This window comes from Dermacentor andersoni, chromosome 9, assembly GCF_023375885.2.
Source record: "Dermacentor andersoni chromosome 9, qqDerAnde1_hic_scaffold, whole genome shotgun sequence".
In the NCBI taxonomy this organism is placed as follows: domain Eukaryota; kingdom Metazoa; phylum Arthropoda; class Arachnida; order Ixodida; family Ixodidae; genus Dermacentor; species Dermacentor andersoni.
The window spans coordinates 82334373-82478551 of NC_092822.1; the positions used below are offsets into that span (position 1 = coordinate 82334373).

The 144179-nt window shown below is 46.0% G+C and overlaps 5 protein-coding genes and 1 long non-coding RNA gene across 7 annotated transcripts in view; 5 read left to right on the forward strand and 1 right to left on the reverse strand.

Moving 5' to 3' along the window:
* The first annotated feature begins 8561 nt into the window (after nt 1-8561).
* Nucleotides 8562-36666, forward strand: LOC129383917 (uncharacterized). Its single transcript, XM_055068939.2, has 2 exons — nt 8562-8718; nt 36208-36666. Exons 1-2 carry the CDS (start codon nt 8701-8703, stop codon nt 36664-36666), a joined length of 477 nt encoding a protein of 158 aa, XP_054924914.2. The 5' UTR covers nt 8562-8700.
* LOC126526356 (uncharacterized) lies at nt 9805-17745 on the reverse strand. The gene is made up of 6 exons (XR_008611431.2): nt 17007-17745; nt 16223-16331; nt 14981-15107; nt 12518-12630; nt 10702-10922; nt 9805-9930 (listed from the first exon to the last, which is right to left on the reverse strand). It is a non-coding gene; the product is annotated as an uncharacterized lncRNA (long non-coding RNA).
* Nucleotides 36667-40008: 3342 nt separating the features above from the next.
* Nucleotides 40009-48733, forward strand: LOC129383984 (uncharacterized). The gene is made up of 2 exons (XM_055069020.1): nt 40009-40356; nt 47734-48733. The coding sequence occupies exons 1-2, from the start codon at nt 40012-40014 to the stop codon at nt 48055-48057; spliced, it is 669 nt and encodes a 222-aa protein (XP_054924995.1). The 5' UTR covers nt 40009-40011; the 3' UTR covers nt 48058-48733.
* Nucleotides 48734-60882: 12149 nt separating this feature from the next.
* On the forward strand, nt 60883-84238 carry LOC129383918 (uncharacterized). Its single transcript, XM_055068940.1, has 6 exons — nt 60883-61284; nt 63057-63405; nt 65539-65674; nt 68432-68599; nt 76114-76266; nt 83951-84238. Exons 1-6 carry the CDS (start codon nt 61062-61064, stop codon nt 84236-84238), a joined length of 1317 nt encoding a protein of 438 aa, XP_054924915.1. The 5' UTR covers nt 60883-61061.
* Nucleotides 84239-93903: 9665 nt separating this feature from the next.
* Nucleotides 93904-99083, forward strand: LOC129383985 (uncharacterized). The gene is made up of 2 exons (XM_055069021.1): nt 93904-94245; nt 97156-99083. Exons 1-2 carry the CDS (start codon nt 94066-94068, stop codon nt 97477-97479), a joined length of 504 nt encoding a protein of 167 aa, XP_054924996.1. The 5' UTR covers nt 93904-94065; the 3' UTR covers nt 97480-99083.
* Nucleotides 99084-108390: 9307 nt separating this feature from the next.
* LOC129384119 (uncharacterized) overlaps nt 108391-144179 on the forward strand; it is a 52112-nt gene continuing 16323 nt past the window's right edge. For both annotated transcript variants that reach the window (XM_055069261.2, XM_055069262.2), the window contains exons 1-7: nt 108391-108497; nt 109083-109299; nt 111392-111656; nt 118572-118707; nt 131777-131968; nt 134953-135105; nt 141085-141373. In XM_055069261.2, the coding sequence (XP_054925236.1) occupies nt 109086-109299; nt 111392-111656; nt 118572-118707; nt 131777-131968; nt 134953-135105; nt 141085-141373 (1249 nt within the window). In that variant the 5' untranslated portion in view covers nt 108391-108497; nt 109083-109085. The remainder of the gene's footprint in view (nt 108498-109082; nt 109300-111391; nt 111657-118571; nt 118708-131776; nt 131969-134952; nt 135106-141084; nt 141374-144179) is intronic.

Sequence of the window (144179 nt, forward strand, 5' to 3'; positions counted from 1 at the left end):
AGCCTAATAGGCATGCACCAGTGTGGATACAAAAAGGGCTGCTCCACTATTGACCATCTCGTGCGACTAGAACATGAAATACGTGACACGTTTCTACACAAACACTGTCTCGCGGTTTTCTTTGATTTAGAAAAGGCGTATGATACCAGGCGGCGATATGGAATTTTGAGAGACCTGGCTGACCTGCGAATTCACGGCAGAATGCTAAATTGTCTATGTAATTTCATGTCAAATAAAATGCTTCAAATAGGTCTCGGCACGGCACTTTCGCGCACATTTACACAAGAAAATGTCGTTCCACAAGGTTGCATTCTGAGCACGACACTCTTTATTTTCAAAATGAATTCTGTTAACAAGATCATCCCATTTTCTGTTATGCACTTAATGTATGTCGACGATTTGCAAGTGGCTTGCCATGCTTCAAATCTACCCACCGTCGAAAGACAACTACAAATAACGATAAATAATCACACAATGGGCTGACAAAAATGGTTTCCATTTTTCAACACACAAAACTGTTCCCTTTTCCCAGAAGCGAGAGTTACACTGCGATCCAGTTGTCACACTGGATGGTACAACGCTGCCGGTCAAAGAAAACTACAAATTCTTAGACGTAACTGTTCACACAAAACAACTTCCTGGCTCACATTAACACAACCAAAATTAAAGCAGATAAAGCAGTAAACATCATCAAGGTTTTATCGCACATGGGGATCCGACCGAACATGTCTACTACGTATATACCGGTCCCTTGTACATAGCATCATCGACTATGGTTGTGTAGTTTATGGTGCAGCTAAGCAGTCCTACATTAGGCGACTCGATCCAGTTCATAATCTCGGCCTACGACTGACGAGCGGTGCTTACAGAACATCGCCTGTCGCAATTTTATACGTTGACTGCAATGAGCCTTCCTTACAGCACCACAGAGCACTACTTACACATTCCTGCGTACTGAGAATTTAGTGGTCACCAGAACATATATGCTACAACATCGTAACACAGTGCAAATCGTGGGTACACTACACAAATAAACCGAACATGATTCGGCGACTTACGACACGCAAGAATACTGTCAGACAAATGATGTTCCTCATGAGGTCCTGCAGCTTGCTGAAAGGCCACCAAGATTGCCCCAGTGGTGCAATTTTACACAGCTATGTGATTGGACACTAACACATCTAAAGAAAAAAGACACTCCACAGGAACACATAATACAAGAGTTTCGAGGTATTCAAGAAAAATTTTTAAATTACGGAATTTTACAATGACGGCTCTAAAACAAGATTACGTAAGTGTTGGAATCACAACAAAAAACAAGAAAAATAGCATTTGGATTAATAATTTTTTTTTCAATCTTTACCGCTGAAGTTAATGCGATACGGACGGCCGTAAAAAAATTACCTACAAGCAGATGAATGCTATCATGTACACCGATTCGGTAAGCGCACTCAGAGCTCTAAACCTTAACTCCGCATCTGAACCCCTGCTTGGTAATATCCTAAACATGGTGGCCTATAATAAATACGGAAGAACCATACAATTCTGCTGGGTCCTAAGCCTTGTTGGTATAACAGGGAATGAAGCAGCACATAGATTCGGGTTCATGGCAGCGCACAAAGGCTTAACGCAAACAACACTTCCAAACAAAGACAGTATCCGAGCGATTCATAAGGCCGTGGCATCAAAGTGGCAACTAGAATGGGACTCTTACGTAAATACCAAGTTACACAGAGTAAAACACCTGCTTGGCGAGTGGAATTCATGCAGTCTCTAGGATTGCTTCTATGAGTGATCCTCTGTCGACTTCGAGTTCGGCATACACACCTGACGCACAATTTTCTACTTCAAAACGAAAACCCGCAAACTTGCAAGAAATGCCATGAACCACTCACACATGCACATTATTATGACATGTCCACGTACTGAAACACAGAGATGGAAGCTTCCACAGAATCTGTATAACTTACACATACATTTATACCCCGCCTGAGTACTGGGAGATGATCCGCTAGTGCCCTTCACTGACTTGTTGAGCTTTTCGGAAGAAACCTGTTTTTTGCACAGGTTATAAGCTAAAACAGCTATCCCTGCTTTAACATTTGATTTCACAATATCTTGTGGCTGGCCCAACATGGCCTTAGTCGCTGTTGCGCCATTAAACCCGACTTAACTAAATCTACTTCCTGTTCTCTTGAAATAAGACTCGGCTAAGTGCCAGGACGTCACGGGTTCTTCATGAAAGAAAATAAATGTGGCCTCACGAAAGTGGCACTTAGTGGCCTAGTTCTTTGGGTACTCCTCGCGTAAGTTGCAAGCTGTAGATACATTCAGGATGCATAGGGCCATATAACGTAAAGCTATTCCAATATGTTTTTATTCCAATCTCCTGAGGTCAAACTTGCGTAACCCCCGACGCATGCATCGGGCGGTGACCCGAAAGGTTGTCTAAACAGACCAATCAAATGTTCTCCTCGTTTATAGGAAGTCACTTTTTTTGCTTTACAAAAGAATAACATTGCCTACACTGAGCGGCTTGTCTTATCTAATTGACTGACAAGAAGCGAGCAGCACGCTCAAGTGGAGAGGGATTCGATGGAGGCGAGCCAGTGCACTGCAATTCGGTACGTTATGAAGACTAGTGCCGGCGTCTGTGATTGGTCCGCTTTCCCTTACTTAGCTTGCAGTGACTGGTCGAAAATTGTAGCGGCATGCAACGGAAGGCTAAGAATACCGCTAAAACGGATCTTCAGCAAACAAGAGTTGGCAGAGCGAGGTTGTAAACGTGCCTAAAGCTCTTGAAAATGCTGCACGGCCTTGCAAAAAGACTGTATTGTACGCAAATAAACTCATGCTCTCCAGCAGGTGCGTGTAGCCAGTGCCTGAGCAGTCTGCGGCAGCCATCTTCCATTCCCTTCAGAATGGAAGATGCAGCTATTCAGAAAAATCAGTTTTATTAAGCATATTAGTGTATCTTTAACGCGTACAGGTCACTTTGACTCAGTGAGTTTTCGAGTTTATGTGGCGTCGTGTGGGAGGCAAGTGAAGTGGGCGCAGTCCCAAAACTTTTGACGAATAGCCGAGGGTTAATGGCAAAAAGGCGCCGAATCAGAAATAACTATTTCTCTTTTGTTCGGTCCAATCATGCATAATTAGTGTGTGCACGTCATATCAGATTGGAAACTATCGTGGTTTCGTGACGTCGCGTGACAGACAGGGAAGTTGGGGGTGGTCCAAAAAAAGTTTTCGACCAATTGCGGGAACCTGATTGCTGAATTGGTATAGAAAAGTATGAAATACCTTTACGTTATAGCGCCCATAGAATCATGCTTGTCTTTTCATCTCAGCTGAAAGTAAATTTGCACCACCTGCAGCGCTATATTTTTGGATAAAAAATGTATACTAACTTTGAAAAAAGAAGTAACTCTTATTCACTTACCTTGTTGAATATACTCCTTAAATTTTTATTAGCACATGACTGGGATGGCTCAATTCTCCGCTGTGAGAAATTCTTGGAGATGAGGCTGTTTTTTTTTTTTCTGTGAGATGTTTGCAAGTCCAAGGAAAAATATTTTAGAAGTACCCTTTAGATAAATAGGAGTAAATTTTGCAACTCCTCGAACTCGTTTTCTCTGGGAGCCTTCGCTCTAGGACGCTCTCCAAGAATCCTTGCTCAGCCGCTGAGGAATTAAATATCTTCAAGGTAATTTTCTAGTTTTATTTCCAGCACTTTCAAAGCGAATGGCGTATTTTGTCTCTTTCGACCGTTCACCTGGTTGGCGGTGGTTGTTGGTCGGTCCTTATATAAAACGGGAAGAGCGAGAGGATCGGTGCTCTCGCGTAATTGAACAGTGCGAAGGGACGGCGCTTTCACACGTGAGAACTCGCGTTAGCTCTTTGCGGGGAGGGGCGGCCGAGAAGCGGAGGGCAGCGATCGCCTGTGCGTTCGTTTCTTTCGTTCGCACGTGCTCTTCGCTTACTGCGATAATCATCGTTGCAATCGTTGTACACAGTTTATCTTTTATTCCAAGGATTCTTTCCAAAATATTCCGGTTATTTTATAATAAGTACTAAACGCCTGATTACTACCGCATCTTGGCCACTCCCCCACGGCGGGTTTGTGCATTCAGACGAACACGAGCGAAACCATTTCAGTAAACATCAAATACAGATTTCCTTAACACCGATTACTGCATTGACGTGGGATCCGCTTATTTTTTTTTTCGTGTAACTGATGGTGCATTGATGAGCTTCCCACCGCACACTCACCTAAACGCGATTTCAGAGAGGAAGCAAGGTAGACCACCGGACGGTAGGAGATGAGGCTTTTTTTTCACGGCGTTTCCTCTCAACCACTTGATCTAAGGATGATTATGTTAAAACACTGTGCATTCGAACTCTGTTGTCCTGCCCGCTGAATCTGTATTTTTGGAATCATTGACAGCTAGCGCCTGTTTCGTCCTGTCGTACACTTCCTTTCGTCTTGTGACCTGCGTTGTTTGTAATCGAATCGGAACCAGCTATCCTAAAATAGTACTGACTGAGAGCACTAGCACGAGAGAATTGGACACAGATACAAGGAACAAACGAGGACAAATACCTTTTAACGTCAAGTATTCCACTCAACATTATAAATGTTCTAACCCAACAGTTAGTTCTTCTGGAATTCTTAAACTTGCGATGAATACGCCAGCGTCACCCATGGTCAACAAAATATTCAATAGGCGGTAAATAGAGCGATGTGTGAATTCATCAATGCATTGATATATTGACTGATCAAGACCGTGTGGTCTGATTGTTCGATGGGCGAATGTATGCATGGTTGAACGTGTTGCCATGCAAGGGATCATGTCCTGCACGAATCACTGGCCGTGCTCTCATTCGCCACAGTTAGTTCTCTATTGCTCAAGTTACACATTGGGTTAGTTTATGTCCTACGTCACCTAAGCAAACAAGGAATTGCGCCGAGCCCTTTGGCTAGCTTGCGCACGTTTCAGCGAAACGTTTGATCATTCTGTTAGGATGCACAACTGTCCGCACATATCACTGTGGGCTGCTGAAAAAATTTCAACAACATAACCTTGAGCAAACTGCGCTGAGTAATATCTTGTTTACGAAGGGTCGTGCGTCAACTGGACATGAGGCTCACAAAGCGGTACTGGAATTCCTCTCAACCACGGCACTAGATTCTCGTCTGTAACGCTTGTATACTCTTAGTTTGGGTGTGTTATGTGTTGTTTATAACTCGATTTTTTGTTTCATCCTTTACCTCATTTCTTCTTTTTGTCTCCTCTGCAGTCGCGGGATCGAATCCCGACCACGGCCGCCACATTTAGATGGGAACGAAATGCGAAAACACCCGTTTGCTAAGATTTAGGTGCATGTTGAAAAGCCCCAGATGGTCCTCTACTACGGCGTGCCTCATAATCAGGCAGTGGGTCTTGCATGTACAACCCCGTAACTTAATTTTGTCTCCTCGGCAAGCGGGTCGGCCTGTTCTCCCTTTCAGGGGACTTTCTTGCTAGCTCCTCGTTCTCTCTGTGATGTTTGTATATGTGTACTTGGTTATTGATAATACTAGTTTGCTATGATGGATTTATTGAGGGATCCATCAATGAATGGGTGATTACATTGAGAGTTGAATGAATGCGTTGTTCAGTCGATGGATGCATTTGTTTTGGAAGCACGCTACTTCAAAAGTGTTTCGCAATTTTAGCGCACTCTTGTGGCTCCACCACCTTTGCTGAAAAGAGCTCATGGCGTGCCCCTTCGCACATTTGCTGCAGGTGAGGGGCTCGTTGATCTGCACTCCATCTGCTCTGCTGGCAGCGGTGGTTCAGAGCAAAACTTTGACGTCTCTTGCGGTGCACGCATGCTGGATTCGTACTAAGGACATCGAAGCTATGGCCTCTGCACTGACGCTGCCAGCGCCGTCTCCAGCATGTGATGGCGAGGGCGTCACAGATATGCCGCCATCCCCGACAAATACCAGCCTCAAGGAGCTCAACTTCATAAACTGTGTGCCTTATGACTCGCGCCTGCAGCAAGCGTATGCGGATCTCATTGGAGGCAAGTAGACGCCCTCCAGCGATGACACCCTTGTTCGGAAATATCTAAGCAGAATGAATGGAGTAAAAACGCATAGTACAGTACATTCAGCTAAATTGTTAGAGTTGACGTATGCTGCATTATTGCATAACAGTGGTGCATTAGCTGAAGCTATAGTGGAGGAACCTGGAACGAGGTGAGAGTATTGGCCCAACCTTTACCGAATACCTTACGCATATAGTGTAGAACGTATTTAACCAACGCATCCACACAGAATACACTCAATAACTGGTGTGGTCCCTTAGTGGTTATGTCAACGCGTTGGTAGCTCGAGGTCGCGGATTACATACCAGCCGCGACAACGGCATTTAGATAGCGCTAAAGTTCCAAAATGCTAATGTGTTTAGATTTAGGGGCGCATCAAGGAATCCCACGTGGTCATATTTGCACCGGACATATCCCACTACGGCGAGCCAGATTAGGTCATTCTTTTCACGCATTGAACCCTAGAATTTGTATTTCCAAATACACGAAACTCAATTCAATAGAGTACCAGAAATGTTATGAAAGACAGCTATGAAAAAGCTGTAATACCTAAATCATCACCAAGAGAGCATATAAATGTAGTAATGCCTAATAAACATGGATTCTCAGAGTAGTTAGAAAGGCAGCATCACTTAACGGCAAACAGTTTCTGGCTGCCTTTAGTTCGCGCATTAAATTTTCCAAATATTTGTGCCAAAAAGTCAGTCTCTCACCGCAATCATCACCAGAAATGAACGGAATGAATAGACGAATACACGAATGCTGGCTCGTTCGCCCTCTGCTTTGCGTTGTAATTTCATTTAACTTCTGCGATTCGTTCGAGAAGTATGGTTATCTGGGTAAGTGTGGAAAGTGGCTTGGCAAAAAGAGCGTGAACGCCATTGGACCAGATGAAGGACAAATCACACTTTTTCGACCTCTGACAGACTCTCAGAGATACGTGAAATAAATAAAAAAACTGAGTTTTGAGTCGTAACATTCCCCTTCGCTGCCTTACGTCATTTGAGTCACTTCTGCTGGACTCTTAATCGTGTCGCACTGTTGACGGACAATGTTTACTTCAACCCATACTGCGCGACACATTCTAGGACTTAACGTACACATTGTTGAGCCAACTATTGCTTCAATGTTTCGCGTTAGGCTCGAAACTACACGTTTTCCTGTTCTGGATGTTGCAAACGATGCTGCGTACAAGTGCCATTGTTTAGGTGGGAATTGCAATCGTTATCGTAAAACAATACTTGTCCACAGATCCACGATTGGTTATTAAGAATCCACTTTGCAATAGAAAATGTAGTCACGAACCAAAGCCTGATAACCGCAGATGCCGCGCAAGCCTTTTCGGCGGGGCCGGGGTATGCTGGTTGAAATCAAGTGATGAAGTTTTCTTCTGCCTCATAACCAATGCAATTAATTGAGAGAATTCCCTATTGCGGGGCTGGGACAGAAGAAAATTTAATTTTTTCGCTGATGCTGTGCCTTTCGGATTTGCGACTGTACCTTATCTGTATCTTTGGGCCTGAGGACGACATGCTTGTGCGTATTTTTGTCAAACAAAAATCGTCTAATGTCGCTTTTTATCTTTCTGTACGAAAAGCCCACAACTTTTTCGGCGTCATTTGCGCTTTTGTGTGCTATGCAGGTGCAATCAAATTTAGCGAAATTATTCGAACGTAGGTTGGGCTTTTTTTTTTTTAAGGTATTACCCAAATTGAGCGGTAGAACTAGACTCGTGGCCAAAAAATATAGACCTGCAATCGTGAACATTGCTACCAAAAGTACCGAGGTAACGAAGTTTCTCCGTCGTACCAGCCAACAGCGCGAGTTTGTAGTGATTATGCGAACAGACATGAAGCAACGCTTTCTATCTGAAGACATCACTTTGAATCCCGAAGACGACTTTTCTTGGCAGTGTCCAAGGGGATGTACCTTGAGGCATGGATTAGCGAGATTTATTTACCGAGCTTACTCTAGATAAAGCTTTGTGATGTTCAAAGTTATGCTTTCCTGAAAAAGCCAAGTGTGTACCTGTATTTGAAGTAGCCTTTTTATTTCTCAGCGAGTTCAATATATAGAGGTCGATTTATATTCACGCTTGACCCATTTTTTTACTATACACGGTATGTGCAGGCTGAGAAGCAATATTTATGCACCAACTTTCTGACAATAGTCTCAATTTAGCACTTTCTTTGTAATTTTGCGAGCTTGGAACTGCAGGCTTTAGCAGTTTCTTTTCTCAACTTGCCGGTTTTGTGACTCACTGTGCAATCACACGCTCGCTTTCATTGACCATTCAAAACAAAGGCCGTACAAATGCGCCTATTTTCAATGGTCATTTAGGGCGAGAGTGTGACTGCGGCATCATTTTCGAAGTCTGTTGTACTACAATAATGAATCATTGTTAAGCATGTGCAAGATATGATTTTCATGACCATTTTCAACGTGTCTCCGTAAACCGGCGTAGGTGTCCTGGTTCACCTCAGGCTGTCCAAATGTCGCCTGGGAGAAGCGTTTGCGGTGGCCGCTGCAGCCAATCTGCTCTTTGACAGGCGATTGCAGCATCTGAACGTAGCGGATAACAATTTCTCCGTCGGCGCAGTGTACAACATGATACTGCCGCTGGAGGTAAGTTGCAGCGATTATGATTCAGTGAATGAGCTTTGGCGAGTGTACAATGTGCGAAAGCGGAGCCTGAGAAAGGATCATCATCATCATATTTTATGTCCACCGCCAGGATGAACACACCTCCCTGCGATCACCAAGTACCCCTGTCCTGCTCCAACCGATTGCAACTAGTGCCCGCGAATTGCCTAATTTCTTCATCGCACCTAGCCTTCTGCCATCCTTGGCTGCGCTTCCCTTCTCTTGGCAACCATTCTGTAACCCTAATGATCCACCGGTTATCTAACGTGCGCATTACATGACCTGCCCAGCACCATTTTCAATCTCTCAATGTCAATTAGAATATCGGCTATACCCATTTGCTCTCTGATTCAAACCGCTCTCTTTGTGTCTCTTAACGTTATGCCTAGCATTCATCGTTCCATCGCTCTTTGCGCGGTCCTTAACTTGTTCTCAAGGAGCTTTGTCAGTCTCCAAGTTTCTGCCCCATATGTCAGCACCAATTGCATGCACTGAATTCCTTTACAACGATCATAGTAAGCTTCCAGTCAGGAGCTGACAATATCTGCCGTATGCGCTCCAATCCACTTTATTCTTCTGTGAATTTTCTTCTTATGATCAGGATTCCCTGTGATTACCCTATTGAAAAAATATGTATGAGAATTGTACGAGAACTTCTCTACGCTATTATTGCTCCGTAGACTCTACGATGTCGTATGTCACATGTGTACGAGAGGACATCGTTACTGAACGAGATCGTTCTCGTATGGGTACATTAAACGAGATTATTCTCGCATAGCTATGGTTGACGAGATAGTTCTCGCACGTCTATGCTCAACGATATCGTTCTCGTTTGTGTATGCTACATGAAAATATTCTCGTTCAGCTATGCAAAATGACACTATTCTTGTTTAGCTGCATTCTACAAGTGTTCTCATTTGTGTTGAATGAGTTTTGTTCATGCAATATTTTTGGTGAAGTTCCACACAGTAACATCTACTGCCAACATTACAGCGAGTTAATTTCTATCATGTGAGTCGGCCGATGTGCCAGCTCGGAGACAAAGAGGACACTTTTTAGGGCCCACAATTAACACAAACCATCTTTATTTTGCATCCCGAAGCATGGTGGCCAGGTGCTTGTTCAGGTCCTTCAGCCTCCTTGCCTCTGTATCCACGGTGCTTGGCGTTTTTGAAACAAAGTGCTCGTATGCCTCTGCAAAAAAATGTAAACAAAGCAGCCGGCACTGTTAGATTCTAACAAGCCATTGGAACTGACATGCACAATAGGTGGCTCCACTGCATAACTGAATGGGCTGGTTCTTGCATGATATTGAGTAAAGCGTGAAAATCTCACAGAGAAACAGGAAATAGAAAACACGGAGGCTTATGAGTTTTTTACCTATGTAAATTGATATTTCAACATTAACCACAGCAGTTGAAAGCAAGTGCTCGTCCTCGCATTGTCTTGTTCCTGTCTCTGTTAAATGTTCGTGTTTTACAAACAATATAAATGGCTGCAGAATTGCAATACCAGACCACAGAAATAGTCTAATACTTTTCCACAAGTATTTTACATTAAATGAACAAGTATAACAAGCTCATGCAAGTGAATACACAGATAGCACAGCTCTTTGCTACCGCACTGCGGAATATGCAGACGGAAAACACTGCATAGATGCCAGTGCAGAATTGTTCATAGGAACGATTAATGCACCTTTAATACCACTATAGAAACTAAATGATAGTTTTTGTTAGCGAGCTAGAGCACAGCACTTAATATATGCATACAGCTATGCATGCCCCTGATGTGTAGATGTAAACTGTGTCGGCCCATATGAGAGATCACCTCAATACAACCCGATCTTACCGACAGCCCATTATATTCGTGCAGAAAAAGCACCATGTGATAGGCATTACTCCTTTAACTTCCAAACACTTTGCAATCCTTATGAAAACATGAGCTAGCAGGACAGGGTCTACTTACTTAGATATGCACCAAGATTTTGTGGTGTCAATGCTGGCTTGGCCTCGCCACCTTCCTTTAGCTTTCGCATACATACTTTTGCTCGTAACACTCCTGTGGATTAATTCCTGTGCCTGCCACAAGCATCGGGCAATCTCCATGGCAAATGTGCTGTCCGTTTTGGCTTGGTTTACCCACATCCACTTACTAGCACAAATAAATAACCCATTTCGATTGTGAACCTACGAAAGATGAAAATTGCAAGAGATTAGTTACTCATATACAAAAATAGCATATGTGCTCTCAGAAAAAGTATCTTTTCCCGAAATAATGGATAAAAAAGGTAACAGTTATTGAGGGAAACTAGGTTGCCAGACACAGTGATGGCACTCAAGAATAAAACTAAGATATATGCAAAAGGTTCAAAGTTTACATCCTGGCTGTAGGAAAGCCCTAGTCAATGAAGCTTCACTGATAATGGGCCAGGGACAATTCTAGCTCAGAGGATTCACCACATTTAATCCCACAGTCAGCGACAAGCACCTTTTGTACGGGATATACTAGATTTTCTTTACATTTGAGAAGAAGTTTAGGGAAGCAGATGGGAACAGTAGAAAACCACAGTAAAACTTCTTGCATCCTTAAGGAGCTGCTTTGTCCGAGCTAGAAATTTTACCCTTGAGGCTGAAAAAAGTTCTTGCAGTAACCCAGTGAGCTCAAATTACACATGCGGTGAAAGAAGGGGTGTATACAGTAAAAGCTCATTCATTGAAATTTCCCAGGACTGGAACAAAATTCTGAATTAACGGAATGTTGAATTATTAAGGGTATGAAAATAAGAAACAAACGTTCACACAAACACACTTTTATACTGAATTAATCCAGAAATCCTGTTTCTATTTCACACATAAGCAGTATGGGAGCTGCAAATGTCAATTCACGACCGATTATACTGCTTGTAGTGGCAAGGGTGTTGAGGAAGTACTCCTTTGCAGTGCAGTCATAGCACAAGACTTGGTCACATCTTTATCAGAAACGTGCTATTCACTACCACGGGTCCATCCCGATAATTTTTTCACCATTGAGCTGGCTGTAACAGATTGTTCTACAAACTCAATGTAACTGGCTGATTGGATGCCAGCGTGCAGGCCACAGTACAATTATTGTCCTCGATAGCCATCATGTTTGTGAGACTGCGTGCATTGCACCAAGTCACAATGAAAGTGCTACTTGCCACAGTTGACCGCTGCGAACGAAACCGTGGTCATGATCATCACGACTACAGAGTGTGACTATGCAGTTCTGAAAGGCGCCAGCCGCGGGGCGCGGCTGGCGACGTAGGCGCGGAGTAGGTCAATCGCGCACGCCGGTAACCGAACGAACACGCCGAACAACCACCTCCGATCGCACCCCAGCATTCATAGTAGCCATGCCACGTGTCGCATTCGCAGTTGTGCGAGCAACATGCATTGCCTATTAATCTGTTCTTGCCCCTTCGCTTCTCACTTGATATTGCTGGGAAAGCAGTCAAACTGGATAGTTGTTAGACACTGGTGATCATCTCCTTACCTTCCTTATGAATTGTGCGTTAAATGAGGCTTTTTTCTTGGTGAAAGAGTTCTAGTTTAAGGCCTAAACAAGCTCCATGGCAGTTTGCATTTAAGGAGTGTAAGCATCCTCTGAAAACATGTACATGAGGAACACTGCCGAAAGAGCACTTTAAAAAAAGAACACGAGTGTATTTATCACCAAGGCCAACCCTTGTGTCTTCTTAAATATTTATCAAAAGTCAAACTCAAAACTGATACTAAGGTGCAAGGTGTCCATATCATATTACCTTGTGAAAGCACCGTGGTGCCTGGATATTGTGGGACCAACTCGGACGTGGAGATCAGCACTGATCAGCAACACTGCAGTCTGCTTACAGCTTTTCTGCAGGCCCAGCCACACCTGCATTAAAACAAGTGAGCTTGGTGTCACAAGAGTACTGTATTTACCCGCATAATGATCAGACTTTTTTGTAAAAAAAATGGTCGCAAATTCAGATGTGTGATCATTACGCCGGTTAAATTTCCCGCAAAAAGAATTTTTTTATCCCGCGTTTGCTGCGGGATGGCAACAGGTCAACAAATAGGTGGCTGCCACTGAGTGTAGTGCGGAACACCAAAACAAAAATGGCGGCCGGCGCAGCATGCTGAACACACCAAATGCGCCGAATGCGATTTTTCTTTTCTCGCGAGTACGTTACATGCATTGAAACAGTTTCTTCCGTATCCGGAATGAATAATATCATTAATATCAGTAAGTCTATGGCAATAACGTAGCCATGTCCACTATGAGGGGGCAGAAACAGATGGGCGCGCTTAGCTGCCAGTGACATAGAAAGACACGGCGGGCATGCTGCGGAAACTGCGGCATTTGTCTTCACTACTATATTAATACAGCACGTTTCCGCTAAGGGTGGGCGAATATCTTAGCTGTATTACAAGTGTTACAAGATTTGTTGCGTGCCCACGAGTGCAGATGAGAAGAATCGAAAGGTGCCTTTTTTGTTGTTCTTGACCACAACCATTACAAAGCCTACACATAATAAAGGCAATTTTGGTTATAGCTTTTTTGTCATGGAAGTGCGGAAAGTGATGAAAGGAATGAAATCGGGCATCTGCTTAAGAATGTTTGGTGCGTGCAGACTGCTTGGTTTGTCTTGAAGAGTTGTTCGCGTAGCATTCGACAGATGGTAAGCGCGATCATTAATAGCTAGACTTGGCACATGACAGATCGCTGCGGCAAGTTCGGAGTGTGATCAACACAGGAAATAAAAAAAAATCGAATTTGGACGACAAAATTCAGGGCTGTGATCATTACGTGAGTGCGATCATTATGCGAGTAAATACGGTAAATATAGAAAGTGACACTGTGAACAAAGCAATACTTATTAGGTAAAAATAAGGATGAAATGCTGATATTCGCCCATAGAAAGCTTTAAGTAACAAAGCTTGCAAGATAAGAAAAATGCAATGTATGGGCCATCTGTACAAGAACATTAATCGAAGGTCCCTTCATTTTTTTAGTCCCTTCTCCTCATGCATAGATGGCAGTCGGGTTAAGTAAACTGGGCCAGATTACCACATAGTGTAAGCAAAGGTGGTCACTTTGTGGGCCAATTATGATACCATAGCACGACACGCATCCCTACAGTCGTTTTAATGTGTTCTGTAATGCTAGCCATCTTGTAGGCCCTACAGTGTCAAAGCATCCATAACCCTAACAGCGTTACCCAGTAGGGATAACCAATAAGTGTGCACAGCAGCACAACTCAGCATATCTATCAGGAGGCTTTCGTTACACTTTTACAACTCTCCTCCTATGGCTTCATCCCAATTTTTGTCAATACAAGCTTGAAGCATCTGCACAAGCTGAATGCACCAGGGCACCATAAGAAATACCACATCTTTCTAACCAATTCCATGTTTAATATAAGACTGGCAAGTTCACTATCATGGGTAGAACAAACCAAATTGTTCTGGAATCAAGTAATCTTCCACTACCCGTGAAAAAAAAGCACGCAAGAAAGAGTACATAGAGCACAGGGGTGTTGATGGATATTAAATATCACTGTCGTGCAGTAGACACTACGTCGGCAAAACAAGCCAATGTATAAATGACTGGATTTGCAACCATGTTAACTGAATGCTCAGGTCATTTCGTGGTCACTTGGTAGTGCAAAGCTCACTTACATTATTTTGTTTGAAAACTGTGCAACCGTGGCAATGTATAAGGACCATAGCGCTGGCGAAATTCGTTAAGATTTCCTGATATGTGTGACAGGGAATCTGCAAGTTGGCTCCACCTCCAGTGGACTATCATATAGCAAGACTGCTTATTTATCATTGTAAAACAAGCGTCATAGTAGCCATGCCATGTGTCCTTTTCGCGGTTGTGTGAGCAACATGCATTTTCGATTTATCTGTTCTTGCCCTTTCACCTCTCGCTTTATAGTGCTGTGCAAGCAGTAAAACTGGATGGTTGTTAGACTTATGTCTTGTCACTTCCTCACCTTTCTTATGAATTGTGCATTAAATAAGGCTTTTCTTTTGGTGAAAGAGTGCTACATTAAGGCATAAACAAGTTCCATGGCGGTTTGCATTTAAGCATCTTCTGAAAACATGTACATGAGGAACACTGCAAGAAGAACGCTTTAAAAAAGAACACGAGTGTATTTATCACCAAGGCCAACCCTTGTGTCTTAGCATATTTCTCAAAACTGATACTGACGTGCAAGGTGTCTATATCATATTACCTTGTCAATGAAGCAAAGCACAGTGGCGCCTGGACGTTGTGAGGCCAACTCAGACGTAGAGATCAGCACCAGCACTGATCAGCAACACAGTAGTGTGCTTACACTCTTTCTGCAGGCCCAGCCACATCTGCATTAAAACAAGTGAGCTTATTCTCACAAGAGTATAATATAAAAAGTGACACTATGAACAAAGTAATTCTTATTAGGTATAAATAGGAATGAAATGCTGATATTCGCCCATAGAAAGCTTTGAGTTAACAAAGCCTGCAAGATACGAAAAGTGCAATGTATGAGCCATCTGTGCAAAAACATTAATCGAAGGTCCCTTTTTTTCGCTTCTGTCCTCCTCGTGCATAGATGGCAGACAGGTTAAGTAAACTGGACCAGACTGCCCTGTAGGGTAAGCAAAGGTGGTCACTTCTTCGGGGAGCAGCCTATAGGCTGCTTCTTGAAAGAGTATTAGAAAATGCGAATAATGCATGTATGCATTATTCACAAGAGGCCTTGTTTCTCTGAGAATGCCACAGCCAATCACATATTTCAAATTGACCATTTTAAAATGCATGCAAAGTACAGCATGGCTTTGAGGGTACCCCAGACTACTGAAATTCACATCAGCCAAGTTCAGCAGACAACACCATAATTAAGCCTCCAGAAGTTGTGCATTTTACTGCAAGTTAACAGAATAATGAGGAAGAGAAGGTGAGGGAGATGGTGCCACTATAGCATAGTTCAAGCTCTATCTCACATCATGTGCAGAAGGGCAAAGAATGCCCAGCTTTCGGTTATACTCGCACCTGTGACCACTGCACCATGTTGACTGACATGCGTAACAAGCAGTTTGTGATACCACGTTATTACATCCTGCAACTGACGTGACATCAGAGATCAGCTTCAAGCTTGACGCTATGCTATACTAGGGACAGATAATGAACTGGCTACATTAAAATCTAAAGCAAAAGTGTTGAACATTGTTTGCCAAACCTGCCAGCCTCTGCACTTCATATTTTGCAAAAATTCTAGACAGAAATCCTGTGTTGGAAAGACAGCATGCACTTTCCTAAAGCTTGCTCTCAGCGCCCACATTTTTCTATGCATACATTATTAACCACTATTTACCTTGACACGCTGTACACAAACAGCACACTTGGAAAAGCAGAAACTAATCGGGAAAGTTGGCAGGTACCAAATACACAAATAGAACCTAGAACACATAAATGGCTGTGACCGTTTTGTACGTACCTTGTCAAAGCAGGCAGATCAGATGCTTTGTCGTGCTGTTCAGGCTGCATAGTGCCGCAGTCTCCTTTGTGGTGCAGAGATGCCTCCGTCTCAGGAAATTGTGACATCCCTAAACAATAAATGTTCAGCTTATTGTAATCACTGCTGAATCTGCAAACTTGTGATTTAACAACATCGCGTCAAATTGTGGAAAGCTCTCGTACAGCCAGCTACAAGAAGCTGCATCCGCTTAGACAAATAAATATTTCATTCTTACATCACAGGCGGTTATTAAACGTGTCAAAGGCACGAAAACAAACAGAACACTAAACACAAGAAATACAGGTTGTCTTGGCGACAATCTATAAGCATCAAAGTTTGCATACAAGCTAAAATCTTCTCACGAGTCAGATCATTTGGATGCCGTCGCGCGTTGGCGTTAGCTGTGAAAACATTTGCACAACACATCAACGTACTTCTAGAATTGTCTATACGATTTCTTGCTGAGGAATTACGTACAGAAGCAGTGACATTCCCTGCTTGAATTTTTGTGCCCGTTCAGACCAAGCGATGCCCCGGCGCTAGCATACTTCATAACAAAAAGAAAATAAACAATAGATGAAGCTCTTAACAACATCAATCTCGGGGTAATTTTCGTGAAACGTTTTCCTAAATGTGCACTACGATATCGAACGAACATTAGGGAATCACTGTCACTGTTTTTGTAGCTGTACTAATCATCTTCTGCTGCGCATGACAAGGTACACTACATGAACCATAAGAATGCGCTAGGCGCCGGACTTACCTTCTGAGGCGAGCGCTCCTTCGTGTCCGTTCACGCCGCATCGACTGCACCAACAGTCCGTCCAACGTAGTGTTGAATTGCGGTGAACTACAGTACGCGATAGCACAACTATCAACACATTCTTCCGTGCACTGTGAGCCGATGCGGGAGCGGCGAGAGTACAACACTTCTCATGAGCCGGGCACAAAGAAAGCGCGTGTGGACCGCACTACGATAATCAACAACGGCGCACAGCAAGAAACATACAGCGAGCTAATAGCATTGCACAGGACCCAGGGCTTAGTGATCGTTAATTCGCACAAAAAATGAGCACATGTTCTCTACGCACCGCGTAAATATGATCAAACGATCAGTACCACATCGACCGCCCGGGCCGCCGCAACAACGTTTATAGATCCTCTTTAAGTACCCCAACTCCTAGCCTATGCGCACCATTTAGCCCGCTACCGTTCACGCCACCGCAGCGCTGCCATCGACCTCCGCGCCAAGCGTCCAAGCGTCGTCTGCTATAGCCTGGCACGGTTATAGGTGCTTGTCGCGGCACTCGGCATTTACATGGTGCTCGCTGAATAAAGCAGCCGTTATTTCTTTCTGTTGTTGTTTAAGCTGAAGTATAATATTTTACAGACACCATACCTGGGGGTACAGGTCCGAAGAAAGGAATGAGATGAAAAAAAAGTGGGCCTACAAACCAAAGTGCGCACGCAATGTTAACGCTCGGTGACCCACACTTCGCCGGTACTGGCGTCTCCGTGAGCGCAAAACTCGAACCGGACGCAAAAGACCTCGACCGCCAGCCACGTGCACGAGGACAGTGACAAGGCACACGCAGTGAGAAAATAAAATCGGCTACAGCACAAGAAGCGCAAACACCCGCAACTAACCTGCACATGTCAGCAGAGCAGCACCGCTCACTTGGTGCAGAGCTCGACCGCAGCGCCCTCACAGTCCCAGCAACAAGTCGCGCCTTGCTCGAAAGGAAGAGTCGTGCAACTGAGAAAGTAATTATAGGTCTCGGTCCGAAATGAGGGGAAATGACGTCTTTTGTTTACTTCGCCGTCTGTGGTTCCGGTAACCGTGATCGCATGGGTAGCGTGGGTAGTACAGGCGTATTATTTCAATGTTCTTGCGTGTTTTAGGCGACCTTTTTCAACAACTTTGCTGACATTGCTTTCAACAGCGAGGACAACCTGTGGAGCAGCCCTATCAATCGGACAGGGCCGTAAAATCTGTTTGGAGTTCGCAGCACATCGTCGTTTGGTTTGTGAATGTTAGAAGGTGTTCGTGATTCTCAGCGGCGTAATCGACGACAGATTTGGCGTCGAGTGGTGTACACTTTGTTCAGGCTTGTTGTGCGCCGTTCTACGGATGTGTACTGTGGTGTTGTTTGTGCTTCGGGAAATGGTGCCACGCCGGCGGGATTTGCTTTCTTGTAAAAACGTCCGTACCGTCTTCGGCGAGTGCTTTCGGAAACTGCTCGCCTTTTGTGCTTGTGTGTGTGCGTGTGCGCGCACGCGCGCGCTTCTGATATGCGTCGAACGCGTAGGAACGTCCGTACAGTCTTTCGTGAGCGCTTTCGGAAAATGCTCGCATTCTGTCTGTGTGCGCGCGCTTGACATTCGTCGTTATTGCGATTTGCAAAGGTGTTTTTCATTTGGTGACTGCGTCCGCGAACGCCAGGATGTGATACGCGTTCGTCATTTAAAGACCCTGCTTCAGTGTAGGGTCACTTACATTTTGGTTGCTTGGAGGTCAGCTTTCAACACATGGCAAGGCATTCCAGTGCGCTTAACCATCATTGGCACACGAACTGCTTTGTCATTTCTCCTTTAAATTTAAATTCAGTTTTGTGTAGTATGTAGGCAGATAATGGTCACCAAGTTGCGACGCTCATCTCGTTTTTTGCCACTGCTGTGCACATATGAGTATTTTTTACTAGGTCAAGCCCTCATAGCAAGTTGTGAAACACTTAGTGCAAATAATTTTTCACAGCAGTAACTGTGATCATGACCACGATTGATCACATGACTTTTTAGGGATTGTTATTGTTATTACCACATTTTCTTATTTATTTGTGACAAAGTGCGATGGATTTTGACTGCTATTTTGGCTATCTGTTCACCAACCTATTACACTGTTTTGTGGTTGTGCTTTTTATATTTATATGTGGGCATGCATGGCCAATCTCATGCCTACCTTCTACAATTTGACATAAACAGGCACTAACATGCTCTTAGCAGATTTGTATTTGACAGTATTGTGGTTGACGCACTTGGCTATTAGGAAAATATGCAGGTTCAAGTTCACCCATTACTACCTCTGACTGATATCTCTGATGCAAAGCAATATTATTAGGATGTGACAAAGCGCATGCATAATTTGTCACTGCTCAAACTGCCTGCAATAAACTTTGCCAACTCGTCCTTGTTTGAAGTGTTTCCAATGTGCTATAATCGCATTGCCAGATTATTTTATTGCGTGCACAAACATATAGCATTTTATTATGAAACTTTGATGGTACCCGACTCCTATATTGCAATAAAATCTTAGGCAGATCTACTCTGAACAAAGGATTCATTCTCTGATGGTAGCTTTCGACAATATCATGGTGCTATCCAGTGCCTATTGGCTGGTCGAGGAATGCGTCATGCAAAGGCAGTAGTATCGCCATAAGTGTTCATCCGAGAATATGTCCCCAAGTGAAAATCATTGCATCAAAAGTACCGACAGCAGCTTTGATGGGGATGTATATGTGTTCGTTGCATGAAATTCCAGAAGTTGAACTCTGAACATCTTATTTGCTCTGTAGTTTATGCTGGTATATATGTGTCACAATGGTTCAATGTGATCATGCAGCACATTGATCACGCTCTTGCATGTACTGCAAACAACTCATCATAAATCTCACTGTCATTAATGAGCTTTTGTATGCACTACGACTTGAGTACACACACTTTGTATGCAATTCATAGTCATCCACAAAGATCAAGTTGCTCATACGACTACAGTGCGTACACATCACACACCACCTCACACACGTCATACATAATCTCGTCAGGTCTACGCAACTCATCGCACACATGTCATACAAGTTCTACGCATTCTTATCGCAGATCGCATAAATCTCGTGCACATCGTAAAAGTCTGCGTAGCACATCATACAGATCTCGCTCATTTTCTACGAGAGTTCGTTCAATATGCATTTCATATCGTTCATTTCTCGTCAAATCTGTACGACATGCATACATCTCGTTCAATTTCTCGTCAAATCTGTATGACATGCATACATCTCGTTCAATTTCTCATACAAATTTTTCAATAGGGTAATTAACCTAGGTAAACGTACTCCTTCACAGACTATAGAAGTTGACTGGCGATCCTGAACTCTTGTTCTCTTTGCCGGCTATTCATCATTATCTTCGTCTTCTGCATGCTAATCTGCAACCCCGCTCTCACATTCTCTCTGTTAAGGTTCTCTATTATTTGTTGTAGCTCGTCTTCAGTGTTGCTGAACAGAACAATGTCATCAAAGGTTGCTGAGATATTCGCCATCGATCCTTATTCCTAAGCCTTCCAAGTTTAACAGCTTGAATACCTCTTTCAAGCAAGCAGTTAACAGCATTGGAGAATATGGTTTCCTCGTCTGACCCTTTTCCTAATAGATATCTTTTTACTTTTCTTGTGTAGAGTTAAGGCAGCTGTGGAAAATCTGTAGATATTTTACAAGATGCTTACGTGAGCGGACCGTGCTCCTTGATTACGTAATGCCTCTATGACTGCTGGTATCTCTACTTAATTAGGTGCCTTTTCGTAATCCATGAAGGCCATGCAGAGAGGCTGATTGTTCTCTGAGGATTTCTCATTACCTCAATAATGACATGTATGTGATACATTGTAGAGTACTCCTTCCTGAATAAGGAGTAAGAGTAAGGAGGACGAGCTGAATAGCTCGCCCTCCTTACACCTGTAGCAAGGGGTTTGTGAGCAAACTAATAGAATCATATTAACGAGCGTTTTTTTTAATGGCGCTCTTTTCCCCAATGAGTGTTTTGCCGAAATGAACACTAGGCTTTCTTTTTACAGCGATATATTTTATTTTGTCACTACCTTAGTCCTTTGGATGTCCGCCGAAGTAATCTATAAATGCTTTACCGAACGTTCATAAAAAATAAAGTGAAGGCAAAACATGCAGCACTCGACCGGGATTCAACCTGCCTATCTAGAGATGGCCAGTCGGAAGTGTTACGTCTCAGCCACTCCGGCTTCCTTTTTTTTTTCTTTTATAAACAGGGAAGAAAACCATCGCACACCCCCTAAAAACACCAGTCAATAATCGGGCAGATTTAAACACAAATCAAATAGGTGAAGCGACTCAGACATTCACAGAACACTAGCATATCCAACGCATCTGAATTATTTCTTCCTAGAAGGTGGTCTTGTTTGCTCGGTGTGATTGGGCATGTCTATCTATCATTCTTGCTTTCCATAGATTATACAATCCAATGAAGAAAATGAGATCCTATGTCAAGGTTGTTGTCTTTCTTTGCACCAAGATGTGTGACAGTGAGAGGATTAACTGCGTACTTCAATGTTCAGAGGCTAACAGCCTCCCCACCCCAAAAAAAAATTTCACCGACGATTACGATACTCCCTAATGCCAAATTTGTGCGCAGCTGTATACGTCTTTTCATTTCGTGGTATATTGGCTGGTGCGTACAATCTTTCTCGCGCGGCCCGTTGCAAACGGAGCGAAGTGTGGCGCGACTGCCTCGCTGACCTGGACATCGCGAGAACCAGCACGTGGGTGGCGCGTGGGCGCGATTCAGAGCAGCCGCCGCCGCCAGACCTCTCAGACGACGCGCGCTGCTCTGGCCACCGTCGCTGCGCATCACTTTTCTTCTCACACTATCGCTACATTGGGACACACTCAGTGAGACATAATTAAAGCACTCAGCTTCCATTGTTCCTAGATAACGATAAGCTTGTCCTGACAAGCCAGGGTTGTTGGGTGTTGGCTTGCCCTTGGCAGTCATTAAGCCTTCCACATGGGCCCGTGTCTATTGGTACCATCAAGCAAGCTTATTCCTTTCCCCATCAACATTCAGGATTGGGTAGCCAGGACACAACTTGACCCGCCGCCATCTAGCTAGGTAATCTGTTCGAAGAAACTGTTTGACACCGACTGGGAACACCAGGTATGCCACTGGGTCTGTGCTGGTCTTCAGTGAACTTCTGTCATGTCACCTCGGATCATTGGGTATGTGCCAGTATGTGTGCGCCGCTATCCAGTGAAACTATTTGACGTCAGCTTAGGTAACTAGGCCGCGCAGGGGCGTCTGCGTAAGCAGGCGTTTGGCGTGTTGCGACACCACGTACCCGAGCACACGAGGGTTGGACCCTCCCGCGTGTGGCCGTGCGCGGCTTAGCCGTGTCTGGGGAAAGGGGGATCCTGGAGGTTGAGCCGATGCCGGGTGTTTGGACCTTTAAGGCCCCCCGGCGGAGGCAACGCACCTCTTTGGCCTCTGCTTCACATAGACGGCACCCCCGGACCCACCCGGGGGAAATCGGCAGTCGCCTTTTCCTGTCCTCTCCAATCTTCGTCTTTCTCTCCCACTTTTGCATCTTTCCTGTCTTCTCATCACTTCTCCTCACTTCCTAGTTTCCCGGCGGCAAGGGTTAACTTTGTGTAGCTAGCCAGCCTTGGTTATGCTGCATTTGGTTATAGCAGTGATGTACGGCTGGCGTTGGCAGGGTTTCTCTAGCAGGAACTACTGTCACGTCCCCCTGTTGGGCTCGATGGTTGGTGGTCGGCATCGCGGCCGAAAACCCAACTGTACTTATGGAACACGCTTTTCCTAAACTACCTGATCGCCCTCAGAAACGAGGGCGCACCGAAGATGTCTTTCAGTTTTTCGGACGACAAGTCCAGAACTTTCTTCGATTCCATGTGATTCCCTCAGAAAAGCCAGACAAACTAGTGCGTAACATTTCACCGTTCCTTGTTTCGAAGTCTTTAAATGAAGTTTTTGGAACAGGATATAAGGCGTCGAGAATGACAAGTGGTGATCTTCTCTTGGAGCTCCACAATCAGAAGCAGTACGAGAAACTGCCGAAACTTGTCATTTGGGGAAACCCAAGTAACAGTAACCCCGCACCGTACCATGAACACCCGCGGCGTTGTCTCGGACGATGACATGCTAGAGCTCACTGAAGCTGAACTCTTGGAGGGCTTCAGTGAACAGAATTTCATAAATGTTAAGCGAATTAAGATGAGGCGAGATGGTAAAGAGATAAAGACGAAACACCCGATACTCACTTTCGGTTCAAGTGTCCTCCCCGAGTCCATCGAGGCCGGCTATATTAAACTTCGTGTTAGGCCATACGTGTCCAATCCTCTTAGATGCTTCAAGTGCCAAAGGTTCGGCCCCGCAGGGGCGTCTGCGTCCGCAGGCGTTTGGTGGGTGGCGACACTACGTACCTGAGAACACGAGGCTTGGACCCTCCCGCGTGTAGCCGTGCGCGGCTTCGCCGTGTCTGGGGAAAAGGGGATCCTATGGGTTGAGCCGATGCTGGGTGTTTGGACCTTTGAGGCCCCCCGGCGGAGGCAACACACCTCTTCTGCCTCGGCTTCACATAGACGGCACCTCCAGACTGACCCACCTGGAGGACATCGGTAGTCGCCTTTTCCTGTCTCTCCCTCCTCGAATCTGCGTCTTTATCTCTCACTATTTGACCTTTCCTGTCTCCTTCTCTCTTCTTTTTACTTCCTTTCTCCTGGCTGCAAGGGTTAACCCTTTGTGGCTATCCAACCTTGGGTACACCATATTCGGTTATAGTGACGGCGTACGACTGGCGTCGTGCAGACTTGTACGCAAGCTCTGCCGCGTCCCCTCCTTGGGCTCCGTGGTGGGCGGTCGGCGCTGTTGCCGAAGGTATATATTTTTTCATGGAAACTTCTTTCCCCTCCTTTGCTGATCGCCCTCGGAAAAGAGGGCGCACCGATGAAGTGTTCCAGTTTTTTGGCCGCCTAAAAGAATCCTTCCCGCGTTTCCATGTTATTCATTCTGCAAAACCAGATAAACCAGTAAGAACTATCGCACCCTTCCTTGTTTCCAAGTCATTGACTGAAGTCTTTGGTCCTGGTTATAAGGCATCGAGGATGGCAAGCGGTGATCTTCTCTTGGAGCTCGGCGATCAAAAACAATATGAAACACTCTCAAAACTAGAGTCATTTGGAGAAACCCAAATAATTATAACCCCGCACCGCACGATGAACACCACTGGTGGTGTTGTCTCTGACGATGACTTGATGGAGCTCACTGAGGCTGAACTCTTGGAGGGCTTCAGTGACCAGAATGTTATCAATATTAAACGAATTAAGATGAGGCGAGATGGGAAAGAGATCAAAACGAAACACCTGATACTCACCTTCGGCTCAAGTGTCCTTCCCAAGTCCATCGAGGCCGGTTATATCAAACTTCGTGTTTGGCCATACGCTGCCAAGCCTCTCAGATGCTTTAAGTGCCAAGGTTTCGGCCACAGTTCACAGAACTGTCGAGGCCGGCTGACTTGTGGCAAGTGCAGTGACAAAGAACATTCCTCCGAAACATGCCAGAACACTCCACATTGTGTCAACTGCGATGGCGAGCATGCCGTATACTCGCGGTCCTGCCCATCCTGGAAAAGAGAAAAAGAGATTGTGACGATCAAAGTCAAAGAAAACATATCTTTCAAGGAGGCACGGAGGCGGGTGTCATACCTGTCTAAGAGCAGCTTTGCCGATATGGCGCGTAAGGGGGCAGCGCCACAACGGCCTCCGGCGGCTGTCCGACCCACAGGCAGTGAGTCGGCAGTTCGGTCATCTGCCCCCGCGGGGTTGCAGCTAGCGCTGCTCCGTCAGCACAGCAGACGGGGCCATCGACCCCGAAGGTGGGCGCAGCCGAGGCTGCCCCAACCTCCCCGGCCCCTTCCAGCGCTGGCAATAGCCGGCGCAGCCAGATCCCTCAGGGAGCCCCATCGACATCCGGGCTGGTGGGCGCAGGAGTCTTGCCCTCCAAGGTGGGACCCTCGCTGGTAACTTCTCGCTCGCAAGAGCATGTGTCCGGCGCCTCACTAGAGGCAATGGACACTACACCTACCCTCAAAGCGCACCAAGCACCTAAGGAGCGGCGGAGCTCCCTCGAACGCTTCAGAAAAAGCAAAACCCCGGTTACAGGGCCTCGAAAGAGCTCTGTAACATAATGCATCACTTGTATTTCTGTTTACACAGCACCAATTTACTTCAAATTCGGATTCGCAGATAATTCAATGGAACATCAGAGGTCTTCTTAGGAACCTTGACGATGTGCAAGAGCTTATACATTAAACATAATCCAAAGGTGCTGTGTCTACAGGAAACACCCCTAAAACCACAACACACAAACTTTCTCCGACTGTATGTCACGTTTCGCAAAGGTCGCGATGATGCTGTCGTATCATCAGGCAGTGTTGCCATTTTTATTCATAAAAGCATAGCGTGTCAACCTTTACAGCTAGGAACGCCCCTTGAAGCAGTGGCGGTTCGAGCTGTTCTCCAAAACAAACTCATCACCATTAGCTCTCTTTACATACCCCCACATTACAAGTTAACGAAACATAAATTGCAATCCTTTATAGATCAATTGCCAGAACCTTATGTTGTTCTTGGCGATTTCATTGCGCACAGCTCCCTGTGGGGCGACTCTCGTATAGATGCGCGAGGTCGTCTTGTTGAACAGTTCCTTTTTTCTTCTGGTGCGTGCCTTCTGAATAAGAAGAAACCCACTTATTACTGCCTTGCAAACAATACCTTTTCTTCAATTCATCTGAGCATAGTTTCCTCGTCCATACTGCCTGAACTCGAATGGGAAGTTATGAACGATACTTACGGAAGCGACCACTTCCCCATACTATTAAGAACACTTAAAGAAAACGAATATCCACCACAGGCTCCCAGGTGGAAGATTGACACAGCAGACTGGGAGAAATTCCGAAACTTAACTAGTATATCATGGGCTAACATGTCATCTTTAGAAATCGATGCTGCTGTGGAGTACTTCACAGCCTTCGTAATAGATGCCGCATCTAAATGCATACGTGAATTAAGCGGCTCGGCATGCAAACGGCATGTCCCGTGGTGGAACGATGAATGCAGAATCGCACGTAGGAATCAGAACAAAGCGGGGGGGTTGCTACGCGCTTCGCCCACTGCAGAAAATCTTGTCAACTTGAAATAAGTAAAGTCCCAAGGTAGGAGAACCCGCCGACAGGCCAGAAGAGAAAGCTGGCAGAAGTATTTATCGAGTATTAACTCGTTTACAGATGAGGCCAACGTCTGGAACAGGGTAAATAGAATTAGAGGGCGACAAACATATTCACTCCCTCTAGTAAATACACAGGGCGATACACTGGAAGATCAGGCAGACTCACTTGTGGAGCACTTTGAGAGCGTATCAAGTTCAAATCATTATTCGCAATCCTTCCTGAAACATAAACAAATAGAAGAACGTAAGCCATTAAGAAGAAAATGTCGAGAGAATGAGCCTTACAACCGTCCTTTTAGTATTGCCGAATTGAGAGCTGCCCTGAGCGCATGCAAGAGCTCCACACCAGGATCTGATAGAATCATGTATGAAATGCTCAAAAACTTACACAATGACACGCAAGTTTCACTACTCACACTTTTCAACACCATCTGGGATGCAGGGTACCTTCCAACCGCATGGAAGGAAGCCATCGTGGTCCCTGTTTTGAAACAAGGCAAAGACCCTTCCTCAGTGGCAAGTTACCGCCCGATAGCCCTCACAAGTTGCATTTGTAAGGTGGTTGAAAAGAATGATAAATCGGCGACTCATTCATTTCCTTGAACAGAGCAAAATGCTTGATCCTTATCAGGGCGGCTTCTGAAAAGGGCGCTCCACAACCGATCATCTCGTACGTGTTGAAGGGAATATCCGGGACGCATTTATACATAAACAGTTCTTCCTATCGATATTTCTCGATATGGAAAAGGCGTATAACACAACGTGGCGTTACGGAATCTTAAGAGACCTGTTAGAAATGGGCATCCATGGTAATATGCTTAACATAATAGAAAGCTCTCTGTCAAATCGTACCTTCCGGGTAAAAGTCGGCAATGCACTCTCACGTCCTTTTACGCAAGAAACGGGTGTACCCCCAGGAGGCGTGCTCAGCTGCACGCTCTTTATCGTGAACATGAACACGCTTCGTGCTTCATTACCACCGGCCACCTTTTACTCTGTCTACGTGGACGACATTCAAATAGCTTTCAAATCTTGTAACCTCGCAGTCTGCGAGAGACAGGTACAGCATGGCCTGAACAAAGTGTCAATGTGGGCAGACAGGAATGGATTTAAGATCAATCCTAAAAAAAGCTCTTGTGTTCTTTTTGCAAGAAAGAGAGGACTTATCCCAGATCCTTGCATAGAACTGCGTGGACAACAAATACCTGTAAAGAAAGAACACAAATTCCTAGGTGTCATACTTGACTACAGACTCACTTTCGTCCCCCACATTAAACATCTTAAAGAAAAATGTTTAAAAGCAATGAACATAATAAAACTTCTATCCCAGACTACATGGGGTAGTGACAGGAAGTGTTTAATGAATCTCTATAAAAGCCTCATTCGATCACGACTAGACTATGGTGCCGTGATTTATCACTCTGCCGCCCCGAGCGCACTAAAAATGCTAGACCCAGTCCACCATCTAGGAATCCGACTGGCCACTGGCGCTTTCAGAACGAGTCCCATACAAAGTCTATATGTAGAACCAAAGGAGTGGTCACTTCATCTGCAGAGAACATACATCAATCAAACATATTGCTACGGCACAATATGCGCGATCACGAAAGGCCAGCAGTGTGAAGACGACGACGACGATTAGAAGCTAGCGCGGGCTGTTGCCTCTTGGCCAAGCGCAGCGTATTTTCCTTGTAAATATATTTGTACATAGCTTTTCGTCTGCGTCTTCCTACGTAACATATCTGGTGGAGGTGGACGTTCCCTGTACCTCGTCACGGAGCTTCGCAGTGGACGGTACGTCGAGCCTTCCTTCATGGCTCCCGGCGACGACAACCCGACTCCGCCGGCTCCGACACCTGCTGCCACTTCGACGACCTACATCACTCTCCCCGCTCCCCGTGATCCTGGCGTATTCTCGGGCCAAGATGGGGAAGACGTCGATGACTGGATCAGCCTGTATGAACACGTCAGCCGCAATAACCGGTGGGACCCTACTATTATGCTCGCCAACGTAGTCTTTTACCTCGGTGGCACACCTCGAGTTTGGTATCGCACGCACGAAGATGAGCTCACCAGTTGGGATTCACTTAAGACACAGCTTCGAGACTTGTTCGGCAACCCCTACGGTCAACAACTTGCCGCGCAGAAGGCGCTTTCCGGCCGTGTGCAGACGTCAACAGAGCCCTATGTCACGTACATTCAGGACGTCTTGGCTCTGTGCCGCAAAGTTGACACCCACATGACTGAGTCAGACAAGGTTTCCCACATCCTCAAAGGCATTGCCGATGACGCCTTCAACTTGCTCGTTTGCAACAACGTAGCGATGGTGGATGCTGTTATAAGAGAGTGCCGCCGCCTGGAACTCGCCAAAAGCCGACGTATTGACCAGCAGTTTGCCCGTCTGCCCAACACCCCAGCGACATCTTCCTGTGCCGACGCTCCTCGTCCCAACAACACTGCCGATGTTACCAGGATCGTCCGGCGTGAGATCGAGGCCGCCTATCCGGCTGCCTTCGACTCCAGTCCCACCAACACATCTGCAGTCACGGTCTCACTGATCCAGGCAGTTGTCCGCCAGGAGTTTGAAAACATGGGTCTTCACACCATCTGCTCGGCCCATCGCCCTAATACCCGCCCGGCTTCTTCGATTTCGCCCCGTCCCGCATCTTCTTACCCACCACGTTTCCGCAACCCATCTGAATGGCGCACTGCTGACGACAAGCCTATTTGTTTCCACTGCCATCGAATCGGGCACATTTCTCGGCACTGTCGTAGTCGCTGGAGTTCCCCGAGCCGGCCTACTTATACTGCCTACTCTCGCCCCTCAGGTGGCCCTTCTCGTCCCTATGCCGCACGCTCCGATAATGCCGCCACTGATTCTCCTGCAACGAACCGCCCCTATTCTCGTTCGCCTTCGCCCCAACGACGACAATCTCGCTCTCCCCAGCCCCGTCGCTCCTATTCGCCGACTCCCTTCGGACGCCGCTCCCAGCCGGAAAACTAGACGATGCAGCGCCTCGAGGTGACGCTGCATTGCTCCCTACGCCGCCAAATCCTCTACTGACTTTGCCCACTCATCTGAACCTTCTTGACGTGCAAGTCGACGGTGTTTCTCTGTCTGCTCTCATAGACACTGGGGCGCATTTGTCCGTAATGAGCGCTGACCTTCGTAACCGGCTCAAGAAAATTATCACGCCCGCCACGACGCCTGTTGTCCGTGTCGCCGATGGCGGAACAGCCCCCGTAATTGGTATGTGTACCGCCCGCGTCTCCTTCGCCGATCGCTCAACAATCGTGCTATTCACAGTCATCGCCCACTGTCCCCACGACATCATCCTCGGCTTAGACTTCCTTTCCGCACATTCTGCTCTCATCGATTGTTCCGCCAGTACTCTCCGCCTTGACCTGCCTGTTCTGGATCCTGCTGAACCACACCCCAGTCGCCTCAGCTCCGCCGACTTCGTTCGCTTGCCACCTTCGGCACTGACCTACGTTGACCTAGTGTCATCCCCACCAGTCCCCGACGGTCACTACATCGCGGCTCCTATGCAAGACGTCCTCCTTACACATGGGATCACAGTACCCCATACAGTTTTATCTATTACGGCGAATTGCGTCTGCCTGCCAGTGGTCAACTTTGGCTTGACGACACAAGTGCTGCCACGTGGGATGTCTTTGGCCCAGCTTTGTTCATTCGAGGATCACTCAGTAGCATCCATTGCAGTAGACGACACTTCATCCGATACTCCTCTACCATCGCAGTCGGCAAATTGTACCATCGCTGACTTACGGAAAATGATTGCCCCCGACTTGCCCTCCGAGCACGCTCGTGAACTCTACCGCGTTCTGTTTTCCTACCACGATATTTTTGACTTTAACGATCGTCCTTTAGCCCAAACTACAGCTGTCAAACATCGCATTAATACCGGCGATGCCCCTCCTATTCATCGCCGCCCGTATCGAGTGTCACCAGCTGAGCGTCAAGTTATTCACGCAGAAGTTCGCAAAATGCTTGCCAAGAACATTATTGAACCATCATCTAGTCCATGGGCGTCACCTGTAGTACTGGTCAAAAAAAAGGATGGCTCATGGCGCTTTTGCGTGGATTATCGGCACCTTAACAGGGTTACCAAAAAGGACGTGTATCCCCTACCTCGGATTGATGACGCCCTTGACTGCCTCCACGGTGCTCGCTATTTCTCTTCTATTGACCTTCGCTCCGGCTACTGGCAGATTGCCGTGGACGATCTCGACCGCGAGAAGACTGCTTTTGTCACACCCGACGGTCTTTATCAATTCAAAGTGATGCCGTTCGGTCTATGTAACGCCCCTGCCACTTTTGAACGCATGATGGACTCCCTTCTTCACGGTTTCAAATGGTCCACGTGCCTGTGCTACTTGGACGACGTTATCGTATTCTCCCCAACGTTCGCTACGCAACTCGAGCGCCTCTCAGCAGTCCTGGACGTTTTTCGGCGAGCCGGTCTGCAACTCAACGCATCGAAGTGCCAATTCGGCCGTCGCCAGATTACCGTCCTTGGACATCTCGTTGACGCGAACGGAGTGCAACCGGACCCAGGCAAGATCAATGCTGTTACGCACTTCCCTGTTCCGAAGTGTGTCAAGGATGTGCGCAGCTTCATCGGCCTTTGTTCGTACTTCCGCCGTTTCGTGAGAAATTTCGCCGCCATAGCACGACCACTAACCGACCTTTTGAAAAAAGACGCTCCTTTCCAGTGGGGCGATAACGAGGCCTCTGCATTCTCTCATCTAATCGACATTCTCACAACGCCTCCCGTTTTGGCCCATTTCGATCCTTCTGCGCCTACCGAAGTCCGTACTGATGCCAGCGGTCACGGAATTGGAGCTGTACTGGCACAACGCCAGCGTGGCCACGACCGTGTTATCGCTTACGCCAGCAGGCTCCTCTCACCCGCGGAGCGCAACTATTCCATCACTGAGCGTGAGTGTCTGGCCCTAGTTTGGGCGGTTGCGAAATTCCGCCCATACTTATATGGCCGATCCTTTTCCGTTGTCACAGACCATCACGCGCTTTGCTGGTTATGCTCACTGAAAGATCCTACAGGAAGACTTGGTCGCTGGGCCTTACGCCTCCAAGAATATTCGTATACTGTCACCTATAAATCTGGCCGACTACACAAGGACGCTGACTGCCTGTCTCGCTACCCGGTCGACGAGCCTGACGACGCCGACAGTAGTAGCGCCAACGGCATTTTCTCTGTCTCTGCCTTCGGTAACATCGCCGATGAGCAGTACCGAGACCTATCGCTGCGAGCACTTATCGAGCGTCTGCGCTCTACACCTACCGACGCATCCGTTCGCCGATATGTCCTCCAGGGTGGCATTCTGTATCGAAGGAACTTCCTCCCTGACGGCTCTGACCTTCTTCTTGTCGTGCCAAAACAGCTACGACAGACTGTGCTCTTTGAGATGCATGACGCACCCACTTCAGGACATCTTGGGGTAACCCGCACGTACGACCGCGTCCGCCGCCGCTTCTATTGGCCTGGTCTCGCTCGCTCCGTTCGACGCTATGTTGCTGCCTGTGATCCCTGCCAGCGTCGGAAGACACCTCAGGTGCTACCTGCCGGTCATCTCCAGCCGATCACCGTCCCTGTGGAACCGTTCTTTCGTGTTGGATTAGACCTGCTCGGTCCCTTTCCCACGTCATCTTCTGGGAACAAATGGGTAGCCGTCGCGACTGATTACGCCACCCGATACGCTATCACTCGGGCTCTCCCTACCAGCTGCGCCACTGACGTCGCGGACTTTCTCTTGCGTGACATTATCTTGCTTCATGGCGCCCCGCGACAGCTGCTTACTGACCGTGGTCGAAACTTCCTCTCGAAAGTTATCGCTGACATTGTGCGTTCCTGCTCCATTCAACACAAACTGACTACTTCATACCATCCTCAAACCAATGGCCTGACAGAGCGGTTAAACCGTACTCTTACCGATATGCTGGCCAAGTACGTTTCCAAGGACCACCACGACTGGGACATTGCCCTTCCTTACGTAACATTTGCGTACAATTCTTCCCGGCACGACACCGCCGGATTTTCTCCCTTTTATCTACTGTACGGTCGCGAACCTACCTTGCCCCTAGACACGGCACTTCCTCCTGCTGCGGTCTCAACAAGCGAGTATGCGCGCGACGCCATCGCCCTCGCTGACCATGCACGCCAGCTTGCCCGTGCTCGACTGACGGCCTCACAGACCACTCAGCAGTGTCAGTACAACGCCCGCCATCGTGACGTACAGTTTTCACCTGGTGCGCTCGTGCTCCTGTGGTCGCCCTCTCGTCACGTCGGACTTTCAGAGAAGCTCCTTTCGCGATACACAGGGCCCTACCGCGTGCTGCGCCAGGTGACGCCTGTGACTTACGAAATTGCTCCTGTGGCCTCAACCTCGTCCTCTCCTGTGGCATCTAGTGATGTCGTACACGTCAGTAGGCTCAAGGCCTACTACACTGCTTCCGAGTCCGATCTTTAGTCGCTCCGGGACGGCGCTTTTGCAGCCGGGGGTAGTGCTACGGCACAATATGCGCGATCACGAAAGGCCAGCAGTGTGAAGACGACGACGACGATTAGAAGCTAGCGCGGGCTGTTGCCTCTTGGCCAAGCGCAGCGTATTTTCCTTGTAAATATATTTGTACATAGCTTTTCGTCTGCGTCTTCCTACGTAACAATATTTCCGGAAAGTCCACTCAAATCCTCCACATCTGTGTTTTAATACCGTTAATGACATGACATATGCTACGCTCTTTCGCAATCGTCCCTCCGTAAGACAGCCTTTCTCGCTGCGTGTGAGGGAGCTTAGTGAAGAAATGCATGTTCCGCTCCTCGAGCTCCGCCTAATGCATCCAGCCAAGCTGCTACCTCCTTGGGAGTGGCAGCTGATACAATGCGACACATCCTTCACTCAAGTTGCAAAGCACGCTTCAGACATTGAAATCCAAATGCATTTCCGGGAACTCCAGCACAAAGAATGCTGCACGGAGTTCTACACAGACGCATCGAAGTCACACGACGGAGTGTCCTATGCAGCCGTCGGTCCATCCTTCTCGGAATCCGACATACTGCATCCGGAAACTAGTATCTTTACGGCTGAGGCCTACGCAATATTGTCGACCGTGAAGCATATAAGGAAATCAAAACTCAAAAAATCAGTTATATATACGGACTCCCTAAGTGTTGTGAAGTCTGATATCGTTCCGTAAGCTCAAAAACCCTGTTATAATTGAACTCTATTCCGTGTTATGTAAAGCATATGTATCTAACCAGCATGTGATTATATGCTGGGTGCATGGCCATAGGGGCAGCCAGGGTAACGTTCTAGTGGACGAGATGGCCACATCAATTTCATTGCATGCAGTTAATCCTACTGCTTCGGTCCCTGTCACAGACCTGAAGCCTTTCTTAAGAAGGAAACTGCGAAACCACTGGCAACGTATATGGGACGCCGAAGTAAATAACAAACTGCACTTGATAAAGCCACAGTTAGGTTCTTGGCCCTCCGTAACGAAATCACGGCGAACAGATGTCCTATTCTATCGCCTCAGAATAGGACACACATTTGGCACGCATAACGTTTTACTCACTGAAAATGATCCTCCAACCTGCGGTAGATGCGGGGAGAGGCGGACCGTCCTCCACGTCCTCCTGGAGTGTCGGGCAGCCGAATCTGAGAGAAGGAAACATTTTTCTCTAGCCTACCGGCAGCACATCCCCCTACATCCCGTAATGCTACTCGGCCCAGAACCTTTATTTGACACCAACGCAGTTCTAAGTTTTCTGAAAGATGTTGTCTTGCATGGTTTTAGCCCCACATGTTCGTAGCGGGTCCTCTCTTCAGAGAATGCCGCTGTGATAGCTCTTACGTATAGCACGCGCCTCTAGGCCCTTGTGTTTCAAGGACTCTGGCAAGGCAGCAGTGCTCGAAGTAATTTTACCATCTTATATATTTTCTATTTTGCATCATTCTTCTACGATGGATTTTAATGTTCATAGTATTCGTCATTAGTCATCGCCATAATTTTATAGCACGTAGATTTTACGCACTTTACAGTGACTATTTTTAGGCCACTTTACGGCCAAGTTACATCTTCACAGAACTCATCATTCCACCGCGAAATCACTAACACTGTCTTGGCGCTCTTTGGCCCTATCTGGCCCTTGCGCCACTAAACCAAACACATTCATTCATTAGGTAACTAGGTATCTGCCACATGAAATATGCCGCTCTGCAATGAAAAGAGATCCTAGAAATTTCTCCGATGCTTGGCAGAATCGAGCCTACGTCGCAAGGGTTACTCTAGGACAGCAACTCGACCCATTTGCAGGCCGTGCCACAAACGGACTGGGTATGTGCGGCTTTTCAATAAGCGTCGTTCACGCCGGCGCTCTAGCGAGCTGCGCCATGAATGTACCGGGTACCTGCCGCTTTTCAATTACCTCCTTGCCAACTTTGTTTACTCTGCACGCGCCACTGAGTGTGCCGAAAGCGAGGGCACATGGCTCAGCGTTCGCACGCAGCGGCACGCCACGCCTCTCGTCTCGGAGGCCATGCACAGACTTCTCGGCAGCGCCACTAGTGGGCGCAGCGTGTGCAGAAAGAAGTGCGCGAGAGGAGTCCTGCTGCCGCATGACGTATTTGACGTCATGCGGCATGACGGCATGATGTCATGCATGACGCAAGACGCACCAGCGTGCCATGAATTTCGAAGGCCACACGCAGGCTTCGCGGCGATGCCACTATATGCGCCGAATGTTCTTATGGAAATGCGAAAGAGGACTCCCGCTGCACTACTTGCCTCGCACATGCTCGTTATACAATTAGTTTCAACAGTGGCACGAAGTCATGTCTCTGTAGAACATTTTCTCGGGGCAGTTAGCTCTAGAGGAACGAGGTGACACTTTTGACGGCGCGCTGTGCATGCGAGGCACAGTGTTCATGTTTCATTGAAGGAAATATGCTGTGAATGACGAACGTTAAATGTTTTAACCAGGTATGTTAATTACAGTTTTTGTAGAGAGCTACTTATTCATGCGTTCCACTGTGACATAACACTGGTATCCGCAATGTTTCCCAGAGTACAAGCACAAATGTCCGAATAGATTCTTACTTTATAGCTTCTTTTTTTTTCGAATTTTATTGCGATAGCAATTATATGGACACTCCAGGGACATTACTGTCGTTGGAAATGCACCTGTATCGTGCCCGCACGGTATATGAGAGTGAAAGCGTGCGAGCGTGACCCGAGGATTGTGGCTCCATCTGGCGCGCGGCAGGGTTGGGGCTGGGAGGAAGCGTACCGTCTTCCATCGGGCGCAAGGCACCGGCGGGAGCGGCGGCGTTCTACTCTGGCAGAGGTTGCGCACGGCGCGGCTGAGCGCGGTCGCCGAATCCTATCTTGAAAGCGATATGCGACGAGTACAGTGTCTAGGTGCGCCAATGGCTGATAGCTACGTGTGCGCTGAGCTCTCGCCCCTTAGTTCGCGTCGCATCGAGAGGCAGCACAAAGGTCACTTCGCTCGCTGCTGTTGCCGCGTCTCCTCTCGCCAGCGTTGCGACAGCGAGCGGCCGCCGTCATCGAGCCGCATGTGTTCATGTTTGACTGTGCACGCGTGACGCCATTTTTTAAAATTTAGTTATTAAGCGACTGTTCACAAGTTTACAGGGCCAACAAAGCAACTATACTTTGTAAAGTGCGAGTGTTCATAAGTTTACAAGGACAATAACGCAACTACACTTACTTTGTATAGCTTTCTAATAATTTGCTACCGCAATAGATGCCTCGCGTTTCGGGCGAAATTGCAACATTTTGTCTGCAAAGTGTCGACATACCTTAAGGCCGAATGTGCGGCATAATGAAAGCTCGAGCGTAAATGTTCTTGCAGGTGAACAAGACGCTGGAGGCACTAGTCGTCAACGTGGCAGGCACGCAGCCCCAGGGCGAGCTCTCCTGCATGTTCGACCTGATTCGGGAAATTGACGTCTTCTCTCGCTTGAAATTCAACTGGATCCACCCTCGTGGATCGGATTTCGCGAATGGCGTCCGCGCTTCCCAAGCGCCCACCATTTGGCGAAGTCTGGACGAGTGCGAAGCGAAGGACGCGGAGGAGTTCCTGGAGGCTCTCGTCTCCGCTCGAAGCGTTGGCCTGGCCTTGCTCGAATGCACAACCCCTGCAAAAGAACGCGTGGTTCAAAAGCTGACCAACGCTCTCGCGAGGATCAAGTCCCTGAGGAAAGTACCGCTTACTTATCACATACGGGAGAGCTCTGGGAACTCTCCTATTTCACCATTGAAATATGTCAGGCGCAGATTGGGCAACCGCTTAATCAAATTCAAGGCTTAGAGTGATCTGTGAAATTAAAGTTCTACCTTACTGATCAAGAAGCAGGGAAACTTACACTCGATGCTGATAAAAAATAAACGATACGAATAAAAGATTACCTGTTTCCTATTAGATATAATCTATTTAAAACAAGAATGCAGTGAACGAAAATGCTGCCGGTGGAGGCCGAACTCGCAATTTCTGCATGATATATGCGATGCTCTATCAATTCATACTCATTGGTAGAGATACAAGACGTTTAATTGGTGTAGCGTTTTCTTTTGCTTTATTGTTTGCCGGCTTCGTTTGGTTATTCTTTTACGGCATCGCCGCATGTGCCCTGCCCTCTAAACACGTGACCAGGCCGCTATTAAACACCGCCTTAATACCTTCGGACTGCAGAAAAATGCAGTAAATGCAGAAAAACTTAGTTTTATTCTTGATCTCTGGGTGGGTTATTATTCGCCGGCAGTTCCAACCCGAAGCAAAACCGTATGATAGAACACGTAATCGATTACGCACGACCTTAGTCTATCCTAATAGCGCTGAGCTAATGCTCCAAGTCTACTTGCGTGCGTTCTCTGATGAAGGAATATCTAATTGCACTCACTACTTTACCTCAAAATGATACCGTACTTTCGGCAGGGAAAACCCCAGAATTCTTTTTCATCGCGATTGCCCCCACGCCGGTGGCGCTGCAGCACCAAGGTATACCTAATTACGCGCACATCCTTTCCTTTTGTTTTATCGTAAGCGCTAGTAGCTCAAGTCACCGAAGTGCTGTGTGATCCATCATGGCAGTGCTTCTGTGCGAGCAGCCTGTCAGTAATATTGTTTGAAGGTGGAAGTAACGGTTAATGTTAGTTTAAGCGGACTTCTCAAAAACACGGTATCATTTTAACCGCAGCTTAACATAGAGCCTATTGGCGGCCAACCAAAGTGGTTATGTTGTTACGCTTCTTCGGCTTTTCCGTTTAAGTTAGTTTAAGTTAGTTATATATATATATATATATATATATATATATATATATATATATATATATATATATATATATATATATATATATATATATATATATATATATATATTGTGTATGTGCGAAGCTTTGCCCATATTCGCTACGCTGTTATTGTTACCGCTTTTCCATCACCATAGCTATCTTTCGGATGAAAGAGAGAAATCACTAATAAAAATTTTGCGCCCACATCGGCTTAGTGTTCGACGCTTCAAAGAAACTGTAGTCGGTTCAGGCTGTTTGGTCACGCTTTTACTAGCTCAGTGTTTGTCTGTCTATCCCTCTGCGTGGGTGTGTGCGTGTGCGTGCGTGCGTGTGTGCGTGCGTGTGTGCGTGTGTGTGCGTGCGTGCGTGTGTGCGTGTGTGTGTGTGTGTACTTGTGTGTGTGTTCGTGTGTGTGTGCGTGTGTGTGTGTGTGTGTGTCTGTGTTTTCTAGCCTAAATATATTTTCTTCCTACCTGGGCAGCTGGGTAGTCCAAACTCGAATGGGTAGTGTGTCTGGTTGGATTGCTGAGGGAACAAGATGCAAATCCAATCGTTGGCTCTACTTGGTTCACTTAGTATGTACTATTGTGAACGTATCTTCCACTCTTCAACTAACTTCTTTCGCGCTGACGTGGCTCACTTAGACGCTGGACAGCGTAGGCACCACTGTTACAAGAAACTCAATGGGATGCCTATTGATCATCATAATCATATCACCATTAGCATCATATTGTACCACTTGTCACGACTTGACCTGCGTGCCATGTGGCGTCGATAGGTACAGTTTTTGCTTTCCGTTTCAGTTTCAGCTTAGTCTCCATTCAATAACAATGAGTAACAAGTAGTCTGCAGACGAGGGTCCGAAAGTCAATGACTGCAACGGGATACTCGGTTCTGAAAGGGAAAAATGTGTACAAAATGTGGAATAAAGTAGAAAAATTTTTTAAAATACAAGGAAAACAAATGATCGCGCGTAATGCAATACATTCGTAAGAGAAAGCAAACAAAAAAGAAGACATTTCAAGAAACATAATTATAAAGAACATGTTATAGGGCATGAAACTATATACAAAAATAAAACATCTTAATACATGTTTGAGTACGTTTCATGATGACGTTAGATTAAGTGAATGTGGTAGGTCATTCTACATGTTTAATGCTGAAAACGAGGATGTCATTTTTCCATAGTTGGCGTTACAGTTATTTCATTTAGGTAGTAAAAAGCTTAAATTATGCCTAAACATGGTTGGTTTGGTGTTACGAATTTGTGGTCTACAAATTCGTAAGCAAGCTGTTTGTTAAGGAACCTAAAAAAGAAAATACTTAACTACAACTTAAGCAAGCCAGATACAGGTAGTACAAGGTTTGCCTGAAGTACTGGGAGAGCACTTGAGTAAAAAGAGCTGTTGGTGATTATGCGAATAGCATGGTTCTGTATGGTGTTGAATAAACGAGAGGTGGCAGTTATATATTTTGCTCCAGTAAGCAAGATCATAGGTGATATGATTATGAATCAACGCTAAGTATAAGGATAATAATGGTTGTTCTGAAAAGAATACGCGTGATTTAATGACAGCTCTTATGCCGAAAGCTGTTTTTTTTTGTTTAACAAACGTAACATGACTCGTAAACTTCAACTTAGGATCGAATTTTATGCCAAGGAACGACACACAGTCCGCTGCAGGAATAAGGTGACTGTCGAGAGTTACTTGGGGGATACACGGCGCAATCCTCTGCTTTGTTTTCAATATCACAAACTGAGTTTTCCAAGGGTTTAAAGTTAGATGATTCAACTGGCACCATTCTACAACTTTGGCTAGTTCACTGTTAAGTTTAAAGAGTAAGGTTGTTAAAGATTTGTCTCACGTGGAAATAGTGGTATGATCAGCATATAGAATAGTATTAGAAAGATTAAGATCCGATTAAGATAGCAGTTGCACTGTATTCCACTTAGTGTCCCGACACGTAGAAGTTGCATGTAACACTCGGATGTGGCATTTAGCTCCATCTGGTCAACACAAGCAGGCTAGGTGACTATATGTCACCGCCTCCTTTCAAAGAGCATGAAAATAAATGATCAGCAGCAGCATAGTATCGTATCATGGGTCAAGGTATGTGACATGTGCGCACTGTAGTCTATACTTGTGTTTACTCTCCGGTACAAGTTATGGCGTCTTCTCGCAACGCACGAAGCCTCTTGTGCGTGCTGCCGAAAATGGCACTCCTCCAGTTGACGCTGTGACTGTGCTGCGAGCACCGCGCAGGCCCGTGAATTCTTGTTGATACCGCTATTAAAACTTCATATTGGAAGCTGTAGCGGCATGATGAATCGCTGTCTTGGCCTTTCCTCCCATGCAGGCATCTGATGCTGCGCATAGATTTGCCCGACCCAGAAGTCATCAACCTGTTTCGCTCCCTCGAAGGCAATCGCAGTATCGCACTTATTGAGTTCCGCTGCGTCACCTTCAGACAAAGGACCGCCAAAGCACTGGGACGACTCTTGAAGTACAACCGAACGTTAACTTCCCTCAACGTTAACCTCCAGGAGAGTGACATCAAAGTTGACCGCATGGTCCAGCTTCGGCTAATCTTGGGCCAGCTGAAGGAGGCCCTTTCCGGAAACGCATTTATCACCAGCATCACCGTAAATGTGGAAAACAGGAACCACGCCAACGATCCCATCATCAAGGAGCTTCTCAGGAGCAACTCGGTGAGCGTAACTTCGATATCCCCGTTGCTACAAGAATTCAGATAGATTTTAATGTGAATTTCTTTATTGTCTTGCTGTAACGGACATTTCATGGTGTTTCCGTAATCATTTAAAGCTTGCCTTTACTGCACTCCTCTTGTCACACACGTACGCACTTTATTAACGATAGTTTCATTTTAGATGCAGCCCACAATCAGAAGCAGCAAGGTTAGACCAGCCGAGACTGCCAAGCAAAGCATTTTCTCTTTAATAGAAAGGCTTTCAGTGACATTACTGCGGCACATTCACGAACCTGTCTATATCAATAACGGGGGCTTTGGAGAACAACGAACGAAGCTTTTTCGCCAAAGGCACTTTTCGTAAAGCTGTATAGCAGCATTCGTAAAGTCGTAAAAGGATCCAAACATTTTAAGGCTTACAAAAAAAAGACATTCTGAAGATATTGCAGGTATCCATATACCGAATCGGTTTATATGCGTAGCCGCCTATAATATTAGTACAGGAGTCCTGGTTAACAGTTCTGCTTTCTACGGAATTACGCATTGCAATAGTAAGTGCTACCTAAATATCACCACTGTAGCAAATATACACCTTCAAGCACGCCTGTTACACAATCAAGAGCTTTCCAGATGCGCTCAACTATTCACTTTCATTGACGATCATATTCGATGATTTCTGCACAGGTTTCTTGAAAACTTGTCCCAAGCTGCTGGAGACATGTGGACGCGGTTATTGCACGACTAGTAGGATTCGTCAGAGTCTTTACGGACAGTACCGCGCTTTATTCCCTCTTGGCACGGTTTCGAAAAGCTGTCCGTTCTGTGCGGCGAGCACGCCCACCCTTACGAAATCCGCGCTAAGGAGACATTCATGCTAAACTCACGATAATAAGAAGACGTGGTTTACGTATTACCGTAGAGGAGGATAAATGCACACTTTAATAAAATACCGTACGCGATCTGACGTCTTAGTTTCTCCGACAACTGTGCCATGACATGTTTCCATCGCCTCTAATTGAACAAGGAGAACGTTTCCACTACTCGAGCAGCCATCTTTCAGAAGCATCGAACGTTGTCGGACACTGTCACACCACGCCTGTCCTGCCTAATTTGGGACGGTACATAGATGTTAGATGATCAGCGTGCTGCACTCACTGCCAGAAAAAATAAAACAAAAATATCTTCGCGCGAGTCCAAGCTGAGCTGGACCCTGATGATTTTGTTTTCACCTCGACAACGAAGCCGGAAAAAAACCCATCAGAAACCATCGATTATCATTGTCAACGTAACCAAATAGCCCGAAAGAATGGAAGAATGAGCGAACGAAGGAATGAAAGAATGAATGAACGAACGAAAGAATGAATGAACGAACGAACGTTTTTCTTGTCGAGTCCGACCAGCGTTCACCGACCACTGAACAACCATGAAAACGGGTGGAAGTTGCAAAGAAGGCTATTCTCTGCAACAACTATTGACGGCTTAGGTCGTCACCTTCCTTGGAACTCTTCTTCCGTGTACTGCCACGATGGTTACTCAAACATGCTACTTCGTTTGTAAATGCCCATAGGATTGCTATCGTTTAAGAAGCTGCTACACCTTTAGGTGTTTTTCAGTAGGGCTTGTGAATAAGCACTCCTGTTCATTATGTATACTCGTGAGCATTTGAAAAAGGTTACTATGAAATAGTTCTTCGAAACTGGGAGAGCTGACTTATACAAACGCTGAAGCCAACAAGTGCTTTCTAGCTAAGCGGCGTCTTTTTATCCCACTGGTATATGCACACTGAAGTGTAGTTCCGACAGAAATGGCGTATTGCTTCGGATGTATGCACCTATAAGCGTGACTTACCTGTTGGTAAACGAGAAGAAAGGGGGCTAACCGGGGCGCCCGATTTTTATTAGTCATATCGTAGGAAGCCAACAAACACTGACACCAACAACATATGGGAAATTACTTGTACCTAATAATTGAAATAAAGAAACGATAAATTAGTGGAAGTGAAAGTGGATGAAGAAAGAACTTATCGCAGGTGGGGAACGATCCCACAACCTTCGCATTTCACGTGCGGTACTTTACCAGGTACAGCATCGCACGCGAAATGAGAAGGTTGTGGAATCGTTCCCCATCTGCGGCAAGTTGTTTCCTCATCCACTTCCATTTCCATTAGGTTATCGTTTCTTCATTTCATTTATTAAGCAAAAGTAATTTACCCTGTGTTGTCCTTGGTGTCAGTGTTTGTTGGCTTCTTATGATACCAGTTGGTGAATAGCACAAAGTCCTGACTGCTTTAAGAGAAGTTGCGCAAGGTTCGCTTTGCTCACCTTGGATTGGGCACCGGTCGAATGGGTAGCGCATCGGGCTGCTGTGCTGAGGGAACAGGTTTCGAAAGCAATCATTTATTTCAACTTGGTTCACTCAGTACCTAGCAATCTGCGAATTTGTGCCGTTCTTCAACGAACCTTTTTCATGCCGACATGCGTCACTGTCCTATAGATGCGGCGTGGGGTTAGGGACCGCTGTTCAATGGAACTCTTTGACGTCGACTTGGAGCACTGAGTATGCGTCACTCACTCGATCTTGGGACCCTGGGCATGTGCCGGTAGGTGTGGTATGTGTCACACTAGGCATGTGTCGCAGGCAATGTGTCGGTCTACATTGACGGAAAACATCCCTTAAATTTATCCCCGCACCGCGCGCGCGTCGACAGAGCGGGGTGGAGAAAAGGGAATACCTGCTGCTGCGCGCTTACCAGGTGTTCCTTGAGGGGAGAGGTCACCGTTCCTCCTGAATCCCATGCTATCCGCGTTTTCCTTATCCGCGCAAGCTCTCGCATACGTTCTAACTTCGCCTCGAATATCGCTCTAAAGAAATTAATGTAATATAGAAACATGATAATTTCGAAAGGAAAAGCGTTGGCAATAGTGAGCGTCGAGCATAAGCGCATCCCGGCCCCCTCCCCCCACCCACCTCATAATCATCGTGGTTTTCACACGTAAAACTCGTGAATTTATTTGAATCATTGACTCTCGTCATATCATCGTCGCCACGGCATATTCACGTTATTGTCACGCCATCGTCGCCAGCCAGTATGTTATTGTCACGCCATCGTCGCCAGCCAGCAATCACGTTATCTCCGTTATACACTCATCGTCATCCCATCGTCCTCTTGCCGTTCTTACCGCCGTCGTCCTTGCCTCGCGCTCGCAAGCCTGTTTCATGTGCAAGCGACTCCGCGGCCACGGTTGCGGGCGCTGAGCGGCACCGCCGGTCGCAGACGGGGCTTCGTCTCACATCCACCCTCTTACCTTGACGTCCGCCTAGCGATTAGTGTCGCTTGTGGAAAGCGCCCTAGAACAGTGGGTTTCCGCGGACCCCAAAAAGGGGGGCTGGAGCTTCGCCTACTCTTGTTTCATCGCGTAGAAGGTGCAGGTTTTTTGCTGCCCAAGAATCACCAAGCTTATTTTTTACGTTCATTGTGTGAAAATGCAAGTGATTATTCCCTATGGTAACTTCGATTTCAGCTTCTATTCCGAGGCCTCTACCAACTGCAGGGCTCCAGACGTTTAACCGGATAGGATAGCAATAAAATTTGGCGTAAAGCGGATATAAAACGGGTCTGTCTCTCGTTCTCGAATTCCGCCAGGCATTCCGGCTGCCATCTGGGCCACAAAGGTGCAAACAGCCTTTTGAATAGACACTGTTAGGTTTTAGCCAATCTCCCGTACTTTTCTCTCCAAGGGATTCGAGCAGAAGGGTGAGTTTTAACCGGAGAAGCACCAAATCAAACTACGAGCCCGCACGCCCACAGTGAAGGAGTCGAAAACGGCTACGTGCGCCCCGAGCGAGAAGCATGGACTGCGGTTTTGTCGCCTATATCCACGCCCGTATGGGCCCCACCACGCACAAGAAAGGCAATTTTATTAAAACCACCACTATGCGCACACTACTTAGACCAGTGCGAATGAAGGCTTTCACCTGTCTATTCGTCACTGCTTGTAGTCGGCTTAAAAACCGCCACCAGCTCGAGCACTGAAGCTGCTCCGCGCGCTGACCCCCCCCCCCCCCCCCCCCTACCCATACCCCGTGTCACGTGCTTCTCGCGTCAGTGCTTCCGGACGCTCCACCATTCGTCGCCACTGTTGCTGCTTGCTAATTTTTCCAACCATTCATATCTCAATCGCTGCAGCGCGCACAGATCGAAAAATCAGTTACGGGCAAGGAGGTTGCCTCTCGCAACGCCCACGCCGCTTCTGGGACAATATCGCTTGCATGTGAAACCGGTTATAGAGTAGTCATCAGGCATTCTTTATCATCCCGTCGTTGTCATCGTCCTAACTTCATTATCCGACTCTCGTCATTCCATTTCGTCAGGCCGTTGTGGTCACACTATCGTCGCCACGCTATTATCGTCGCGGTATTATCGCCATGCTGCCATCGTCATGCTATCATCGTCATCCTATCATCATCACGCTATCATCGGCACATAGCCGCTGTCACACAATTGCCTCCATGCCGTGGTCCTCACGCTGTCGTTTTACCATCATCGCTTCAGAAATGTCATCGTCTTCTCGTCATGCCGTCGTCGTCATACGGCCTTCATCCACCCATCCATGTCATTCCTTCGTCATTCTATCATTATCATGCTATCGTCATCAAATCAGACAAAGTGATCATTTTTAAGTTCTGTGGTATTTTCAAAAATCCACTGTGGCAAATTGCTTCATTTTTCTCGTTGATCTGGAATATTCGAAGAGGCGGATGTTACTAGCACGAGAAATCAAAACATTAATTGAAATAAATACCAGAAATTGACTAACTTCTTGGTTAATTACTTTAGGGTAGATATGTCATTTCACAAATTGCGTGGTTTGCGGTGAGTTTGCGTAACGCATCCCCTTGAAATAAATCTGCAGGGTGGCACCAGTTTCGAGATATTTCCCAAACCGTGGAACTAAATACATAGGAGTTTCAGTTACTTTTGTGTTTTAATGCATAACAGGGTGCTTCGGTAAAAAAGTAACTGGAAAAACTGTGGATTTCTACGGCGAGTTTGAATTCGCATATCTCCAAGCTGATGTGATTCTTGAAGTAGGCCTTGCAAACTCACCGGCTACAATTCGTAAATTACATATGTGTCACGAAGTAATTGAGAAGTCGATTAGTGAAACTTTGTTAATTAGTTGAGTATGTTTTTGATATTTCTTCCAATGCCCGCGTCTCTGAATAATCTAGCTCAGGGAGTAATTATGTTATCTACAGCAGGCGATTTCTCAAAATTCCACAAAACTTAAAAGTGATCCCCCTCCGTTATCATGCCATCATCTTCAGACCGTCGCTGTCATGCTTACGTTGCCGCACCGTCTTTCTGATGCCGTCGTGGTCGTCTCATCGTCAATATTCCAGCTTCATATCCCGGTTGTCGTCATACTACAGTCGGTACGTCGTTCTCATATACTCGTAGTCCTCCCATTGTCGACATTCCGTAGTCGTCACGCGGCCATTGTTATAGTATACTTATCATTTCAGAATCGTAATCTCATTCTCGTCGTGCCATTTTTGCCGCTCCATTGACATGATTCTTTCTTCGTCATTCCATCGTCCTCGCTGCGTCGTCATGTTATCATGCTCATGGGGCGACCTTTTCATGCGAGCGGTGAGCTGGACGGCAAAGTGGGCCGATAGCGAAGACAGTGTATGTCCCATGTAGTCGGGACTACGGTGGCCTTAAAATGGACACTACTGATTTTAAGTAAGCTCTACCCTAAAGGTAGGTGTGTCGCTACGTTACTTGAATGCTGATCGCATTACCGTTTACAATCATCGCCAGCAGGGCTCTGCCCTAATTTTTATTTATTTGTGCTATTAGCATCGTTATAGGACACATCACGCACTCCCCGATATCTATCTATTCCATGTCCCGATCTAACCATGTTTCTTTGCCACCATATTTGGTCACTAGGCATATGCCGCTATTTAATGAAGGGAAACGCGAGAGAGCAGTCCGACGGCAGTACGCGCCGGACACGTACACCCGGGAGCAAAAGTAAACGGACCATGTGATAGCGCGATAAAGCTGATTTTCTCCTCTGCCTGTGAAAATAACATGAAATTGAGGACTGCGCTCTAAACTTGGGATTGCAAACTTTCCAGTGGACTCATTAATTTCAATTTGTACGTGGTAATTCAAAAGACCTTCACGTTTTTCGGTGCTCCTGTGGTCCGCATATTTTGGTTCCCGCGTGTGCATGAAGCATTTGGGCAATGGCGATAGCGTGTGTCGGTACATTGCAGAAACGTTAATCGCATTACCGTCAACAGTCGTTAAGAGATATTTTTAAGCAATATTTTTGTACATATGACAGTTGATTTTCACCGCTTAGTCTGTTGAGTCATCCTGGTAACCAAAATGAACTCGGTCTACCTCTATTTGCGGTATACGAACTACAACCACACTGTAGCTGTCCCTGAAAAACGTTCGATGAGAAAAAAGCTTTTATTGAAGCGAAAGCCTTAGACCGCTCGCGGGACGAAAAATGTTATCTCCGGCGTTACCCTGTCCAGCATTATGGCACCAAAATTGATGGCACCAAAATTGATGGCACCAAAATTGATGGCACCAAAATTGATGGCGCCAATATTGATGGCACCAAAATTCATAAGGGAGTAGAACCCTCGACCATTGGTTGGAGTCGAACCCACGACCTTTCCTGTTAATGAAGGCAAAGTTAAGGCAACCGAACCCGAGACCTTTGGCTGAAGTAGAACCCTCGACCTTTGCCCGCCGTGAGTGATTTCTGGTCATGGTCTTGGGCTGCTAAGCACGAGGTCGAAGGATCGAACCCCGACCACGGCAGCCGCATGTCGCTGGGGGGCGAAATGCAAAACTTCCGTGCACTTAGATTTAGGTGCACGTTGAAGAATCCCAGGGAGTCAAAATTTGCGGTGTCCCCCACTACGGCGTGCCTCATAATCAGATCGTGGTTTGGGCACGCAAAACCCCAGAATTTTAACCCTCGACATTTGGTGGGCCTGTAAAAATTATTTTAAATAATCGCATTCAGTATAGTCAAATAAGTGTTAAAGTGTGCACATCGCTAAGAACCAAATCGGTGTCGTGTTCAGACCCCAAATGAATTACGCAAAATGTATAAGTGTGGTGCTGGCCCTAGTAACAAGAAGTACGAAACGCGTGCTTCAAAAATATCTTACCATCAAATCACGAATCCTAATTGTAGCTGCCGGGGGCTGTCAAGCATCTTAGCACGGAACTCCCAGGAGTGCCTGTAGGATGCTGTTGTTAATAGGGACAGTGGGACGAGAGATCGTGTAGTTTGTATAACATTCCTCGCGGTTAATTCTGCCGTCTTCGGAAACGCAGGTGAACCTCAACAATGCCGTCCACTTCGTCCATGGCTCCAAGGAAAAACAAGACGCCATTGCTTTCGAGGCCTTGCAGCGCTGCTACTCCGTGAAATTATCTTTGTGCACCGCTTTCAACAACTCGGAGAAATCCGCGACCGAGAAGATCGCCGAGGCACGCGAGCGGCTCGCTTTCGACTACTTTGTCCTCGCTGGCGTCGTGAAAACCAGGATAGTCTGCAACCGGCGCCGCAAGAGAAAGACCCAGTTCGATAAGCTCGGCAGGGACATGCAGGCGCGTATCTGCTCCTACCTCAGATTGACTGATGTCGTGTGCATCTGAAGTGGCGGTTTTCTTTTTTTTTATTTTCTTTGAGGTCACTCTTCCACCTTCTGACTATGGCACTGTCGCGCGTCAGCCCGCACGCGAAGTCGGTGCACACGTGAATGCTTCATTCCGAGACCCGCTGTAAACTGGCACAATGCAAAATGGGCCTACCTTGCACGCTATTTTATTTTATTTTAACTATCAGTTAAATGAAGTGACACCTTTAGAGTTCTCAATTCGGGAAACTTTTCTAGCTTGTCCACATCGTCATATCGTATCTGCTAGTCCGCCACGACATTCATTTCCTGCACATATTATATTTAGGGGTTACACTTGCTAATCGCACGTATCGCAAAAGCCCTTGCAGAGAACTTTATGTATTTTTCTATAGCTTCTCTACTTGGAGACGTGGCTTAGTTTATTTCCCGCATACGTGTATGCCTTGTAGCTTGTGCCAACCATTGCAATATTAGCAATATCTTCGAACTTTCCAAGTCTTCTCGAATTGTTTTACTGATAGATTTTCTGTTTTTATCGCACGCTCAGAGCTACATAAAGGTCGCGCGCATCTTAAGGATCACTTCTTTACTTTTTCATGTGTTTTATCGGTTTTATAACGTGACACTACTCTCAGCGACGATCTCGTGTGTTGTTCATATGTTCGTGCTCCATCGCTACATCTTTCTTTTTGAGGGAAGGGGAGTGGGGGGGGGGGGGGGGTTGGTGTATGCTCTACTAGAATTGCTGAAGCACACTTTTGCACACTTGTATCATGCAGATTTTTCTACTTGGATGAGCGCAAGCTACAGATGTGTTCCTGAGTGGTGTGATTATCGAAAAGAAAGTAAAATCATTTTACGAGAAGTACTCTACATGCGTGGTGTGCATTTTTTTTTACATTGCGAATTCGAACGCGCCTCGATGTCATGGTTGCACTGGTAAAATGTACAAAATTGTATTTCTAAATTTTGTCTCTTGTACTGCCGTCTAGATGTGCAAGACGGAAAGAGACGTAGCAGTGTGCGCTGATTGGTAGGCAAAAGCGATAACGTGATCGGGTGAGACGAAGGCGCGGCGCCAATAGCTCGGTGCAAGTAATGACTTTCGCTATCGGGCCGCGGTTTCCACAGTGTTAACGCGCGCGCCGACCCTGGCGTGGTGAGCTCTTGCTAGGTACCCTCTACCATCGGCTGGATACGAAAATATTCGCTTGATGTCCCCCGCAATGTGGGAATCAGATTCACACATTGCGGGGGACATTAAAATTTTTGCAGCAAAGTTTTCGCTGGCTCTTTCTCATTGTGTAGCGTTCATATTCGCTTTCTTGCTTGGTATATATATATATATAAAGACCACGTGGATCATGGCGTATGTGCTGGCTGCAGTGTTGCATAGTAGATAACTTAGGCCGCTGAATATGTGTGATTGGTTGTGTATCCCGCACAACGAATGTGCCACAGTTATGCAAGGTTTTTGAAGCCTCCAGTGTATTTAGCCGTGTGTCGTATTTCTCTACGCATAAAAGCCTAAATATTCTTCTCTTCACAAGCGTTATACGCAGGCAGCTTGCAGCTACAGGTGATGACGATGTGCTCGTGTCATCGATAACTGCTGCTACCTAGCTAAAGAACACAAGCTTCCCATCCCTTGCATTCCTACATTGTTTTGAATCTCCGTGTTTTGTTTTTCTCTTGTACAGTTTTGGTCTGGTCTATTTGCGCATTTTCTACCTAAAACCTCGTGCGCTTCATCTCTAAGCTTTAGTGTATATACAGCTGTCTGAACCGGAACGATGGGTTCCCCCATCGCAAGAGCTGTGTATCAGAACCCGTTGTGTTGTGGAGGGCGAGGTTGTGGGCTCGAACCCTGTTTGTGACCGAATCATTGTCATCCGCCTATTTTATATCCACTACAGGATCTCTAATTACCTCTGTCCTACTCCAACCAATTGCAACTTGCGCCGGCGAATTTCCGCATTTCATCCCCCCACCTAGTTTTCTGCCATCCTCGACTGCACTTCCCTTATCTTGCCACACAAAATATAACTCTAGTGGTCGACTGGCTATCTATCCTACGCATTACATGGCCTGCCCAGCTCCATTTTTTTTCTCTTAATGTCAATTACAATACCAGCTATTCCTATTTGCTCTGTGACCCAAACCGCTCTCTGTCTTTTCACATTACCCGTAACATTCTTCGTTCCATCGCTCCCTGTGTGGTCCTAAACTTATTCTCGAGCTTACTTGTACACCTCCGAGTTTCTGCCCCCTATTTTAGCAACTGTAGAATGCATAGATTATAAAGCTTTCATTTCAATGATAGTGGTAAGCTTTCAGTCAGGATCTGGCAATGTCTGCCATATGCACACCAATCCGCTTTTGTTCTTCTGTAAATTTTCTTCTCATAATCAGTCCCCTGTGAGTAATTGACCTAGCTAAACGTGCGCCTTCACGCGCTCTAGAGCCAGGCTAGCGATCTTGATATTTTGTACCTTTGCTAGGCTATTGAGCATTATCTTTGTCTTCTAAGTATTAATCTTCAACCCCACCCTTACAATTTCTCTGTTGAGGTCCTTAATCATTTGTTGCAATTTGTTTCCAATGTTGCTGAACAGGACAATGTCATCTGCAAACTCAACGTTGCTGATATATTGGCCTTTAATCCTCACCGCTAAGCCTTCCCAGTATAATAGCTTGAATACTTCTTCTTAGGATGCAGTAAATAGCATTGGAGAGATTGTGTCTTCTGGCCTCACCCCTTCCTTTATAGGTGTCATTCTATCTTGCTTGGGGACAATCAAGGTAGCTGTGGCATCTTTGTAGACATTTTCCAAGATATCCACGTATCCCGCTTGTACTCCTTGATTATGTAATACCTCTATGACTGCTGGTTTTACTACCGAATCAAATGCACTTTCGTAATCTATGAAAGTCATATGGAAGGGTTGATTGTATTCTGCAGATCTCTCGATCACCTAATAATTGACGTGGGCGTGATACGTTGTAGAGTATTCCTTCCTGTAGCCAGCCTGTTCTCTTAGTCGGCTGAAGTCAAGTGCCCTTGCTGTATTGGAAATTACCTTGGTGAATATTTTATGGAATACTGGAAGTAAGCTAATGGACCGATAATTTTTCAGTTCTTTAACATCTACCTTTTTGTGGATTAGTATAATGTTGGCATCCTTCCAGTTCCCTGGGACCCTTCAAGTCGTGAGACTTTTCCTATAAAGGACCGCAAGCTTCTCAAGCATATTATCTTCCCAATCGTTGATTAAATCGGCGGTTGTTTCTTCTTTTCCTGCCGCATTGCCCCGGTTCATGTCTTTGAAGGCCCATCTAACTTCATTGCTAGTTATAGAAGGTACTGTACATACCAGTATAGAATTCTTCCGCTGCTTTTTCTATATGTTCGCGATTGCTGATGATATTACCCTGCTTATCTTTCAGTGTATACTTCTTGGTTGGTCCTGTGTCAAGTTTCCTTCTCAGTGGTTTCATGCTGCTTCCGTTTGTTACTGTTTTCTAAGTCTTTCTCATGTTATAATTTCGAATATCCCTTATTTTCTCCTTGTTTTCTCCTTGTTGAGTCCGCGAATTCTATTTTACCTCTTGAGTTCACTTTTATTCTTGAGACACTTTCATTCTTCGTCGTTTCTTTATTAGGTCCTTTGTTACATGCGAGAGCTTGCTTACTGCTTGACTTGGTGCCTTACCTCCTACTTCAATTGCTGCTTCGGAAGCCAGCCTAGTTACGGTTTCATTCAGTACTTCCACGTCACCTTCATTTCTCTTTTCTAAAGCTGCATATTTGTTTGCAAGCACCAGCCAAAATTGGTCTGCTTTTACCCTTACTGCTACTAGGTTGGTCTCTTTCTTCCTGACAAATTTTACTTTCTCTCTTCAAATTGATTTGAATCCTTGGCCTGACTAACCCATAATCACTGCGTTTTACCTAACACTTCAACAGCCTGCACTATGCCGGATCGGAACCACTTTTGAAATCTATTTCATTTCTTGTTTCGCCATTAATGCTTTTACAGGTGACTTTCTGTTGCTGCACTTCCTGAAGGAGGTGTTCATTTTTGGCAGCTAATTTCTTTCCGCGAATTCTACCAGCAACTTTTCTCTAGCAATCCTGGAATCGACAACGTAGTTGCCGATTGCTTGTTCGCCAGCTTGCTTTTTCCCAACTTTGGCGTTGAACTCCCCATTACTACAGTACACTGAGTTTGCGCTTTTCTCATGGCTCATTCCACATGTTCATAAAACTGATCTACTTCATCATCATCATGACGGGAGATTTGAGCGTAGGCTTGTACTACCTTTATTCTGTACTTCTCATTAGGTTCGATTAGGACTACTGCTACCTTCTCGTTAATGCTGTAGGATTCGTTCATGTAGCCCGCTTTGTCCTTATGGATTAGGAATCCTACCTCTTATTGCTTCTTATCTGGGAGTCCTCCACAGCAGAGGACATGGTCATTATTCAGCACTGTATAAGCCTCATCAGTTTTCACAACCTTACTAAAGCCAATAATATCCCACATAATGCCTGATAGTTTTTTAAAGAATTGTATTGGGTACCGATTTCTCGTGTATTCTAGTGAGAGTTAAGCAACCCCTGTGCATGAAATTAATTCAGAGCGCTGCTCAGCTCGAACCTGGAAGACCAACTCTGGGCAATCTAGCAGGTCAAGGAAGCCTCCGGGAGACTCTTGGTCGTAACCTCGTCGGGTGCCCCATTCCATTAACTCGCCGTACGTGAATCGTTCTGATTCGAAATAGTTTTCCTCACTCACTCGCTCTCTAGTACGGCGTATATTATAGTCCATGCATGTTGTGCATTGGGGTCTTTAAGAGGGCCCGCGTTCGCAAAAGCTTCTGAAGGTAATATTGTTCGTAAGGGCATGCTTACCAAAGATAACGTATTACGTGATAAGCCACATGGCCAGGTGAAACCCCATGACCAGCCAACGCGGTTACGGGAGTATAATTACTGAAAGCAGTATTTTCAAACGAAAAACTGATATCGTCACTCCCATGCTCCGAACACATTTCAACAACGCAGCTAGCTTGGTTATCCGTATCAGTTATGGTAAACGATACGCGCTTAAGTGCTTATTCGCGTAGAACATCCCGACAACACACAACTACCACCGGGAGAACATTTCAGTGAATTTTCGCTTTGTCTATATGTACTCCATGCAATGCTGGGAAGGGATGATAGAGGACACAATGTGTGTTTCGCGCTGAGCAGCATCATTTGAGTCGCAACATAAACGTAAAGACGTTAGAAATGAGTGCTATGTTCAGTTAATATAGACATCATACGAGCGAGCGCTTCTACTGTCTTTAGCTTCTTTGTCTATGACCTGCAATGTACTTCGCATGGCATTTTATAAGCGGAGCTTTCTTAGCCTAGCCTACCACGTCTTCGGGTAAGTCGGCTAATAATTCGCCGCTATATACAGGATGTCTGAGGTAAGTTGTGCCAAATTTTTGACATATGCGGTTGTCACGTAGCAGAACAGAAAAGAGGTAATGTTTGCCGCCACTTCGGGCAAGTGGAACTGTTGTTTGTATTTCACCTGAAAACCTAATCAGTTCTTATTCGTTTATTTCTCAAATGCTATAATCAGAGTAAAAGTGTAAATCAGAAACTTGTAGTCCACGATGAAAAATTGCCGATCCAGCTTTCTGTTGCTCGATACGCTCTATGTAAAACTTTTGCGAGCCTGATGCAAGCAGGCGAAAGGTGCCCCGCGACTAGTCGGGCGGCACGTATTTGTGCTTCGCGGGCTTTCTTTCTGGCTTGACAAAAACTTTTATGCAGCGCGTATAGAGCAACAGATAGATGGATAAGGAATTTTTCATTATTGTGTACAATCTCCTCTTTGGCACTTTTGCTCAGCATACAATATTTAATAAGGTTGAATATATAACATCCAAATATGCAATTAAGCGGAATGCAAAGAATACGTTCGGACTTGCTCCAAGCGACTACAAACATTGCCCTGGTTCGGTCAAGCTATACGTGGCACTCGTATACCGTTAAATTTTGGCACAATTATGTCGGATGCCCTGTACGTACACCTCCAAATCCCGTTATTTCGGCCTTGGTTCGTGCAACATTTCGTATTTTCTGAACGCCCTGGACAGTCCCTGTGAGAAGCTGTACATTGTCATTGAATGAAAACTTACCTTGAATATCAAAGCGTGCCGCTTCCTTTACTTCGACGACCACCGATCTCCATCGGCGTCTCGTCAAGCGCCGAAGCTGTAGCTAAAAGCTTCAAACACAATGAATTCAAAATACAACGCTACAGCCTAACTAGGTGCGAAACTGTATTATTTTTATATTGAGCTGTCCGGCGCTCCGACCACCCGTAAAGACTTTCGTCCCGGCTAGTTTCATGTCGTAAGTGTGACGCTGAGGCGGAATTTGAACGTCCGCACCGTCCACCGTATGCTCGTAGAGTCGCGTTTCAGGAGTAAGAAGCTTTGCAGACTGCTTCAAGCAGTAAAAAAAATATTCAAAATTTTTTTATCCGCCTCCGTCTGTTATTTAGCCTTCCTGATAATTCGAGCACTATTTGTTGGCCCGTAAGGGCCCACTTAACGGGAGTCGACTGTAGACATAAAAGCACACCGGATGCAATCTCCAGAAAAAAGGGGCGAATAAAAGTTTACCCGTGGATTGTTTACTGCGTCGCCGTCTGCAGCAAACTGTGGACACTTCAGCACTTATGAGCTGTGAATGCGAAAACATTAATGTCCAACTGAACGTGATTGAGTAATTCTTCGAGTTTTGCGCTGCGAGCAATGCTTTTGAATTTAGCTGCAGGATATGTTATCGAGTTTTAGAATTAAACTGATGCGGGTTATTTCTTTTTTTGGTTTCTACGTTAGCGTGTTGGCTCAAACTTTCGAATGGCTTTTTATTTTCTCCTCGCGCATTGCAACGCTGCTCGTTCCGCCCGCCGTGTATTCTGAGAGTTGAAGACGATGATTTCGCCACCGATGATTTCGCCACCGGCTTCTTCACTCGTTTCGCTGCGTTCTTTTACTCCCTTGCATCGTCTGCAGTGTACTGGCGTGGGCGGCCACACTTCCCTACCGACGATGCCACCGCCGACGACGTAGGTGCTTCGGACTCCACAGCGGTGCGTGCTGCCCGAGCCAGCGAGCATCAGCTGCCTGCGGTGCCAGCGCCGCATGCCACCGACGTTCTGCGCGACGAGAGACCGAAGAAGCACCAGCGGCCTGCGATGCCCGGAGGCACGCGCGCAGCAGCACGTCTGGTGGGGGTGAAAGAGAGAGAGATAGAGATTCGGACCACGCCCCGGCTTCCTAGAGCCCTCTCCCCTCCCGCAGCACCTGGCGCGCTATGACACCAGCAGGCTTCCGTTTGGCCCACTCCGCTCCGTCGAGGCACGCTCGTGACGGGGCGTCGCAGCGAATGGGAATTTGGGTGCCATTTCGCTGCTACAGACGCCCACTTTCTCGCTCAGTTAGCCACTTGACGTATTCACATGAATAAGCTCATGTTTACCAATAAAGCAGCGCCACCGAGCCACCTTTCTTCTTCATCGTCAAGCAATATACCACGGCGTAAAACCTACACATAAAACGCTGGATCATGTTTATAAGCGCACGTACATTTTAGTGATATAGAGCAGGACATTTTACGGCACATTTGAATTTCAGATAATATAGTTTGCTTAACCTTCACTTCAGCGGCGTAACCTTAACCTTCAGCGGCGTACGTGGCACTGTGACAAATGAGGCGGAAAATCTCGAACGTATTTTTTTTTATTTACGAAGTGTGCTCTTTGACACAAATGATTACGTAAATGCACAAATTTAGACCAATTTCTTCAATATTTGTCACTTCGGCTCGGTGGTTCATGAACCCAAGAATCGTAGTCCGGTGGTCGCGTGGCATGAAGGCCCACTGTTTGCAGGTAGTGGCGCCAGATATTTTTTTAGAAAAGTTCAGGTTCAGAAAATTTATTTACTTCTCTGCTGCATGTTCCTGTGCGAACGCCTCTCACCGCTGTTATTCCCTGGGCCCAGGGCCCAAGCATGGTCCGCGCAAACTTCACTCTTGCATTGCAATACAGAACTTAGCTTGCCGTCGCTGTGCGAGCACTTCTTGGTGACATGGACGATTATTTTTTAGTGGCCTGAACTTAGCAAAAAATGGGTAGTCTTCGTTAAGACTAGAGCGCAATATGGCTACGCACAAAAGCGCAAGTGACATTTCGCTCTCATAGAGGAGGGAACTGGATATTTAGAAGAAAGGTGCTTCAGCTCCTCCTACCACTTATCCTTGATGCAAGCTAGAGTAAACAGTAAGATATGTGGGTCGAAGTAGAATGGATGGCGCATTTTGTTTCGTCTTTGTTCAAATTGATTCTCGCAATTATCATCTCATCTATTCTTAGCTTACGGATTGTGATGAGCTTGAGATTCTGCCACCCTAGATAAGTGATGCCTAGCTTAGGCACTTGGTGGCAGCTATTCGAATGCTAGGTCCACCTGCAGCAAGCAACACAAACTTTCCTCCCTCGGCAAGCGCTATGCATCGCTTTCGGCTTCGTGACATAGTCACGTAGGCGTACCACACCGCACACCCGCCCGATTCGCCGTTCGCCTTTGGGGATAATTTGTTAAACGTGAATCGCATGCATATAAACGTTGCAACATAAAAGTTCACACCTGTGCAGTGCGTAAACCTAAACATTGCATAAGATTACATATTGCATAGGCATGAAATAAATAAATTATGGAGTTTTACGTGCCAAAACCAATTCCTGATTATGAGGCACGCCGTAGGGGGGGACTCCGGAAATTTCGACCACCTGGGGTTCTTTAACGTTGACCAAAATCTAAGTACCACCGGTGTTTTCGCATTTCGCCCCTATCGAAATGCAGCCGCCGTGGCCGGGATACAATCCTGCGACCTCGTGCACAGCAGCCCAACACCATAGCCATGACATGAAATAGACTGTTGGATATACCGTATTTACATGTAAGCCTTTATTTAACCAATTATTGAATTAGTCGTTTCACGCCTCCCTACAGGTGCAGTGAGTCCGCACAACATTCTTTTTGCCAGAATTTCAGAACAGAAACAAGAAACCCATATCACTACGACTATTGACGTTATTGAGATTAGCATAAGAGCAATGTAGTAGCCCACCATAAAACTACTAAAACGCGGCATGTTTGAGCGGTGTACTGCAGCCAAGCCCCTTTCTCGCGCTTTGCCCTTAGGTCGCCTCGTTATCAGCCTCACCTACCGCCTTTCACGATGGGGACACGCTTTGACCAGGCACAGACCACACCTCCACCATACTGTGTCAGAGCTGCTGATACGGCCGTACTTGTGCGGGCATTGGTCAGTGCGGCACGGTCGTGTCGCCTGGTGTTTGTAATTTAAATGATGCTGCACGCGTTTTCGCCAAGTTCACCTTTAGGACCAAGTTGTCCCGTGCATTAGGGGGACGTTAAAGTTCCGCAGTGGTCAAAATTATTCTTGAGTCAACCACTACTGCATGCCTCAAAATGTAATCATAGTTTTGGCACGTAAAACTGCAGAATTCAATTAAGAATCAGTGCGATGTAACGAGAGGAATGCGATATGTATGCATAAAAGCGTCGTAGGAGTAAACTTGAACTTATCTGTTTTTGTGTTTCAAAGGAGCACGCCACTTCAGCTATGTTTTCTTAATGCTCTCATGTTTATGTGCATGGCCTCGTGTGGCTTTAAGGCAGGTTAACGTGTTCGTGGGCTGTCTTGAATTACATTTCGGTTTCCGAGCTGTCTTGCTCTAGTTTTACTCGAGTGACACCTATATATTTTTGGACATTAACGTTCTCTTCTTTTTAGCGAGATGTGTCACCATGCTTATCACATTGCTGGGCTCATCATGGGTCGTCGCATAAGAGAACGTGAGGCCAATGTGTTTTAATCCGAGAGCATTGCTTGGCTCATTGTGCGAACCCGCCGTCATCAGAAAGCCGTGGCAGAATAGCTGCACACAATATGCGTTATCTTCATATAGTTAAAGGTAAGTGGCCACGGTGAGGATTCGACCCTCTGCCTCACCACCACTGCTACAGCTCCGTATCCGAGCGCGCAAACTACTGCGCCACCGAAACGGCGGCTAGGGAGATGAATATCTTCGAGGCTGTGCACATTGTCCGGCTCTTTCTGGCGGCCGATTCCCTAGATCGCGCACTCGAAAGGCAGATGAAGTGGTGGCCGAGAGAGCACGGCAATCTACAGCGGCTGTAGTGGCAACACCATGATGCAGCTCGTAATAGTACTGTCTTCGCTCGGCAAAGTGGTGCCATCGTGCCGAAAATATGGTGTCATCGAGAAATAATTCTCAATGCAATGTGCGTGAAACGCTACGTTAATGAGAACTCGGGAACTAAAACTCAGTTCAAAGATCGCAGTATGGCCGGTTTCTCGTCTTACGTTGTTGCGATCTCATAAGCAGCAACATTACATTCAGATATATAACGCAGCAGCACTAACTCGGTGACATAGCTCAGCGATATAATCAGCGACTAGCAATGCTTTCGCATTTGCCGAGAATAATTGCTTAGGTGCCCTATAGTAGTTTTACCAAATATTTAGGCACTCTACTTATACAAGAAGATATACTAGGCTATAGACAGGAAATTTTCACAAGCCGAACGCATGAGCGTCTACAGCAGTCAAACTTTAGATGGCTGCATTGATGGTGGTTCCATTGATCAGTGTTTAAAGAATATACATTGGTGGCTTCTTTTTATTTTTAAGTTAGTAAAAGTAATAAATTATGTTGTTTTACGTGCCGAAACCACGATCTCATTATTAGACGTATTGAAGAACTTCGGAATCATTTCGACCACCTAGGATCCTTAATGTGCACATAAATCTAAGTACACGAGCGTTCTTGCATTTTATCCCATTTCAAATTCGGCAGCCACGGCCGTGATTAAAACCGCAACCGGGAGCTTGCTATTTGACGCGCGTAGATTGAGTCGCAGTTAACGCAAGACTGTTTTCGGCCACGTGCGCTTTGTCATTCTTACCTTTTGCATGCACGATTTGTGCCTTGATGAATGCTGTACCTTCATTTATTGGTAACGCTGTCGTATTTATTCACCTTGCGTTGTCCTATATCCTTTCTCGGCATTACGCAGATATATTTTCACGGTCAAATGTTACGTCAGTTTGCTTGAAGGACAACCTCTAAAGCCTTTGGGATAAACCATATCCGTCAACTTTGTTTTTGAAGCAAATTTGCTAGCGTAAGAGAAAGCGCGGCAAAACTAGTTATCCGGTGGCCTCGAAACTTATTCTTGTATTCTTTCACTATAAGCGTGCCACCTCCGTTAAGGTGAGATGTTCTTATTGTCACCTAATAGTAATGGTGAAGAAAGCAGCAAAACTGGAAATGACAAAACTAGCGTCTAATTGGATGAACCTGTGCGCTCAAAACAAATTGGAGGACGCTTACGCTTCGCCTTTAAGAGTGGAACCCGATAGCATTCAAACATCCCTGACTGCTTCTTACGCGCTCCGGCAACTGGAGCGTATGCAACCGTAATGTTTACCGGGAAACGCTGTCCGCGAACGCTATGCACGAAGGCGGGCTTTGTCGTAGAAACGCGGCCTCTTGCATGGGCCGCAATGCGGCGGAGGCGAGCGCCAGCTGGAGGTATTGCAAGGAACCGAGCGCCCCACTCCGTGGACGCCGAGGCACCCACGCACCGGCGCACGCAAAAGGCGGCCGCCGCGGACGGTATGGGAATTGTAGAAACGCTGGAAAAAGGGTTTCTTTGAGTTTTCGCATAACCGAATTATGTTTTCTCATGCAGCCGCGTGGAAGCAATTAATTATTTAATAATGCTCGTGGAGCCGCGCGCAAGCAGCAACTGCGTACCGAGTATCCGGCAGCCTACCAAGCCGTCGTTTAATGAACCATCGTGATTAACCCTGTGATAAACACAGGGACCGCACGTTTTAGATTCGCTGGTTAACCATCCGTGCGGAGTGCTTGGGCGGTGATTTTGTGAAAAGGAATAAAGGAAATGAGACCCGCCGTTGTTGCTTAGAGGCTATGGTGTTGGACTACTAAGCAAGAGGTAGCGGCATCGAAACCCGGCCGTAGCATTTCGATAGGGTTAAAATGCGAAAACACCCGTGAGCTTATATTTAGGTGCACGTTAAAGAACCGCGGCTGATACAAACTTCCGGAGTACTCCACTACGGCGTGTTGCTTAATCAGATAGTGGTTTTGTTACGTAAAACCCCGTAATGTGCTTTTTTTAGTAAAGGAAATTATATTTTCGGGCAGGGATGAGGGCATAAGGGGATATCCCAGAAGGAAACGGCTTCGGGAAGGGGGATACTGCTTCAGAGAATTTGTTTAATAGAGATGAAAAGGATGTGGTACAACATTGGACGCATTCTTGACATCTCGACCGCAGAGCGCGCAATTTAACCACGAAATAGACTCTGTACAATCTTGTCGCTATCTGTAGCCTCCCGTTCACTATTTCCAGAAGTTGGGACAAGAAATTCGGCTACAAGAAACTAAGGAACAAAGCGTAGTACCGCTGAATGTGTGACGCCCAGCTGCTATGTCTTACCATGTCCCTCTCGCCCCCTCCTCTCCCTTCTGGCGCTTATCATTGTTTTTTCTACCCTTTCATCTGACAGAGTTCTCGCTGGATGCGCCTGTAACTTTTACGTCACCGGCAAAGGACGTAAAAGCTTTACAGAAGAAATTACCCTCCCTTGCCCTTCTTCACCCCTGATAGCGATAAGTTTTTCTTGAAAGCGAAAGCAGCTGGTTTTCGTAGAGCGCGACGTCGTCCTGTCATTCAACAGACGGCGCGCAAGGCTTAGCGAGAAAATAACATTTACTGCGTTGATTCGTGCCTCTGTATAGCACGGACACACACTCCGTCTCCTGTCCTGGGCCGGACAGGGTTGTTTTCGTTAACGACGCAAGCATGGCATCATCTGAGAGGATAGCAGGCGTCAGCGTCCTCAGTTCGGGCTACTTGGCCTTTCTCCAGAGCCTATGCAGAGGAAGCAAGCCAAGCCTTGAGGATGTCACCGATATATTCAATGAATTCCGCCATTGCCTGGGTGGTGGAACGGCCGTTCATTGTCCGACGTCATCGCCGTCACCATCACCTTCCCGTGCTTCTAGTAAACGAAGCGAAAAGTATGGTAAGGACTGCACTCATTTTTCTCCGTGTTCGAGAAGAATTTTAGCATAAAACCCATATTTACGATACTTGAAGCTGGCCAAGTCGGCACGACTGCATAAAGCGATTTGACGAATTCGCAGGACACTAATATTTGCCCCCCCCCCCTTTTGTTTCGTGTCCTTTCTGCGCCAAGTCGCTTCATGTAAGCGTGCAGTGTAAATCGCACTTGTCAAGAGGTGTCAAGTGGGCGGCCAGAGATTGCGCTAGCACCTCCTGCTCGTAGATGCCGGGCTCAATATCTGTCTACTACGAGTGGCAGTAGCACGCATGTGTCCTGGCCACCCGTGGTTTTAAAGCGGTGATGCCGTGCACAAATTATGTCAAACGAGGCCAACGAGATTTAGATTTTATTTTTGCTGTGTCAAGTTTTACTGCATGCAGCAACCGTATCCACTAGACAGACACGCATTCTGCTCTGCCGTGCGCTGCCTGATTTTCTATGACCTGCCTCATGATACCCACTTCCCGCACCAGGATATCGTGAGCTTTGCTTGCAGGATCTATCACGGCAGGCAGAGCACGCAAAATCGTAATAGATCCACCCCTAGCGAACTGTTGTGACCAATACATCTGTATGGCGCTCTGTTTTTGCTATCATACCTACAGGCAATGCCATCGCTTCTGACAACCGAAGCGTATTACTAAATAGCGGCGCTGGTGGTGGCACGTTTAGGTATTTTCATAAACCATGAGGCACACTTATATTTCATTTTGAAGTTGTGAAAGCGCCCAGAAGACGAGAACGCGTAGAGAGAAGACAAGACGAAGCGCTTACCCAACTGAAAATTTTTGTCGAAAGAAACAAGTGTGTGCACGCAAAGACGGAGCAGCAGGGTTGCGCACGCATGTGAAGGATCACAGGTTAAAGCTTTCAAAGGCAACGTTAAATGTTAGAGAAAGTCTAAATATCAAGAAACTTAAATTTCTTATCATTTAGCAAGATCATGCGCAAATATTTGTTTCATTTCAATAAATTTTTTTCAGTTCTGAGTAAGCGCCTCGTCCTGTCTTCCCTCTTGGTTCTCGTCTTTGTGTGCTTGTACACTTTCAAGACGCAAATAAACCAGCTAGCCCAGTTGCCCATTCAATATACTTACGTTACGCACGAAAGAAAATCTGTGAGAATACCTTGACGATGATTGCATCGACTCACCACGGTGGTCCAGTGGGCGTTGATGCTTAATAAGCACTAAATTGCATGTTCAATTAGCCTAAAGTGTAAACCTAACCACATTGAAATAAAAAACCTATGTGTAGTAACAGAAAAGCCCGTCTCTTGTGCTTACACTTTTCAGTCTGTCGTTTACTGTTTCGTAAGCGCTGAGAAAATAAGATTATGCCAACCTTACCCACAAGTAGCACAATAAGATTTCGTACTTCGGCGTAGTTTACGGCGGCCAGTCGATAGCCTTACGATTTTCGGTGAGCGAAATGTAAATAGCACCATGACACTGAGTTTTAGAGACAGCGAAAAGGGCGCTCTTGGATTACCCTTGCGTAAGCAGGGTTTCGTTGCACCTCACAGAGAAATACTTGTTTTCGATGGGTAGGTAGACGCGATTGACATTCTTGCGCTGTACAGACTCTTGTGCGCACGCGTGATTGCTAGAATTATTTTCGCCCGTGTGCCGATAGTTGCCTACCCGTTCAAGTAATGCTTAGATGAAGAAAACTACTGCTTCGTGTCCTTGTTTCTTTCTGTCTGCCAGTCTAGTTATCCGTTCATAACAGTGCAGTCACCAACGCCTAAGTCCCAAGTCCGGATAGCCGCTGGTCCGTCACTTACAGCTTCCAGTGCGAGTGCTGTGAGCGACGATGCCGCAGGTGATGGAAGTCCAGGTGGCAGCAGTGACGCCGGGTTCGAGCGTTCCTGTACATGGGAGCCAAGCGAAAAGCCCTGCTGGATCATGTCAGACTTGGACCTGTGGAACCGCATTCTGTCCCGGGACTGCATCGAACTCCATGAGCACAAGTGGGGCGAGCTTACGCTGCAGGGGTACCTGGGCCCTGAAAGCCCGCCGAAACATCGGGACGTGCTTTCTGCCTCGTTTCTCATCCACTTGCTACTGCGGCAACACAGGTGAAAAAAACTATTTCTGTGGGAACTATCGATATTGACTGTTAATGAGCTTACTTTTTTGAAGTCCGCCGAATAGCCATGTAGTGTTCATGGAATTTGTGGTAAAACAAGGAGACGCCTGCGATGTTTCTAGTAAGAAAGTCACGTGATAAGCTACCAGCCAAGCGCGTGCCTTTTCACATTCCTTTACCCATTCCTTCCCAATTGACTCACTGGTACGGTTGCGAACTTTCCTGAATTTAGTGGTACAGTGACATTTCAATACAAGCACCGAGTTTCGACTTCACCTAGTAGGATGACCAAATTTCCCTATTTTGTTTTATATGATGGTGGACAGCTACGTCGGTTGCAAATCTTACTTTTGTTCTCTTCTGTTGCATTGTCATAACATAAAACCAGGTTTATTTTTACCATTCTAGTATTGTTGTATGCGCTAGAAACACTCGCAGTACCTCTGTTTGTATTGGCAGCAATGTTAGCCAGGCAATTACTGCCCCATTCCTGTTGTAAGCGTCACGATATGGTTGGACTAAGAAAATTCCGCAAAGACTCACGTCCCCTGGCACTGACAAGATTGGTCGTCACTTGTCGCCCCCCGTTTCTCTTTTCCTATGTCCTGACTTCATTCACTGGAGAGCTTGCAACTCTACTTACCCCCTTTCCTTTCGTGCACCCCACTCGCCCCATTCATACCAGGAATTGACATTAAGGATCGGGATCATGCATTGATGTGACAAACGATTGCAACGCCGCAAACAAGCCAACGCTTTAAGAAAAAGCAGAAGTTAGCCTGTTGTCACGTCCTACTCGAGCATTTTACTGCAATCGGTAATCACTAAGCTGTTTTAAATGCGTAAGCATTTCCCTGCCCACCCAACGAGGAAACCCGTCCTTCAGTCCGTCCGTCACGAAAGACAATCTCCTTCAAAATAGAGCCCGCAGCAGTGAGCGACTCAGCTTCGCGCTGACTGCCGCTTCAATGCGAGAAAAGCGGCGTGAACACAGCGCTCACGACTCTCGCGGCACACACCGCGCCCTACCCCTTTCACAGATGGCTTTCCAGATATGGGTCCGCGCGTCTCCGTTCAACAAGAAGCGGGAAGAACACAGGGCGCGAAGCTATCATCAGTCGGCGCTCTGTCCGCCTGGCAGATCGCTTTCAAGATATGGTCCGCACAGCCGTGCAGGACAGCCGCCGCGTATAAGGATAAGGCACTAAAGAGCGACACCGAAATAATGATAGGGGAACATGCCGCTATCAGTTGGTTTCTCTAAACGGCTCTTCCTCAAATCAAGTAGTTGATTCTGGTGTGTTACTTATGCGGTGTTACTTATGTGTGCGTGTACCTTTTTTCTCTTGCCATTTCGGGTATGTTAGGCGTGCAGTATTATCTGGTCTTGTTCTGACTCTTTGGTGTTATATCTGCTTTGCTGTTCTGTGCCTAAATCATTTGTTATTCATCAATTTTCTGCTTTTGACCCTTACCAAATTCTTATATTCAGTCACTAATGTATACGACTGTTTTTGTTTTATCGTGTTTGTGCATTGTTATGTAAGCACTTTTATGTATATCACAGCTGCGATGATTTCTCTTCAGGATCGCATTATCCATAAACAAAATAAATAAATAAAGCTGTTTAAGTGATGGTAACATCGCCAGCGTAGCCGGCACCGCCACCTGCAGTACTTCGCTTGCGTCATCAATGTACCTTGCGCCAATATGTGTAGCAGTTCGTGTCGCCGTAGCGCTGTCGTTTGTACTAGCCCGATCAAGTTTCATAAAATCGGTAGTGACAACAGGCTGCGTGGAGACGAGCAAGTGGCACAATGCTTACGCATACTTGGAGAACTCCCAGAGAAGTTCTTTGTGAATTTTTCTCATAACTTTGCTTACTGAAGCCAGACAGACAGAAAGAAAGGCGTCACAGTGAATAATCATACACACACACACGCCCGCGCGTATATATTGTGTTTCATGAACTCAACCATCCGCTTCAATTACGTACAAATATAGGATTGCAAAAAACAGAGTTCACATAACCTGTTCAGCAAAATATTTGCCGCAGCACTTCGGTCCCTGTTTACTGCAGCGAGTAGTTGGGTCGATTCCCTCTTTTCTTTTTATGATGCAGGTGCGTGACACACATTAATTTAGACATGACTACAGTCATCCTTGAAAGGCGAGTCCTCTGGCATGCCCTGAGGACTAGCGCCGTCGGTGTCAAGTTACTCGACTTGAAACCCTCCTTCCTCAATATGCGGTGTCCGGTGAGTCCCCAAAGTATCCACAATGTGTCTATGTTGTTCCTAGCAGATGTTCTTAGCCTTGTTCTCGTCGCCAGTGCACTTACTTCGCGCCCCTGTCGCGGACAGGACACGATGAGGAGGATACGACATCCTCCTCATCGAACGGATTCTAGCTGAGTTGTCTATTCGAGAATTGCGTGTTGTTGGAGTGATTCTTTCTTACAAAAAAAAAGGCAATATTTGAGAAATTTTAGAGAAGGTCATTCTTCGTTTCTATCTTTTGCGAAATATCTAGTGAAATGAATGAGGTAAATCTGCAGTCGGAGTACGATATCACCAACTCGCCCACCAGCACGTGCTCAGTACGATATCAATCGAAGTTGTTGTTGGGTCGTTACATTTCTCTGTTATAACTTAGATACTTACAAATTTGGTTTTTGTGAGACTGGTAACGATTCAGTATTTGGTGTCATCTTCTGAAAGACTTAGACATCTTCTTTTCACCTTCCAATGCTAACATGAGAGCCTCCGTTCATTCAAATTGTGCCCTGGTCGCTGTGCACCAAAAGAATGGTCAATATAGGGCGAACGAAGGGCGCTATTCCAGGTAATCAATCAATGTTTTTGTCCTCTCATGCTTGAATGCTGGCTTCCTACACAGGAATAATTTATTTAGCAAGGAATGCTAACTTGGGCCGGTTGATACGTGTTGAAAGTAAATCGAGTAACACCGCAAGACAGGACACACTGAAGCACCTGGGAGAAGCGTTGGCTGCCAACCAATTTTTATTGCGGACACATGAGCACGTTCCACCTTCGTGAAGGAAAATTGCAAATCGTTTATTTAGAAGTAACGACTGTGCATTGAGCGTGCCTCATGGAAAGCCTGCAACGAGCAGGTACTGTGAAAATGCAGAAATGTGTAGATGAAATTGTAGTTTTTGTTCTCAATCAAACTATAGGCGCACTCGGTTTTCTATTGGTCCAATAATTGACGCATTTGGTTTTCACATGTAGCAACTACGACTAGTGACTGAACTTAGGTAGATTGACCTAAAACTGCTTACATCCAATGACCGTGTGTGCTGGCTGTATGCTCCTGTTATGCGAACAGTTTATTGCCTTATAGTTCAGCGCATTCCAAGCTGGTCAAGAGGGGCATCGCAAAACCTTGTTCTCGGGATGGCTCGTTGAAGTACAATCACCGCACTATGGGCAGAAGCTTCGGTCGCGGCTGCTCAGACGAATAATGGCAGGCTTTCCGGACAGTTTGCTATCTGGCATTGCTGAATGTCTCTGAGCAGACAATAACAAGCCAGAAATCGATAAGATCAATCAAAACGGAAAAAAGATGCAACCAAGTGTTCACGCAATAGAACACAACGTCGACGTACACGGTGATTCAAATGACTTCATTTTTAAAAGCTAACTATATATTTATTGTCTTTTTCTGCCGTTTTAATGTTCAGTACTCACTCAAATCGCACTCACAAGAGTGTAGTCTGTGATGCAATAAGGTTAATTTTCGCCTATATAGGCGCTAATGAGACCTGTACCCTCAATTTTTCCTGCTAGCGACTCATTTTAATCACTAATTTATGGGCACCGCAGAATCTTCATTCTAGACGCAATTGTATCGCGTGAGCCATGCCAACTCAATCCATTTCCGAAAGGTGCAGCGTGCGGTGATTTTTTTCTTTTCAGATGCGTAGAGCAATCGGGTTAATTCTCCATTATATTCGAAATTATTGCGACCTTAACGTTAGGTCTATCCGCTGTGCTACTACTTCTCTTTTTCTACGCGATACTTATATATCTTTAAATATTGCAGCTCATCAAGACGTTGAGAGGAACGAACATGCCGTTCTTTAAGTGGTTGCAAGATACATTGATCCAAAATACACCAAACCCTTGTGAAGTCGGCATAGAATACCTCGTCTATAAAGCTTGGCAGTCGCCCATCGCTGTGATTCAATATTTGCACCCACTGTGAAAGAGCCTAAAGATGGTAGCGGACGAAGCAGGCATATGCAAAGGACACGTATTCTACTGCGTGCCAAAATTTAATAGAGGACAATGGACAGCGCATGTGTTATAAAAACGCACGAAAGTGTTTATTGACTACTAGCACCGCGTTTCATTTAAAAAAAAATTACCCTCTCATGTGGCCGCTATACAATCGGTCAAACTGGGCGGTGTGTCAAATACCGCCTCTGAGAGCATGCCAACTTATTGAACGGAGGTGTTGGCAGTCACCTAGCACCGCATTACCTTTAATGTGCTGTCAGGCCTGATTTAATCAGGCAAACTACTGAGGCCTTATCGGGACCAGTATGTGCGTAGAATCTGAGGCCTTCCGCATAGACGGAAAAGGTACCACGCGCGTGAGTGCGACATTGGTGTTGCTTTTACCTAAGGAATTTGCGTTACATTCCGGTCGATGATAGCCCCCATTGTGGGCTTTTGACAATGTATGTCTCGTTTTTCACCTTTTCCTTCACTTGAGTCTCTGCTCCTCTCCTCTTGTTCTCTTTCCAGTGCCCTTATATATTCATGTACGCGATATAGATGCGTTCACATTACGCGCTTCGTGCGTTTAGCCTCTGTGTGCCATGTGTCTTGCCCTGTTACTTGGTCTACCTTGAAATGTACGAAGCTTAAGCGTATGGTATGAAATGGCACAGTGCAGCTTTGAATGGGCCATACTAGAAACTGTGCAAGAGCGTTAGAGCTCATTCCGTCGGTATCAACGCCCTTATCGCTCCCTTGCTATCACAGGTGTATTCGCCGAAGAAGAGCGCTTGGCCCCGGGCGCTAGTCGGCCTGACGAATCTCAACCACCTATGCCTCTCTAGCGTCTACTTCTGCGCGGGAATCGCGCGTACGCTCGGTAGCTACGTGGAGCAAGCCACTGCTCTTGACACTCTCCTTTTCATTGATGTCAGGGTGAGTATTGCGCAGCAAAAAAGCCGTGTTCATCAAATTTGAAAATTGCGCACTAAAGGCGCGTTTTCAAGCGTTTTCGTTTGATTATGCAACGTGTGTTTAAGACGGAATCACTTATATGAGTAAATGTGGCGGTGAGCTATAGTATGCCGTGTTATAAGCTTCTCCAAAGAAAACACGCAATGGCTTGTAAGCTACTCAAGCGTCAGCGCAAACCACACCTTCTAACTAAAGTTGAAAGTTGGGAGAAAAATGCATGCATTTGGATTCTTGCACCCCGATCGGTAACCTCTATTCAGTCATTTTTTTGCTACATTGCGGGGATATCATCACCGCACTCTTTCAGCTCTCGCTAGTGTATTTGATCTGATTGTGAATGAAGGAGTTTAAGGCGAAAACCATAAGTGGCTCATGCATCCAAATATCCATTGTCTGTCGTTAAAAAAAAAAATTACCTTCCCATGTTATGGCACCAAAATTGAACGTGCCACCCATGACCATTACTGGGATTCGAACCCACGTCCCTTGGTAATAAATCAGGCAAAGTTAATTAAACACCCGAACCCACGACCTTTGGTTGGAGTCAAAACCACGTCCTTTCGTGGGACCGAAATTCCTTTGGCACTAATGGTGCATCACTGATGGTCGAACCAAGTTTTCGTGTTATTTAAGGCGCGGATAATCAAGACACAATTAATTAGGACCAATTCAGGCACGCGATGAAGCGACATTTGGTATTAGTGAAGGAAGAGTTCATTAAGGCGCACGTAATTTAGATAGTGCACTTGGACCCATGGCATTTGATGGGAATCACAACCCACTGCGTTTAGTATTCAGGCGAAGTTAAGGCAATCGAACCCACGGCCTTGGGAGAGCTGAATCATCTAGTTTTGGTGGGACCAAAATTCAATGGCACATCAACTGATGTTGCCACCACTGGTGGTCGCACCGACGACATTGGAGTTAATAAAGGCAATGTTATTAAAGACACTCGAACCGTGAACCTTTGGGGGACTAAGATTTTATGGAAACCGAAATTGATGATGCCACCATTGATGGTCGGACCCAGGACCGTTGGGGGGAGTTGAACCCACGACCTTTGCGGTTAATTATGGCGCAGTAGTTTAAGGTACTCAAACCCATGACTGTTGGCGGGAGAAAACAATAGGAAATAACGCATTCCGATGAGAATGTTAATTTATGTATTCTTTTGTGAGCGCACAGGCTTTCGCCTTCATCCTCTTTAGCGTATGTGCTAACGTGACTTTAAACTTTCTTTCCAATACAAAAAGAAAATTGCTATGCACAGTAATAAAAAATGGGTGAAACATTGCCTAATCAGCAAAGCACAACCGAGATGTGTCATCTAATGTCATCTCACCTAATGTGCCGGCAATCACGTCGTCAGCCGCCTCAGAAGTATCAGCCAGCACTATTCCGCCGCTCGGCAAAATGAGCCAGCAGTCCTCCATGCCTGGGCTCTAGGACATCTAGTGCCTCGGCTCGGGCAGAGAAAGCCGAAACACCCGCGAGTGTACACCATGAACGAGCATCCAGCGCCTCATCGGAGGTGATGGATATATCGCCAAACGCATCGGCGTCCCAGACGCTGGAGGGAGGGCGCAGCTTTCCGGAGCGTGCCGAAAAAGAAAACACCACTTCGCTGGGCCCGGAAAAGACCCTGTGTAATAACAGCGCCAGCGTCCACGTCTTTCGAAACCGAGCGTACGAGCCAGCCAAGAATGAAAGAGCGAACACAAAGCACAGCGGCGGTTGCGCGAGGAGGAAAGCGGAGGAGGAGGCTATGGCGAACGAGTAGAAAAAGTGTAGTACCGCGCAAGACGGGCTCTGAGGCGGCGATGGCTGTGAGATGGTGCCAGAGTAGCATGCGTCGTCTGTTCACCGATGACGTAACCGATACCATATATGGAAACAAAGCGCTGCATGGGCAGAGGTCTGTCTGCGGTGGCTGCTATGAAACGCGCCCTCGCGTCGCCCACGCGCCGCCCCTCGCGATCTCCCAATTAGCGAGGCACTTGATCCACTCTTTGCTCCATTTGTAACGTGCTGCACGACACATATGTATGCATGTATGTATGCAAGTATGCATGTGTGTGTGTGTGTGTGTGTGTGTGTGTGTGTGTGTGTGTGTGTGTGTGTGTGTGTGTGTGTGTGTGTAACGTGTTGCACGACACGTATGTAAGAAAGCACCTATAGAGCTGCGCTCAATATTCGCATGGTGAAGTAGTGTAACCGGTGGCGACGTTTTACTCTTAAACAGACAGAGCAACGTTATATCAATATGAATACACAAATATTATACCGCAAGACCAGGGGTCTTTTCCGCAATCTCGATGACGTTAAATAATTCTTACAAAAGCGTAATCTATAGTTGCTGCATATTCAAGAGGCACATCTGAGACCCACGCAACGAAACTTTCTTCGTCAATGCACAATTTTTTTAAAGGCGGTATACTAACACTTGCGTGCTGCTCTTCGGCCATAACTAGCATGTGTGCCAATAAACAACCCTCATTCATTCATTCATTCATTCATTCATTCATTCATTCATTCGAAAAGGTGGTATAGCAAAAGCCCCTGACAAGTCTGCAGGTTGTCGACATGTCGCCCATCGGACGACCGCAGGCATTGCCTGTTGGGTACTTCTTTCAGAGCGCAACTCTTAAAGTGGCCAACACACCCAATTCGCGATGATAATACATATTGTACGAGGTAATCCTTGTGCGTTTAAGAACACGTTGGCAACATTTTAACGCATTTGCGCCAGCAGGTGATTTGTAAGTTAATCTTTTATTACACTCGAACGCCATAACAGTAGAGAAACACTGTCACGCTCGCGAGCTGTGACGTCACAAGCTGCATGCTTGCCGAGCGAGCATGTGTATCCCGGCGAAGAATCCATGTTTCAGCTTTGCGCGTATGCGAGAAACATCTGCTTCGTTCACCTTACCGTTGGAATTGTTCAAGTTGCAGCGGCTGAAACAATGCCACAACGGTGCCCGTGTAGCGCTGTGGGCTGCCAGAGCGAACGGAGCAAGGAGTGTTCCGTATCGTTCTTCAGGTTCCCCAAGGAGCCAGTGAAGCGTAAGGCTTGCGAGATGAATGTGGGCAGGGAGGACTGGCGCTCATCTGACGATTTTGTGTTTTTCTCGGTACACTTCACGCCAGACAGTTACTACGCCGATTTGCGCCTGCTCGCCGAATTTGGGATACCCATGAAAGAGCTAAGGCTGCGGCCAAACGCGATACTAACCGTGTTCGCGCACCAACCCATCCGGCAGGCAGTGCCCCGGCCAAACATCAGCCTTGCTATTTTTCTTCTACCAATATCGGGTGCAATAAGGCATCTTGAAGCAAAAGTTCAGCCAAAGCGTATGTTGCGCAAAATCCTTGCGCCGCGGGGACATGTGCGCGGGCATTTGTTGAAAATGCCGCATGCAACTACAGAGGAACGCGCGGCCACTTAACAAAATTGTAAGTTTCTTGAGTACTGATTCGAGAGACATGCAGGCATGGAATGCATGCCAGCAATCTACGCACCGAACAATTAGCAATGTGCGAAGTAGAGCCAGGCTTCATCTTCCGTGAATGGCTAGTTAAGCAGCGCTGCTCGCATGAAATATTTTGAAATTGAGCGATAAAGCTGCAGTACTTAAGAGCACGGAAAGGCATCAGCAGCATTTCATGCAAGACCAATGCCGCCGTCTATGTTGACCATATTTACTACGCCGTTTTTGTCCATAGCCTCCAAGACTTGCGCGCACCAGCGGGCGGGTGCCAATCTCGAAGGATACGTTTCTTCACTTGTGCTGGTGGTGATGGGTCAAAGTCAAAATGCGCAGCCAGTACGGAGCCATCGCCATTTCTGCTGCTCAAAGATTCGTCACTTGCTTGTTCACGCGAAGTCGGCGGTGTGCCAGGCAATAGGTGAACCAAATACACGGCAACCAACAGTAACCATGCTCCGACCTCACGTGGAGCGGTGGCTGATTTTGTAGCAGACGATGGCACGGTTCCATGCTGCACATGACGTCACACATGGCATGGTAATATGATGGATCTTAAAGTAGCCCGCTCTATGGGACCTTGCGACCCGTAGCTCGCAGGACCTTTCAATAAAGTTACTCCATCCATCCATCCATCCATCCAAAGCCGGCGAGTTCTAGCTCACATTCTGGACAGACGGGCTCAGTTTCCCCAGTTTACCCAGTTTTTACACGTGTATAGCCATAACAAACCCTCTACTACAATTTTTCGCGGAAACCTGGAAATGTTTGTAAGTGTGTCACGCCCACTTTATTGCCCATTCCTGTGGCGACCATCAGCAACGGCGGCAGCATAACCGAGCGAACGAGCACAACAGCGAAAGATGAAAGGGCGAACGGGGAGTGGCAGGTGAAAGACGCAAGCCGCGAATGGCGGAAACCAATGAGAGCCGCCCCTTCAGTGACGTGCGCGCGGGAAACAGGTTTCATGCTGTCCTGCCTGACTGTTCGATGCGTACTCGTAACTCGTCTCAGCCGGTCTTGTTTCGTATCGTTTTCTGCTCGCGTAAGCTCTCGCTCATGCTTGTTTCGTTTGCTTGGTTTGGTCTCCGCGCTTGTTTCGATTATGGTTTCCGATTGTATTGTAGTCCGATTTTACGCGCGACTTGAATTGTGCAGTACTTTCGGAAGCAAGCCACACCAGCCATTACAACGGAACCTTCGACGAGCCATATATAAAAGCCGATGTGCTTGATCCGCAGATCAGATTTTCGACGAATGCCGACTCTGCTACATGTCTCTCTCAAATTCTTTGGCTCAATATATCGTGAAATGAAAATACGTGCAGAGCTGCGCTCAAGTATTTTAATAAAAGTGGTAACCGTAGGTTTCATATATACATACCCCCAATCACATCGGTTGAACATATATTTATATACTCATTATTCAACGTCAGAAACCCTGCATTCTTGCCGGTTATTTTAACGCTCACAACAGGTTGTGGGGAGACTCGCGATGCGACGGGACAGGCCGACTCCTAGAAAACTTTCTCGTGCACATATGTGTGTGGTTCTTCTATAAAAAGAGATCACCCCATCACAATCCTCATAATGATTATTATTCTTCAATAGGCTTGTCGATTGGCTCTGCTACTCTTTTCCCTGACTTAGAATGGCATGCAAAGAAAAATTAATTTGGAAGTGACCACTTCCAGTAACTCCAAACTTGGCAACACAACATAACTCCCTTCCGCCTGTCGCTCCCTGGAAACAAGCCTCGGCTTATTGGGAATGTTTCAAGAAATCCACCTACTTATAACGTATTCTATAATTCTAGCATGGAACATGCTGTATCACATTTTACCACTTCTATCGTTGACGCACTGAATATTTCATTCTTCGAACAAACTGTAATTCGTGCAAAAGGAGAGTGCCCTGGTGGAGTGATGATTGCGGAGTGGCACGAATGAGATAATATAAAACTGTGGGCAAACTAAGTCAATGTCCTACTGTTGATATTTTGTCGAAATTATACGTGTCAAATCACAGGGAAGAATAGCGCAGCAAGAGGCAAAAAAGGGAAGCTACGAGAGGTTTATTTTTGGTACAAATTCATACACTCAGGAGACGAAACATTTCAGCAGTGTTTGTTTAATTTTTTTCTAACGCAGCGCTTTGACATTATCGCTTCGCAAAGTCACGAAATCATTGAATGCCGGAAGGACGAAGTGTAAGTAAATCCATGTACTAACATTGCCATGTCGACTGAACTGCTCTGCTTGCAGCTTCCATAGACACAATCACCACAGTTCCCTCAAGTAATTGTATGAAACTCTGTGGGAAATTTCTCTGTCCTCGATGCGTTCGGAATGAAAAGAGGTCTCGAAAAGTCCGCAAGGTTATTCATAGTACTCTCTTGTGGAAACGGCTTGAGACTAAGCGAAGGCCATTTACGCAGACATTTGCTACAAACAAAGTTAATAATGCTAACGCAACGTCAAATTTAGTTAGAAACGGGCGGCTGGGACCACTGCCGTTTCTTACTTAAACTATGTGAAGCACTCAAAGACGATGACGTTCAATATGTAAAATAGTATTTGTACGCTCAACGCTGCAGGACGTTTAGCGTTCTGCGCACGCGCATTTCAGTCCCACTATTCTGCTAAACCCGCTATTACTCTAAACACTCTAATCTCAGATGTTCTCAGGAGTCCTCCGTTTCGCTACGCTAGTTTTACATTCGCATGCTAAATGATTCCGTAGGGCGAAATTGGATACTAAGCGGAAATGCTTTCCCACAGATAGAAGCACGGACCAAAGCGTTAAGAAAAACGAGAGGTGGACTTATCTAGCAATGTATACAACAAAGCGCCACTCCTACTCAAGTTGGAGTGGGCGTGGCAAAAGCTCACCACTGCCACATTTCACGAAACCACATTGAAGTATGCACAGCCTCCTTTTAGCCATTTGAAGTTTTTGACTTAGCGGGGCTACGCATTGTACCTTCGTTTGGACGCTGCGTCTGACCTTGCAAGCGTCATTGCATTGTTTCCTATAAAACACATACACCCATCAGTAGGTTTTAAACAAGGCTTCATAAACAACACTGAAGTTTCCCGTGATGTAAATTCCGAAATAGAATGTTGAATATGCATTTCAACTTTGACGGCTCCGCATCGCGATGGATTCCAGGAAATTATATGCGTGCTTTGCCGTCCTTCTTTCAGCTCCCGAGAGATTCACTGGACAAACAATTACAGGGTACGGATTACGCGAGAAATGTGTATTTAAGCACAGCAAAAACACTCAGTTTGGGGATCACTATCTAAGTCACAAAGGCTATACGAGGGACGGAAACTTCTAATTAGGTGCTGTGTGCCATGGGTGTGTGTAAGTCCAGCTTTTTGAAAAATACCGTGTCCCGTTACCTTCCGTCATCACCTGTGCATTTTTTGTTAGTTTAGCAGGATTTGGCGCTGCCGCTTACTCTTCACCCTTTCTTAGGCTGCATCGCAGGTTCTGAGGGGATGCAAGAGTTAGTCTTTCTATTTTTGTATGCAAGCATCGCTTACTGCTAAAAATACCAGGGGGAACTGTGGCACTGCGATAATTTTTCTGTCATGGAAATAATTGGTTACGACCTGAATATGTCTGATCTTCTTGCTTGTAGCTTCAGAAGTTCTTGAGACTTTGTTTACTCCGTTTATCTTCCTTTGTTTTCCCAAATTGCGAACCATTATTTTTTAAAACGAAGGATGCAACAAGTCCGCGCTGATGCGTCATTATAGCAAATAATTGTATTTGCAACGAGCAAAATTGTTCAACAAGCTAGTTTGCGATGTCGCAAATGTGTTTGAAGACGTAAAGATGACGTTTATACAAATACATGTATTATTACGTTGCTATCACTCTCATGCTGGATGAACCACCATACTTGCAGGTGCTGTAGTAACTTTACTTTTACAAAGTTCTACGACATGTGTTGTAACGCTGTAAACGGGACGCGCAGGCTACTGACACGGAGGCTGCAATGTTCCTGGACTACTTGTCTCGCAACCGAAGTGTGAAGGTCCTTTGCCTGCAAGAGGCTTTCCTGACAGCGCGGGAAGGCCACGCTCTCGCAGACGTCGTCCTAAAGCATGTGACCCTTCGTGATCTCAAGGTAAAACGGAGTGGACGACTATTTTCCAAAGCCCGACGTAGTGCATGCACCGACTGTCCCATCCTTCGGCGGAAAATGTCACTAAAAAGCGAAGGTTCAGGAAAAAAATGAAAACTAGCCAAAGAGCAGGCAAGCAGCCAACCTCAAGTTTTAGGCGCCAAACACTCTCGAAAAACGGCCGATCTGGCGAAAAGTAGCAAAAACCGGCCACGTCTGTCTCAGCCTTTGACTGAAACGGTGTTGTGCTGAAACAAGGTGACTTTAGAATACAAGGAAACGCTACTACTATAGACACGACAGCTGTTGCGGGCAAAATGAAAGTGCGGTAATGTACGATTCTGCTATTTCTGAAAAATAAGCACCAGGCATATTTGTCAAGCCGACAACTGATGCAGAGTGTAGAGACACAAAGCCCCTTTAAAGCACCGTAGAGTCTAGGTGACACTACACGAGCAGTCGCATGTCCCATCAACACATCTGTGCCGGCCACGGTAGGTATGTGGCTATAGCATTGCTCGACGTCAGGGGTTCAATCCCCTCCACGACAGCAGAATTTCGGCGGGAGCAAAATACAAAAACGGTGGCGCACTAATATTGGTGCACGTTAAACACCAGGGTATCAAAATAATCCAGAGTCCGCCACTATTGCTTTGTGTGTACCCAAAGATAAAATTAAAGTGGGGAAGCCCGCACCACCAGTAAGGTATAGCAGGCATAAAAACCAATAAAAATAAATGAACAGGGCAAGCCGATGCTACCCCAAATAAAATTTATCGAAAGGCCAATTAGCGTAAGAAAAATGAAATCGGAGGCAAGCCTGAATATGTTATAACAAGAAAAAGGTGGGTATCGTAGAAAGAACAGGTATTTCAGCGCGTTGAGTATATATGTGCTCCTAAAGAAGAATCGCGCAACGATGGCGCCGATCGCTCTTTGGGTAGGCCAGAGGTAGGCAGTTGATGCCAGACAATTGATGATGATGATGATGATGAAAAACGTTTATTTGCTCTATTTTGCAGTGATTTTTGCGGCTTCAGATGGAGTCTTCCATCTTCTCTCCACGGTCGGTTCCCCTAGTCCAGGGCTCCGCTGAGGGTAGCTGCCCTGCGTGCACGCCTTACTAGTCCTTGTTGGACTTTCAGGATGTCGCTGGATAGCATCCTCTCCCACTGTTCCGCACTCGGGTGTTTTATTATGGCTAGCCCATCTGTTTTCTGGCAAGCCCATGTGGTATGGTATAGGGTTGGTTTGTCTCCACACCATGGGCACTTGCTCTCGTACTGCGTGGGGTAGATCTTGCTTAGCATGTTTAGGCACGGGAATGTTCCCGTTTGTAGGTGTCGCCATGCTACGGCATCTTCTCTATTTAGTTGTTTGTGAGGGGGCGGGTATTTTCGTCTGATGCCTCTGTAGTAGTTTAGTATCTCTGAATAGCTTTGGGCTACCGGCTCGGGTTCCTCAGCGGGGTCGGGCTTGTTGGATGCTCGGTTTGTTGCGTGCCCTCGAGCTATCCTATCCGCCTCCTGATTTCCCGTAATGTCGGTATGTCCCGGCACCCAAACTATCGTGTGTTTGGCCTGGTTGTTGACGGTTTTGCCACTTGAGCGGAGGATGCGGAGCGCACTGTGGCTGATTCTGCCATTTAGGTAGTTGCGGCATGCTGCTTGGGAGTCTGTGAGTATGGTTAAGGACCTGTTGGATCGGTAGCCCTCCGCTGCCACTAGAGCCACGGCTGCCTCTTCGGCCTCAACTACCGTACAGTTCCGAATTGATGCGCTGGTGATTTCTTTTAGGTCCGAGTTGATCACCGTTGCGATTTTGCTTTTCTTGTGGTTTCTGTCCTGAGTGTAGGTAGCGGCGTCTACGTCCACTGTGTCGTGTCTAGTTGCCAGTGTTCTTTGTACATACTCTGCTCTTGCTTCTCTTCATGGCATGTGTAGGTTCGGGTCCATATTGCTGGGTATCGGTGCTACTTTGATGGTGTTTCTGTATTCGTCCGGTATCGTCTCCGTGCTTTGTGTCTCCTTTATGGTAGCTTCACCACCGTATCTGCTCAGGAGTCTTCTGCCCGTTGCCGATAGCTTCAGTCTTTGCATTTGCGCGATTATCTGCGCTTCTTCAAGCTCCTCGAGGCTGTTGTGTAGCCCCAGGGCCAGGAGTTTGTCGGTCGATGTTGACTGCGATAGGTGGAGCGCCGTCTTAAAGGCTTTCCTCAGGATTGCGTCCGCTTGTTGCATTTCGTGCTTCGTACAGTGGTAGTACGGGAGGCTGTAAGTCACTCTACTGACCACCAGGCTTCTGACCAGGTTGAGTGTGTCTGCTTCCTTCATGCCGTGTCTTTTCCGCGAGACCCGCGTTACCATGCGGGCCACTTGGTTGGCTGCAGTTTTAAGTAGTGTTAGGGTGTGGGTACATCGTTGGTTCGATTGTATCCACATTCCTAATATCCTGATGAGCGTCTTCTCCGGGATTGGCTGTCCCTCGAGGTGGATGTTCAACTTCATGTTTACTTCCTCTGGGACGGTGCGATTCCTCTTGCCTCGCCATACTCTTAGGAGCTCGGACTTCTCCGTTGAGCAGGCTAGACCTCTTGCCTTGACATACTCCTCTACGCATGTCGCAGCTTCTTGTAATATTTCTTCCTTTTCCCTGAGTGAGCCTTTGGTGACCCATACAGTGATATCGTCGGCGTACATGGCGTGGCGTACGCCGTCGATTTGGTCTAGTTGTCGGGCCAGCCCAATCATGGCAACATTGAACAGGATGGGTGAGATGACCAATCCCTGCGGTGTTCCTTTGGGGTGTTGAACTTTTCGGATCTCAGCTCGCCCAGGCCGATTATTGCTGTTCTGTTGGACAAGAATGCCTTGACGTAGCTGTGTATTTTCATGCCGCAATTTAGTTTGTCTAGTCCTGTCAGGATGGCTTCGTGGCTTACGTTGTCAAAGGCGCCTTTGACGTCCAGTGTCATGATGATGTGCTCTCCGTTGAGCGGGATATTGCTCAGTACCTCTTCTCTGATTTGCAGGAGTACATCTTGGGTCGAGAGCCTGGCTCTGAAACCAAACATGCTGTGGGGGTACAGCTCGTTTTCTTCCATATGATTTTGTAGCCTCCTCATAACCACTCTCTCATAGATCTTGCCTAGTCATGATGTAAGGGAGATTGGTCTGAGGTTTTCTACTTGAAGTTTCTTGCCTGGTTTCGGGATCATGATGACTTCCGCGTGTTTCCATTCTTCTGGTACTGTTCCCGCTTGCCAGTGTCCATTGAGGTATTCTGTTAGCTTTGCGACTAGCTCGTCTCCGAGGTTGCGGATGAGCGCGTTTTCGATCTTGTCCGCACCTGCAGCTGTGTTCTTTGTTGCGCTTCTTATCGCCGCGTACACCTCTTCCCGGGTGATGGGTCTATTCAGCCTTCCATTTTCTTCTCCTTTGTAGCGCTCTGTGTAGGCTGCTGGGTCGCCGTCGCCGTAGCACTTTTTGCGTACTTTGTCCAATAGTTCCGAGTCTGTTCCCTCGTACTGGTGCACCAGTCGGTATATGACCTTGTTGTTTTCGGTCTTTGATTTTGCCGGATCTAGGAGTGCCTTGAGTATGCGCCATGTTTTTGCAGTGCTCAAGGTTCCGTTTAGAGAGTCACTAAATTGTTGCCAATTTTGCTCCGCTAGCTGCGCCGCGTACTCTTCTGCCTTTTTCGTGATTTCCGCGATCTTTAGCTTGAGCTTTCTGTTGTATTTCTGTCTTTTCCACCTTTTTGTGAGCCCCCTTCTGGCTTCCCATAGTCTAGAGAAGTCTAGAGTACACCTCCGGTGTCTGCGGCGTACGCTCAATTTCTTTGGTGAATTTGCGTTGTTTCTTTGAGCATGTTCCCCCAGTGTGTTATAGATCCGATGCTTTTTATTGTATCGCCACATGCTTCTCTGAACGCTTTCCAGTCCGTTATGTTTGCTTTCCCTATCTGTCGTCTAATTTTGTCTGCTATTGTGATTTGCGTCTTTAGGATATAGTGGTCGCTACCTAGGTTTTCCATTAGGTTGTCCCACTCCGCTTGCCTTGTTCTTTTGACGAACGTCAGATCGGGGCAGGTGTCCTTGTTCACGCTGTTCCCTATTCTCGTAGGGGTATCGGCTTCCGTGATGAGTTCCCACTCGATATTGTCAGCTGCCTTGGTTACCGCTCTTCCCTTTTGATCCGTTCTCGTGTATCCCCCGCTATCCTCTCCGGCGTTGAAATCTCCCAGTATGACTAGTGCATTTCCTTTAGCCAGCTTGTCTGCTCCTTTGAACAGCGCGTCGAATTTCGCCCTGCTTTGTCTCGGGGAGCTGTATATATTTACGATGAATATGCTTCCTCCCTTCCTTTTCTTTTTTGGTATGATCTCGACTATTACGTGCTCTACGTCTGTGTCGGCTATCCTGTCATGGCTTATGGCGATGAGGGTTTTGTTGACAAGGACTGCCGTTCTTCTCCCTTCCTCCGGATTCTCGTAGCACGTGTAGCCCTGTAGTGTTGGGGTAATCCCTGTTTCTTGTAGAGCTATTACGTCGGGTGGAGTTAGTTGTGTGTTGATGTACTGTTGTAGTAATGCTTGTTTTCTTCTATATCCCCTGCAGTTCCACTGCCATATTTCTAGATTTTCTTCTTTTTTAGTTCTTTTGGTTGTACTGCCCATCTTTAAATTTCGGGGTCGTCGTCTCTAGGACTGTAGTTTTCTAACGCCGGGCGTCTCTTTTCGAACTTGTCCTTGACGCCTTCGGTAATTTTCTGTTTTCGTAGGGTGCGGATTTCTGTTCCCTGCATGGTTCTCTGCTGTTCCATTCTTTGCATAGCTTGCTGTATTTCTGCTATAAACTTCGTGAGGTTGGCCTGAGTCATTTCGGTAGGTTGACTTTGCGGGGGTGTTGATGGCGGCCTGGGAGCGCTACCTGACCCGAGGTCCTGTACTTCCTGCATTAGTCTATTGATTTTTGTTTCCTGCTCTTCGCGCGCTCTACGGCTAATTTCTAGCTCTCGCCTGAGTGCCCTGTTTTCTTCCTCTAGCTGTTTCTCTCTATTGTTCTGGTTATTACCCGAGTGCGGAAACAAAGTTTTGGGGGGGCCTGCTTCCCAGCTCACCTTCGTGCCACTCTTGGGCTTCTTTTTCTGCGGCTGCTGCTGGCCCTCGATGGCCGGGGGCGGCAGGGGTGGGAAGGACCGGGACCGGCTCCGTGAACGGCTCCGTGAACGGCTCCGTGACTGGCTCCGTGATCCGTTCCGTGACCCGTTCCGTGACCGGCTCCGGGATCGGCTCCGCTCGCCCTCCGAGCTGAACCATCTCGGATGGCGTTGCCTCCGTTCTTTCTCCCTGCTGCTGCGCTGCTGCTGCTGCGACTGGTGCTGTAGACCTCGCAGTTCTCTGGCTTTCTTTAGGCGATCCTTGCAGTCCCTGGATCCGGTGGCATGGTCGCCTCCACATATCAGGCACTTGGTTTGGCATTGGTGATTTTCCGGCGGATTCTGCATTCCGCATTGCCTGCACGCCTTGGCGTTTGGCGTCGGGCAGACGTCGGAGCGGTGGCCCTGTTGGCCACAAATGTAGCACACCTGCCTCGTCGGCCGGTATGGATAGCATCTAAACTCTGCGCCCGCAAAGATCACGTATTTCGGTATGATGGAGGCGTCAAAGGTGATGACCGCCGTTTCCGATTTTCCTAGCATTCTTGCGGTGAGCACCACAACCCCTTGGATGCGGACTCGTATCTTCGCCTTGAGCATTTCCGTTGGTGTTCCCGCGGGGACTCCGTGTATTACGGCTCGCTTGACGTCCTCTGGCATTGCCACGTATCTGTTGACCTCGTAGGCTTGGCCTCTGACTCGTAGGTTGGTTATTCCGAGCATCATCGTCGCTACTTCCTCGTTCGAAGTACTTGCTATGATGATGTTCGATCCTGTCCTTAGTCTGACTATGAAGTCTTCATCCTTGAATTTGTTGTTGCATGACTCGATGATGGCTTGCACGATTTCTATCGCCTTCAGTGCTTTGATTGGTAGGCCATTCTTTGGTCTGATAATAATTTTGGCGTCGCCCTTTGAGAGCGGTGGCAGCCTTTGTCGCGGCTGTCGTTGTTCTTTGTGCGCAGCTGGCGCGCCAGCTGTCGTTCCGCTCGCACCACCTGCTGCCGAGGCGGCCGGCGCCATCTTGTTATTGTTCTCGCCGCTCCGGGTCTTGTTCGAGTTCAAAATGGCAGCGTTCCGCGATCCGCTCCTCTGCTGTTTTTTCTGGCGTTTTGAAGTATAAATCTGCCATTGCTCCGCCGTATCGTATGTGCTTGACGTACCTGGTTGGTCATGCTGCATGGCGGCACCCTCGAGCTCTCCGTCTCCGGTGGCTTCGGTGTCGGAGTGGCCGCGGTAGCGATCGTCGTCCATGTCTTGCGTTTCGGGCGGATCGTTGGTGGGTCCGCTCATGAGGGGCTTGAAGTTCGGTGGGTTCGAGCAGCATTGATGTCAGCATAGGCCAGCAAGACTGTCACACCAGGCGTCGAGAAGGGCCCGCCCTCTTCCGCCACTATTTCGTTCCTCACAATCCGATTGTGGATTTAGCAAGTACAACTCCGTAATTATACCATCACTTCTGCTGCGATACGATTTGCCATGTGATGCAATGACAATGGTCAACCATCTCATTGGCTATAAGCAATGGCGCACAACGCCAAAGCAAACGCGTCTCCCTGTGTGTTTTGTGTGCTACGCCAACAATCAGCAGTGGTGGACGAAAGGTAGCATTTAACATCAACTCATTACTCTCATATTGCATTAAACGCTGAAGAAATTGAATATTCGCAGTCAACATCACCGCTAATTATCATCACTAAAAGCAGCAAACACACAGGAAGCTTCACTTCTGTTTTCACAATGTGTGTGATCCAAATAATTTTTTTTTCTCGTTCACTTTGGAGTTTATCGAATACACGAATGTTCAGCCGCAATGAAGTGCTCAGATTTTATTCCACAGTACACTCTAGTCGAATCACTGTTCACGGCAGGCGCATGTTCTACAAAGCAGTGTCAGTCGGACTCGTACCCTGTATTAATTAGTTGCCTCCCTACTAGGGGCAAATTTGCCTATTTCTTTTTATCTACTGGTCGCCATTCATATTATACTTGATCAGTTTTTCTCTGGCCGCTCAAGTGTGATGTACTACCGTACCCCTATGTAATGTTCGCATACGATGTTGAACTCCCTTAAATTCTATGAATGAAAAGAAGTGGCTTTCATTGCCAATATGTGGGATTGCCGCTAGGAGTTTCGCGGTGCACTGTGGCTTTATTGCTTCGTTTCATTTTAAAACTTCTGCCAATGTATCATCGGATTTCAGAGACTGACACCGGCTGCATCAACATGATTAGGGAAGTAATACCGAAACAGCCATCGCAGTGCGAAACGAATTCAGCATTACCTGATTCAAGCTCAGAGTAGTTTCTTACGGCCACCAATTCAAGGGCATATGTACGCTGGGTGGTGAATTAGTTGAGAAACGCACACTTTGGTGGATTGGCGGACGAATGCATTTGATAAGCATCCCTTTTAAACGGTATCATGGTGAGTGCACCCAAGCTTGTTACTTCGCGGCCGTTATTAACGTGCGCGCCATCTGTGGTCAAGAAAAGCTCATAGCGCGCACATACGCACACTGCTGCAGGTGACGGGCACCCTGGCTTGCACCCCTTCGGCCTTACTGGACGCGGCGGTGCGAAGTCCGACTCTGACGTCGCTGTCGGTGCACACTTGCTTGGTTCGTGCCGTGGACGTCGAAGTTATGGCCGCCGCTCTGACGATGCGCACGCCTTTCTCCAAGTGTGGCGGAGACGTGGCGTCGGTGGCGCCGACGCTGCCGATGAGTGGCCTGGAGAGCGTGACCTTCTGTGAATGCGCGGGCACTGACCCGCGTCTTGAGCAAGCGTACGCAGACCTCATTGGAGGCAAGTAGTGTCCTCCAGTGCTTGCGACACATTTACACGTATGTCCCCCCGTATCTCTGCAAGTTCCGGTTTGCCCCTACTTGAGCCTTACAGGAATGTCATTCATTGGTCTAGTAGTATTGCGGAATATTGTTTTGATACAGACACTCGAGACGAAATTTCACAACCGCTGTCGGCGCCACTGTGGTGTGCAGAGGGTGCTATGGTGTATGCCCCACTCACCGTGCATTGGAGGTGTCATTTACTGTGGATGCGATGGGGAGCCGAAGATGGCGCCTTGAGGCTCGCGGTCTTCCGGCACGACCAGTGTTGTAGGTCACGTGATCCGGCTTGCGCTGTCGTGCGCTGCCGTGTGTTAAGATACACGTAAGCTGCTGCGGTTGGCAGGACAAACAGCCGGGAAGACTCGTAAGGTAATGCCCGCGTTCTTCCGTCGCGCCTACCGGGGGAGATCACGTAGTCTGCTCTTTTCGTGGCGTGGCACCATGAATATGACTGATTTGTGTGCTATGTTACAAGCATGCGGATAAATTATGGGTTTACCTAAATACTGCTAATCAACTGCTCGAAACCGTTATATGCGGTAAAAGTCGGAGATGGCCGAGTCACAGGCGGCAAGCGCTCTAACGTGCCTGGTTGAAAACAGGCAAGTCAATATTCTAATATAACCGCTCCCAAAATAACAAAAAAGCTTCGCTGAAAATTGGGCTGCGGAGCTCCAACAAATAAGCTCTTCTTTCTTTTTGTTTCTGGGTTGGATATTATCCAAGTGTGCCTTTTAGTGCTTTCTCTTGAGGGTGGACTCTCGAGTTCAGTGGCGTAGCTGGTCAGGTCGTGCACCCCTAGAATGTCCTCCTTTCTTCCGAAAGGGCTCACTTAAACCTACGTGCGAGCTTATGCAAGCTATGCTTTTCATTTTCCTTATCATCATGTCTACGTAGGTGTCCTCGTTAAGCTAACGTTGTACAAATGCTGGCTTGGAGAGGCATTCGCGGTGGCAGCTGCAGCCAATCTGCTATTTGACGCGCGGCTGCAAGAGCTCAACCTGGAAGACAACGACTTCTCCATCACCGACGTCTACAACATGATAGCGACGCTGGAGGTAAGTAGTGGTGATTAGAATTCTTTTGACAAGGCAGCCTGGACGAGTACACAATGCGCCAAGGTCAAAGCTGCCAACAATTACGAAAGTTAATATGGGAGAGTGTCATTAACATGAATGTTGAGGAAAGAGCGAAAGGCGAGTCATCCTTTTAAAGTGAAGCTGTATATTGCTAGACGATTCGTCCATTCGTCGGTCGCCTGTACGTCGAAAACTCCTCCGGCGCAACTCCATGCGCATGCGCGAAAAAGAGAGGCGCGCGATTGGCTGCGCCAGTAGTGATGTCGTTGCTCTCCGTCACAGACTAGCGCGCGCAGCAGTTTCACTCCGGTTCCGAAATGGGTACGCCACGCGTCATAGGCACTCATGAGGAGCAGGACGCTTTCAATAACCAACGCCGCGCCGCTGAACCGGGAACGAGCTCGTCTACGCGGTGCCAATGCTGCGGCCCGTGCACAATAACAGGGTCGTGCAGCTGAGCGCAAGCAGCAACTGCGTATCGAAGATCCTGCAGCGTACAAAGCCGCCATTTAATGAACCGTCGCGATTAACCCAGTGATAAATGCTGGTGCCACTTGTCTCAGCTTCTCTGGTTTAACCATGCGTATAGAGTGCTAGGGCGGTGAATTTCTTTTTTTTTTTTTTTTGTCTAAACTGCCGGCTTGCTTGTTGTAAATTTGTGCATGGGTGTGGCATTGTACGGTTCAAGCTGCTCATAGGCGTGTACGAATATTCGAAACTTGGAATGCGAATAGAATAGCCTTAGTAATTAGATTCGTATTCAAAGCAATGTTTTCATATTTGAGGCTGTCAAAGATGAAGTCAGTTCGAATGCTATAAGGCACAACAGTTGTTGGAGACACTCTCATATGATTCTGCTGCAGCAAAACAACGGTTGTTTCGTAAACAATCGTAGTCATTCGCTAACGTCCGGAGACCAGTTCTGCGCATTAGTTTTCAGTCATTAATCAAATATACTATGGATTTCTGCTCTCGATTTTCCCAAGGCAATATTTTGGGCCATCTCACGAAATTTTAATTCCTTCCAAGCAACGTGCGTTGCTGCAATTGTGCTTAGCTATTTCAACAAGCACTGCACTCTGCTACGCTCATCTTGTGACGCGGTGTTTGCTTTTTTGTTTAGTCGCTAATATTGTCATGATATATATATATTCGTATATTCCTTATTTCCCAACATCTGAAACGAAATGCCTTTCAATTGGTAGCGCCATTGTGTTATTTTATTTCCCATTGGAACTGCAGCCTTTTGTTGCAAACGGAGTCTACGCAATCTTCATATTTCGTTCTGTTTGGGAATTCTAAATGTGCTACATTCATTCCGATATTCTAAGTGCGCTCTTTTCCGATTTGATTAGAAAACTTCGCTATTCCCACACCGATAGCTGTTCATCTGCGTTCTCCTTTATTGTCCCACAAAGGCCTCTCGCGGAATATTCCATAATGTGGGGAGCATAAGCATCAGTTACCATGGTAATCATGAAAACAAGGAAAGATGGAAATAAAATATAAAAATGTCAATGGCTCAAATGACAAAGGATATCGACAATGAAGGCATTACGAAGGTAGATTGTGGTAGAAGCGTGAGTAACGTAAGTGCTTTTGAACATACGCTGTCAGTAAGTGCATAAATTTTTGTGTATCGCAAAGCTTAACTATTGATTCTGATAGCTTTTTGTACTGCTCTATACTAGTCTACAAGAACAAGCTTGTTGTGCCACGTAAGGGTAGGGTTGCCGACCGTCCCGAAGTTAGTGGGAAAGTCCCAACGCTTGCGTAAATGTGCCGTATCCCGAATTCACAGTCTGGAAGGCCAATTGTTCAGATTTTGTTTATTTTCATGCGAGAGCATTATATGCCCCATTACGCGAAAATGCATCGGCGTCGGCGTGACTGAAGGCTGGTGCCAAAAATGGCTGACGGCGCGAGGAGGAAAAACACGCCAAGAATGCTCAGACTGGCGTCAAATTGGTCAAGGAGGTTCCTGTAAACAAACAAATGGCTTCGAAGCTAAAATTTGTGCATTTCAGTCTGGGCGGTAATCGAAGCTGGGCCTCTGGGGTGCGACACGATCTCGCTTCCCCGACGCCCCGGAGGCTCCGCGATTCTGGCTGTCTAAAACTGTGCCTAGTGCATGCATCATTCCGCACATCACGTCGCAACCATCTGTCTGACTAAAGGTATGGCATAGTGCGTGCGTCTTTGGCACATGATGGGAGCAGCCACTGGGTTACAGGTGGCGCCATGTCATGAGTGTACAAAATGAAGGCGTGCGTGACATTCCGAGGTCTACAAACTGTACAATTCTTTCGCATTCCTACACGTAAGCCCTCTTGAGTCTCTCTGACGACTTTCATTATCTCCAGCATAACAATATATAGGCCAGAAAACCGGACAGCTGCTTTGCACGGTCTGATTTTTTTTTAGTTCGCTTGTACTGTCGTAAACATAAAGGTGGTTTCGTTTTTTCGTGAGTTGGCTCTTGTGCCCTTTACTTGAAACTCGGGACACAGTAGGACCACAAACATTTGTTCAACCTTGTTACACGTGTGGACTGGCGGCTCCCATCACTCATAAGTTCAATCGTCGCCTGCCTCTTTCCCCCATTCCTTCTCCCCCCGTCCTGACCTCTTTTACTCGAGAGTTGGCTACCCTATGCAAGGGCTGTGTACCTTTAGTGTGAAGGAGTCGGGGGCAAGTGCGGTGACGAGGAAACAGAACATCCTTAAACAAGCGTGGGAAACACTAGTACAGATCGTGAAAAAAGCACAGTTCGGCAATGATGCAGCGTTTACGTTGAACTGCACCGACAGTGCGCTGCAGTTCAGTTTAAGTTTATTATTAGTTCATAACAATTCGATACAAGAAATTATATACAGACAAGGGTGCCATAGCCAGAGACTGCACCGGGATTTTTGGATTAGAAGTTATATCAAAAATAAAGCGGAATACGGAGCAGAGGAAAAAATTATGGAATAAGCATAAAATAAGCAAGAAATTTAGTGATTACACACATATAAAGCAATAGAGGAAATATGCAGAATCATTGCTAACTAAACAGCAACGAATTAGCAAAATAACATTATAGAAAATTAATCAACAGCAAATCATTCTTGAGTTCGTATTTAAACGAGTACAAAGTAGACGACAGCTTCATGGAATATGGTAAACTGTTCCAAAGTTTAAGCGCGCAAAAAGAAGCCATTTTTCCGTGATTAGTATGACGTAAAGGCAACAGAAAATATCGATTGCTGCAAACCTTGTGTTATTGGGATTAAAAAGATCAAAGCTAACGAAGTTCTAAGAAACTTGTAGAGTTAGTAATTTGAAAAATAATATCGCTAAATGATAGTTAAACAAATCAGTATCTTGAAGAATGCGGTTTGTACGTAGTTGTGAAGAGGCGTTAGAGAAGGAATGGCTTCGCGTTGTAATGCAAATAGCCTGATTTTGAATGTGCTCGATAGTGCAAAGATGATAATGGTAAGTATTACCCGAAGGACCAATACCATAAATGCTATTGACTATAAATGAAAGCGAAGTATAGCGATAATAATCCTTCTTTAGAAAAAAATGCGCGTGATTTGAGTAGTGCTCTAATGCCAAATGCGGTTATTGTTTGATTTTGTTTTGTCATTAGTAAACTAAAGGTGGAGGATCTAATTTGATGTCGAGGAAAGAAACACAAGTGGAGGCAGGAATGTCATGCCCATTGAAGGTTATGGTCGGAGAACGAGGTAAATGCCTCTGTGAAGACATAAATATTGTGAATTGCGTTTTCGTAGGGTTCATGGTGAGAAAATTGGCGTTAGACCAATCAGTAGGCATAGACAGAACACTATTTAATTTCAAAGTCAGCAAAATATAGATTTATCTGAGAAGGCAACAGTCGTATCATCGTCGTATAGTATGGGTAGTGTATAATCAAGGCAGTCAGGCAAATAATTTATATGAATGCAAAATGATAGTGGACCGAAAATCGAGCCCTGAAGCACTCCTTGGTTAATAATTTTGCTTTCAGAGAAAGCCTCGCCTGCGTACGCTGTTAATGCACGATGAAATAGATAACATATTAAAGTTTCAAGAGCTGGACCACAAATTCCAATAGACTGCAGTTTAGTAAACATAACTTTATGGTTTGTTGTGTCAAAGGCTTTAGCGAAGTCTAAGACCGAGCCAACAAAGTATCCGGGATGAAGTGACTGTCGAATATGATCAGTTAATTTTAGCAAAGCCAAGTTAGTCGAGCTTCCTGAGCGAAGACAAAACTGGCAAGTTTTCAAGAATTAAGTTTGTTAAGGTAGCTGTTAATGCGACTAAGTATTAACTTTTCAACAACTTTACTAACTGAACGTAAAATACATATACATAGAAGGATAGTTACCGATAGTTAATGTGTGTTACTTGCATATTATTTCCTTGTTGCAATAAAACTGCGATATCTTGAAATTGATCGATTTTAGTGCGTACTACTCGTGGCGTTCTTACCCAAGAGCTCTAAAAAGTAATGTTGCCGTATCCTTAGGCAAATTGCACGTTGATTAAAAAAGGAGTATTGTAGCGCTGTTTTTTTGAAATGGCGTTAAATTTGTGTCGAACATCTAAATAATGTCACGCAGTGCCAATGAGAAATAATCACTGAATAATAAATTGAACCTTTTATGTGATAAATTCCCACTGCGTTAAATATTCAGTAACGAACAGCACGCTAGGCTCCAGTATTCTAAGCATTTTCTGGCTTCTAGCAATAACACCCTCGCCCCCTTTAAGAAATCACTAATGTGCGCAGGTTCTGGCCACCCAAATGCTACAGCAGTTACGACCATAAAAGCTGCTTCAGTAAACAAAAGTGACTTGGGGATGCCTGCAGCTTTACTGCCCGCCATCCCTGTAAGGTGTGGCAAAGATTAGGCGAGGCAGTCTGGCATAATTATTGGAAGATTCCAAGAACACAATAACAGTGTACACAGGGTGCATCCTGGGAATGTCGGCCGCCTTGCAGTAAACTGCACTCGAGCATGCCAGTGACTCATTTGAGCAACACAAATTAACCGTCGAAATAAAGCTAAACAAGTGCGTTTACTTCCTTACACCGGCGAAATTCAAGCTAGACGCACCGCGCATCAAGTTGACCTCCAGTATCGAACAAAGAACGGCTGATTCGTAGATCAGGTTTCAGGAGTTGACAAACCTTCAGACGAAATGCGCGCAGCATGCATATTTGTCAGGTTCCCTCTCCATAACAATATACATTGCGCTATTTTCAAATAAAGTTTGATTCAAGTTATCTCTGGGGTGGCAGCACCCCTACCTCTTCCTTTGTTTCCTTGTACGCGCTGTTCTCCGTTCACCAGAAGTGTGCGAGATTGAATGCGCCTGCAGGTGAACAAGACGCTGGCGACGTTAGTCGTCAACCTGACAGGCGCACCACCCCGGAACGAGATCTCCTTCCTGTTCCGACTGATCTCGACCATCGACGTCTCCTCCCGCCTAAAATTCATCTGGATCAACCCGCGCGGATCCGACTTCGCGGAGGGCGTCCTCTCTTCCCAAACGAGCTCCACCACCCGGAGCTTGGACGAGTGCGGATCCAAAGACGCGATGGAGTTCCTGGACGCACTCGCCACAACTCGCAACATTGGCGTCGCTTGGCTCGAATGTACTATAAGTGCAGAACAAATCGTGATTCAAAAGTTGATCGACACTCTCGCCAGGACCAAGTACCTAAGGAAAGTATTGCTCATATATTTCATACGGAAGAGCTGGTGAATACTCGCATTTTTTGTATTAAAATAAGTCAAGCGCATATGTATTTTCACTGTCTCAACAGTTAAACCGTTTCAGATACGGTTATTGCACAGTGAAGAAATTGAGATCCTAGGATACTTATCTCGAAAAATTCGAGGGAGCGAATTGCTCGAGCCTGGGGTTTGTAACGTACAGCTCAAATCGAGAGGCAGTTAGGTGAATAAACAACATTCGGTGTTTCCTAATTTCATTGTAGACATGTAGTTTTGAAATTAAGAAGTCTGCAGGCAGAAGGTGGAAATAAGCTAGCGCAAGGCAGGGATAATTGGATATCGCTGGGAGAAGCCCTCGTGCTACACTGGTAAGAAATATAGACCGATGATGACGTAGTCCAGAATGATACGAAAATAGAAAAGTGTGTTTTACCCAAATTCGGAAAGCCGCATTCACATGCGAGAGGCTGCACCGGGGCAGTCGCGTCCACGGAGGGGCACCACAGTGCGCAGACGCGTAAAGCCTTTCGCGGAGGCGGCTTCCTTTTACACATACCATCTTCACGCGACGCCCACCACTAGCGGTGAGTGTCGCTTGCAGAGAGCGCCCGTGAGCAGTGAGTTTTCGTGGTCCTCAGAAGCGGTGCTGGAGCTTCACTCATTGATGTTTCAGTATGTACGAGATGTACATTTCGATGTTCTCCAGGAGCGACCTCCGTTCTTCAATTGTTTGTGTAAAAACAGACTGTCCTTACACTGCCACCGCGCCGCTACTGGGCGAAAATCGCTTGCATGTGAAACAACCTGAAGCATTCACAGCGATAGCAATGTGTTAGACAACTAGACGAAGTAATTTTTGTGCTATTATCGGCCGCACAATTCGCAGTAAACATTCGGTTACTAATATTCAAGCAAGGTTACAAGTGCTGCGCACAACAAACAGCAACAAATTCCACCCAGTTACGTGGAAAATTTGCTGTCGCAACGCTGGCATTCAGTGAGGCAGAAGCGGCGAACGAACGCTTCCTGTTGCCTGCCAACTTCGAGTCTCTAGAATTTGTGATCACGTGACTTCCAACCCTATGCACGCGGGAAACAGCGCACACGAAGGCACCTGCCATCTCGACATGTTTGCACTTTGCAGCCACCGCAGATAATACCCAAGATATGGGTCAACATGCGAAGCCATGACCGGCCGAGAGGAAAGGAAGAGCGCTCCCCCTCCCTTCCCCCCACTCCACCCTCTATCGCGCGCTCGATAGGGTTACCGCCTGGATCTTGTCGCGCTTGATCTTTATACTATAGGAAACATGGCCACGCTGACGGTGGCCTCCAAACTGTTCGCGACGCCTGCGATGCTCTATCAATTGATGCAAATTCATCATCAGCAGCAGCAGCCTATTTTATGTCCAATGCAGGACGAAGGCCACTCCCTCCGGTCTCCAAATACCCCTGTCCTGCCTGCGCCAACCGATTCCAACTACCGCCCGCGAATTTCCTAATTTCATCGCTCCACCTAGTCATCTGCCATCCGTGACTGCGCTCCCCTTCTCTTGGTACCCATTCTGTACCTCTAATGGTTCAACGGTTATCTAACACGAGAGGTTCATTTGAGGGATTTCCAATGGTTTGTGCGCAGGCGCGAGTAGAAGCGGGCGCGAGAGAGAAAATGGGGGGGGGGGGGCTTTTGCGCCTTGAATATATGACTCTGCCTGGGCACTACGGAGGAGGTTTCTTAGCGCGTGTTGCAGGCGTTTGTCCCGAGGCGTGCCGGCATCGCGGAGTGGGGTCGAGCTTCTTCCTTGTGATTCAGAGCTAGACCAGAAGGAAATCATCCCCCTCTGCATAAAATTTGAACTCGTGAAATCTTGCACTAATACTGCGCATGCGACATACGACTTGCGATGGTTTTGGGTGCCGGGAACCTATACTCGGTCTTCAAATTGGTTTTAATGTTTCTTTCGCAAAACGTATGACTTTTGCAAAGAGCACCGTACCTAACGAGACAGTACCAGCTCACAAAAAAAAAAACCAGGCCAGAAGTAGTGCCCCCCGCGCCTAAAGAGTTTCACAGCATCGAAAAAGATGGCGAGAAGGTATGGCGTAACCGCGATTTTTCACCTGCATGCTAGCTTGCTGGTATGTGCCCACATATTTTGATGAAATCGGAAAACGCGGATGCTAGTGCGAACACGAAATGTGCAGTCCGTGTTGTTTATTCGATTCCGCTGTCTTGTGGGCAAGGCCATACAGGACAAAGGGCCCTGCTGTTTGGTGACCAAGCCCGGAAGCACAAGCGTTCGATAAAAAACAAAGCTAGTGCACTTTCACTTGCCCACTGCATGGCTTGCAAGCATGAACTTCTGTTTTGCGGGATTATTCTTGGCAGAAGCAAAGAAACCAGTGCACGCGAACTTTTGGAGGCCTTTCATGTAAGGAAAAGAGGCACGGATCGTGTAAGCTACTCTTTCGGTCGTATGGGATTGTAGGCTTGCCTTGCCAGTACTTTCTGTGAAGGTTTCGTAGTCCAACACCTACATTGAAGCGAATACTGACATTACATGTTAGTACTCGTTTAATTACAAGCCCAAATGAAACTTCCTCCCGCCATAATTATAATTTTCTACAAGGCTGTACTCCGCCTTCATCTGTCATTTCAAGTCTGAGAAAAAAATGAGTGCCCAATGATGTTGCATTTATTAAATTGTACTCGTATATCCCGTCTATGGTTGGATTCATTGTTAACGTGACATCTGTATACGTGCAGCGGCTTCCTGAAACTGTGTTTGTTATTTTTCACTCGTGCAGGCATTTGCTGCTGCGCATATATTTGACCGACGCTGATGTCGCCAGCGTGTTTCGTTCCCTCGAAGCCAACCGCAGCATCGCAGTCCTTGAGATCCGTTGCGTGACCTTCAGGAAAAGGACCGCCATTGCTTTGGGGCGATTGGTTGAGCGAAACCGATCGATAGCTATGTTCACGATTGACCTCCGCGAGAGCGACATCGACCGTGTGACCCAGGTGCGCCACATCTGCCGCGAGCTCAAGAATGTCATTCGCCGAAACCGCTTTGTCATTAGCTTCAGCTTGCCTACAGAGGAACGGGAATGCTCAAACGACCCCTTTGTCCGGGAGGCTCTCAGGCATAACGTGGTGAGTGTTTTTTTTCTCCGGTTGGTTGGAAACGAAATTTAATGGATGCGACGAACGATTCCCTGTGCTCTAAAGTAGGTATAAGCCTTAAGATACCGTAAGTAGATTGCGTACTTTAGGTGTGCCTTAAAGAATCTCTGGTGGTCTAAATTATTCTGGTGCCCAAAATGACGACGTACCTCTTGAGCTCATTGGGCAGTATCAGGACGTTAAGTGCCAAGACTTATTCTTGCAATGAAATTGCGCACATAACAGCAAAATTACGAGAAGCTGTGCAAGATGAATGAATGTTATGATCCAAGCATACGCGTATCAAGACACTCTCATGGGTACATCGGCAGCCGGGTAATCGGAATTTGTTGGAAATACTTTGAAAACTTATCGCGACTTCCTGGGAACTTGTCACACACGGTTGTTCGTTCGACTAGTGTAATGGGCAGACGCTTTTGAGAACATGTGTGCCACAGCCTCGCCGGGCTTAAGTGTGTGACCAGAACTCCGCCCTTGCCTGGTGGCGACTGATGCCAATCTCTTTGTGAAGCATAGGTGAATAAGAAGCCTCAGTTTCTTCGCCGCCTCAGGCAATTCGAGATACAACGAGTCGTACCATCAACCATATGCAATAATTTTCATCACGGGGTTCCGACAAGGTTTTGAAGTGCCCGAACAGCCTTCTTTAAGATAGATATCCCATCTCTCCGAACGGTAAGTAGTGCTATCGCCTCCTAGGAGGCGATGACACAAGTAACCAGAGAACAGTGTCTGGACGCGGGATTTTATCTGTTTATCTCCTGCGCAACTTGCGACGCTCTGTAAGCATTTGAAGGTCTTCTTTCAAAGAAACAGCGCAAACGACGCAACATCGTCAGTAGCCAACAGGCATACTTGGCACTCTGTTCGTCAGTTCGCTACCCGCTGTTTCCTGTCTGTTGCGTTGTTTCTTTCAAATATGTTGCTTTCCCAACTAGATCTAATTAAGACCAAAGTGAAGTTTATAGATTATTGTGTTAGTCATTTGGCCCCTTTGTGCCCCCCTCCCCTCCCAACCTTATGCAGACGTTTGGGAAGGTTATCAGAAAGACGGGAATGGCAGAAAGATACCGCATAAATTTTTTTTTTGAAGGTTTAGCCAGTCTTTACACAGGACCTGTGGCAGATAGCACAATTCTAATCCTTTAGATGGATTGTTGATAAAGACGAACATTATTTATTTGTTTATTTATTTACTCAGGTATATTTTTATTTATTTATTTATTTATTTATTTATTTATTTATTTATTACGATATCTTCAAGGCCCGACGGGCGTTACAGAAGGGAGTGAAATAAAAAAGCAGTCTATGATGCAGTAAAGAGAAAACATTATGGCATACAGCAACCGGAAAACGTAGGTTTAAGCTTTAAGCGAAGCAGTTTACTTTAGTAAAAAGGAAGGTTAGTAACAAGCCAGATTAGGCAAACATAGTTTTCAGCGGCATTTTTAAATAAACAAGTATCTGAGATAACGGAAACAGAGGTGAGTAGGCGTTTCCAATCGCTCGCTGTCTTTGGCACAAGAGTTAAGGTTGTCATTAGCCCAGCAGTATAGAATGCGGGCCCTATGGCAATAATCTGTGCGTGGCGATATGAATGATGGCTCAGAAAGAAGGTGCCCTTTTAGCTGATAATTGTAAGAAATCTTACAAAATGTTATCATTCGCGAGCGTTTCCTACGAAAGGAAAATCTAGGAAGGTTCAAGGTACTTTTCATTGCAGTTATGCTAACAGTGTGGCAGAAGTTGCACAATATAAGACGGGTGCTCCGTGTCTGTACCGATTCTAGTGGATCACAAAGGTTTTCGAGGACCGTGTCCCACACAGAGCAGGCGTATTGTAATTTCGGCCGCACAAGAGTTTTGTAAAGTAGTAGCTTTAATGAAGGGTGTGTCATGGAAAAGCTATGCCGCAAGTAACCAAACGTGTGGCTAGAACTGTTAACAACATAAGTGACATGCGATTGAAAGAACATTTGTTTCAAAAGGCGTTGCGATTAAAGACGTTAACACAGGCGGGTATATCGGTATAAGCGGAGTAATGCTTGCGGGACCTCCTGCGTGATGATGAGTTCCATCGCTTATTGTTAAGTCCTCTTTGGACAGAGGCCGGTTGACCAACAAATTGAACTCTACAAAGTGTAGCTTCGCTGTCATGGCCGGATACGTTCCGCCGTACTCTGAATCACCAGTTAAGCAGAACTTATTGCAACCGGAAATACAGTGCGTTCATTGCGCAGCGTCACCACCAAAGATCACGCAGCGCTTCTTTGTGCAGCGAATATGTTTACAATATTCACATACCCTATACAGGAAGACAAATGGGGCGAAATCGTGGTAGTTATCTAGGAGCCAGCTTGCTTAGGCAACTCTTCGCCTGGTGGCTGCTGTTGCCCTCAGTCTACAACTCTCCTCTAAAGAAACTGGACACTCATACGGCACTGTTTGCGCCCTCACGTAGGAGTCTCATTTCGTTCAGTGAAACCGACCCTCTAACCTACAAACGATTTTGGCGGCGGCTCCCATCGGTCAATCGGTCAACTCGCTCGTACCGGGAACACCGAGGACGTTGGCCTTTGGAGGCATATTCGCGCCTTTCCTCTTTTCATTGGTGATCCCAAACTGGGCAGGTAGCCACTTTGTAGTACTGTTCGGTGAACAGTACGAAAGGGGGACCCACTGGCTTCAAATCTATGCGTGCTTCGAACGACGCCGTCGCGTCGTTAAGATGGCTGTAAGGACTGTCGAGAACCTCGTACAGCAACGTCATCGCGGAACTTGTCGGACGTAGGGCTGGTGGTAGAAATATTCGCACGACAGGTCGTGTGGTTTCGGCTTAAATTTGTCCCCGTTAACAGCGTACATTCCTCGAAAACGCAGATGCTCGTCAACCAAGCGGTCCGGTTCGTCAACGGCTCCTTGGAAAAAACAGACGCCCTGGCCTTCGAGACCTTGCACAACTGCCTGTCGGTGCAATCATCACTGCGCGTTAACTTCAACATATCCGACGAGGCGGCGCTGGGGAAGATCGCCGAGGCACGCGAGCGGCTCGCTTTCAACTACTTCACCCTCGCGGGCGTCGTCAAGGACAAGATAGTGTGCCGCCCACATCGCAAAGGGAAGACTACGTTCGACAAGCTCGGCAAAGACATGCAGGCGCGCATCTGCTCCTACCTATGCCTGAATGATGTCATGGACATCTGAAATGAGCTTTTTCGGGGAGGACGCGCTCGTGCTTCTGACAATGACGTCACCGTGCGTCAGCACAAAAATAATCATTGATGTGATCACCACTTTACCAAAGCATTTGCACAATATGACTACAGCTACCCGTAACTTCTTCGCGTTTTATTAAGTACCACTTGCATGATGTAGCTTTATCTCTTAGTTCTTTAGAGAAATATAATCATCTCGTGTGTCATTGTATCATCTTTGCCAAATCTCCACTCGAGTCATTTCCTGAGCAGCATTTCACTTTCGCGAGTCCCGCTTGCGAATTATACGCTCAGCATCTGTTATTGAACGGCGACACCATTGCTTTCCATCGCGATTCGGCACAAGTCACGCACTCTGTACTGAGTATACATTTTTCACTTCTTCAAAACTTTTGAAATACGACACTTTCTTTCTCTTCCCGAATCTCCTGGTACTTTTTAGATGTCATAGATTTTATTTTTTAGCCGCACATTGACAGCTGCACAATTTTCATGTGCATGTTAGGACTCTCGCTTACTTACAGTGTTCAGGTCTTTTTTAAGGTGATGCAGCAAGCACGCGACTGAGATTTTTGATGTGCCACTCAATCGCTTGCAAATCCGTTGCTGTGTAATAGTATCTGCTCTCGACCGTAACTGATGGCATCTATTTCAACGCTTGTAACTTGCAGTGTCTTCTGTTTCATCGAACGTAGATCGATGTGTGGTTCACTGATGTCGGTGCCATTTCGCAGGAAAGCAATACAAAGATACGAGAACTTTCTCTTGTGTACCGCATAGAAGGCCATGTTTTAGAGAGTGCATTGAGAAGATGGATTGTTTTAAATACTTAAAAGTTGCTGTAAAGCACACGATGCAGTAAAACTCGTTCATTGAAAATGTGTGTTCAAAGGGCAATCGCAAGCTGTACAAATTTCTAAAGAAAAATCAATATGGGACACGGAGCGTGAAATTAATAGAGAATGAATTCTTTTCTTACGTCCAGTCTTGGAACATGACAGTATGGAGTGGACTACTCGTGATCACGTTTTGAAAACTAAAATAGAAAAAATACACTGGTGCACCACATTAAGGGCTGTAGATACAGGCGCACGTAGTACAATACGACCATGTTCAGATCATGTAATCAAGGGTCACGGGATGAGCGCAGATATAAGAACCCGCTACAGTTTCCTTTTAAACTTTCAAAAAGAAAAAGCGCCAGACTAAATAAAGATTGTATTTACAACCTCCACGAACAAAATGTCCCGCTAAAACCGCAGCAGTTCCATTTAGCTTTGCCTAACACGCATTGACGTATTTCGTTTCCCTTTTTTTCCCAATGCAATAGAAATTAGAAATAGTTTGAAATAAAGAAACGTAGGTCTACACTAGTATATTCTCAGTTCACCTATCAGCATTTTGTTCTGTTAAACCCTCATTGGCTATCGGTGAATTCAAACACAATGTATGAAGTATCAACGCTTTGGAAATATGCTCTCTCTAATGACCTTGCAAATTTGGTTGTCCTGTAAATGAATACGAAAAAAATTGTAATAAATATATGAATGGGTAAATAAATAGATGCCAGAAGTGGTGTTTCGTTGGATCTTGTTTCGGTGTCTTGTGTTCGCACGACAGTTGCGCGCTTCCTTTTTCTGGTTGATTTGTATATGATGTGCTTATGTGCCTGCTGTTATGACCAACATGTTTAACTTGATGGAGTATATTTTTTTTGTAATTAAGTGCGCACTTGCGGCAACTCGTTAACAGATCGCTGTAGGACTGCGTCTCTAAAGCAGTGTGCGTAGAAAACTCGGTCCAACGGACACCCGACTGCTTTCTGTCACTCTTCCTTTCAGAACTGAAGCTTTTCTTTTACGAACCTCTCTGCGTTTCATCGCCATGGCCGAGCGGCGTGGCTGTTCTCCTGCACAATAGTCCGACCAATCACAGCGGAGTACGCGCGCTGCTGGTTCCTGCACTACAACCACCAGATGGCGCTCGTCTCCGCACATCCGCAAAGTGCCTTGCTATTTGAGGCTTCAGCTGGTTGCCTAAGGACGTAACCAAGCAGGAACAAATATTTGCAACAATATCGGGCATTTTCTCGGTTTTTCTTGTGCATGATAGGCGGGGGATCAAGAAATGTTTTCGTTTGGTATGAATCGCAGTACAGGCGTGTCCAGGTTATGACTATAATCACACGGCGTTGTGAAACGCGAGGAATCCCAGGCTTGACGACATTCTCAAATTCAAGAGAAACGTGTGCGTTAGCTAAACATAAATGCTCGCAGCGTCATTAAAGAAACACTCGTCTGAAATAGCTTTATTCCAGCGCGACCCTCACTTTACTGTAACAACGGAAACTTGGCATCGCAATGAAATAAATGACGACGAAGGTTTTCCTCCTTCATATCAAGTTTTTCGAAAGGACAGGTCTTCTAAAGGAGGTGGTGTGGTTGTGCTTATAAATATCGAACAGATGCTTTCATTTTCGGCGATGTTGCTGACTTTGAATGGTTGTGCCTAAAAAATACATGTTTGGGTTATACCTTTGTTCTTTATGCAATCTACGGGCCTCCTGAGTCTCCACTTAAGTATTTAAAGCAGTAACTTAGCGCCAATATAAACGCGGAAACACGGAAACAAGGCGGACAAGCATTTTTCCTTGTCCACCTTTCTTGTTTCCGTGTTTTTATTCGCGCTAAGTTACTACTTCAAATATGCGCGACCAACTAGCTCAACAATCAACTCTTCCACATAACCACTTAAGCGAAATCCAGATACACATGTCAATATTCCAAAATAGCAGAATTCACCTAAATAGTGATTTTAATATACCTGGCGTCAACTGGAAGCCAACGCAAACATGTTCGCATCATAGCCAAAGCATCGGTGTCATATTTGATCTAATATTAACGCATGATTTGATACAAAGTGTTGATTAGCCAACACGTATACGTGGTTCGATCAGTTCTGTTTTAGATCTGGTATTCATAAATCGTGATATCGCTGAATATTCTGGGTACGTTGAGCAGGGGCTCTGTGATAATTATATAGAGGGTATGTCCTTTCTCCTTTTATCACTTAAGAAATGCCACAATTCCTCGATTAAATCTGTTAAAGATTACTCGCATTCCAATGATGCCTGTACAGTATAATATATGGAAAGCTGTCCGACTGAATTCGATTACAAAGGCGCTTGCGTCCTATGGGAGCATTTTAAGCTCAAGTATCATTACTGCATTGAAAACTGGTATTTGAGATTAGAGAACTCATTCATACCTTAACTGAGAAAGGACACCACGTGGCATTTCAGTGGCTTCCAAGTAACTGCGGAGTCATAGAGAATGAACACGCTGATAACGCTGCTCGGTCGGCTCTTCAAGGGGACGAAGAGGAGCCGATACCGTTATCAAGGACAGATGCCGCTCGAAAACTTCGAATGATCAGCCGTAACATCACGTTCTCCTTGTGGAACGCTGGAAGTTTTCACGACTACCGACTCCACAATCTTGACTCCTCTCTACGCCTTTGTATTCCAGCTGGACTCTGCCGTCGCGAAGCTACCCTGCTTTGTCGACTATGGCTAGGGGTGGCTTTCACCAAATCTTTCGCTTACCCAATTGGATGGGCCGACGACGCCTCGTGTGAGGACTGTGGTAACGAGCAGACTTTTCAACACCTTCTTTGTGACTGTCCTCGATATAATTTACAGATACAATCACTCGCAACCGCGATAGCGCGCTTTGACCAAAGACCTCTCACAGAGGAACTTATTTTAAAATACCACCATCATAAGCCATCGCAGCAGAGGGCGACGAGGGCACTGTTACGGTTTTTGAGGGCGACAGAATTGGACAGGTGGCTATAGCCTGAACAGATGTTGATTGTGCTGCAAGTGTCACTGTGCTGTGCGATGACAGTATTCGGTGACAGTGAACGATTGTGATTGTGTGTCTATGCTCCTTCCTTTCCTTATCTCTACTTTGTTACCACTTTACCTCCCCCTCCCCTCTCTCCCCAGCGTAGGGTAGCCAACCGGATCTTATTCTCTGGTTAACCTCCCTGCCTTTCCCCTTTCCTCTCTCTCTCTTGCGCCGAACAAGCGAAAGAAAGTTAACAGACACCATGGATGACATGTAATATAGTGCGTCACGAGCGCAAAATAGAAAGATTAGAAAAACAGCGAATGCTACCGGGACTAATCAAGATATTACAGAAGATTCATGCACATTCAGCACGTGATTACAAAAACCACCATTTCAGCACGTCTTTGCCAATCTTTATAAAGAATGCACCAGAAAATTCTAGAATTCCATAAGTTCAAAAAAGCCCATTATTCTCGGATATTAGATAACGGTTCCATAATCGCTGACCAGAGAGCCATTGCGCGTAATTTGATTACCTATATTCAAAGCGCCTTCTCAAATTCCAATACATGCAGCCCTACAGCCGCACAGTTTCATGATGCAGACGGAAATTTTGCTTCTTATTCCTGGGTATTTTCACTATTACTGAACTTAAAAAAGAAATCTGGGTACGACAACATTCCGACCACTTTTCTACGACGTTATCCATGATCAGTTACATATGAAGTTTTCGTGCGCGGTCTTTCATCCTTATTGCCAGGTGACTGGAACACTGCCCGAATCGTTCCTGTACCTAAGCAAGGTGATCGTTTGCTGTTAACTATCGCCCAACTTCCGTAACTTCATCACGCTGTATGAATTCTTAAATGGCACTCTAGTCGATCCGAATTTCAGCATGGTTTTCAAAAAGGGTATTCAGCAGTAACCCAAGTAATAACAATCGTTTATTCGCTCGCCCTTACCCTAGACCGTAATGGCAAAGTTGAACTCATATTCTTAGACTTTAGTAAAGCTTTTCATAACGTCTCTCATAAATTATTTTAAAGCTAAAAAGCTATTGGCCTTCCTGAGATATTAGTTATCTGGATTTCACACTATTTACCTAACCGTAAGCAATATGTTTAACTTGATGGAAAAAGAGTCGGACGGTCCTGCAGTCACTTCAGGTCTTCCTCAAGGGAGTGTACTAGGCCTTTTATTATTTCTTGGTTATATTAATGACATTGTTGACACAGTTATTTCTGGCATAGAGATTTGTTTGCTGGCGGATGATTACGCGCTGTATCGTGACTTTACTCGTTCTAATAACCAGAATGACCTAGATAACTCTTTAACTAAAATCCTAGCATGGCGCCAGGAATAGGGTATGGTTCCAAACAAAGATAAAACAAACTTCCTTAGCGTATCACCCGAAACATTATTTTCGATCACAGGTATCACCTTGGACAATCACTGTTACATGAAATCTCCAGGTTTAAATACTTAGGTGCAACAATAACTAGCAATTTCTCCTGGTACTCACACGTGAAAGATATCATCTCATCCGCCTTTCGCAAACTGTCTTTTACGGAATAAACTTTCGAAAGCCCCCGCTCAGGTTAAGCTGCTCGCTTATATTTCACTAATCAGGCCTAAGCTCGAGTATGCATGGGTGGTGTGTGATCCATATACTATAGCCAATACTAAAAAAAACTTCAAAACATTCAAAGCAAAGCCGTAAGGTTTATTTATTAAAAATTTTCACCCTTCAATTCACCGTTTGAGCTAAAGAAAAATAACAGAATCGTGCCCCTTGAAAGAAGAAGAAAAATATATTGGCCGAGAATGTCTTTTCTTGCTAATAAATAACAAATTGGCGCTTCATCCTGCACCCTATGTATCGATTCTAACTACAAGCCGCACGCGGCACCATCAACCAGGTTCACTAACCCCTTACTTTGATGGCACTGACAAAGTCAAATTTTGTTTTTCTCGCGTACCTTTGAGTGGAATTCACCGACACAATAACTGGCAACGCATTGTGGTGCTGCGTGTGTATTTTAGTTGCTTTTACTTGCTACCTTCGAACCTGTGTTATCAGTTTGTGTATTTCATATGCTTGGGTCTTTAACATGATCCTCAGTGTGAAATAAATGTGTATGATGCATCAAAAAAGCGGAGACCACTCAGCACATCCTAATGGAGTGCGAATGAAATAACCAAATGAGATCTGTAGGTAACGCACACCTTACAGAAGCGCTTGGTCAGAAGTCGAGATGAGCAAGAGATGTCTACAGTATTGGTGGAAATAAAGCAAAGAAGAGATGTTGTGACCGGATACCTTAATCTAGGCAGAGGTAGCGGTACAAGGTAGATATAGGAGTTTTGAGGAAGAGAAAAAAGATTAAAGAGATGAAAACGAAAATTATAGAATCAAAAGTATGTATAGCAAACCTAAGTAACTCAAGCAGCCTAGGTGAATATTTGGGACCGCGCTGCTTCAAAAGAGATGCCAATAAATCATCACCGTGACCGTGGCGACCCCGGCCGTAGGAGCAAGGAAAAATGAACCAGAAAGCTCGCCTTCCCGCTTCCGCGCCGGCACGGTAATGAAGTAAACGCTTCTCGCGGATTGAACGGATTCTAATTGTCCTGCGTGCGCATGCGCATGTTTGCCTGTGAAACCATGAGGAATTCAAGCCGCCCGTCGTAGTCGCTAGTAGTGGTCGACTCGGCTTAACAAAAGGCTCGGTATTATTTGTGTGCGCGCGTGAGTGTACTCGTGCTTCGGCTCTTCATGCACTCACAAATGTTCGCTGTACGTAGATTGCAGCACGTTGGATCTGTCGCACTTTTTGACACGCTGCTAGGTGACGAAGCGTATCCCGTGGGCACATTCGACCATCGCAAAACTGAGCTCCAGTCACTTAGTTGCCAGCAGCAGCAAAAGCCTTCGGCAAAATGTCGCCAAAACGTGCCGTCAGCTTGGCGGCGTTCCAGGCGCGAAAAAAGAGTGAATAAAGTAACAGGCGCGTCGTCATTAAGCCGCGAAAACTGCTGCAGAACGGGAGAGTATATCGTGTCTGCAGCCATGGGACACGAAAAGATGGTTGAGCAATATAACCATAGGCGGCAAAAATTTGCGTAGGTGCCATGATGACTAGTGTGTGTATGTGTGATATGCTTGCGTGTCTGTGTGTCCGCGTTCAGTTACACGTGTACAGAGAGACCAAATACTAAAGCAACGGGTTCCATGTAAACAAATACAGGCCTCAACGAAAATCCGAATCTAAAAGTTGTCTTATGTGCGTAATCATCTACGAAAGCTTTGCGGAACAGCGATTCTCACGGCTGCATGGGAGTCCGCTGCAATTTTTTAGATGTAATTGTGGCGGTGATAGCGGTTATGGTTGGGTTGGTGATGGCGATTATGTTGATACTACAAGCGGGGTTAGCCTGGTGAACCTGGCAGGCGATTGCTCAACCTGAGCGTCTCTTTCCCTGACAAATATATCGCCAATTGTCGTTCAGTCCTACCTTTCGCAGGAATGAAGGAATAATGCGCGACCTTTCCTAGCGCACTATTCGCGGTTCTAACGCTAAGGTCGGTTAACGTAAGGTTAACGGACCTACGCGTTCAGAAGGAAACCCACTTTTTCCCATGCAGTCCAGCAGCCTCTCCCTTTCAGGAGAAAAGCCCTCGTGGAACCAGATCAAACGGTCTAGCTGCCCACATCACTGCATTCATGGTCGTTTGCGTGATTCATGGTGCCTCATTCATGTCAGCGTCTGTGTTACCGTGCGGAAAAACCCAAGCCACGAGAAAGGAAAAATTGCTTGTCGGGCTGCGGATTCGAACCACCCAGCTTCGGGTTGCGACACCACCACGCTAACCGATTCAGCCACTGAGGGTATTTCTCTTTCTTTCATGCTATTTATTACAGTAGCACTGAACCCGACCGTCACCTGTCGTGCTTAGTCGGAGAATGGAGGGCACAATGAAAGTCACACACAGAAAAGGCAGCGTTCATACTGTGGGTGGAAATGTTGGTTTCACTTTAGAAGGGTGATAAGTATGGGCACTTCACCAAAATGAGGTACCAGTCTGGTTGCACAGTCTCCGGGATCAGCCCACCTTTCTATGGGCGCATCGCGCACGCGGGCACGAGAAATCCCGACCAACTAGAATCTATCAGCTTCGCTGTAAAAAGAAAATTGACACGGACTCTTAGCAAAGGAGGCCCTAAGAGCCAGTTTACGGTTCTTTTGCACTTGCTACTTATAAAGTACTGGCAGGGCATGCCTAGGGCGCGCATCGGGCAAGCTCCTGGTATCAGACGGACTAGCGCTGCGCTCTGCCGGCATCTTTGCGACACTACCTGTCGGCTGAAAATGATAAAAGAATGGCAATAAATTTCTCGAAACAGTGCGCAAGGCCCGGCGCCACACGCTTATGTTTTAAAGCTTGCAATATTTAATTTAAATTTTATATTTCATGAACAAGCAGAAGCGTGCAATTCTTGGTCACCCTCTCATCTGGTGGCCTTGCCCTCCCTTCTTTCACATCTGGCTTGGGAGCGGATGACAGTGACGCAAGCGGAGAAGTGAATCATTTGGTTTACGAACAGTTATAAGATTCTGCCTCAGTTCATGTGCGCGCCACAGCGGGGCGCCAGTGTCGACGTCGGCGTGGCGGCGCCGTCAGCGGAAGCAGCCATTCGTACATTCGTGCGCGCTGTCTTGAACACATTGGCGGTTCAATATCATTATAAACAAGGCGCAAAAACGATAATCCGAAATATTTCTCATAACTCAGTTGAATGATATTACACAATACTTCCGGCTAAATCTGCCCGATTACATTGTGCAGACGCCGAGCTGGCACTGGTCTGTGTAGAAGGATCGATATTTGGGCCAGTTGGTACTGGTTGAACATCTTCAAGGGGCAGCGCAGAACGACGAAGACAGAAGCCAGGAACAGCGCTGGTCAATTAGCCTTGCTGCTGCCGTGATTCCTCACACCAGAATTGCGATAGCGAGTTCCTGCGCTTATCGAGCGAAATGTGTTCTTGTTTACCAGTGTGCGCGTGACACCGTGCTAGTTAATTTACAATAAAAATAGGAACAGCGCCATACAGGACGAGCGAGTAAAGAGCACAGGACAGAGTACTCTGTCCTGTGCTGTTTAGTCGCTCGTCCTATGTTGCGCTGTTTCTGTTTTTATTCTAAAGATTAACCAACCAGCCCCATTGAGCACAATGCTAATGGTTAATTTAGTTAAAACACGTTGGCGGGCTAGTTGGTTAAAATCCACGATAGAATGTGTAAGCGCGATTGAACATGGACGTAGAAAGAAGCAGACACACAAAGACAGCGCTGCCTCTTTGTCTGTTTCTTCCCACGTCCTCATTCAGTCACGCCTACGTATTCTGTCATTGTCAATTTAGTTAGTAAGCGAATCATGACAATATTATACGGCCGATAAAACTGTCATCCTTACTTCGTGCAGCTATCTACTAATTTGCTATCGCAATCAGTGCTTGGCCTTTCGCGCGGAACTGCGGTGATTTTATTTGTAATCGTGTGCGGTCGCCTAGCTCCGCGCCGCCCTTGACCAGCCACCCAAAGCATCCATAAAACGCGCCGCTCAGCTATGTCGCCGAATTTGCTCCCGACGTCAACTACCCACCTTCCGTAATTAACTACCTGCCGTTCGCCGCCTCCTCGCCATCGCTAATCGTTGCAGTCCACGAGGCAAGGGCTGAGCAGCTTTCAAATCTGAAAGACCTCAACGCAGTCCCTCGAACGAAATCGTAGTGTTGAAGCTGCTCAGTCATCTGCACTCGTGGACACAGGAACGGCCGTATGTGTTATGGACGCCAAGCTTTGCCGTATATTTCGGAAAGTTACGACACCCTTTTCTGGGCTGTCACTCCGCACAGCCAGTGCTCAGAATAGCCACCCCTTAACGGCTTGCACTGGTCGTGTTGTCATTGTCAACTTTCTATACGTCATAGCATTCATAATTCTTTCCTCTTGCAACCATAACGGTATCCTCGGTTGGGACTTTTTCACTACAATGCCGTTATCCATTGCGCACGGGCCGAAATAGCTGCTGCTGTTATATTTGCCGCTCACCGAGATTTGTTTGCTTTCGAGGAACCTACTTCCCTAAGCCAACTCCCACGTTCACAGAACGCGTCAACGGTAGTGCCAATGTATTGCAGCGCAATCTCGGACACTGTCGCATTACTATCTCCATGTGAGCTTTTTCTCACTCGGAAAGACCTGGTACTACGTTTTGTGGCAGTGGCCATCACACAGGGTGCCAGCACCACTTCCCTTTGCAACCTGTTCCCATACCCTGTGATGCTGCTCCGAAAGGAATGTCTTGCCAATGTAAAAGCCATCGAGGACGTGCTGGATGTGCCCGATGACCATTGCTGTACTTGCTCCACTGCGCTCAGTGCTGTTTCTACGTGTGACCTATTGTCCAATCATGTGTTCGGTTATTCTATTGCCGACCACCTTACACCGGTCCAGCGACTCAGCTTTTGTGACCCTTAAAAGAATTTCATTCTTCTTTCGATATAGGGCAATCTTCACTGGGCCAGATGTCAACTGTCACTCATTCGACCAAGAAATTGAAGCTCTTGAAGAGCTTCAACTTTTTTATTAGCGTTGCCTTTTATGTATAAGGGGATTACCGCGTTATGACATCTTGTGCCTTGCGCATGTTCGACATGGATTTAGGGGACGTTCTTTTCAAGAATCGTTAGTCCAGCCACCTTTATGTGCCTTTGTCTACGTCGGCCTCTCGATTGTTTTCCCCTCTTTCAAGTTTCCTGGCATTCACCTAGTATAACCACGTACCAACTAGCCCAACAAGCCACTCTTATGCATTCTTTAAGATGCACGGGGTCGGTATACTGTTATAAAGATATCGCATCGCTGTCGGTGTTGCGCTTACTGATGCTTACCTCGATAAAAACGAAAGCGGTGGTGACGTCAGGGATTACGCCCACCACGCTGCGCCACCATCTTTCGTCATCCAATATGCACGCACAGAAGTGAATGCCCTCAACCACCAGATATCATGCCGCGTGGGTGCAGATGTTAAAGGCATTCAAGAGAGTCACGTTGCAGAACGGCGGTGCATCGTTGAGCAGCGAAGGTAAGCCTTGTCCTTTTCACCCTACTCAAAGAGAAGCCAGCAGCACGGAACCAGTGTGTCGACAAACGGAAGATTATATTTCCCCTTTCGGACTGGTTTGGATCGCATTTCAGCGCGAAAAAACATCGGCAAGCTTAAGGCAAACTATGAAGATAGCACCTGTGGGGACTGGTTATCCTGTACTTGGTTTTCGCCTTTACATTTTCCTACTTTAGCGTGTTTGTTTCGAAGAATATTCCGTCAACTAGCCTACGTGAGCTCTATTACTTATGCGGTGCTTTCGGGGTACCTTGTGTGTAGTCTAGTGTTCGTTTCAATAATTTCGCCAATGGCTACAGCCGCAAACGTAGCCCATTGCATACAAGGACAAGCGAGAAAGCATGGCAGTGCTGATAGGAATGTTGATGCAGGCGCATTTACCCTAGCAGACGTGGCGCGCAATTTCTAAGCCTGAGCGTCTCCTTGAGCGTCAGTTCTGTCACCACTGGTCAATCAGTGCAGTGTCTTGTAGGAAAGCGCTACATCCTTAGAGCTAGCCTAATATCCCTGTCTTGTGAGGCACCACTTTTTTTCGTTACATTACAGGTCATGGCTGCATCATCGGACGCTCTCCGCAACCTCATCTATATGGACTACATGGCGTTACTCCAGAGCCTGTGCACAATCAACACGCCTACCATTTCTGACGTCACCGACATATTCAATGTCTTTCACAGCACTCTGTGCCACGACACAGTGGAAACCCTGTGCCACGACACAGTGGAAACGTCCGGGCCAACCGGGGAAGGTCACACTGGAACTGGTAATTATACATACTTTTTGAGCCCATGAAGGCCTTTTTTATAGCTCAGTCACTGAAGATTGGTCACTGAGGCAGGCGGCCATGGGCAACTCACTTTAGGCAGGTGCGTGCATTGGTCCACGTAAACGGTGTATGGAGTGTTCATGCGTACAAACCCAAATACGCTGTTTTAGGGCGTATGCGTGAGTTTGAAGCCTTTGTAGAATTGTGTAGAGTTACTGTACATGGCTCCATTTAGGAAAATCATAAACTTTATCTCCGAAAGAGCGATATAGCGCGCCTCTTGTGATACTTGCTGGTGTACTTTTCACTGGCTCTTCTGGCTTTCCACCGCCGGAACGCTGCATGTATTCTATCCACCATAACACGGCTGGTACCCACCATCACGAGCATAATTGTAGTACACGCCACAGCACAATTTGGTGTAAATTTCGTCCGTCTATATAGTTTAGAAAAGCCTCGCAGTCACTTGCAAAAAGTAAGCACCAGCGATTAAATGGCTGGAATGTGGTGACATTATCGCGCAAATGGAAATAATTTGCTTTGCGGCAATAAATTTTTATATCGACACAGAGTTGAGAATAACTGCGCGCCGTGATATATATCGGGTGTTCTGCTCAACCTGAGCCACACTTCAGAAATATGGAAATACCACGTAGCTGCACAGAACTAAGGTAGAATTGTTTGCCGTCGCTTAGAGATACTCGGATTGTCGTTTTTCTTTTGCATTCCGCTTACATACTTAGCCTCAATTAAGTAGTTTCTCAAATATCTTAATTGATTACAATTGTCAATGAGAAAATTATAGAGCAACATGAAAAAAACTCCTGCTACAGTGTTCTATTGCTCAATGCGGACTAGATAAAAGTACTTTTACAAGCATAGAAGCCCTCGAATGCATTAAAAATTGCTGCGCGACTGGCCGCTCCAGGCTCTCTGCTTTTATTCGCGGGCTGCTCTCACGCTTCGGAAGCTGTATCGAGAGTTTTTATGATGCTCTAGAATTTTCTCATTCACACATTTAATCTAGTTATTACATTTGAGAAGTTGATTTATTAAGACTAAATATGCAATTAGGCCGAATGCGAAAGATAATCTGAGCATCTTCAAGCGACGGCAAACATTACTTTGGTTGTGTACAGCTACGTAGCGTTTGCGTATCTTAAGTTTGGCTGAAGTTACATGGGACACCAGGCATATGTATACACAATGCCAAATCCTGCCAGCATAACGTTGGAGCCTACGTCATCACAAATTTGGGTGCTTTTCCTGTCGTTTCATACACCTTCCTTTTTGCTTTCAAAAGGCATTCGTTGTACTTGATGTGCCCTAGCGCAATTGTGATCGCGCATGATCTTGTCAATAGCCACGTTTACGGTTACAAGTGACGCTGCTGTCGAGGTGACAAGCGGAAATGCCTGACAGCCATCGGACGACGACGTCCGTCATGACATGGCAGCGCTCACATTTCTACGTGCGTGAGTTAGCGAGTGCCGAGTTTTTCTCTATGTTAATGCGTGTTCCCGCTGTGCATGAGAAGCGCAATGCCTTGAACCTGCTAGTGCCTTAAAGATCGTATCGATGCTGGCTGGCGAGCGTCCCGAGACTGCGCAGTGCCAAGCAAAAATATGGACTAAAGAGCATTTCCTCAAAGTTCGTTCCCATAATGTCTGAGAAAGAAATGACTTATTTGAAGGCTCGCCTAGAGGTCGACAACCGCTGTAGCACCCAACTGGTCAGCTATTTTGTTGGGTAGGCGGAAGTAAACGTACGATGAGGGGTGGCGATAAAATAGAAGGATGCGAACCTCTGGAGGCTAAGTCAGTCTAGCGCTCATCGTGCAGTTCTATCATTTCAATAATGTGATTCGGAAAAGTAATCCGAGAAGGTAGCGTTTTCCAGGTCTTGGCTAGGGCTAGGGTAAGGACAAGCAGTTCAGTTTAATGGTTGGCGTACACTCGTGTTAAAAATGAGCTAAGAACACCGGTGCCCATGGTTAAAGGGGTTCGACAATCGCACCGCGGTGGTGACATATTGGATACGAAATCTGATCACCCGTATCGGGGTTTTCCTCCCACGCCACACCCCACAGTTACCCGTCGCAGACCGAGTGTCGATGAGGACGAAGACTGCTTCATGCGTGCGTGCACTTGGCAGAGCGACCAGGAGCCCTGCTGGATCGTGTCCGAACTGCAGGCGTGGAACCACATCCTCTCGCAAAGCTGCATCGAGCTGCGAGAGCACTTTTCCGGCAAGGTCACGCTCAAAGCATTCGACTCGCCCCTGGGCCATTTGCAGCACAAGTGGGGCGCCCTTCGGGTCTCGTTACTCCTGCATCTGCTACTGCGGCAGCACAGGTGAGTGGGGGAAGCACCAGCGCATGTGGTGAACCCAAGCACTCCCTTTTATCTCGCGGTGACCAGTCTCGCAGCCCTGTGCGCGCGCATGCACGTGTGTAACCACCTTGGACGGCACGTGCAGCACCAGTATGACCAGGCATGCGTTATTCGATTCCGCGTCTTCAGAGACCTTACAGTGTGAAATACAAGAAAAAAAATATTCAGGCGACCGCAGCCAAAGCTACAAAGGGGAAACCCAGTGTGCAGGTTTCTCGGAAAATTTGCTTCTAGGTACCGTAGCAGACAACGCTGTCTATCGCAGTCACTAGTCAATATTGCAGTCAGAGATGTCTAACCATGCGCTCTTCGCAATGCAGTCGTATTTCACCTGTGACGCTTTCTATGAGATGAATGCTTTGTGCGTTGAAACTACACCTTGGGGTCTTAAGGTTACGCCAGATCACCCATTATTCGTGCACATTTATGCTGCTCCTGTGCGACAGCCTTTGCTTTGGTCGCGAACGTAAGCACGGTGCGCTGTGGTCCCTGCCTCGGAATTGTCACTTCGCTTAATGTTGGGGCGAATGGGTTCACCCTTGTGACAACTTGAACGTATTTATGACCCGTTTTGCACCTAAAGCTGTGAGACGTAAATGACACGTACCTGTAGCTTTTTCTTTTTTTTTCCGTATGTCACGCAACTTTTTTCTTCTCTCGTATTTTTAGTGTTGGTAGCGCTGCCTGTTGAAACAGACTACACTTTATCATCCGTGGCGCAACCCGTTCAGGGGTGGCTCGTATTACTGCACCTAGCGACTCGTGTGCACTATGACCAGCGTTCTGACCAGCCGTTTTTGCACGTAAGGTTTACCGCGATGCTGTTCCTATGAGTGGAGTAAAAAAAAAAGCTTTAAAGGTTAATGCAAGCATTTCGACAATAGCGTTGTTGGTACGTTTGAGCATGGCCTGCTCTTCATAGATTTTGTCGAGGGATCAAATAGGTGAATAATAACTGCATTGCCATTGCCAATGATGCCGCAAACGAATTCTTGCACGCTACGCACTGTCAAGACGTGTAAAATATGTATTTTTTTCATAATATATTATATTCGTACGTCCCAAAAAATTGTGCCAGCAATAAATCATATCAAAGCTTCCACCTTTTTTATCGGTTTAATAAGTAATGACAATATCACACGAACTTTAGTGCTATATCAGTTCGAAATCAGCAAAGCAGTGCATGAAGCTGATGTGAAAAACGTCAAGGCCATGGAATGAACAAATTGAGGACACATATTTATTTAAACTTTTTAATTCAAGAAACATGTTTATGTGAGGGGAAGTCAAAAAGTAAAGGGCCTTTTCAGAAAAGGTAAATTCATTTTAATGATAGAAAACGGAAACATACATTATTTTTCTACATAACCTAAAGGCCCTTCAACGCACTTTGCCCAACATTTCACAAGTTCTTTTTCATTGTTTATTCCGCCGGCAAATTTTTTGTTTGGACCTCTTAACCAATTTGCACCGAATCAATGACTTCTGCATTGGCTGCAAATCCTGTTCCCCTGAGCGCTTCCTTCAATGATCCAAACATGAAAATTACTTGCAGCCAGATCTGGACTGTATAGCCGGTGTTTCAGCAATTCGAATCCCAACTTGATCCTTCATTGTTTCGGCCGTCCATTTGGCAGAATGTGGCCGAGCGTTATCTTTCTGCAGGATGACAGCTATTCGCAGTCTTCCATGACGTTTGGATCTGATTGCAGGTTTCAGTTTAGTTCGCAACACATCAAAATAGTTCTCACTGTCCAGTTTCGCCTCTTGGGGTGAAAGGAACGGCTACCACACCTTCCATGTCACAGAAAAGTGTTAGCATAATCTTACCAGCTGACTGTAGACGTTTAAATTTCTTAGCTTCTAGTCATGGGTGTTTCCAAACTATGCTCGCAGCCTTCGTTTCTGGTTCGTTATGATGTATCCAAGTTTTATTTACATTAACAAATGAATCTCCCTCGCGACGATAACGGGCCAAATGTTTTCGAGAGTTGTCTAACCTATGTGCCTTAGGCTGCGCTGACAATTTTTTCGGGACCCACCTTGTACGCACTTTCCAAAAATTTAGATTGTCGTGTAAGATGGAATGCGCTCAGCCATTACTGATATGTTAAGTATGGGCGATTTCGTCCACTCTGGTGCATCAGTTTTCCATCACCATACCATCAACGACTTTCACATTGTCCCCAGCCTTTGACCTCGGTGGCCTGCACGATTTTTCCTCGTCACCTAAAGTTCTACCCTGTTTGAAACGCTCTATCCATTCATAGATCTTGCTTCGCGATAAAAGTGAACACCATACCGCGCCTCAATTCGATGAATAATTTCCGCAGGTTTAATGCCTTCCGCAAATAAAAAACGAATCACTGCCCTCATTTCCTCCGTGGTGCAGATCGACAATGGAGCTGCTATACGGTCTGCTACACTCTAACGACTAACGCGGGAATAAGAGTGACACGTTCCATAGAATTGCTGCAGAGCGCTGGATACTAGCAGTGTTACCAAACCCCACTGCGAGAAATCGCAAAAGTCCCTTTTCTTGACTTCCCCTCGAATTTTTGTACATAAGCAACGGCCACGGAACAATCTCAATGACGCTGCCTTTTTTCCAATGTATTGCGCAGGAGCAGCAGTCACCGGTCGTGTATTGCGAGTAATTGCACCAAAATTATCACAACCGAGAGCACATATAAAGTTCTGCAAACTAGGCATTAGAAATGCGAAGATACAATGGAGTAAACCAATGTGAAGATACAGCTTGATAAAGGGCAAAAAAGTATCACTGGAAACAAAGTTCAGTGCATGTATGCACAAAAGCTCGAAACAAGATATCTAAATATTCGTATTAGTCTCCAATAAACCTATGTATCTAAGCAAACGTCACTGTAACAGGGTGTTTCAGCGAACAGTTTCAAAATTTTTTAAAGGTTGCCCGTGGCAGACAGCTCAATTCTAGTTTATGAGCCGGTCTACTCGAAGCGACGCACACTAATGGCACAAAACATTTGGACTAATTACCATGGACTCACTAATTAACGTTATAGCTAATTATCTTATATGACCCATATTGCTATTTACGAATTCTAGCAGTGGACTTCGCAAGGCGGTTCCACGTGGAGTGAATTCTCTGGACAAGTTTCGACATATAAATTCCTGAACTGAGCGGAGAAATGCATTGGCGTTCCAGTTACTTCGGCGCTTCAGTGCATGAAACGACGCCTTTTTTAACAAATTAACTGGAATGCAAATGCATTTCTCCGCGAGGTTCGGGAATTTATATCCCGAAACTGGTGTCATCTTGAAAATTCGTTCCGAGTGTATCCGCCTTTGAACTCCAGGGCTAGAATATGTAAATTGCAATATGAGACATAATGTAATTAGTATTAAACTTAAGGAGTTAAATTTTGGTCATTAGTAGATTTTGTATCTCAATTCATTGTGCAAGTATCGTCCGCCGATTCAAGTAGGCCAGCTCATGCCCTATAATTCTGATATCTGCCACAAGCAACCTTTAAATATTTTCGAAAGTGTTCGCTGAAGCGCCCTGTATAATGCAACACACTGTTTACGCAGCTCACGTGGAACGATGTCCATGTACTCGGTATTGAAGGAGCAGTGTAATACGTAACAATGTTTTTTTTTACAGATGCGGCATCAGTATGCATCCAACAAACTAAAGTCACTGTTTCTAGACGACGCTTTCCCTCTTGGAAGGAGGAGTGTAAGTAAGCACGTAAGAAGCAAAATAAGGTGGGGTGTCTCCTTCATTGACCCCGAACGGCAGAAAACCTAAAGTTTAAACAAATTAGCCCCGATGAAAGGCGTACGCGCCTTTCTGCTAAGATATCTGGCGTACATCTCGAGCTCTAATTCCTACATAAAACAAAGAAAAGTACGCAACATGGTAACGAAATTACTAGGTAGGCCATCTTGCATTTGCCGTGTCTGGATGATCAACCTTGTAGATTAAGCCAGCGCTCGGGACTAGCATTTTGAGTATGCGTCCAGTTCGAGAACTAGTCCGTCTTTTTTTCAAACGCAAAGCAATAGCGGAGTAAAGGCACTGCCCGCCGTGGTTGCTCAGTGGCTATAGTTTTCGGCTGCTAAGCACGAGGTCGCGGGATCGGATCTCGGACCCGGCGGCCACATTTCGATGAGGGCGAAATGTGAAAACACCCATGTACTTAGATTTAAGTGCACGTTAAAGAACCCCAGGTGGTCGAAAGTTCCGGTGTCCTCCACTACGGCTTGCCTCATAATCAGAAAGTGGTTTTGGCACGTAAAACCCCATAATTCTTCAGCAGCGCGGAGCGTCAGTCGCTTTTTTCCTCAAAACTCAGAACTGAGTCATCACCATAACATGTATGCCACAACATCACGCAATGCGACTAACGTTAAGACTACAAAAAAAAATTGAAGGACACTTAAGCTTCGCCTTCAAGAGTGGAACGCGATAGCGTTATCGCACCCCATTCCCACTGCCCACTCAAACGATCTACGCGAGCCAAGCGTCGCGATCGGTATGGACATCCGGGCCGCGACGCGCCATGAAGGCGGACGCGATCATGGGGTGAGTGGCGCGCCACGTGGCGGGGCAGCGCCGTACATTGCGAGGAGGGGGGTCTTCTGTGTTTGCCGCAAGATAGCTCTGCGTGTGCGCAGAGCGCAGAAGAAATGTAGCAGAAACGTTTTTCGCTACTTGTGTAACTGCAACTTCTGTAATTTACGTTGTCATAATTACCGATATACACCGCAGTATAGCTTTCTACGGCACGTTTCTAAGGCAACACAGCATTCACTAGAAGCGCTTTTGTCTCGCTTGAACGATCAAACTCGTGGCTGAGTGGTAGCGTCTCCGTCTCACACTACGGAGACCCTGGTTCGGTTCTCACGAGCCCATCTTGCAAGTTATTTATTTATGAAGTGCCTTCCGGGTATTATCGCTCACGGCCAACACCGCTGATGCCGACAACGACGCCGATGACACCGGCTTTTCTGCGACACGAGTTCCTTAACGCTGTCGCGTGAATAAGCGTAAGACAATTATTGCCGTTTGTGCTACAATTTGAGGAATACCGGCGGGACTATCACATTCCTGATAGGGTTCTTCACGTTGGAAAACAAACACACGACTGCTCCCATGGTAAGACTTGACACATTTACGATTGGACATTTACACATCTAAAGAAAATAAACACCTCACACGAACACGTAATACAAGATTTCCACGCCGTTCAGGACAAATATAATTTTTTTAATGTACACAGATGGTTCTACAACACAAGAACAAGTGGGTGTGGAGGGCGTAAGGAAAAAAATTCACTGACGATTACGATGCTCCCTAATCTGGAATTTGAGCGCAGTTCTATAAGTGTTTTCATTTGGCGTCTCAATGTTTTGTATTATGATCATATACGTACGAGTTTTATATTAGGAAGAGAACGTTGTAAGTAGCGCGTTCGGTTTCCATGCAGACGAAGTGCGCTACTCCGAGACTATATTGTAGCCTTCATCGCCGCACGGCCTTTCTTGCACGAAACTACGCTTTTCTTGCGCTTTCTTTACACTGACTACAGCAGCCCTTCGTCGCGGGGAAATCGCGCCACTAGTGTCTGTGGCGACAACCAAAGGAAGGTCACATAGAGCCTTATTTGTGGCCGCTCGTCATCGCTCCTTGTTGGAACAGTGATCCCCGTCAAACACGCTGGCACCGCGGAGTGACCTCAGCAGCTGGCGCCGTAGACGAGCGTAGCCCTTCCGAACTCGCATCACCCTGGCCCCCACTCGGAAGCTCAGATGAAATCGCCCACTTGACGTGGAATGCCGTGATTACCGGCAACTCAGCGCATGCTCATGCCCCTCCGCTCCTCCTCTACTTTCCTCCTCTCGCCCACTTTCATTTCACGCTGCGTCAGCGTTTGTTTTCATTTTTGCTGTGCTCGTTCACTCCGTTACGCCAAGGAACGACGCCGACGCTCAATGCAGGAATGGGCGCCTAAAAGCTTCGCTCTAAAATTGGGAAACAAATATTCGAATACAACAGTACGCCTGTCTTAACTGCTGAAATTTAGGCTGTATGGACTGTATTTAAAACATTATCACTGACAAGCATGAAATAATGAAATACTCTGATTTGTCAAGTGCATTAAAGGCTCTTAACTGAAATCCGATTAGGAACACCTGCTAGGGGAAAGCTTAACCGTGATGTCATCTAACAAATACAGGCAGTCATTTCGCTTCTGCTGGCCCCCAAGCCATGTTGGTTTACCGGGTAATTAAGCAGCAGGTAATGCGCTTCTACGTTGGCGTGTGAATTGATATGAACATGACACTTCCATACAAAAATAGTATCGGAGCGATTCGGAAGGCCTTCACTTCAATGTGGCAACAGGAAGGGAACTCTTGCGCAAGCAAAAAGCTACACCTAACGAAACGCGTGCTTGGCGAGTGTAAGTCATGTAATCGCTACGAATGGTTCATTGAAGTAGTCCTGTGTTGATTGCCGATTGGGCGCACAATTTCTCACTTAAGAAAGAGAACCCACCAACATGCGCAATGCGCCAAGAACCACTCACAGCGATGCGCAATTTACTGACACGTACACATATTCAAACACAGACGAAAACGTTTGCGCAAATTATGTCATTTAAACATACCTTTACCCACCGCTTTAATTCAAGGAGACGATCCACTGGTGCCACTGACAGACTTGCTAAGATTGTAGATAAAACATGATCCTTGCATAAACTGTACAACGACGCAGCTTTTGCTACTGTTAGACTTGTTTTTCGAACACCCTGTAGCTGGCGCAGCGTGACCTAAGTCGTTTTTGCTGCAATAAACCCCATTTAACCAGCAAACTTTTTTACCGTGCAGGTGCGTGACGCGCATCATGATAGACATGAGACAAAACTTGCTCGAACGACGCATCTTCTGGCATGCCCTGCATACCGGTGCCGGGGGCCTCAAGTCCTTCAGTTACCGTGCATCCGTTCAAGACCAACTTGGCATAGTGAGTGTGCCAGATTGACTTCCTCTTTGCTTTTTCTGGCTACGTTGTCTGTTGCTTGCTACGGTTCTAGCTGTCAAAATATTGAGTCCCTAGGATGCCTTCTCACTCGAAGTTTTAGGGGTAATTTCTTCTGCACATCTGCGCCGAGGCAAACGGGTCGAGCCTGATGCTGGGCTGAATCAGAAAACACAAGGTGAAACGCTGTGCGATCCGACGTTCAAGTGTGATCCGACGACCAACAACTGCTCACAAATTTCCCGTACATTTAGAGCGAAAGAAGCAATTGATAAGATTACTTGCGCGTCATATCCGACGCCGCTCATTACCATGCGTCATCCTTCTTGATGCCGTCAGAGTTGTATTCACGCGAACAAATTTTCGGCGCGCCGGCGTTGACGAGCACAACTTGTACTGGTCAAATTGTGAACAAATCATTCAACTCCTTGTGCTTAATGTGCCCGCCATTTACGACGACCCTATCACGGGTCCCTCAAGTGCGCCCGAAGCTTATTGCGCTTTGCCTGTTTCGAGTGTATAAACGAATCCTATCTGTCAGACAACGCGGCCGAAAAATCGCTGTGCTTGATATAAGAGAAAAGTGCTGAATAAATGTCAAACTGAAATTTACGACTCGTAAAATCCTGTGAGGTGGGGGAGGAAAGGAAGGAGATAACAAGTATTTTTTTAAAGCAAACGCCTCCTTAGCAAGGTAACCCCCCCCCCCCTTTTTCAGTATCAGCCTGGTTTGTAGCCTTTTTCGTAAGGTAATCCCCAAGATTGTGCATTCTAAAAATGTTGTAAGACATGTGCTACTGGGGCCACTGGTTGCCATGTTGTTACGGATATATATATATATATATATATATATATATATATATATATATATATATATATATATATATATATAGATTACTGTCCAACGGCCGCATTCGAACAAGGACTTCTATTACGGATTCACAATACTGTGACAATTACACCATACGCGCTTTTCCCCTCCTACAACATGCGCGATAACCTGATGGTAGTTTTGGAATAGAAAACCCCACATATTTCAAATAATTAATATAACATTGTGTCAAAATGTGGGCCAATTCTATAGACCAGGGTTTTCCAAACTGAGTTCCACGGAACTTACGTGTTCCGCGAAGGGTACTTTAGGTTTGCACGAGCGGCCAAAACTGACCTGACTTAATCCCCCCTTCGGTGGATTCTCACGCTAGTTTAAATTTAACATACAAAACCACCACTTCCACAATTGGGTAGCCTTCGAGAGGTTCATTCGTTGCAGCAATCATTGCGATGCAGTAGATAAGCACATCGGGGGAAAAAGTAGGAAAGGAGGCTAGGGAAAGCAGGTAGGGCTACCTACGGCCAGAAAGTTTGGGAACTCCGACCATAGACAGTGCACTCTAAAAATATGGGCCGATTCTAGCGAAAGCAAAGTAAAAAAAAAATTCCGCAGCCCGACATTCCGCCGACGCCCTTCACTCAAGCAGTGACGCGATAGTGTGCTTTGGGCAGTTACTCCGCCCCATTTTCTCCTCCAAAGATGTCATGAAGCACGCGGGTGTTCCTAAATATATAACGCGCTCTAGTAACTAGTATTTAACTTCAGACGTCACACACCGAGCAGCAGAAAACTTGGCACTTTAAATAGTGTCAAGCATCAGACTTGTTTATATTAACCTCCTCGAAGGAAGTATCCCTTTCGCACCCTTACACCGCCGAAAGGTTTGCAATGAAAGCTATGGAGGCCGACGTGTGCCACATTTTCGGATACAGACTGAATTTTTCATATAGCTTGACGCAACTTTGCGAAAAACGAGCCAATGTTCTTGAACATTACAAAGAAAATGGCAGGAGTTGTCAAGTATGCTGCAACCCGCCACCACCACGGGAATTATCACTGGTGGCCTGCGGTCTCGCTAACTTTACGCAGGCTCCCTCTGTGAGAACCGCGGAAACGCAATTCTTAACGGTAACGCCTAGCGAGGGCCTTACAATGTGGCTCCAGAGCATGAACATACGAGCCAAATTGCTTGTTTTTTATTTATTTTTATGCTATAGTGAAAGCCTTTCAAGGCCTAAGCAGGAGGGGTAAAGTACATATACAATAAAGCAGAACATGCCGAAGAAAAAAGTACAAGACAAATATGTTGCGACAAGCACGTTACAAAAGAAAACTAAAATGTTACGTTATACAAACAATGCAACAAAATCATTTTATGCAGCACAGCTTAAGTAGCACAAAAGTCCTAATTATTAATAAACTAGAAAAAACAGCAACAATAACAGGTTCATTTGGCAGCAGGCTCAACAGATTAATTAAACATGAGTAACTCAGCCAATTTCACTAAACATATGTTCGGTCAAGTCAGTGCCGGCTAGTTGCTGAATAGGCAGATTGCTTCACTCCGTTATTGTGCGAGGAAAGAAAGAATATCTTAAAAAGTTAACTCTTGCACAGTAAGGTGTCAGTGACGTAGAGTGACCATGTCTTGTTCTGTGGGCCGTAAGTGGATGCACGTAAGGCTTGGGAGAGCGAGACAATCTGCCTTTATTAAGTAAAAACAAAAATTTAGGTCTGTGAATTTTATTCCCAATTGCAGCGTCCAAATATTATGTTCAATCAGCAGCTGCCTTCAGGACTCAGTTAAGCGATATTTCGACAAGATACATGCTACTGTTTTACGCTGATTAAATTCTGGGACATCAATATTAGTTTTGATGTAAGGATCCCGTATCTTAGCTGCATATTCCACTTTAGGACGGACAAGGGACCTATAAGCAATTACACGTGTTTTAGCGAGAGCGTGCTTTAATTTGTGTCTCAGCAGGCAAAGATTCCGCAAGTCAGTCGTTTAAGAAATCCAGCTAACAGTTCCAGCTAAGGTCACTGGTTAACGCAGCGCCTCGGTATTTGTATTCGCTAGCCTCGCTAAGTGGCTGAGATGCAAGGCTGTATGCAAATGATAGCTTATTACATTTTTTCGTCATTTTCATAAAAAGTGTTTTTCTTGTAATTAAGTTTCATATTCCAACGAGCGCATCAAGATTGAATGTTTTGAAAGCTGGAATTTAGCGTGATTTCGTCTTGAGGGCAGGTAATTTCGATGAAGGGCAAACAGTCGTGGGCAAAAACAGTCATGGGCAAATTTTTGCAGGCGGAGCTATAGTGCCAATAATATCATTATATATGTGCTAAATTACAACGCCCCTAAAACACTACCCTGAGGAACGCCAGAAGTGGCGGGAAGTTCATTGGAAGAGTACGTATCGATAACAACGAATTGCCTGCGATTAGTCAGGCAAGCAGCAATCCAGTTTATAATATACGTGATTAAATTGAGCAGCTGAAGCTTTTTTTGTTAGCTTTGAGTATGTATAACGACCTTAAAATGCTTTCTTGAAATCCAAAAACCTGACTTCAGTTTGTCTAGATTTGTTCAGTATGCTAACTAATGAATAACAGTAGTTAATTGCGTTGCACTAGAAAAACCCTTTCGAAAACCGTGCTGCAGAGGTGACAAAATGTGTCTATCTCCAAGAAACTTGGTAATTTCTTTAGCCTCTATATGCTCTAAAAGCTTAGAAGAGGAGGTGACTGATATGGGACGATAGTTTGCTATTAGCGTGGAGTCAGCCTTCTTTAGTACTGGGATAACACGGGCAGTGAGGCAGTCTCTAGGAATCACAGTTGAAAACTCATGCGCGAACTATTATAACTAAGAGTTGAGACAACACTTCACCGTATCTATGAAGAAAAGCATTGGGTATGTTGTCTGGCACAGCAGTCAATTTCGTTTCTACTATTAAAAGCATAGAGAAAACACCAAACATTGAAACTATACCATATTCATCATTGGGCTTGATGTGATTGGAAAGAGCAAGATCTGACGAGTGCGAGAAATGCTGTTAAAAAACTCGTTCAACCATTGCGCGATTTCCTGCTCCTCGAAAACACTTCGGTCTTGCCCAATCTGGTCAACTGATCTGCGTTTTCTGCTAAGCCGCAAAACTTGTTACAAGCAGTCCGCATGAACTTCCGCAACGCATGCTGAAAGTAGGGTAGTTCGACATTGCTGAGTGCTTAGTTTAATTTTGTTTGAGAGGTAGAAACTGTGACATGAAAACTACCTTGTCGTCATAAGCGCTTAACTTTCCATTTGATGTGCAAGATTTCGCGCTTCATCCAGGGAGTAGCTTTAGATCTTTTCTTAGTTTTGTGAGGGGCGAAGTTATTGATGCAGCAGACCCAAATGTCTTTAAAGTCGTTGCCACGCTTAACGGTGCCATGTCCTTTGGAGCTATCAAGATGCAAGCACAAATAATGAAGTACGCTTTCGTCCTTGGCGGCCGAGAAATCTTTGAAAGTAACAACGTTGCATCGATTAGTTCGGGTCGTTTCAAGGGAGCAAGAAAGACACAAGCTCATGATCAGAAATTTCTGATTTGCTCCAGGCATAAAGTCCCTCACAGTATCAGTGACGGTTATTCTGCCTGTTATTATAAAGTTTACACACCTCCAGTGCGTAAGCAAGCACTTACGAGCAAGAACAGACGAAAAACCGTTGCGAAGCGCGCGAAAACATCGCCTGCTGTTTCCCAACTTTAGCTACCCGCTGGCACGTTTTAGGTTTCGTACAGCCAGCAAGTCGTCATGATTCACTAAAAGATTTCTGTGTGTAGTATTAAAAAAGTCGCTTTTTGTTTAAGTAAATCCACGCCAATGAGAATGCAGGTTACATAGAGCCAGCTGTCCCAGTGCACCGTCTAAAAATGCGCACACATACCACAAGCAAGCAAACATACTCTAGCTGCAAAAATGCTAAATATAAAAACAGGGTAAACCGGGAAACGCAACCTATTTATACCCGCGTTAACTAATAGTTTGTGTACAATACACTCTACAATAAAAGTGTTACTAGACGTAAAACACACGAACGTAATTTCAAGCACTTTACGGGCCGGTTTATAGAAGAATAAAGAGCTATGCCAGAAGAAACGGTGCTAGCCAGGTGAGCCTTCAAGGTAGCCTGGCTCTCCCCGCAGGGGCGTCTGCGTCAGCAGGCGTTTGGTGTGTTGCGACACCACGTACCCGAGCACACGAGGGTTGGACCCTCCCGCGTGTAGCCGTGCGTGGCTTAGTCGTGTCCGGGGAAAAGGCGATCCTGGGGGTGGAGCCGATGCCGGGTGGAGCCGATGCCTTTACGGCCCCTCGGCGGAGGCAACACACCTCTTTGGCCTCGGCTTCACGTAGACGGCACCCCCGGACTGACCCTCCCGGGGGAAATCAGTAGTTACCTTTTACTGTCCCTCTCTCCATTCTGCGTCTTTCTCTCTTCCTTTCAATCTTTCCCGTCTCCTCCTCTCTTCTATTTACTTCCTACTTTCCTGGCAGCGAGGCTTAACCTTGTGTGAGTGGCCAACCTTGGGTACTCCAGATTGGCTTATGGTAGCACTGTACAACTGGCGAGAAGTTGTCTTACTCGTAGGATCTGCTCCGTCCCCATGTTGGGCTCGGTGGTGGGCGGTTGGCGCTGCTGCCGAACTCAGGACCCCTATATGGCTTCAAGTAACCCCACTATCCCTTGATCGCACTCTGAAAAAAAGGGCGCACCGATGCAAGCTTCCAATTCTTCTTTAAGAACAATGAGGAGCACTTCCCTAAGTACCACGTCATACACAGTGAAGGCAACACACGCGTATGAAAATTCTCCCCCTTCAATTTGGCGAAATACCTCGCAAACACGATAGGACCTGGCCACAAAGATGTCCAATGGAGACCTACTCGTTGAATTGAAAAATAAAACCCAACACGATAAATCGCAGCATCGCAGAGCGCTACTATCTTTTTCCTACACACTCAGAATCCGATCCTCACCACAACACATATGCTACAACATCGTCACAAAGTGCAGCTCACGCTTACATAACACAAATAAACCAAACATGATTAGGCCGCTTATCTTGCGATACGAGGAATACTGTCGCGATTATGACATCCCTCGGGAAGTCCTCCAGGTTGCCAGAAAGCCAGAACGTTTACCCCCGTGGTGTGATTTCTTAGCGTGATGTGATTGGACACTAACACATCTAAAGAAAAGAGACACACCACATCAACACATTATAGAAGAATTCCGCTCTCTTCAAGACAAGTATATAAACTACATAGAATTTTATACTGATGGCTCTAAAACGGAAAAACACGTGGGTGTAGGGGCCGTAACAGAAAATTGGGAAACAAGTATACGATTACCTCAACATGCCTCTGTCTACACAGCCGAAGTGTACGCGATATGGACGGTAGTTCAAAAGATCATTGCTGACAAACTTGAAAACACTGTCATATACACAGATTCACTAAGCGTACTGAAGGCTCTACACATGAAATCCCAAAGTGAACCCTTGTTGGGCGATATTTTGAATGCATTAACTTCAAACAAATATGGTAGATCAATTAAGTTTTGCTGGGTGCCAAGCCATGTTGGAATATTGGGTAACGAAGCGGCGGATAGGTGCGCATCGATGGCAGCGTACAAAAACATTCAAAATACAGCACTTCCATATAAAGACAGTGTCAATGCGATTCGGAAGGCCTTGACGTCAAAATGGCAAGGCGATTGGGACACTTGTTTAAGCAAGAAGCTTCATCTAATTAAACCTGTAATTGGCGAGTAGAAATCATGCAGTCACCAGCAACGGTTCTACGAGGTGATCTTGTGTCGACTTCGAATTGGACACACACATCTGACGCACAATTTCCTTCTCCGAAGAGAAAACCCGCCAACTTGCGAAAAATGTAATGAAGCTCTTGCAGTCATGCACATCTTAATAACGTGTCCACACATCAATACACTGAGACGGAGGTTTTTACACAGCTTGTATAAATTGCACCTTCCATTACACCCTGCCCTATTACTAGCAGATGACCCCCTAGTGCCATTCCCTAACCTCTCCGACTTTTTAGAAAAAACTGGTTATTTACACCAACTATAATGTAATGCAGGTTTACCTGCCCTAACGTTCCGTTTTATCTTGTCTTGGGACTGGCGCAGCATGGCCTTAGTTGCCTTTGTGCCACTAAACCCAAACTAACCAACACGATAAAATGAATGACTTGAAATGCATTGGCGATGTAGCAGTCACTGTGTCGGCACATCGAACCATGAATACGAGCCGTAGAGTAATTTCTGAAGACTTCTTGGAGCTTAGTATCGAAGAACTGTTTGAAGGTTTTCAGGACCAAAATGTCATCAAAGTAATCAAAGTAGAAAGAATCCTAATCCGCAGGAGTAACGAACTGCGAACAAAGCACATTGTATTAACATTTGGTACCAGTGTTCTGCCTAGTACATTGGATGCAAGCTATATCAAAGTGCGTGTTAGGCCGTACATCCGAAATCCTCGACGGTGCTTTAAGTGCCAGAGGTATGGGCACGGATCCCGGACATACCGAGGAAGGCAGACTTGCGCGAGATGCAGCTCGAACGAACACCCATCACACCTGCGACTCATCTCCACATTGTGTGAATTGTGAAGGAAGCCATCCAGCCAACTCTAGGACATGCCCTAAATGGTAGGACGGAAAAGAAATCATTGCAGTAAAAGTAAAATAAAATATAACATTTCACGAAGCAAGGAAACTTCTTTCATGCTTGGATCACACAAGCTTTCCCGAAGTGGCGCGAAGGGGAGGGGGGGGGGGGCAGCGTCACATATCCCTCGGGAGTCTACCGCGGCCACTGATAGTGGTCCGGTAATCACTACTGCCCCCTGGTGGCAGCAGCAAGTGCTGCTCCATCAACATCGAAGGTGGGCCTGCCGACCTCGGTTCCGCAGGTCCCAAAGCTAATCTGAACTCCAGGGCCTCCGAGAAGGTTATGGAGGTCGAACAAAAATCCACAGCGTCATCGACGCCGTAAGATCAGCGCTCTGAAGAGCGCGCTAGACGAGATAAAATACCTATAACTGCTCAAAGAAATGGACCAGTAACCTAAACGGTTACCGTCCTCGTATACATATTTATCTATTTTTAACAGGCGCTCTTGAACACAGACAACAAGAATCTTCCTCGATATGGCTACACAAATAATTCAGTGGAATGCCAGGGGCCTATTTAAGAATCTAGATGACGTCAAAGGTCTACTAGAGGAATATCAGCCACGACTGTTCTTTGCTCAAGAAACACATTTAAAGTCTACGCACAAGAACTTAAGACAGTATATAGTTCTCCGTAAAGGTAGAAATATTGGTAATTCTTCTTCAGGTGGTCTGGCAATCTTAGCCCAAAAGTCAGTCGCATTCCAGCATGTATCACTTCATAGTTCATTTGAAGCAGTGGCTGTTCGGGCTATAATGTTCAACCAACTTATACCTATTTGCTCCATATATATACCGCCTCATTCACGGTTTGACAATGCAGAATTTGAAAAGCTCATAGACCAGCTTTCTAAACCCTATATAATAATTGGAGATTTTAATGCTCACAGCCCATTTTGGAGTGCATCAAGGTGCGATGCGAGAGGACGGGCAATAGAAAATTTACTTCTTTGTTCTGGAGCCTGTCTATTTAACAAGGCAGAGCCAGCCTTTTACAGTTCCACACACAACTCGTATTCATGTATAGATTTAGCCATAGGGTCAGCATCACATCTTCCTTACCTGGAATGGAGAGTTATTAGTAATCCATATGGTAGCGATCACTTCCCAACACTCCTAGAAACCACACATTGGCACGATGGACCAGCTTACCCCAAAAAGTGGAAACTTCAAAGTGCAGACTGGTCAAAATTTTGAAGCTTATGTAAACTGTGCGTGGAAGATGTGGACCACCTAGGTGTAGAGGAACTGACCACCTACATCGCTGAACATATCCTCTGTTCTGCTAAAAACTGTATACCTTAGTCCTGCGCAGATAAAGTAAATCCAAAACCCTACTGGAACAAAGACTGTGAATCTGCAAAGAAACTCCAGAACAAAGCACGGAGTAGATTTTCACGCTACCCAACGACAGAAAATCTAATAGAATTTAATAGAATAGGCAAATGGCCGCCGTATCCACAGAGTATCGAAAAGAGAAAGCTGGACACGCTACGTATTCTCCATAAACTCGTACACAGATGTTAGCAAAGTGTATAACAGGGTACGTAAGCTAAAAGGGCAACGTTCAAATCTTTTTCCTCTCATCACTGGCTCTGGCGATACTATAGAAGATCAAGCAAACACCATTGGTGAGCACTTTCGGAGGGTATCAAGCTCCGAAAATTATACCGAAAAGTTCTTATACTATAAGAAAATTGCTGAAAATATCCCTCTGCGTCCAACCAAGTTGTCATCAGAAGTATTACAACAAGCCACTAACAATCCATGAACTCAATCTTGCCCTAGGCTCTTGTGGCAGCTCGGCTCCAGGTTCTGACACAATAACATATGAAGTAATCAGGAATCTGCCTTGTGAGACCCTAAACTGCATCTGGGGTCTCTATAATATTTTTGCAACTGGTCATATACCTTCATCTTGGAAGGAGGCAATAGTCCTGCCAATACTCAAACACGGCAAAGACATTTCCTTAGTTAACAGTTACAGACCAATTGCACTCACTCAAGCTGTTTACTTAAAGTATTTGAAAAAAAAATGATTAACCGTCGCCTTGTCTTTTTTTAGGAATATAATAGTATATTGGACCCTCAACAATCTGGCTTCCGAAGAGCAAGGTCTACAACCGATAATCTTGTCCTCGTTGAGTCATATATACGTGATGCATTTCTACACGGCCTATACTGTCTACCTGTATTCATTTATCTTGAGAAGGCGTATGGTAACGCCTGGCGATACGGTATTCTGCAAGACCTGGCGTCCTATGGAATTGGTGGTTATATGCTGAAGTTCCTGCAGAATTACCTATCTGAAAGGAAGTTCCGCGTAAGAATTGGCAGTGTACTTTCGCGCACTTTTGTTCAAGAAAACGGCGTACCACAGGGAGGAGTGCTAAGTTGCACACTTTTCCTAATTAAAATTAACTCTCTCCGCTCTGCTATACCATCCATGGTGTCTTATTCTATGTGGACTACATCCAAGGCAGCTTTAAATCTTGCAATCTGTTCATATGTGAACGCCAGATACAGTTAACTGTTAATCGGCTCGCCAAATGGGCAGACGAAAACGGGTTTAAATTCAGCGCAGAAAGGACTACGTGTGTGCTCTTTTCGCGACGAAGAGGGGTATGTCCTGATCCTTGCATTACGATGAATGGGAGAAGCCTGGTAATTAGAAAGGACCAAAATTGTTGGGTGTAATCTTCGATACTAAGCTAACCTTCATGCAGCATTTAAGAATTGAAGCTGAAATGTGTTAAAACAATGAACCTTTTGAAGATTTTGTCTCACCAGTTGCGGGGAACAGATAGGCATCGTCTCCTATCTCTTTTTAAGAGCCTTGTGTTGTCACGCATAGATTGTGGATGTATTGTTTATCAGTCGGCTTCAAAGACAGCACTTAAGCTACTCGATCCTAGCACTTGGTGCCTTTCGTACGAGCCCTGTGCAGTCTCTATGCAGAGTCGGATCAGTGGTCACTCGATTATAAGCGCACATATCTTGGAGTCACTTACGCAATAAGAACGATGTCTCAAAAACAGCATCCATGCAGAGCACTCATAATCTGCCCACAAATCAGTTGCACTTAAACCGGCCTTCTCACGCCCCGCCGTTCCCATTAGCGATAAAATCTGTTGCGGAAAAACTTGCAATAGTTTTCACAGATCTGCAGGAAAGTGACTATGCTGAATCTATCCCACCTTGGGAGCAATGTCCAGTCACTTGTGACTTCTCCTTTAGAGAGCTTAAAAAAATGTTGTCCAAGTGCCCTCATCCAGCCACACTTCATGGCTCTTGAAGACAAGTACAGATCTATTGCATTTTTCGCTGATGCTTCAAAGTCTGCAACTTCGGTATGATGTGCAGCCCATGGCCCAAACTTCTCCAACTCTAAAACCTTGCATAACTATAGTAGCATCTTTACAGCGGAAGCCTACGGTATTATGATCACTGTTGACTATAGTACAGAAAAAGGTACAAAAGTCTATAATATACAGATTCCTTAAGCCTTGTCATAGCCCTGTCCTGTGGCAAAGAAAGCCGAAACCCTGCAATCAACCAGCTCCTTATACGCATTCACGCAGCGTACAAACAAAACATTGCTCTTGTTGTATGCTGGGTGCCAGGCCACTCTGGGATCGCAGGCAATGAAATGGCGGACAAAAATGCTGGGGAAGCGGCTCATTGGGATACAATTGATGCAAGCTGGGTACCTGGTGTAGATATGAAACCTGCGGAACTAAAGGCGCTCATAATTATTGGCAAACTGAGTGGAACAATGAAGTTCAAAATAAGCTGCACCTGCCTAAACCGCAGTTAACCAAATCTTTTCCACTGAAGCTTGATAGACACACAAAAGTCACCCTGGCACGACTCAGAATAGGACATAAATACCTCTTGACAGCAACTGATTCACCGACGTGCACACGCTGCAGTGAGAGCCTAACCGTCCTACATGTCCTCATTCAATGTCCTGAACTTCACCGAGACCGATTGGCTCATTTTAGAGAACTCGACTCGCACCATATACCCCCCTCCCCACCCTCGATGTTCTTATCAGAGGATGTACTTTTTAACTCACTTTTAATTATCTTGCACAAGCTAACTTCCTCGACATGATCTCATACCATCCTAGCCTTAAGATTGTGCCTCACAGGTGAGGCACAATCTGACGCACAAAAGTATGCCTGAGCTCTTGCACTTCTTGCGTAAGTAAGAACTGTACAGCAAGGGACTCGGAAAATCCAGAATAATTTAACATGTGCGCCTGTAGCAAATGCATTTAATGCCTTATATGTATCTTAGTAATTATTTTAGAATTCATCCACTAGTGTTTAAAAAGATATCTTACGTGTAGGCCTCTATACAGCCTTTAATTTAAGTCATAGTTCTAAACTCACGATTTTACTAAACCATAAGATATGCCCTGGCGCTGTTTAGCCTTAGATGCCCTTGCGCCAATAAACATCAGTCATCAATCAAGGTATCCTGGCTCTGCAAGAACAAAGCTGATCCGAAGTCCCTACATCCCTGCATTTCTATACATACAATAGCGGCACAGCGGCAGCTCTCTCTTACGTGATATATTGAGAAACTCTGACTTCAGGCATAGCTTCCTTCTACAATTACTAGACCAAGCTGTGGCGCTAATGACCATGGGAGTTGTAGGCTGGCCGGCTCAACCTGCATAAGAAATATAACGCGAATTTGCACGAAATTTGTTCTTCTGGCTTCAAACGAATTTGTAACTTTGTTGATCGCGTTCAACAGAATACAAAGTTGAAAACGCGACCACTCGCGGTCGTAATACATGTATGCAAAATCTTGATTTCTGTGATTGCAAAAGCGGCACTGCTTTGAAAGTTGAGCCAATATAGGTAGAGGAATAGCAGTAAACTTAGGCCAGACGTGCTGAGATCTGACAGGTCATGTATTAACATTCATTCCTGAGGTAGTTCGGCTGACACTCCCGAGTTGGAGGTTGAGATGGGGACCGACTGTCGTATAGAAGTTACATAAAAGGGGTAAACTGCTTTAGAAAGGCGGGCCGACGTTTCGATAGGTTTACCTGTCTTTGCAAAGTTGTATAAGCTGTGCAGTTGTACAAGTATGTGAACAGCTATATCGTGTACAGCTGTATAAGTTGTAAGAAAGCAGGGGTCATACGGACTCTCAGACAAGCTAGCCGTCGTTCCAATAGGTGGACCTTCCTTTGTAAAAAAGAGGCCTTGTCCTCGTTAGCGTGCTAGCTTTAACGGGCCAACTGATACGCCAAGCATGACAATGACGTCTTCGACGAAAATAGGTCCATTTATCCAAGCGTCCGCTAGCCTGTTTGAGGCGGTTTACCTGTGCTTGTCCAATCTATACACCACAACGTTCTCCCTGGCACTTTTAGTGGGAAATGCTGCAGCTTCAAGAAGCGCTATATACGAGCTATAGCCCTCACTTCCTTCCTTGGCTTTCATAGGTCTACCCAGGCGACCTATATCATCGGTATTTACAGGAGATAAACATGTGGTCACGCTCGGTCGCCAGTCTGAAGAACCTGCGCACCCTCAAAGTCGAGGATGCACACTTCGATGAGAGTGTTGCGCGTACGCTCGGACGCTACGTGGAGAACAGCACTGCACTTCGCAACGTCCACTTCAGTCGCATCACTGTAAGTATTCAGGCTTTTGAAGGCGTCTTTACTAAACAACTGAAGCTACGGCTCAAACACGTTCTTCTGCGGCAGCTGTGGCACGTTTGCTTTTGGCAGTAAGAAGGTTTATAACAGAACCGACAGCCGAGCTAGTAAGTCTCGATTCATCTTTGAATCCGAATATTCAGCGCAGAAAACACGGGTGACAGAGAAGCACACGCAGACAGCGCTGTTATTGTCAACTGACCATTTGTTGAACACGACGCAAACGCGAACGGCAATGGGCTTGCGCAACAGAAAAGCGAAAATCTGAAAGGCGACGCGATCTGTGCGTGTCCTTGAAAAATTCGATCTCCTTATCGCTTACCTAGGACGCAGAAGCAACTCTTATTCCACACCACGGTCAACGCAAAGTAATTGAGGACGATATCTGTATCTACGATAGGAGCGGCCGTGTCAAAATCAATGTGTTGACACGGTGTGCAGCAGTGTCTCTGCCCAGATTGAGACATTAGAAAATGCCTGGTATCCACAGTGCATTGTAACTAGGCCCTGTGACAAGGTGGCACGATGGATCAAGGAATCTGGCAGGCGCGAAGACCAAGGAAAAGACAGGCAAGATCAGCACGTCTCACTGGCATATGTTAACAAGTTTGCACACAACTTCAGGAATTTCGCATCCCCATATTGTGTGAGCGTCGTTTTCAGAGCTCTCAATAAACTGCCAAGCGTTTGAGCACGCGTCAAGCGAAGAGTAGAAGGCGAATTCAAAGAGAATAAGTCTGCTGTCCAACACGGAAGCCCTTTCATTCCCTGTGCGACAAGTGTAATGTACCACATCCGTTTGTCTTGCGGCAATACCTATATATGACAGACTCGGTGTGCCAACGCCAGGTTACGCGAGCACCAGAGAGAATTCGAAAATAACTGATATTCATATCCAGTAGCACACCGCACGAAGCATCATTGCGAGCCACTGTTTAATAAGACGGCGATCTTAGACGGACGCAGAGACACGAAAAAAATATATTCCTAGAGACTTATCATACTAGCGAAAACCGAACGAAGGGCGTCAGCAAGCAGTCGATCCCTTTAAGCAATAAGGGGATCTAATTATTCAAAGACAAGCATAACTGGTGAAATGATAGCGTTGCCTTTCGTGTTTTCTCTTTTCGTCACTTTTTCAGTTTTTCTTGCGCATGCGCATCTACATTCCTGTTTAAATCACGTTTAATATATATTCAGTTGAGTCAGCGCTATCCGCGTGTGCTTTTTTGTGGACCATGTTTTTTCTTGCGCTGGACAAGTCAATTCTAATGTGTAAGAAGGATTGCTCAGCAGAAAAAGAAAGTGAGGAGCTTCCTTCTGTCGGCGCTTGTTTTCGTTGCACACAGAGCAGGTGGCTTGATTTCAACCTACATTGCAGAGCTTGCACGTGTATCGTATCACTAGAACAAACGAGTTATCAATCGTGACGTAATAGCTCTGCAGAAACCGGAAAGTCAACAGAACTAATTAAACAAAAACGAGACATCCACCCAATCGTAGCAATTCCTCCAAATAAACTCACACCAGTTCCTCGAAAGAAAAGTCTCACAGTTGAAGAAAAATTCTTCCTGGTCTGGCACTCGAACCCGGGACCACCGCCTTTCCGGGGCAACCGCTTTACCATCTGAGCTAACCATGCGGCTAGCAGACAGCAGCGCGAAGTCGAAGCAATGTAGCAATGTAACAATTCTTTGTAGTAATTGCTATGATTGGGTGGATGTCTCGTTTCCCTTAATTTTCAATCCTATTAGTGTTGCGGAACTCTGATCCATGTAAACTGACTTACTATGTCTACGAACTACAGAGAAATGAAATCGCCCGTCATCGTGCGTTGTCGGCAAGTAATCTATAGGTGTCGTCTACAGAAGGCGGGAACACCGTAGAAAGAAAAGTTCATTGAAAAGCTTGTATACAGACTGTAGTAGACATTTCTTGGTTTTGGACGTCAGGTCGTCACCAACCAATCGTTAACGATAGATGCGAACGATTCTAGAGTTGAAAGCAAGCAACCACCTTTAAAGGTTTATTTCCGCTAAATTCTGGCACATGGCAATTTCTTGCTACGTAATTTCAAGAATGATATTCATATTTCCTATATATATAATGTATGTAGACTATGCAGGTGCAACTATTTCATGGCTTGCAGCTATGTATGGCTAATTATAATTACCATAATGAAACTTGGTTATATGTAAACAGCCGAAAAAAGTCGGCCTATGTTTAAAGGAGCAGTAAAGCAAAACGCTGCATTAGCTTAGACTGATCATGTATTGTTGGAGTACTCTGGTGGTCTTTAAAGTCGCAGTAGTAGGTTGCTTATCGCAGTCACGGTCTAAGCTTTCGAATTTCGCGCCGACACGACAAAGCTGTTGCGGCAGTGTGACGTCCGGGATTTCAATGCATTTTTTTCTACTTGGACCGGGTTCGGCAATGTTCCTGAAACTTGTCATCTTTTGCCCTTGGCTCCTTTAGAACACAATGTCGTCTATCTTTACCAATAAAGAATTGACTAAGACCTTGCAGATGCTGTCAAGATTTACGGACGTCGCGGTGGGCTGGTGTGAAAATGTTAGGGCGACGTCACCACCCGTTTTTCACTTATCGCTTTCCCTTATTGCTACTCTTATCACGTTCTCGGGATAAGAGTGGTGTTGTTATTACAAGAGGATGGTTTGCAAATCAATATTATCTTCACTGTCTCTGTAAATTTATGGGCATGTCAGTATATTACAATCGCACGCCTACACTGACAGCAGTAAAAACATTTAGCGCACCCCATGAGTCTTCTCTGGAAAGCAAAAAAAAAGATGATTGGATAGTCTAGCGCTGCCTTGTGTCCATCTCTGCCTAGATATATATCTTTAGAACGGCGCGTAGAATGCCTGAATCTTGTCGGTGTAATTGGAACACCCTGGAACATTGGAGCACTCTGGAACACTACATTGGACGTGCAGGTTGCCGGGGAGAACGCCGGTGTGTTCCTGGATTCGCTGGAGAGAAACCGGACAGTCAAGTGCCTGCGGTTACAAGAGCCATTTCTGCTGGCACGAGAAGGCCAGGCTCTGGCAAACGTCGTGCGAACCCACGTCGCCCTCGAGAAACTCTACGTAAGGCAAACAACGATACGAACTTTCATTTAAAGGTACACTTAAAAGAGAAGTAAGCTGAGTGGTATTATGAAAAAGAAAGTGTCGCGATTTCGCCCGAAAGGTGAAAGGCTGACGTTAGACTACAGAAAGGGATGTTCGTAATTTTATTATTCATAAGAACTTCACAAATTCCTTTGTTTTTAAACATTCGTTTACTAATTAAAACCGTAGCCATGGTGTCAAGCGCAAACAGGGAAACGTGAATGGATCTCACTCGATGACCGCAAACCTGCCCTATCACAGTGCTCGCGTAAGATCCGTTTTATCCAGGGACCTTACCCTGGCATCAACACCGCCAGCGGCGAGTGATCTCTACGTGCTGCCTCTCGCTTCAATAAGTCTTCGAAACATGAGAATACGCAATCTCAAACACTCAGCGCACCCGCAAGCGGACATCGCGCAAGAAGCCACCAGCCATCTCGGCTAGCGTGAGCGTTGCGCCCGCCGCAGAAATATTCCAATATGGGACGGTGAGCCTCGTATACAGGGAGCCGCACCATGCCTAGCCGCGGCTGGGCTAGAGGGAAAGACACGCGTTCACGTGCTTTTCTTCGCGCTTAGAGTTGATATCCAGCGCTCAGCACGCAGGAAGACGGCGCGAATCCACCATTCTAGAATCAGACTTCACCGCACTGACTCTAGAATGATTGTCACTGATTTTACACCCTCGAATGCTTCCTCTCGCACCTACATACTATGAAGGGTCGGGCGCCGTCCTATCGCATTTGTGTTATCTACGGCGACGCCCAAGAAAACAAGGAAAGTGAAAGTTCACCTGCATTGTCCCTTCATGACTGCTGTAGTAATAAAAACGACTTTACAATGCCACAGAAGCCACTCGTATTGTGACAGGTTTGGTCAGGCAGAAAAGACACTCGGGTGGGCACTCAAGCTTGACGTTTCCATGACAGGTCACTGAGACGCCCTGACGTGGACGACGCCTGCTCGGCCTAGCCAAAATCTCCGGGAAAAATGGACTACATTGTATTCTAGATGAGCCAAAATCTGCTATAGGAAAGTTTCCATAGCATTTACAGGCGCCAAAATGGCCTGAGTACAAAAAGTTAAATCGAAGTCCATGACGTTACATTTAGATACAGGGGCTACGCTTGCGGTGCGAAATTTAGGAAGAGATAGCTCAGCGTTCGCTTTCTCGTCTAATCAATGTCCTGCTACAAAATTTTAAAAAATACTATTTTTTCAGAAATACAGTATAAAGGTATGTTGATTTATTATTTGTCTTTACAGTTGTTCCGTTTATTGTCATTCTGTGGTGACCGTGAAGAAAAAGGCTGCGAAACTGTGTAACCAATCGTACTGTTTATTGGGCGAACTTGTGCACAGAAAGACAAGTGACCCACGAAACGCAACTGTAGCGGCGATCGCAGTAGTCAATCATTCAAAACCTAATATGTGGGTCCAAATTTGCCCATCAGTTCACTCGCTCAAACTCGGACTGCCCAATGTGAATATTCAGCGAATCTGAGTGCAAGTGAGCCCGGCCAAATCGAATTATGGTGAGCCTAATTGAGTCCAATTAAGCCCGGTCAAGTAGAATTTTGGTGAATCTGCCTCCGAGTAACCCTGACAGAGTAGAATTCTAGTGTCTCTGTCTGTATGAGCCCTAAGCAAAAATGTATGTTTGTCAGAGTTACGTTTGCCTGTGTAGAAAACAATGATCAGCCATTTTACTTTGTGAAGATGGATGACCGGCGAAGGCGTTTAGCGCATGACACTGAGGTGACACTGAATTTTTTTACGACTGTACGACATATTTATTGTCCTGATCTGTTGTCATCTCACGATACAGGTACGCACACACATTTGCATACGACTTCTGTTCATAAGTGTGTCTGTTACGTAAGACAATGAATGGCTCATGCTCCCGTAAACACGGCGTCTCCATTACCACCATAGAACTGAACTCCGCTGGAATGATGAGCGGCAACCGAGCCATCTCTGAAGACAGACACGAACGCGCGAGAAGTCGCACGAAGGCGTTCGCATGGTTGGCGTCAAGAATTTATTAAGTCTTTTTTGAAAAAGTTGTGAAAAACTTTTTTTTTCCAGAACATCGGTTATTACCCTTGTGCCTGGAACCTCTTTGAGTCCCATGTTGAACAAAGATGGCGCAAAGGTGCGTTACACGTCCCCGAGCCGACAGGGGTATGCCACATTGAGCTTGGAGCCTTTCCGCACAATCACCAGCATCGGTCCACATAATGATAGTTCCTGCGCACAGATGCCATGAAACCCCGGATCATAGCCATATACACGCTTCGTTGTAAAACATTGCTAAAATCACGGCGACGGTAGCAACTCTACACGATGCACCGCGTACATCGCTCGAGTGCATAAAAAAAAAGATGGAGCATGGTATCGACGCCGTCCGAGTTTCTCAGGTTTCGTAAATGCTGTCACCTCACTTACAGCTCCCGCTAATTGCCCCCTTGGTCTTCTCGCTTTGTCTGCACTGAACATCGGCACTCTTCTTTCGTGTGGAAGTCGTGCTGGGAGGCGCTGAGCGCAGCTGACGACTGACGTCATGGCACTGGTCATTTAACTGGCCGTGCGGCGTTTGTGTCGGCGTAGGGCGGTACCGTATTAAAAAAAAACATTATTCATAATGAATGCAGCCCACGAATGCAGCCTAAACAGCTTCGCTGCTAATCTGTCTTCCTATGAATGTTGCGGCCCCAAAAACTTTACAATCTTATTAGTTGACCGGAGTATAACTTTCTTTCTTTCCTCCATGGGACCAAAGTGTCCACGCGAAAGCTACATCGCTGACTTTGGATAAATATACGATTCACTCTTGAAAGGTCAGCCCACCTCGTCATTCTCTAAAGTTGTGCTGGACGCTGAGCAATTGGAAACCGCGGTCCATCTGCGGAAGCAACAGGAGTGTCACTCATTACTGAAATTGCCGCACATATATAGGCGCACAAGGGCCGCCGCTGTCACCGCCCCTCCCATGCACCTCCCATGCACCTCCCATGCACGTGGATGCAACCGCTGTTGCATCCGCGTCGGCACCTCCGACGCGCGCGGCATTATAACCATAGAAGCGCAGACCACGTGCACAGGCACCGTCGGCACACTCTTTCTACCTGTCATTATTCGTCAAACAGGAATTAAAACGAAATAATTGGCATGCAGGCAAACTTGCTACACTATAGGCACTTCCTAATAATTCCCTAATATATACATATATATCTATTAGTGTTTCTCTACAACGCAGAATACAAGTTATACTTCTTGGACTGAAGATATTAAAGTTACGCCTAGAAGTTGGCGGAGTGCTCGAAGCCTGCTTCACCTCCGCCGCGGGTTGGTCCTGTATAGCACTATCTCCGGAATCGGCCCACGGATTCCCGTTCACGCGCCGTAATACGGACGTAAGCCATCCAGGGTACCCTACTGGGGACGCATGTCCGGTATTGCGCTATCTCGGAGATCGGCGCACATACCTGTCGCACATACGGACGTAAGGCGGCCAAGGCACTTCCCTCCCCCTGGGAGCGCATGTGGGAGAGATGCATACAGTGGATAGAGGTAAACAGCTTCGCTGTAGAAAGTGAGACGAGGGCCCTCTGATTGGCAGCTAACCTCGGCAAGCCAGCCTCTTCTGACGCAAATTTTCTTCTTTTTTTTTTTTTGGGGGGGGGGGGGGGAGGCCGGGTACCTGCGCGGTAAAGCTTATGGTTTAGTCCCTCAGGACATATGTGGTTGCCTCGCTTATTCAAGGCACTGTCTGGTACGCGATAGCCGTTGCTGGTGCCCTCTTCACAATCTACCGTCCCCGCGTACTCTGGTCTACTTTCCTGTACACTCCGCACGCACCGAGCGGCTACAAATGACGGCTTGCGCATCCCGCGTCCATGAGCCTTTCATTTATTTTTCGTGACTACGTTTCAAGATGGTCACTGGACTCTCCAAGACATTTATCTTTCTTCGTTTGTGATGTGTCTGCTTCTATGTATGTATCTATGTCTGTGCCTAGCGACCTTCTCGCAATCTTCGGTCACTGGGAAGTTCATGGTCAAGTGAGTGGAGCAACGAGCTCCTGCGCCGAGGGAACCAGGCTAGAAATTAGTAATTTCACTAACTCTAATCACTGCATATGTGCCCCTGGGTATATGCCACTCTGGAATGACCCTATTTCACGCAAAGTTGGGTGATTGGCTATGTAACACTGGGTATGTAGCGCTCTTCAACGAACCTGTTTGGTACAAGTTTGGGTCGCAGGGTATCTGCCACTGGACGTACACTGCTCTTGAATCATTATGAAATCTTTGAAACCCAGCCTCCGCTGGGCGGAACCGAACCGGCCGTATGTATGTTAAGACAATCTTGTTCGAATAGAATTGACCACGTGCTAGATAGGGCAGCGCCCTCAGAAGGAAACGCAAGAGAGGAACCCGGTTGCATATGCGCCTATCACACGAGTGTCCCAGCGGTCACAATAGGGTGTATCGCCACGTTGATTGAATGTTATTCGCATTCTAGAAGACCAAGCTAGTACGGCAACTCATAAAAGCGAGCTCTATCTCCCTTGTAATCATTCATTGTAGCACTTTTCCTCACTACAGTAAAGATGTCACAACCGCGTAAGTAAATATCCTTTTACTTTGAGTTTTCACTTTTCGATAACGCTCCAAGCACTAGCAAATTGTTTTGTAAAACTAATTTTTAAGCGCTCCGCTCTATTATAGCGACTAGTATTCTTAGCCTACTAGAGGAGCTTTCGATCTATCTAGCCTTCTGCGTCCACCCACTGACCCAAGTCGTCTACGAGCTTCAACCACTAAGTATATGCTCCTGGTCATTCCTTCTTCATTTCATCTGCGTCATCCGACTCTAGTATCACCGTCATGAATTAGCCATTGTCCCACATTTCTCATGTCATCACCTCGTGCTGTCGTTATGACGTCATTATCAGTGTTTTAAATCGTCATCCCGTTCTCGTCACGCCACCTTCGTCGTTTCATTGACGTCATCCTGTTGTCGTCGCCGTGCCGCCATGGTTAACGCCGACCCTGATAAGCGAGTATTATGGCAAGGTGGCCAAATCCCGGAGAGTGTAGGTCACATAGAAATGTGAGAATCGCAATCGTACAATTTAAATGTGTGAATAAGTGCAAATCTCAGAATGACCACTACAAATTCCGAATAAAGACACTGAATCTTTTTTACATTACTTTATTGTTGCTCGCATTACTGTGGACACTCAATGCGAAAGGAGTTCTGCCGGTATTCTTTTCGCCAGCTCTTGCACGCGTCCAAACAGTGTGTTCTGCAGACTTGAAATTACCGTACTCCAATATCGAGTTCTAAAACTCTCGGAAATGGGCTAAAATATGTTACGAGAACTTAGACGAAAAATCGCTGCCCAACATATTATGTTGTATGTCTTTATTTCACGAAACGGCCTCCGAATGGAATCGGTCCCCATTCCATGGTCACCCATGTCGTCAAATTTTTTTGCTATATCCTTCCTTGTTAAAATGATACCAGAATAGAATTCGTTACATTTTTTTATTGTTGAGATTTCTTTTAATGACATTTTATTACATAGTTGATGTGACGCTGACATGTTTTTTGAACTTCGGCTTTTCTGCTCGCGTAGTGAATCTGTGCTTAGAATTGGCACTTCACTTTTCTTGTTCACTGATGTATAATTTTTCGCTTGTGTTGCTTGGTTGTCCTCTTCTTTAATTTTTATTTTACAGTTTTGTTGTGCTGCCTTATCCTGAGAACTTTAGGCCTTTTGTTCAAAGAACGTGTTCTTACCTGCCCTTTCCCTCACTGTAATGTCATGAGACGCAGTGAATACGAGAAAAATTACCCCATTTCTTTCCGTTTGTAATACTCACTCGAGAAAAAGATGCTTGCACCGGTCGATTCCCATAGTATGAAGTACCTCTTTTGTGGCAGGTGGCTGGCTCAAACACGAGCTGCCCGTCGGCGTTCTTGCGAGCGGTGGTGCAGAGCCCGAGTCTCACGTTCCTGTCTCTGCAATCATGCCGCTTTCGCGCTGAGGATGTCGAGGCCATGGCCGCCGTTCTGACGCTGCATCCTCCTCGCCGCACCAGCACCACCTGGGGCGACGGCGTGACAGCAGTGATGCCACCTGCACTCACGATCCGTCTGCAAACCCTAGAGTTCAAATACTGTGCCCAGCCTGACCGCCGGTTAGAGAAGGCCTACGCTTCCCTCATCGGAGGTGAGCATCGTCTAGTTTTCGTGACCTATTTTCTAAAGCTTCTTCTTCTCCGTTTTTTTATCTGCCTTGCTGAGCGGCCGATCTCTGCAGTATCATTGGGCGACTTCGTGGAAGTAGATGTGACGAAAGGAAACAAGGGTGCAAGTGAAAGAAGTCGTTAGAAATGCGGTCCGAGTAATACTAAAGCGCAGTGCACTAGTTCGCACGTTTTGCCTTCTGCTCCCATTAAAATGGGATTTCTTATTCATGCAATCGATCATGTAAGCGTTAAGGCTAACGTGGCGGTGGGTTGTAGCTATGGAAGGTTTATCCTGACGATGGAGGCTGACAATTGCTCCACCTAAGTGTCTTTTACAATGTCAGCGCAACACGTTACCATACGTTTAGTAAATCAGTCTGTACTATAAATGGAAGACGACTTGATGGTTCCTAGCGGTCTATGCCTTAATGTTCTAGGGACACAAGGCGTTGCTGGCACGCGCTTGAACTGACCACCTTTCAGTTTTGAAAGAACGTCCCTTTCACCAAATTCTTTTGGGAACGACCGCTGGGGCTGTTGTCGCCTGTCTCATCGCATGAAGCACAGCATGGATAATCGGTACGGCCCGCGCTAGACAAGAACAGGTCCCGCCTTTATTAGGATTTTGTTAGGAAACGGGAAGGCGGGTGTGTGGTATATTAGAGCGAACCCGTAGAAGTAATTAAAGGTAGCGAGGAGAGCTGGGTTTGCGATGTGAAATGAAAGCTTAGTTCAGGAGCTCCAATCTAAATACCATGGGGCCGTCTTTCATGCGGGTCGCATCGATTGGAAGCCTCTGAGTCATGCTCATAAAACGTGGAACATATACCGCGAATTAATAGGGTCATCTTCACCGAATGTGCCACACGAAATTGTTGTAAATGGAGACATGTACTATGGTAACGATGCAGCTAATTTATTTAATAATCATTTTGTTAATGCCGGTGCTTCAACTTCTACATCTGCTTTTTGCACTGAACGTAATATTCGAACTTATATGCAACATCGCGTCAACGAGACTATATTTATTACGCCTACGTCTGAAACTGCGATTTTTTCTGTTCTTAATTCCTTGCGTAACAAATCAGCTGCTGGCGAGGATGACATTAAAGCCCAGCCTAGTAAAGCAGTTGCTCACATAATCTGTGGCCCCCTGGCGCACATTTATAACAGTATATTATCAAGTGGAATTTTTTCTCAGACAATGAAAATAGCTCGTGTCGCTGTAATCATTAAGGGCGGGAAACACAATGACTTGAATAATTATAGACCAATTTCGGTATTGCCGCTATTTTCCAAAGTGGCTGAACGTATTATATATAAGCGTCTAAATAGTTTTTTTTTCTGGATAAAGGCGTTATCTCGGATAAACAATATGGTTTTCAGAAGAATAAATCGACCGAAATGGCATTATTAAGTCTCAGATACAATTACACATAACATCGCAGAAAAAGAACTTTACCATTGGTATATTCCTAGATTTTCGCAAGGCTTCTAATAGCATAAAACTATATATTACTAGATAAACTCAAAGTATATGGCATTAGAGGCATAGCCTTAGGACTTATGCACAGCTACCTTGAATCTAGATTTCAGTACGATTGCTTGAAAGGGTACCGTTCTGAAAAGAGCATGATTAAATATGGGGTACCACAAGGCTCCATTTTAGGGCCTTTATTATTTATTATTTACATAAACGACTTAACTAACCTTCCACTGACACAGGAAATCATACTGTACGCTGATGACACTGTCTTCTTTTCCGGAGCAGACCTTCACGAACTAGAAGTTACCGCAACCCATTGGTTACAAAAGCTTAGCGAGTGGCTCTATATAAATAAACTTGACTTAAATGCAAAAAACGAAATTTACAGTTTTTTATTCCAAGAATAGGCAAACAGATTACTTTTTTATTCTGGATCGCAACTTGAACAAGGCTCAAGCCATTCGTTTCTGGTTGTTACATTTCACAAAAACCTAAGCTTGACAGAACACATAAGTAAGGTACGCACTAAGGTTGCACGATCTCTTGGCTTGCTACAACGGATCCGATTCTTTGTGCCTATCAGGCTTCTCATACAATTGTGCTTTTCGTTTGTGCACTCCCATCTTACCGACAGCCTCTTAGTATGGGGAAACGGTAATAAAACAGATATAGAAAAATTGGCAGTACTGCGACGGCGAGCTGTTCGGTTGCTGAACTTCTCGAAACAATACATAGGATCTTCTATACTAATGATGCGCTACAACATTCCTAATATTAGAGACTCTTAGAAAACAAAGATCTGCATACGGCTTTTCAAAGAGATCTCCAGCAACAGGGAACTATTTTCAACTCGTTACCTGATTAGAGACACAGGATACAACCTACGTCACACATCAATAGTAATAAAGAAACAAAGGACAAAATATGGCACGCAAACGATCGAATATGAAACCATGCGTTTATGTAATACGTACCCTAACATTGTTGACGAAGCTATAAATTCTAGAACAATTCACAAATTCAAACATGCAATACAAAACATATTTTCTTATCACAGTGTGTTTAACGAATGTTAATAAAGTTTCTTCGTTTCATGTCAATAGTAATGTTGTTAATGTCATATTCTGAATGTATCACTTTTGTTAATGCCAGAATGTTCTAATTTTTGCTGTGCTGTATTTATTTAGTTACTTGCTATTTGGCAAACGGTTGATACTTTTCAATGTGTTTAAAATATTGCTGTAAATACTTTTGATGTTTTGATGGAATCGGACAGTGATTACACGCTAGTCCAATCGCGC

Coding starts and splice junctions, on each gene's coding strand:
- LOC129383918 (XM_055068940.1), top strand. CDS start 61,062: ATGGCATCATCTGAGAGGATAGCAGGCGTCAGCGTCCTCAGTTCGGGC. Junction 63,406..65,538: donor TTGCTACTGCGGCAACACAG/GTGAAAAAAACT, acceptor TTTATGATGCAG/GTGCGTGACACACATTAATT. Junction 76,267..83,950: donor TGACCCTTCGTGATCTCAAG/GTAAAACGGAGT, acceptor ACACTGCTGCAG/GTGACGGGCACCCTGGCTTG.
- LOC129383985 (XM_055069021.1), top strand. CDS start 94,066: ATGTTCACGATTGACCTCCGCGAGAGCGACATCGACCGTGTGACCCAG. Junction 94,246..97,155: donor AGGCTCTCAGGCATAACGTG/GTGAGTGTTTTT, acceptor TCGAAAACGCAG/ATGCTCGTCAACCAAGCGGT.
- LOC129383984 (XM_055069020.1), top strand. CDS start 40,012: ATGCTGCGCATAGATTTGCCCGACCCAGAAGTCATCAACCTGTTTCGC. Junction 40,357..47,733: donor AGCTTCTCAGGAGCAACTCG/GTGAGCGTAACT, acceptor TCGGAAACGCAG/GTGAACCTCAACAATGCCGT.